General features: G+C 53.2%; 9 protein-coding genes, 1 long non-coding RNA gene and 1 other non-coding gene across 18 annotated transcripts; 4 read left to right on the plus strand and 7 right to left on the minus strand.

Annotated features, from left to right (window-relative positions):
- Positions 1 to 2,527: 2,527 nt before the first annotated feature.
- Positions 2,528 to 9,426, minus strand: ANAPC16 (anaphase promoting complex subunit 16). Of its 2 annotated transcripts, none has more exons than XM_074830223.1 (4): positions 9,272 to 9,426; positions 7,433 to 7,590; positions 5,216 to 5,290; positions 2,528 to 3,357 (listed from the first exon to the last, which is right to left on the minus strand). In XM_074830223.1, exons 1-4 carry the CDS (start codon positions 9,325 to 9,327, stop codon positions 3,242 to 3,244), a joined length of 405 nt encoding a protein of 134 aa, XP_074686324.1. In that variant the 5' UTR covers positions 9,328 to 9,426; the 3' UTR covers positions 2,528 to 3,241. The 2 variants fall into 2 exon arrangements, with proteins under 2 accessions (XP_074686324.1, XP_074686323.1); XM_074830222.1 differs by lacking the exon at positions 9,272 to 9,426 and adding an exon at positions 8,654 to 8,696.
- LOC141925741 (uncharacterized) lies at positions 7,598 to 8,505 on the plus strand. Its single transcript, XR_012623922.1, has 2 exons — positions 7,598 to 7,879; positions 8,077 to 8,505. It is a non-coding gene; the product is annotated as an uncharacterized LOC141925741 (long non-coding RNA).
- On the plus strand, positions 9,056 to 55,865 carry LOC141925739 (testican-2-like). 6 transcript variants are annotated; one of them, XM_074830219.1, is made up of 19 exons: positions 9,059 to 9,155; positions 11,000 to 11,121; positions 12,348 to 12,447; positions 13,395 to 13,492; positions 14,948 to 15,126; positions 22,384 to 22,520; positions 24,745 to 24,864; positions 28,806 to 28,930; positions 30,805 to 30,884; positions 53,015 to 53,060; positions 53,354 to 53,468; positions 53,568 to 53,670; positions 53,765 to 53,873; positions 53,960 to 54,079; positions 54,172 to 54,390; positions 54,780 to 54,842; positions 54,983 to 55,120; positions 55,221 to 55,383; positions 55,630 to 55,865. In XM_074830219.1, exons 2-18 carry the CDS (start codon positions 11,013 to 11,015, stop codon positions 55,364 to 55,366), a joined length of 2,007 nt encoding a protein of 668 aa, XP_074686320.1. In that variant the 5' UTR covers positions 9,059 to 9,155; positions 11,000 to 11,012; the 3' UTR covers positions 55,367 to 55,383; positions 55,630 to 55,865. The 6 variants fall into 6 exon arrangements, 5 of the variants coding, with proteins under 5 accessions (XP_074686322.1, XP_074686320.1, XP_074686318.1 ...); XM_074830217.1 differs by having other exon boundaries at positions 55,221 to 55,865; XM_074830218.1 differs by lacking the exon at positions 9,059 to 9,155 and adding an exon at positions 9,669 to 10,507 and having other exon boundaries at positions 55,221 to 55,865.
- Positions 55,866 to 56,789: 924 nt separating this feature from the next.
- TYSND1 (trypsin like peroxisomal matrix peptidase 1) lies at positions 56,790 to 58,868 on the minus strand. Of its 2 annotated transcripts, none has more exons than XM_074830210.1 (4): positions 57,817 to 58,868; positions 57,590 to 57,723; positions 57,317 to 57,502; positions 56,790 to 57,214 (listed from the first exon to the last, which is right to left on the minus strand). In XM_074830210.1, exons 1-4 carry the CDS (start codon positions 58,845 to 58,847, stop codon positions 57,009 to 57,011), a joined length of 1,557 nt encoding a protein of 518 aa, XP_074686311.1. In that variant the 5' UTR covers positions 58,848 to 58,868; the 3' UTR covers positions 56,790 to 57,008. The 2 variants fall into 2 exon arrangements, with proteins under 2 accessions (XP_074686311.1, XP_074686310.1); XM_074830209.1 differs by having other exon boundaries at positions 56,790 to 57,236.
- A 466-nt stretch (positions 58,869 to 59,334) lies between these two features.
- SAR1A (secretion associated Ras related GTPase 1A) lies at positions 59,335 to 64,976 on the minus strand. The gene is made up of 7 exons (XM_074830211.1): positions 64,885 to 64,976; positions 64,364 to 64,439; positions 63,002 to 63,121; positions 62,419 to 62,484; positions 61,667 to 61,770; positions 61,098 to 61,229; positions 59,335 to 60,432 (listed from the first exon to the last, which is right to left on the minus strand). The coding sequence occupies exons 2-7, from the start codon at positions 64,419 to 64,421 to the stop codon at positions 60,316 to 60,318; spliced, it is 597 nt and encodes a 198-aa protein (XP_074686312.1). The 5' UTR covers positions 64,422 to 64,439; positions 64,885 to 64,976; the 3' UTR covers positions 59,335 to 60,315.
- Positions 64,977 to 65,331: 355 nt separating this feature from the next.
- PPA1 (inorganic pyrophosphatase 1) lies at positions 65,332 to 77,456 on the minus strand. Its single transcript, XM_074830212.1, has 11 exons — positions 77,347 to 77,456; positions 77,090 to 77,154; positions 74,242 to 74,295; positions 73,559 to 73,678; positions 71,486 to 71,572; positions 71,060 to 71,186; positions 70,412 to 70,539; positions 68,301 to 68,386; positions 67,999 to 68,068; positions 66,798 to 66,837; positions 65,332 to 65,670 (listed from the first exon to the last, which is right to left on the minus strand). The coding sequence occupies exons 1-11, from the start codon at positions 77,408 to 77,410 to the stop codon at positions 65,639 to 65,641; spliced, it is 873 nt and encodes a 290-aa protein (XP_074686313.1). The 5' UTR covers positions 77,411 to 77,456; the 3' UTR covers positions 65,332 to 65,638.
- Positions 77,457 to 77,731: 275 nt separating this feature from the next.
- On the minus strand, positions 77,732 to 80,857 carry NPFFR1 (neuropeptide FF receptor 1). The gene is made up of 3 exons (XM_074829997.1): positions 79,913 to 80,857; positions 78,985 to 79,084; positions 77,732 to 78,635 (listed from the first exon to the last, which is right to left on the minus strand). Exons 1-3 carry the CDS (start codon positions 80,100 to 80,102, stop codon positions 77,831 to 77,833), a joined length of 1,095 nt encoding a protein of 364 aa, XP_074686098.1. The 5' UTR covers positions 80,103 to 80,857; the 3' UTR covers positions 77,732 to 77,830.
- Positions 80,858 to 83,052: 2,195 nt separating this feature from the next.
- Positions 83,053 to 91,414, minus strand: LRRC20 (leucine rich repeat containing 20). Its single transcript, XM_074830213.1, has 4 exons — positions 91,261 to 91,414; positions 89,952 to 90,101; positions 88,161 to 88,328; positions 83,053 to 83,656 (listed from the first exon to the last, which is right to left on the minus strand). Exons 1-4 carry the CDS (start codon positions 91,340 to 91,342, stop codon positions 83,505 to 83,507), a joined length of 552 nt encoding a protein of 183 aa, XP_074686314.1. The 5' UTR covers positions 91,343 to 91,414; the 3' UTR covers positions 83,053 to 83,504.
- Positions 91,415 to 91,918: 504 nt separating this feature from the next.
- TRNAE-UUC (transfer RNA glutamic acid (anticodon UUC)) lies at positions 91,919 to 91,990 on the minus strand. Its single transcript has one exon. It is a non-coding gene; the product is annotated as a tRNA-Glu (tRNA).
- Positions 91,991 to 92,145: 155 nt separating this feature from the next.
- On the plus strand, positions 92,146 to 95,513 carry EIF4EBP2 (eukaryotic translation initiation factor 4E binding protein 2). Its single transcript, XM_074830214.1, has 3 exons — positions 92,146 to 92,306; positions 92,945 to 93,121; positions 93,204 to 95,513. Exons 1-3 carry the CDS (start codon positions 92,168 to 92,170, stop codon positions 93,233 to 93,235), a joined length of 348 nt encoding a protein of 115 aa, XP_074686315.1. The 5' UTR covers positions 92,146 to 92,167; the 3' UTR covers positions 93,236 to 95,513.
- A 5,506-nt stretch (positions 95,514 to 101,019) lies between these two features.
- Positions 101,020 to 123,504, plus strand: PALD1 (phosphatase domain containing paladin 1). The gene is made up of 20 exons (XM_074830216.1): positions 101,020 to 101,129; positions 108,732 to 108,929; positions 109,069 to 109,171; positions 109,354 to 109,533; positions 109,608 to 109,772; positions 109,917 to 110,077; positions 110,253 to 110,328; positions 111,004 to 111,152; positions 111,238 to 111,334; positions 111,441 to 111,545; positions 114,521 to 114,616; positions 114,834 to 114,968; positions 115,534 to 115,650; positions 115,737 to 115,916; positions 116,636 to 116,833; positions 117,198 to 117,338; positions 117,783 to 117,854; positions 118,031 to 118,171; positions 121,318 to 121,473; positions 123,295 to 123,504. Exons 2-20 carry the CDS (start codon positions 108,745 to 108,747, stop codon positions 123,442 to 123,444), a joined length of 2,607 nt encoding a protein of 868 aa, XP_074686317.1. The 5' UTR covers positions 101,020 to 101,129; positions 108,732 to 108,744; the 3' UTR covers positions 123,445 to 123,504.
- The last annotated feature ends 11,628 nt before the right edge of the window (positions 123,505 to 135,132 follow it).

Genomic DNA, 135,132 nt, shown 5'->3' on the forward strand with positions numbered 1-135,132 from the left:
CCGCTGCCAAACCTTTCGGGCCTGTCTCTCGCCCCCGGGACAAGCAGCTGCAGGCAGGGTGCCTGCCCGCCAGGACGTGCGGGAGTCGGGCGGAGAAACAAGGAACGTGCGTCCCAGGAGGACGGCGGACAGGTTTTGGCAGCCGAGATGCCAAGTCGGCACCGTGCCGTTTGCGGGGTGGGGGCTGTGCAATTCACCTCCCCTTGGATGCTTTTGCCCCAGCCCAGGCAAAAGCCGGCAGCACCCCAGCAAACCCCCCCCGACGCTCCCACATCCTCGGCGAGGGGAGAGGCCCTCCCCAGCCCCGTGCTTTGGCCGGGCGGCGAGGCGAGCGCGTGCCTTGGCCCCGTCCCTGGCGCTGGGGCCGCGGCCAGCAGCGCGAGGAGCCGGGGAGGGGAGGCGCGAGCGGGGCTTGCACACCGGTACATAACGTTCTGCTGCGAGCACCCACAGGAAAACCAACCAGCAGCCCTGAACGGGGCTCTTTGTTCAACTTTTATTTTCCCTCCTCTCCCCGCATCGACTTTTGCTCGCAGCTGACGGGCTCCCTTCCCCCTGCTGCTCCGCTCCCAGCTGCAGCCTCCAAATAGCCCCTGAGTGCCTCGCCCAGCCCCGGCCATGCTGCAGAGACCCCCGAGGTGAGGGGGAACGGTGCTCCAAGCCCTGAGGAGGAACAGTTCCCACTGGCTCTGCCCCACAGATCTGCAAAGCAGAACTAGGACAGCTGGAGAGTTTCCAGCTGCCAGGGAAAACCTGTGTTTGGAGGAGGGGGAGTGTAGGGTTTGTTGTTTTGTTTTTTATTTTTTATTTTACTGTGCAGCAGTCCCTCTGGTTTTCGCCGCCTTACATAAAGTGTTTACTGAGCGGGAGGAGGGAACAGCCAACAACATGTTTTTGCATTTGTAGTACTGTACAGGGTGAACTTTTCACTTCCTCTCAATGGCTCTCACACATGTGTCTATTTTGGTGCTGGGCACACATACAAACAAGCCATGTACGGCACAGAGCCGGGGCCGTTCCCTGCTCCCACTCCGTGAAACGCCTGGAAAACAAGGAATGGGAGGAGGGTGAGGGGGGGGCTGCCCCGGGGAAATCTCAGCCCCACCGTGTTTCAGACCCTTGTTGTTTTAAACCCTTCGGCACACACACGGGGCTTGTGGGGAGATCCGGGCAACGCTTGGGCAGCACATCGCGCCGGCGGAGCCGCAGGCGCCGCTCCCCCGGCGGCCCCGGAGGGCTGGCGGAGCAGCAAAGTTTCGTGTGGAGCAGTAAAAAGGAAAGGCTCTCCCCGCATCCAATTACGCCGGTTGCAGCACGTAGGGTCGGCGAGTGGGTGGGACTCAGCCCGAGTGAGGGGGGTTCGGGACGCTGCTGCACGTCAGCAGCACAAGGCTCCGTTCTTAAACCCCGCGACGCTGTCTTGATACGGGGGTATTTTTGGGAAGTTTGGCCAAGGTAAGGCTAGGTGGCTGGAGTAAGCAGGATTAAAAATAGCTGCTATAAAACAAACAAACAAGTTGACGATTGAAACGTTCCCTGCTTTTCAAAATAACCCCATCTGGAATGGAGTTTTAATACCAAATGCCGTGACGTTTAAAGCGATTCTGGCCGAGGACCCGCTGACTGTGCAGGAGGCCCCCGCAGAGCCGGGGCTGGCGGCCCGCCAGCACCGGGGAGGAGGTTTTCCGGGCCGGGCACGGGGCGGGGGGTGGCGTGGGACACATCTCAGCTGAGCCGTACCTTACGTGAGAACACCCGTACGTGGTTTCAGAAACCGTAGAGTGAATTTCCACTGGTGCGGAGCTGGAACTGGGGCTGTGTCTGCAGATCAGGGCCGGCTTTTGGGTGGCGTGCGGCTCCAAGAGACCAGGTCTGGATCCTGAAAAGCTGACTCTGATACTAGAACTAATTTATAAACAGAAACAAACACAGAACCTTTTCCCCTTAGCTTTAGCTAACACAAATTGCTGGTGATATAACTAAGATGGGAATGGATTCAAATGAATCTGTTTCCATCCAGATGTGGCTGGACTGAAAGAGTGAGTAAAAATAAAATCATCTTGTAAATAAGATGTTGAAAATGGAAGAATTAGGCATCCGGAGCAGTAGGTTGTACAATTGTTTAAATACAATGCTGAGCCCATTCCCCTGCTGGCTAGCAAAAACATGGTGTCAAGGCTCTAATCAACAGAAAATTAACATGCTGAAATGATTATGCCAGAAAATGGCAATCCAGTTCCCCTCAAGAACAGAAGTACAAACGAAAAACAAAATGATTAAAATGAATGGATTTAAATAAGGGTTTTCCACTGGCAGAGTTAAACCGGGATTAAAATGATTTAAATCAATCCACTTTTGAGCATAAAGCAAGTGTGGTTCCTCTCAGAGGGTTTTTTAAATTGAACTTAAGTTGACCATCGTAACAGCTGAGCCGCCTCTGAGCTTCATTAAACCTCCTGTTACCTACTGAACTGCTGATTGTTTCCTTCATCAACCCGCCCCCGCCAAGCTTTGAAAAGATAAATGGTTTCAAAGACAGAATTATTTTATTATCCCAGAGCAAGCTAATACATAACAAAGAGGAAAAAGAGTTTCAGGGCATTAAAGATACAGCTTCCGCATCAGAGAGCAGTGTCCTACCAGCACTCGCTGTGCAGAGACAAGAGAAATGGCAATGGAGAGAAAACAGCTGCGGCCATACACGAGGTACCTCCGGAGAAAGCCTCACCGCTCACCCCTCTCGACCGACCCGGGACAATTCTCGTCCTGTTCACCCCCCAAAACAACAGCCAGGGCTGAAGAGCATTTTTGGCAAGGCATCGTACCTCTGCTCTACAGAGGCCCGGCTTCAGTGGCAAAGATGTGGGCTTCCCAGCCCGCCGGGGAAGGGCCAGACCGAGTTACTGGGTTGCTTTCCCCACCACTACGCTGTGAGTCTTCCCTCCTCTGTAAATAACAAGGGGATTCTCCGAGTTCTGTAAAACTGATCCTACCTTCTAAGTTACAGAAACGGAGCCCTGCCAGCCCGTAACACTGCAGAGGACTTAAAGGATCCTGTCATTTCCATTTACTGGCAGCTTTATGGGGGATCCCCACTCTCAACTTTAAAAAAAAAAAAAAAAAACAAAAAGCCCAGTCCCGCCAATGCAGCTGTCAGCATCCTGATAAATGGGGGTGTGTGTTGAAGCCAGGCCAGAGAATGTTTTTCTTCTGCTCCCTGACAGCAGCGATCCAGACACGCTCAGCCCGAGGAGGGAGTGAATCCCAGGAGCTGTTCTATTGGCTTGTACCTCCACTCATCTGCCTCCAGCTCTTCCACCAGCCCGGCTAGTTTTTCCATCCGTGCGACTTGTTGATCTGTGAGAAGTTCAAAGGTAACTGTGGTTTGCAATGACAGCGCAATTAAACCTCTCAATTAGATGCAGATTCCCAGCTGTCAATGGGGAACAGAGCAGAATAAGACCCACCAAGCCGATTTGAATACAAACCCCCTCTACACGCCGCCCTATGCAAACGGCGAGAGCTCGCCAGCTCCCAGGAGGAAGCAGGGACAGGCTTTTCTGCCTCGTCCAGCGCTGAATGTGTATCTACCCATCCCTGCCCGTGCCGTGTAAATTCAAGTCCTAACAGGGAAACACGAGGCCGATTAGTGTACGGGGGCGAAAACAGGATGAAGCTCATTTCTTTAGCATAAATATTTATAGCGCAAAAGAACAGAGAAGTTGAGAGAGAGCTTGGTCAGCCCACGGTAGAGCTGGGTGCAGCACGAGGAACTCCTCGTTTTAATGAAGGTCCTTTGAGGAAGACCTGGATGACTGTACAAAGGCCCTGCAATCAGAGCGCGCTAATGACACGAAGGTCCCCACGTTGAGACGGGCTGCCTCCCTGGGAGCCCCAAGACAACTTGTTCCTCTCAGCTTTATTTCGAACCAGTTGCGTGTTGGGCACGGAGGCTCCATTTTTGATTAAATTAGCTGCAGTGGTATGGAGATGAGAATAGCCCTTCTTCTCTCAGCTTTGCTGGAAGTTTAACAGTGCAGCAGCCTCTTGGGAAAGCGGCCCGGTACAAGCAGACTTACTAGCAAGAGGTGTAACAAAACGTGTGTGATTTATGCTGACTGCAGCAGTGGGTGCTTCTAAGAGGGACTGTTCTCACTCCACCTCCTGCTAACAAGTGCTTTTGGGAACTGTCAAACAAACAAGCCAAAAAATGATGACCTCGATCTTTTTTTAAGCCTTTCCCCTTTCTTACAGGGAAGCAACCAGTGCCCCACAAACCAGTTTCAAAGGCTGGTGCTTATCAGGGTGCCAGTCTGTGCAGCAGCCCCCGGTAGCTACAGCTGCAGTAGCGCTGGAGCCGTGGAAACAACGTCTCTCAAGTCCAGCTTTGCTTTTTGGTTCGGAAATACCGGATCACGGCCTTACAAGCTGCTGCACACCCTCAGATCTCTGCCTGACAACCCGCGCCAGCGGAGGACAGGAAACCTCTCTGCTCTTGGACAACATGTGGAAGTACCCGTTGTAGCCGACAAGAGGCGGGGACCAGAAAGGATGTGACCCTCAAGCAGCAGACGCAATCTGGTGCTGAGCTCTGCCCAACGTCTTGAGAACAAAAGCTGCTGTGCAGTCAAGCCCATCGTTCAGTTACAGGCACCTGGGTGGCAAGCGAAGGCCCCAGCAGGGAAGCAGAAGTTCAAACAAGACGTAAAGGCTCTTTCTTGGAGAGGTAGGGAGTGGAGTCAGCCACGTCACGCCACGCCAGGCACCTGCATGTCCGTCTCCTGAGCACCTCTGGAAGCCTGGCTTGACCCTGCTGGTGTCACGAGGGCTCAGCAGAGAAACAAAGGTGGAATCAAGTGTCTCTTTGCCCGAGGCCAGAGAGACAGTCAGCGCTGGGCCAAGATCAGAGTGTGGGCGTTTCCTGCCCATAACCTCCTCTTCTGGCCTCACCTCTCGTGAAGGCAGCGCAGCACACGGCGATGGAAAAACAAGCTTCGAAAGGCACAGCCTGTTCCCACCCAGGCTGTGTGGGTTCCCGTCGCTTTGCATAGGGCTTGCAAAAGGACTCGATGACGGTCTGACTTAGCGCTAATTCGCCAACTTAAAAGGCTATTCTGCTTTTTTGTGGTTGGCACCCGAGAACATGTCAGCCTTTTCTCTGTGCTCCCCTGCCATCTTCCCTGATCAACATGCAGTTAAAATAGTCGGTCCTTACCGTGTTTGACTTGCTTTAATGTAGATGCAACCTGATAGCTGAAGACAGATTCACAGAGGAATCTTTCAGAGCCATCTGTAAACAGAAAAAGAGGTGGTTTAATCTGAGAGTTTTAAGACTGAGCAGCCTTAGCTGGGTGCCGCCGACCTATTTTTATGTTCAAGGTGTGGGTTTCCCCGCTTGCCTCGTTCCGACACTTTCCCCTGTGCCGAGTGTGCAGTGCTACGGTCTGTGGCCTGTACAGCCCCGCACCCAAATCGTGTGTGGGGCTTTGGCTGGCTCCCAGTGCCGCTGGGGAAGGGCTGTGCTACCTGGGAGGCATCCCGGCCGATATTCTGTTACATCCCCTCTGTCAAGCAGTTTTAGTCCATTTTAAATAGAAGGTAAGCTAAGGAGAAGCCAGATAATATTATGGCAGTCTCCGATTCCCTCAGGGCTCAGACGCTTGTGTCCTTATAATGCTTTATTATTTCCCAAAGGCTTAGACCATAACTCTGCATAAAGGATTTCAGATAATGTGTATCTTGCCATCTAAGTCAGTAATTGATACCAACATAGTTTATAATACTTCCTTCTAAAAAAACCCAAAATACCTAAGGGTTTATTTAAGAACAAGTGAGATGATAGTTAAAGTAACAATAAAAATCAGTCAGTGGGGATTTTTGAAGAGGAAACTGGTATGCAGCTACCCCACTAGTACCTTCCTGACGGAAGAAAGGGTGTATCACCTTTTATCTCAGAAATTAAAAAGCAAACCTAAAGCTTCCTGCGACAGGGAGAGTGTTCAGTTGTTGTTGCCACCCACAGCAGACAAACTGCTATGTTACTGGTAAAGAGGTCCAAAGCAAAATCTCCACGCAAAAAAAGCTCCATGCCTGTGAGAGATGACAATGCCATAAGAACAAGAGAAGCAGTTTCGAAGACTGAGGGTAGAAACAGACCCCTGGCCCTGGAAAATCAAAGCTGAACCCCAGGTAAGAGGAAAGGGTTGGAGTTTTGCCGGGCTCAGAGCATCCTCTTGCAAGCTGTCAAAAAGCTGTGTTGGTGCTGTGCCGTGCTATTTCCAAATGTACCCTTCCCTCTCCTCCAATTCCCCAGCCTGGCTGTCCGGCCGAGTGGCTCTCAAGAGGAACAGCTGCCTATTTGGTAACACGAAGTGCTTCATTATTTTCATTTGTTTTGAGGGCTCGTTAAGTTCTATGAGCAAGCCTTTAGTCATAATTACTTCAATAGACTGGCATATGGGCTCTAATGTGTAATAAAAACAGTCCTTAAACGACATAGGGATCAGTTCCCAGCTGCCCTGTGCTGCTGTGTCACGTCTGAGCTGCAGGGCCGCTCGAGCCTCAACCTGGCCACCCCAGTGAACTTCAGGCTCATACAGTCAAGCGAGCAGCACGGTGACACAGGAAGTTCAAGGGGAGCAGGCAGGCAGACAGACAGACCGACCCTGGCTTAACCCTGCCATCTGGAGGACCTGCCCTTCCTCCCTCACCCAGAGCAGGGGCAGGGACGTGCAGCTGTGACGTGTCTGGGTCCCCCTTCAGGCAACCCTGATGAAGCGGGTGGCAGGGCTTCGGGCACCCAAACGCAAGACGCCGGGCTGGATCAGAGCCATGACCCTCTCCTGGCAGCCCTGGAGAAACACCCTGACAAGAGTGAGCCCAAAAGGTGAACGTGCTCAGCTTCGAAGGATTAAAAGAGAGATCTAGTCCTAATTTATCCTCTCACAGACCTCTGCGGCGAGGTTTTAACTTGGGTCGAGGGCAAAAGCATGTCCTGCGTTTCCTGACCAGCAGGGATACAAGCTGCCTCCTGTACTAGCTCAGTCAAATCCAATGCCAGACCATGTTTTGCCAAGAAAAATATTCCTGCCTCAGCTATCTTTACAGTAATTCCTGCTCGACATCAAAGGATTAGCTAACAATGAGCAATTAACATCGTCATGTTCTCTTTCAGGTAGATCGCTTCCTCGTCTGAAGTTGTTGTCATGGAGCTAAAAAGCAGGTGACTGCCAGAAAAATCATTTCCTCATGAACAACTGGTGGGAGAGCCTGGGCTGCTCAGGACCTACCCAAGCCCTGGTGCTTCCTTCCTCCCTCCAGCTTTTGCCAGCTAAAGTCCAAAAAGTCAGCGGTGTGCCAAGCTTGGCAACTCCTTTGCAGGGCTGCCTGCGCATCAGGAGGAGTGGGAAAGGAGAAGGGCAAGAGCAATCACCTTCCAGCATCTCCCCGGCTCCTTTGGGGTAAGTGAAGAGGGCTTTTCGGGGCGGCGTCAGGTCCGAAACGCTGAACCCCGATCCTGTTACAGAGCTGCCACTGACTCCGCCGGCTGAAGAGGATGAGGAAGAGGCTGCCATTTCACCCCGTCCCAGCCTGGAAGAACAAAAAAGGAGCAAAGCGGAGTTAGGAAGGGCGTCTCGGGAGTTTCCCAGGGCACAAAGCCAGCGACCGCGCACGTATCTTGATGGCAGATGAAGGCTGCGAGGTCCAGGAAGAGCCAGCGAGCAGAGCTTTGGGCTGCCACCCCTCCTCCCTGGCTTCGCAGCCTCAAAGCGCTGGTGCTTGAAGGCTGCCCTGCATGCATGGGAGAGGCTGCCTGCGCCCGCTGCGGGGACGGGTGCAGTTAGCTGTCGCACCACGCGGTGGCACCCAGAAACTGAAGGTAACCCATGCTCCGACCCCCCCCCACCCCGGACAAGGGGGCCTGGGAATTCAGCGGGACGTTTGGAGTGTGCATAAAAATAACCTGGCACAGGTCGCTGGCCTGAATTCACTGGCCTTCAGCTGCCTGGCGCTCTTCCCGCTCTCCAGGGTCATAAAAAGACTTTTTTTTTTTTCCCTTTTTTGCCTCGTTTCCAGGAGCACAGAGAAAATCATGCTGCCTCATAAAACCTGGAAGCCTGCAGAACTGCCAGTTCCAGTGCTGCATCCTGCACAAAGCCACGCTGTGCCTTATTCACAGCAACCGCTCTCTGCATCGCTCCAGATGTGCTTTTGCTTTTAAAACACTGCATTTGACCTAAACCGGCAGCGGCTGAGCAGCCATTTGCCTGCACAGCACAAGCCCACTCGCCTCTCGCATACCTTTTCCTCAGCCTTGTTTTTAAGAGGTATTGGCTGTTCGTTTGTCACGATGGAGTACTTAAAACTCGTCACATACCTCTCTGATAATAAAAAAGCTGTCACTTGGCACTTCTAAGTGACAGCACTTGCTACTCCTCCAAACCACTTATAAGCACTTTCCAATTATCCTGCTCATTTAATACATTTCTGTTATCCTATCTATTTAATACACTTCTGCAGACTCTTTACACTACGCAGACAGTGTCTTTGGAAAGTACTCAAGGATTTAGTGGAGAAAATGCATTTTTAAAAGGCTGTCACAACTAGGAATTGTGCATTCGTTCACAGTTAAGCCCAAGGTTGTTTCATTTACCGTGTATAATACAAAACAGCGCAGCATCTCGCAGGAGGACGGGTGCTTACAGGCTGTGAAGGAAAATGCCTGCATAAAAGAAATCTTTCATATGGCTCTGATACATCCAGCAACACCTTCCTCAACAAAGCTGGGCAGGCCCGGCTCCCCGCTCATAAGGAAAGCGGGATGGTTGGCGCTGAAATGTCTTCAACCGGGGCTCGAAAACCTGGTGTATTCCTAGGTATAGGTGCAGGATTTTTATTTTAGATAGGCTGAGGCGAAGGCAGAAAGGGGGCCGCCAGGCCAGGGCGATGTCTGTACCCCCACCACCGCCGCCTCAGGCGGGGAGAAGGGCGGGTTTGCCGCACTGCGCACGCGCCGCCCCTTGCCCACACTCCCGCCTGAGGGGGCGGCAGCCTCGGCGGTGCCAAGGCGCATGCGCAGCGCCGCCCCACGCTCCGCCCCCCCCCACCCCTCGCGCCATGGCCCCTCCCCGGCTTCCGTAGCGAGCTGCTTCCCGGTGAGTGAGGCCCCTGGCGCCGGCCTCTTCCCCCGCTCCCGTTCGACCGAGCGCCCTTCTCCTCCCGGGACGCCCCCCTCCCGCTCCCGGGGCGCGCCGGCCCCTCCGGACCTTACCTGGGTGCCCGCACGGCTTGGCGCAGGCGGCGCGCGTGATCGCGCTCGCGGTGCATGCTGGGGCGGGCGGGCGCGGCGCGCGCGGCCCCTTCCTACTTCCGGGGGGGGCGGTAACCGCGGGCAACGGCCGTTACCGCGGCCTCCCTCAGGGCTTGAAATTTAGCGGCGCCTTAAAGCGTAAGGGCCTGCCCGTTTCCTCTTCTCGGCGTCCCGGAGGCCTGCGGGGGGCGGGCGGGGCCCGGCCGCCCTCCCTGCGCGGTTAGGGGCTCGCCCCCCTGCCGCTACCGGCAGCCCCGCGGGGGCCTGGCCTAATCCCGCCCTCGGGCTGCGGCCCCGGGTGCTTTGTGTGTCCCCTTTCACCCCGCGGCAGCAGGACTCTTCCTGCACGCGTGTAGCGCCGAGCCCCCCGTCAGGCATTGCTAGTGCCGTGGGGTGTGGTCGCTCCTGAGTTTTTAAGTCAGAAAACGGGACACCAGCTCTGCAATTTAAAAAAAAAAAGCCTACGTGGAAACAAAGCCAACAACAATGTGTTTGTTCATGGCTTACTGTGTATTCCTCTGTGCACAGTTCACATCTGCCCTTCTTTCCTTGAAGTACAGGAATGCCTTTTTATTTAAATGGAAGTTCAGGTGGTTGTAAGTCATTTCAGAAGGTGGGATTTTAATTGAGGGGAATAGTGTTAACCTTCTGAACCTCACGTCACTCCATGTAATAAATCCAGTTCAGGATAAATGCATTTTCAAAGGCAAGCTCGTCATTTTTTCCTGTCAGGTTCTGTTGTAGTGGACAGGTAAACCTGATGAAGGCTAATTTTTTGGCTGGAGGCTTTGTTTTCTGAGTAACAAATTTCTGTTTTAAAACCAAGGCAAGCTAAGATACCGAATGTTAAGTACTGAAGGTGTGAACTCTGACAGATGACTGACAGCCCTTTGCTTTTGCACCCTTAAATGTTCTCCACCATAAAAAGTGTTAACTCAGTGCCCCGTGTTTCTGATATTGTTTGGAATAATGCAGGGTAGTGTAAGACTCTTACGGGGACACCTCAAACTTACCACGGTGCTCTGAGGTGGAGGGCAGGAGATGTAACCACTTACACCAGCCAGTGCCAACCCCTTGGAGTGCTTTGTTTCCCTTCCCCGGCCGTCTCCTGAGCAGATCCAGGGAACTGCGTTTGCTTTTGAAATGCTCCTTAGGCCTTTGAGAAACTAATGGACATTGTCAGGTATTTTGAGAGAGGTGAGTGTTGTAGGGGTATCCTTGCAAGAGGCTGGGGTCTCTTTGGTCTGCAGCTTGGAAAATAATGAGATGAAACTGTTCAGAATCCTGAACGGTGCTGAAAAAGCATATTGACTGAGGTCGCAGTGAGTTTTAGCTAAAACCTGTGAGTTTCAGGGAGAGTGGTGATCAGCTGCTGACCTCCTAGCAGGGGCAAAAAACCTGATTCTTCCTTACCTATCTTACATTGCTTAAATTTCCCATTTTTATTTGATTGTGCTTTATGAGCTGACAAAGAGTAAACTTGTAAACTCATAAAATTAGTCTTTGAGTGACGTAAGGTTTGAAAAGGTATTGCTTTTCTGAAACCTCTCGTACGTACGTATAGGAGGAGTTACTGCTCTTGTGGAGGTACAGGCCTCCCCTGATGCTTCTTACAAATTATCCACGAGGAAACATCGAAATCTACCTTTCCTTGGCATGTTAGCAAAGCTGTCTTTGTTTTTGCATTAGGAGGAGGAGCAGGATGGACGTCCTGCGGCCCACCCTGATAAGGATTGGGGGGCGAGTATACAGGAAGAATCTCATTCAAGAGCAGGCCTACCAGCACGAGGAGGAGGATGATTTCTGTGCAGGTAAAGAGTGTTGCGCGAGGGGTGACTGTGGTGCTGTCAGGATGTGCTACAGGTGAAAGCACCAACACCAGGGATGCCTCCTGGTGTCGTCTCTGATGTCTTTATGTGCACAGAGACCTGCCTGTGCGGGGGAGTGAGGTGTTCAAGAGGGAGAAAAATGTTTTGCATTGGTCCCTGATGATCCTGCTGACCAAAGAGTGGACGTAATCCCAATTACCTAATGGGTGACTGTGCTGCTGACTGTTGGTTATGTTTGCTGGCTATGAAAGATCTTCAATAAAGAGGGACAAAAATGAACATCATAGATCTGTTTTCCCCAGGTTCCTGAAGTGCCTTTCTTTTCGGTAGTGTGATTATTTGCAGATATGGCAGGAGTGGAAGCTGCTCACTAAAGATCCTCTGTCCTTGCAGTGTTTGCCCCTTGAAGAACTGGCCTCTTATAATGTGGCTTTTGGAAGGTGTTACCTATTTTGGGGGCAAAATTCTTCCTGTTCTGATGTATTTTACTTTATCTTTCTGCCTGTATGTTTGTTGTAGCCTTGCATGAGTTGTGGGCACTCCAAAGCTCAGCTGTTATTTCTCAAATGGAAAGTGTCGTGGCTATTGTGTCCTGTTTCTCCCTTCACCCTGCCTTTCCGTGGATTGAACAAATCTTTAATAAGCTGCTTGCCACCCACATTCGTCCCTGTATGTGTTGGAGAGGAGATAGAAACCATGGCCTCTTTCTGGAAGTCATGTTTGATCCTAACATGCAAGACTGAATGGCCCATGATGAAAGGTGCATCAATTCCTCCATACCACAGCTGTGAGAATTTCTCTGTTTTTCCAAAACACTATACCTGAACCCTTGAACCAAAACTATCCTCACTTTTTATTTATATTCTTCTGTGACTTGAAATTCCTGCTCAGGGCCTCCAAATGGGCTGGTGGCTTCCACCCAGCAAGGAGAAGAGACCATTCGCCCTGAGTAGTTGCACAACTTCCAGCTGAGAGGAAACCATGGCTGCAAGTACTGCTTTCCTACGCCTCCCAGCCCGGCAGATTTAGAAGCAGTCATTATGTTTTCCGGAGCTGGTAGTAAGGTGAAATAAAAAGCAGTTAGCTGCAGTGGAGGGGAGTCCATTTATTTAACCTTGGGAGAAGGCAGCTGTGAGACTAGTGTCCAACAAAAAGCGCTGCCGAACTTTACAGAGGTTGTACAAGGTCTGTTGGTTTTTTTCTGCTAGGCCCCAGTGACTGTGCAGACGAACCCTGTGATGCCTTTGTGGTGGAAGAGACTGAGAAAGGCTTCCAGTGCAGAGTGGAGGTTCCCAGCCCATTATACAAGTGAGCCCGTGTGTTTCTGGTTTATTTGAGTTGCTGCTGGCTGAGAAAGCGGTTGAGTGCAGAATATTTTTTTTTTTTTGAGGTCAGGGTAAGTGCCAGATCTCCAAATGTATTCCGTTTTGTGGATGTGGATTTTAGTGTTTGGAAAAGGCAAATTGGCAAAGCCTTTCTAGTGCAGTTGTGCCACGCTTGACTCCTTGCCTTCCCTGTGACAGGGACAGCAGGTGGTGCTTTCTTGCTGGCAGGAGAGTTTTTGAGCATCTCTTCCCTTGAACATAAAAGCGTCAGAGAGGGTGGAAGAAGGGGAGGAAGAACTGGGGCGAGCAGCCTGGCAGGGGGAGTTTGTGAAAGCTTTGAGAGAAAGCTCACATGACTACAATTGACTGTTGACTCCAATCTGATGGTTACTGGGAAGCCTGTAGTGTTCAAAGCTTTATCTAGTTATTTTTGACAATTTTATTGGATGAATAGTTTAACTGAAATGTAGAGAAGGAAAAGTGTTCTGTTATGTATTTGGATGCTGGCTAATGACTACCTTGAGCAAAGCAAAAAGCAGAAAAAGAGCCCTTAGTTCTTTGTCAGCTGGGGTAATGGGGAAAAGGGGTAACCCAGCTGCCAAATAAGCTGTGGCAGGGTGTGATGGGCAGAGCTGTCATGGACTGACCAACTTATATTAGCTTAAGCCAGTTGTGAGCCACAGCTCAACATCATCCCGTGGTCCTGGGCTGGTCACACGCAGGGTCCTGGGAGTAGCCTCTGTGCCTGGATCGGGTCCTGCCCGTGGACCTGAGTGCGTGCATCCCTCGAACATGGAGACAGCGCGCCTGGGGGGACCCAGCTGCCGGGGGCCAGCTCAGAGCCTGTTTCATCTGCTGGCTGGACACACTTGATGGAGAGTGGCCCAGCGACACTGTGTGAGTGACTCTCTTGCACGTTTACACCTCCAGGTACATCATTGGGAAGAAGGGGGAAACCAAGAAGAGACTAGAAACGGAGACTCGAACCTCCATCAGCATTCCCAAGCCTGGAGTGGAAGGAGAAATTGGTGAGTTTCACGTGCACAAAATGGGTGTTCTCTCATTGGCTCTTGTATGGACACGATTTGAGCGGGGATGGGGTGTAGGAGGTGTTTTTCCTTCAATTCTTGCTTCTGACATGGCACTGACTCACTTTATGGCCCTGGGAAAATCACTTTTCTCCTAAGTTTATTTTTTATGTTTATAAATCCTTATGAAGCAGTGTAAGGGTTTTTTTTTGGGGAAAAAAAAAAAAAGGTCTATTTTAAGCCTGTGGATAGTCTCACTGAAGCCACTTCTGGGCCTTAAATGACTGGCTTGAGAACTTTGGGCCTGAATGTGTTGGATTTTTTTTTTGTTGTGTTTTGTTTTTAAGATAATACTATTTCCATTAATAAAAAACTATAATATACATCCAGAAAAAGTTACTGTGTTGTATATGTATGCACAAAATAAACTTCACCATTTGCTTTAATATGAGAAGTGTCTTGATGATGTTGCTGCCTCTCTGGTGTTGTCACTTGATCCTGATGGTGAGAGCAGGCTTTCTTGTACCGTATGTTCCTTCTCATCACTTCCAGTGACTTAAAAAGAAAGGAGGCGTTGCTCGTAAGGGCTGGCCCGTGCGGGTTCCTGCCTGAGTGGCTATCCGGAGGGCCCCTTACGCACGCTCTGATGGTAATTGGCACGGTGTGGAGTTACCTTCGTGACAGAGCTGTGAGGATAAGTGACGGGGGGATCCAACAGTGATGCTGCACAGGAACGTGGCAGTACTTCTCAAGAAGTGGGTCTTGACTTCTTCCTGAGAACTGTGAAGGACTATTAGGAAGGTTGAGAGATGTTGAAAGCATGTAATAATAGGAAGCCAAGAAAATTTTGCTCCTTGCAGTTCTTTGCTTTCAAGCTCAAGTGTTCTCTGTTTGGTGCCTTGAAGTGCATGCACAAATGATATAGGTCATCTTGATCTTTGATAGATTTTCTTTTCTTTTTCACTTTGGCTGCCTTTATGAAAACTTGAAATAATGCTCCAGAAATCTGAAGAGCTGCTGAAATGATAGACTCTTAGTTATTGTTTTTTAGGCACTCAGAGCTGACTTTTTTGAGAGCAGAGGGATACTTTTGATGGCATCATCCTGTCTTTACAGAGGAAAACACAGCCGTGCCAGGCATTTTAAGTCAAGTGGGGAGTCTGGCAGGATTTCTCTCTGCATGGTTGGGGGTTTTAATTCCTGACGCCTCTTCAGTGAGCCTGGGGCTAACAGTGGAGAGGTGCTGTTGTGCAGGTTTTTCTAATTCCCTCCTGGCGTCTCCTGGGTGAAATGTTCTTAACTTCACAATGTCCTCCAATATTGATATTTTAAAGTGCACAGATAAGTACTGTGTAAAATCACGATCCATTTAATTACTCTTTATTTTGCATGGGTGTCAGTAGTCTCACTGTAGCTTCACGGAAACCGGACAGGTATTGCTTTCTTTCCTTGTAGTGATTACAGGGCAGCATCGCAGCGGCATCATCTCTGCCCGAACGCGGATCGATGTTCTCCTGGACAGCTTCCGTAAGAAGCAGCCCTTCACACACTTCCTGTCCATTGCTCTCAACCAGCCTGCCATCCAGGAGAAATTCCTGCAGTTCAAGGAGGAAGTGTTGGAGAAATGCTCAAAGGTAACGATCCACATGAGAATTAAAATCAAGTGGAAGCCCTTCAGCAGGGTGCCATGTAATTTACTGAGGTAGCTTTTTGACGTTTACCTTGAAGGTCTTATTCTATTCTATTTCCTAGGAATGTATTTTTAACAGGCCTTTTACTTAAGTTGCTGGATCTGCTCTGAATTTGCTGAGTGCTGTTGTGAAATATTCTAGAAAGTGAAATGGCTTACTTAGTAAATTGTTAGTAAAATGTTTTGTTTTCCTTAGAGATTTTCCTGGGTGGGAAGATACCTAAGATTCAAAAGAGAGTTGGGGTTTTTTGTTTTTAATAGGAAAGCCACTAAATAATGTAGTGGACCTTTCTACATTTTATATGGTTTCTATGTAACCGTGAAACTGGGTAGGAATTCACAAGTTTACTGCTGCTTCTATTTCACTTTTCTTTTGGTTACTGACAGCGAAGGAAGATGGGTGTCATTACCAGAGCTAAGCAAGAAATGACTTGGTAGCACAAGTAGTTACCGTCCTGCAAATCTAATCACTTCCCTTCTTCCCCATGAGACTCTCTGCTGACAGTCCCTCCTACCTAACTTCAGATCTCGCACTGAGAGCAGCAGGAAATAGTTAGGCATAGGGAAATGAGGAACAGAATGAAGTGAAAGCTGTGTATTCCCTGGTTTATTTTAGCATGCTTCTAGTTTGACAGAAGCGGTATGGCAATGCACAAGGCCAGGCTGAGGAGAGGGAATGGTGTTATTAAATTGCTGTGTCCTCTGAGTACACTGGCAGGACAGCTCTAGGCGAGGGGAAGAGTTCCTCTTTGTGGCCGCTGCAGGTTAGACTGCATACACCCAGCAGGGGTTTGTGGGCTGATATTCTTACTTTCGTGTCCGTCACTTCTGCTTGTGCCTTTCAAAGGGGAAAATACAATCTGGCAGGTAGCACAGCTTAAGAAGTTTATGTGGGTGTGAATTACCTGATATCTGGGGAGATAGGAGTTCTTGCTCAAGTTTTCATGGTCACTTGCATGTCAATTGTCTCATCTCCAAGAGCAGAACTGAGCTGCCTTTGCAGTCTTGTCTTTTCTGGCAGTTCTGATGTAAGTTCCTCTTCTCTGCCCAGCTGCCTATTTCCATGACAGCTTAGGAGCTTTCTATCACTCAGGTTTCCACCGGATGTTAAATACAACTGAGATTGGCCAGCAGATCCAGGGATTAGCAACCAGTGCAATGCCATGAGCACCCTTTCCTTGGGCTAGGAGGATATCACTGGCTCCATCGTCTATCCCCATTAGCCAGCCGCAGCTACCTTTATGAAAGCTTACCTTTATTAAAGGAAAGCCCTGAAGACAGGGGGATGGAAACATTAGCCTGAGAAAGTGTTGGCTGGACAGAGAGTGCGGGACCTCGGGCTGGTGTCAGTGGTGGCCTGGCTCCCTCTGTTGGTTTCTAGTGCCAGTCCTTGTGTGGGGACACACCAAAATTAGAGGGAGAGAAGCAGCTCTTCGGGGGGCCAGTAACCTCAGCTCGGGGCTCTGATAGTGGTTGTTCATGCCATTGGCCCTGGACTGAGAGCACTGCTTTCAATCTGGTGTTTCTCTTGCCCTTTATCCCCTCCTACCTGGGCTTTTGGTTGTTACAGTTCTTTCACTTGATCGCCCTCGTGATCTGGCCCTGCTCTGCTTGAAGCCTTGATATCCCAGATTCCGCTTATCTGATCCACCTCCCTCCTCCCTCTAGCAGGTGCTGGGGATCTCTCTTGTCCCTCCCTGTGGAAAGCAAACCCAGCCCTGCCTGCTGCGCGGGGCAGTAACCTCAGTGTCATCCTGTACATCTTGCTGGGTTCTGGCCTACAGGCTTCCTCGGTGTCAGGCGAATCCATTCAGTGTCACATCTCTAAGATGTGGCCTCTTTTATTCATCTTTGCAGGTAATGCTGTCGTTCACGCTCTCATCCTGTGTCTTTATTCCTGCAACACACTGGCCTCACACAGGAGCACTCATTTTTCCTGCCTGCTGGTTTGGTTGCATCTCTGCAGCCCTCCACTGGCCCAGCCTCAGCTGGTGATCTTATTTGCTCTCCAGACCCCTCCTGATCTGTCTCTGTCACAATGTTTGTCTCTTGCTCACTCTTAAGTATCAGTTTGCATCCCTGGGCAGGCAGGAAGGTCTGCCATCCACTTAGGAATATGTTCATAAATTTATCTTGGTGCTTTCCCCAGTGTTGTCAGTCACATTCAGAAGGAGCTGCCTGGGGATGTCTACAATCCTCCATGTGCTCGTTGTCCTAGAAAGCTGCAGAAACCCAGGCTTGGTCAGAGGAGTGCCGAGACCACTGCTGGCCAGGGTAGTCTTGTTAATTTTCCCTCCTCTTGCCTGACCTTCTGTCTCTCCCACAGTTTTTGTTCTGTGTCTGGACAGCACTGAGTTCTGTGAGGCTCTGCTTCATGGTCAGGGATCCGCAGCGTAGGTGTGCACGTGGGAACATGTTTCAGCCGAGCGGCTACTTCTGGCGTTCAGTAACCTCAGACTTGAACTGTACTCAGACCCAGCACCCCGCATGAATCCTCCTGATGCCAGTAATATCGCTGAAAGAGTGCGGCACTCAAAACATAGCGTGCCTTTTGCTCCTGCAGGGTCATCAAGGTGCTTTTGGGAATCTTCCAAAATGGTGGCAGCTGCCCTATGTCAGGACACACGTATATGGGTGGAGGCAGAAGGGCTGGGGCTGCAGTTCCTGCTCTCTGTGCTGCATGGGCACAAGGTGCCCTGGCTTGGAAGCTGTGGGGTTGTGTTAGCACTTCTCGGTGCCCTGTGCCTCTCAGGAGGGCCTGAAATGTTCCTGGTACTGCTTACATCAGCTGTAGAGTTTCCATTTTTAGTTTGAAATGTGGAATTCGGTCAGTGGCAGGTATTTGGGGGTTTGCATATGTATAGCCTAGGAATATATGCTTTATTTTTCTGCCCTTCCTTCTCCTGGTGTTAGCAAAAGAGTTTCTAGATATATTGCTGCCTGTTAGTTCAAGGAGTATATTGCAGCCACGTATGTCTCTCAATCACTCCACCAGCTGGTAATGCCACTCTAATACCACTTTATCTCACAGCAGGGTCTGCTAGAAAGCACATCAGTAATGAAAAACAGTAATTCAAAACTGTGCCTCACAGAGCAATAAGAGAGCTTATAGATTTGTCCAAAGCAACGGGATTTCTCAGGATACTTGGAGAAATCTGAATAGGTTTCAGTGACAGAAGTGGTGTGCTTCTCTTCCTATTGCAATTTGCTGGTACGAAACATTGCAAAATTAGGTAAACTCCGGTCTTTGAATGAAGCTCAGTAATAATGGTAAGGAAGGGAAAGGACCAGGTGTGCATGTGTGAGGATTTCTTCTGGCCATTGAGCATTTGTGAGGGACTCTATTTCTCTCTGAAGCAGTTACCATGACAACCATTCATTTATATTTTATAGCATAGGGTTATGTTGGTAGGTATATGCTTTCTAACTTTGTGTGTGTGTGTATCTTTAAGACCTTTTATAAGATGAACCTTGTGTTGAAATATGGAACACTTCAGGTGTCATTCCCACAACTCTGTGGTCAGGGCTGCCAGGCAATGAAGCAGGGCTGAGGAGAGGCTCTTTTGAGGCTAATTTACTATAAATACGGGGAGGTGGCTCACCTGGACAGGCTCATTACTGATGTGGTGCAGTGGGAGGTCTGGATGACTGGATGACCTTGGAAGTCTCCTCGCACAGTCATGTAAGTGTCAGAGTGAGGAGGACTGAAACGTCTGTCTGAGTATGCAGGTGGAAAAGGGAAGAGACTTTGCAGTAATACTGCCGTGAAAAATCACAGTTGGGTCTTTCCGAGCTGTGCAAACGCAGCATTTGCAGTCTTAACAGGCTGCAGATGTAGCATGGAAAAGAAATATGATTGCTGTAATATATGGCAACCTGTAAATATCAAACATTGCTAATGAGATATTATATCTCGGAGTGGAAGGGACAGAAAATGGGAGGGGTTTTTCAGCCTGCAGCTCTTCAGTCAGTTCTGAGGAAATGCTGTTTTTCTGGCTCGCTCCTTTGTTTGTGGATCAGGGTGGGAGAGGGCATATAGCTGGCATGCAGTATCCTGCTATTAGGAAAAAAACCAAAACCATAAAGCTGTCTGCAAACATTGGAAGCTCTTAAGACAGTAGAGAGGATGCAGTCAGGGAGGAAGAGCGAGGGAGTTTGATCCTTTGCCTTGTCATGTAGAAGGCCTGAAGGGTGTTGTGGCCTGTGGTTTCCCTACTACAGGGCCTTAGATTTGGAGGAACAGCATGCTTGGGCTTTGCAAAAAGAGGTGAAGACTCCAGATAAAACCCTTTCTGTGTTCCTTCTAAAGGAGGAGAGCAAAGGTAGAAGTCTAAGTAGCAGGGGGGAGGGAAAAAAATGAATTTTTAAGGCTGAGTGGAAATGAGTTGTTTTTTTGACCATGACAGCGTCAGAGAGAGGCATAAGCTAAAATGGACAGTCGTCACATACGGATGGTGTGTAAAAGGGATATTCTTTCTGCCTCACAGTACATCCTTAGAGAACCCAAGTTTGAGCAGTAAATTTTTAGAGACGATAGAGTCTGGTTTATGTGTTTGTATTTGCCAGCAGGTTCCTGCCAATACGCTGCTTTCAGATTCCCGTGTAGAATACGGGGATTCCCTGCTGTGACGCCTCTCCTCCCCTACTCTGGTGCTCTGCTTTCACTAGGGCTGGCAGCCACCGCTTGCCACAAGCCACTGCGACTTGTGCTATGAGGAGTGCCCGCCTTCCACTGCATGGGGGAGGAAACTTGGTGAAAGAGGAGCTTGTCGCCAAGAGGCACTCGGAGAGCATGGCTGAGATCCCAGTGGATCCCTCTGCCCATCTCTGATGCTGAATCTCACTCCTCTCTCCTGCTTTTATGGTTGTAGCTTACCTTGAGAGGGTTCCTTAGGTATTTGGAAGACGTCCATAAAGCCCCAAAATCACAGCATTGACAGGATCACGTCTCTTGGGCTCGTTCTCCCTGGAGGAGGATGTGATTTTTCCTTAGCAGTAGTTATGAACACATGCTTCTAGGTTCTGCGTTGCTGTTGTCTGGCCCTGCTGGTCAGGTTGCAGAGGACTGATAGCGCTTAACAGGGCAGCTTCCCGGGAGGCGACACAGCGGTTGCTGATAGCATATCATAATCTGGGATTAGAATAAGTGGGTTCAAGCTTTTTTGCATCTCAGCGAGCAGCATCCAGCCATGAAGGGCTGCTGAGACGCCCGCAGAAACATTGCCTGTTCCAGGGAGAGCTACCTCTGACATAGCATCTATTTTATGCGTGGGAGAAGTGGGATCTGCTGGCCTGTGAAAGAGTGAGGGTATAAGCAGGGTTTTTAGGAGCTCTCTGAAATACTAGGGAGTAAGCCAGGAAGATTATCTAGGTCTTGGCCCACTCTTCCCTGCTAATCTCCCTGGCAGCGGTAGCGTGGCTTGTGGAGGTGACATGCCATCACTTTGTCAGCTATCAGCCCACACTCAGGTGTTGGAAAGCTCAGGGGAGAACACTGCTTGTGGGGCAGGTTGATGTTTACAGTACAAATCATGCTGGGGCAGAAAATGAGGGTAGGGCTTTTGCTTTCTGACTTGAGAACTACTTTCTCATTACTGTACATCATCTGTGTGTGCTGTGGGAGTGACATCAGCTGGTTGTCCGTGGACAAGGATGAATCGAACTTTCTCCCAGTTTCTGCTACCTGAGCTATTGTTTTGTGATGGGCCAAGTATTCTCTGGCTACAGATACCATTGGAGAAAAAAGGCTGACGGAGAGAAATCATGTCCTGTCATGCATGTTAACAGCAGGATGAATTAAAGGAAGCCGCAAGGCTTTTACTGCAGAGAGGGGAAGGTGGGGAGAAGTGAAATGGAGCCGTCCCTCTTTCCTCTGCTCCTGATGTGCCTGACGTAGTAGTTAGTCTGTGCTTGTTTCAGGCTGCTGCACAGTGCTGAGGTTTGCAACATGCTTTGCCACTACTGGCATGGTACGATTTGGGGTTTCAGTCAGCAATAAAGTATTTAGCAGCAGTGGAAGGTAGGTACATGCTCTCTCTCTTCTGGAGACCACCACGCTTTGCCCGCCTGCGGCTGTGGGAGCAAGCCCCCGGCCTCCGTGCTGCAGGCTGGCTTGTCTAGTGCAGCCCAGAAGCACCGCTGTAAAGAAGAGTATGGATGTTGTCATTAGACATGAAAAATGCTGAGTGAGATGTGGGGCATTAAACTCTGACGGGCTGAGATACTGCAGTGTTTAAACATCTGAAAGGTTTTATTTCAAACTCTGAACCATAGCTAAAAACTTCAAAGCTGTCATTCTCAGTCAGTGGACTTTTTTCAGACAGAGAAAGGCTTCAGTGGCCCGGCAAGTGGTTTTGGCTTCTTCTGGAGTTAAAAGTGTAGGTTATTTAATGCGCTGATGGGAAATGGCTACTAAGTGGAAATAATTGTTTTAATATGGGTGTGTTAACCATCCTGGAGGTATTTTTATAAATATCCTAGAACAAAAGAGCATGTGTTTTAAAGCTGAATGTAACCACTGCTCCACCTGGGAACAGTTCTTCTCCAGCAACAACACGTAGCTCTTCTTATAAAGGGAATTTAAACTTAATTCATCTCAGCAAACTACAGGGCACAAGGGAACAAGAAAAATGTAATTATCAGAGCTGGTATTAGCTGTGCTTGTGTTGTGAGGTGCAACCTGTGTTTAGACAGGATTTAGAGACCATTTAGAGCTTGTCACTACAGCTGGTTCCAGCTTTATTGCACAAAAAATGGACTTAACTCAAGTTTTAAATCTGTGCTGACTTGTGTTGAGTTCATTGCTGATGGCAGCTGCCTCTTTGACAGCTGTGGAAGTCTCCTCTCAAAATCCCATACGAGTGAGTGCTGCTGTTCCCGGGTCCTGAGTTAGAGCCTGTTGTAACGAGCTTCCAGGCTGCCGTTCAGCAGCTCCGATGAAAAGGCAGGCAGGGAGCGTGCGTGCAGCGGGGGGCTGCGCCTCGCCTGCCAGGCTGAGCTCACTTGCTCGCAAAGCCTGTGAGAAATTTTGTTTCTCGTTTCAACTTCGAGTCACTACCAACCTGATCAGTGATGCAGAGATAAAAGGTTTGATGCCAATGGCTTGGTAGCTGTTCTCTGTAGTATTTATCCCTCTGATGGAGGGGGGTGTGTGTATGGATGAGATAAGACACCTATATATGATTGATTGACTGATTTGTAGGATCACGGGGTCAGCAGCAGCCTGTTCCAGAACCCTGCAAAGCTTCACCTGACTCTTGGGACGCTGGTACTTCTGAACGAGCAAGAGATCCAGAAAGCATGTGACCTCCTACAGCGATGCAAAGAGGACTTTGTGGAGTAAGTGATAAAAAAGGGATGTCATCACCAAGGGCATGAGTGGGGGAACAGCAGCAAGCTGTCTTTGACAAGGGATAGCGAAGAGGAAAGCATCTCAGTAGTCTTATTTCAACTCTAGAAATGTAGAAAAAGACTGAAATGTTTCAAGTGGGAGCAGAAGAAATCTCCAAGCGGTCACAAGGAGTCTAACAGCATTGTGCAGCTCAGCTCAAACCCTCAGCATTCCCTGAAAACCTGCTCTACTCATTTCTTTTTCTCACATGCGTCCCCGTTATTTTTGTGTGAGCAATTCTTGCTGTTGTCCGCTGCCTGCTGCAGAGGGAGGGACGAGCTCCATTACCTTCGCGCGTTGCCTGCAGTGGGCTCTGGCACGCTGCTTCCCTCCCGCCTCAGAGCAGATGCTGAGGTGTCCTTGACATGCATTTCTTGATGCGAGGAGCTGTGTGCAGGGAAGCCATGTGTGAGTAATTGGTCTGAAGCATTCAGTGCTGCTCCAGGACCGGGGCTTTCTTGCTGCCTGTTAACACTGAGCTGCAGATGTTAGGGCTTTAACTGTAAACGTGGTTGAATGACACTGTAATTAGCTTATCTCTGTTCAGTTTAGAAATTGGAGATGGCCTGAGGGATTGGTTTATTTATTTATTTCTGGAAAGCCTTTGCACATAGAGCATGGATCCTTGATATTTATTTATTTGTTGCCTCGGTGCATGAAGAATTAGCCACACTGTGCCAGCTAATACCTGTGGGAGATAATGCTTGGCCAAAATTCATACCTCTGCCTTTAAAATGACAGCTCCAGTTGTTCAGCTGTTGAAGAGAAATGCAAGTGTGTTTCCAGGGGAAGGCTCTGCCCTCAGTATTTGGAAAGTGGCAGCTTCCTCATAAGTGGATTGAACTGAGGCAGAGAAAATCTTCACTCTCCATTTCCTTTAGTGGAGGAGGAGTCAACACTTGAACATAACCTTTAGGTTATTTCCCCTGCCACACCCAAATAAATATACTTTGAAAATTAATTTAGGCTCCCTTCCACCCACATAAACCTTCATTAGCGTTCATTTACTTTGCTAAATGCAGGCAGTGCCATGCGAAGGTAGATGTGCCCTTTTTGACCATTTTCAGAATACGTGGCCTTCAGTGTTCTCGGTGTGATGTGCTCAACGGTACACTTGGGCTGTTTTCCTCCCAGTAAACATACTGGAAGGGGAAATCACACTCTCCTTGTTCCACCTGGGAAGCTTTGCTGAGAATCTCAAAGTCAATCTCTCAGGCAAGCTGAACAGAAGTGAGCAAGGTTAGAGCAAAGTCACGCTCACATTGTTAACTCGTGTTTATGACTTCTGCCTGCCCAGACACTGCCTGTACTTTCCGCAAGACCTCGGCATTAAATGAGACAACAGCATTTACTGGGCATTTACAGGGAACTTGCGCTGCAGCGCCCTGCCTCCCTGTGATGTTCTGGTGGTAAAGGCAAGGAGGTGGCGTGTTTGGAAGCAGATACACTTCCCAGTGTGTTTGCAGGTGTGGGAGTGCATATTATATCCTGCACACATTTTCAGTTTCGCCTTCCTGCAAGAGTAGCTGGAGCTGATTTTAAAACAGCTCTGTTTACTTCCAGCATTTGTAAGTGGATGTTGAAATGTACTTAAAACTGCATTCTGTATCAAGTACTTTTCCCAGCGAAAGTCAGCGAGCTGGAGACTTTGTGTCACCATCGCTCTCTTCACAGGGAAGGCAGGAGCTTCTCTGGAATGAGAACTTGTACCATTTTACTGCTGATGGGTTTTCTGAAATGTAAATGGAGATCTCCGCGCTGAGGTGGCCTGTGAACACTAAGTTGACTTAATGTGTGTCTAAAACACTGAACGTATGAATTTAAATGTTTTTACAGTATTTCTTGAGATGATGAGACAACAGCAGCTGTAGCCTTTTGAGCTTTAGAAATTAAGGAGCCTTTTTTGTGTTTGGGTTTCTTCAGTGCAAACAACCTGAAAGACAGGGGAAAGAGAAGAACTCCTCAGTGGCATTCACTGCCCCATATGGTCTATATAACATTTTAGTCCTCCTTAGCCTCAAATTTGTGTTTAACTCCAGCAAAAAATGTATTTTATATCATTCCCTTAGTAAAACCAAATACTTAGTGTGTGCATGTCGATTACTATGTGTTGTATTTCAAAAGCAGTGGTGATGTTTTGCTTTTTAACATAAGGGATTTCTTGCATTTTAGCCAAATTGCTGGAGGCAAGCCCCTGACCGTGGAGGTGTCAGGAGTGGAGTACATGAATGATGACCCTGCCATGACAGACGTCCTTTATGCCAAAGTCCACATGAAGGATGGCTCGGACAGGTGAGTTCCCCATGCTCCTTTCTTTTATTTTTCCTCGATGTGCCACAGCAGCAGTAGTGGTGTGCCAGAGAAACCCTTTGCAGACTGAAGCTGGTGGGTACTACCAGCAGTCCTTGGGCCAGCAGTCAGGAAGATGAAGTCGTTCTTGCTTCCTAAACCGGTTAAGGCAGTGATGTGTTTGCTCTTTAAATCAGTCACCGGTGGTGTGGCTGAAAGATGTCATTTGTTCCTGTAGCAGTCTGTCAGACTGAATAATGGTGTGGTGGCTCGCGCGGTGATAAGATGGCCAAGGAGATACTTCTGAGATGACTTAGAAGGCAGGACAACTTGGCCTCTGCTGTCTAGTTCCCAGCCTGCAATCCAGATTAATCTGGACAACCTGGCATATTCTGCGGCACTTAATTATTCTTAAAACCCAGTTACACCAGAAGGTCCTCCGAAAAGCATGACTTGGTTACAGAGTTGTTTTTTGTGTCTAAGCAGCCTGGAACTGGCACTAGGTGTGAAATGTCTGTACTCTGAGCTGCTAGTGTGAAACCTTGAAGCCTGGTTGGTGTCAGTGTATGTGTCTGTGCTGTTTGCCACTGTGGCTGATGGCTTTAGCTCTACAAACAGTGCTGCCAGGGATGTGGTGGTGTCTGGACAACCTTCCTCCACCTCATTTTTGACAAGTACGTCACCAGTGACAGCACCATCTTTTCTCTCAGTGCTTTCTGGAAGAGTGGGGAAACATAAGATGTTGTACTCCATGCTGCCAGTTGTGGGGTGGGTGGGAGAGAGGGTAGGGGATTAGCCAAAAGAGCTTTAGCCTTCTCTCGCTGAGCCTTAGCTTTCTCTTTTTCTGGCAGTGCTGCCCTTTTGTTGTCTGTTCCCGTTGCTAGAGGACAGCAGGAGCTAGCAGGGGAGTGTGGAGCAGTGCAGCTGTGAGCAGGGACTGGCTCAAGGAAGAAAGGACATGTTCTGGCATCTCCTTTCCCCGAGGGTTGAGGAGACAAGGGGGGCCCCCTGATTAAAACCGCACTTTGGAGACTGTGTTGAAGTAAGAGATCGGAAATGGGATAAGGAAATGGGTGGGAAAATGAAAATGTAAGAATTGCTGGGAGGCAGTAGGAGTTGAAATCTTTTCCTCTTCTCGGCTCTTCCACTTTGAAGTCTGTCCTACCCTGAAAGAGGTGAGATAAAACAAATGGGGCGGGTGGAGAACCAGGGCAAGCTAGAGATCAGCCAGGAGACAGAAGAGAAGTGCAGGGAGAAACAAGGCAGAAGCACTCAGAAAGATGAGACGGAGGCAGACACTGGGTGACCCAAATGCCCTTCGGTGGGTTTGTTGTAGAAAGCATCTGAAGTGTCAGCTCCGAGAGCTGAGGTATGGGCCTCTTTTCTCCTGAGTCACCGAGCTCTGGATCATCTGAGGTGCAGTGCTTGTGAGTCTGCTTGCATCTGAAAATAAGTCTGCAACCTGAGGAGCTGGTAGAGAAATCTTGTAGAGCGTAAGTAGGGCCTAAAGTGAGGCACTGATGTTTGCCTGTGTCTGGAGACAGCTCGGATTGTTGGGACTAGCACTGTGGTCTCTTTCAGATGCCAGCTGTATCCGTTTTGCTGAGAACCCACTTAGACATAATGCTAGCAGAAAATGCCGATGTGCATTAGGGGTGGCGGAGCTGATTTTGACAAGGGAGAGAAACAAGGTCTTCAAATCTACCTTGCCTTGCAAATGAAAATGACACCCATCCGCCCCCCTGAGAAAGGGCTGATGTCTCCTCTGACCTTCACAGAGATCTATTAGCTGAGGTTTTGACCAAACCCAGATCTTGTGCTTTGCATGGCACCTGGAGGCTGCCAGACTTCTCTTCCGCAACACCTTTTTTGCTTTTTGCATAGCAGCATGCTCGGGGAGGCCCAAGCGATTTCAAGTTTTTATCCTTGGCCCAGGCCGGTCCTGCCCTCACCTGCAAATTAATTCATCTGGCACTTATCCCATAATACAGTTCCTTAACTGTTAGCAAGCATCCAGAAAACTTTTAACTTTGCAGAGGGGAAAGACGATATTTTTGTGTTGATGGAGAGCAGTGAAAGCTTCTTTTGCTTCCTCTGAGATTCCAGCAGACAGTGTTGGACAAACGGTGGTTATAAAGAGGGGACAAATGGTGATCCCGCCAGAAAACTCTGCTTCGTTTTCTGGTCTGCTAGAGGGATCATTGCTGAGCGGCTTCATGCACCTCTTGCCTGCTAAAACCTGCTGTGCTTTGTGCAGGGAAATGGGGAAGGCAGGTAGAAAGCAGAGTTTCTCATCTGCAAGGCCAATACTAAAGGAGAGCAGCAGCCACTGTGGTAGATCAGCCTGCTGCAGCTCGCGTTTAAGAGAGGTGTGTGCCTTCCTGTCTCATGCAAGACATCTTGCTAGCTCTGTGTAGTTCCTGGCATGGCTGAGGGGTGGAGTTCCTTCCTGATCTTTGGATGATCTTGATCAGCTTAAGCTGTAAAGCAGGAGATTTGATTTACCCGGACTTAGCTTGCATAACTGCAGACAGAATTAGGGGTTGGCAAGCCCTTCGGCACATATAATGGCCCAGACTGAGAGAGGGATCATGCTCTGATGCCTCCCACATGGCAAATAATTTCCATTATAATTCATCCTAATTTGTTTTATTTCCTTGATTAACTTTATAACGTAATAAAGCACCATTTTCACTTGAGCTATTCTCTGTTAATTTGTTTTAGCATTGTCTGTAATGATATTCATTTAATCTTTGTCATTGCTAATTTTAAAAATCACTGAAGTAAAGCCAGAAAGTGGTAGAAAACCATGACAATTGGTAGTTTGAGAGTCTTGAAATCGTCACATGGGGACTGGCAGCCCATGAGGGGCAGTACGAAACCAGCGGTGGGGTAGGATCTGGCACGTGGAGCATGGCAGCCCCGGGCTCTGGACGCCAGCCTCGGAGAGGCCGCGCTCTGCTTCTCCCACTGCAGCTGAGGTGCCAAAGTGGTGGGACCTGGCGGAGCGGAAAGCTGTCTAATCCCTTGGATGCGGTGAGAGAAGCCCAAATTCTTCTGCATAGAGTAATACCCTCTTGCCTTGTTTTCACGGACGGGAAACTTTTTTCTTAGCATATCCTTGATGGTTTTGGTAAGGCTCAGGCACTGCAGAAATTTTGCAGGGCTCAGCAGCAGCCTGGAAGTTCCTTCAGCTCTTTAGATATAGGATATGTGAGCACATTGCTCTGATCACCTGCCTGCTGCTGCTGCCTATCCTAGGACAGGTCTGCCCACAGATCCCCGCAGCCACGGCCGCTTTCATCCCCGACTGAGGCCAGACAAGAAGGTGGCAATAAGTCCTTTGATTCTGCTTGCTCAGTAGCTCCAAAGCTGGAGCGTTCATCAGGATGTGCTGTCTGGGTTTGTGCCCTCTGTCACCACATTCTCCCAGAAATTAAGCCCAGTGACCTGGGTTGCTTATTTGGGTCAGAGAGGGTCCGAGCTCCAGCCTGGTGCACCGTACAGGTCGCAGTCCCAGAGCAGAGCAGATCCTCCAGGAGTCCAGGTGCCTAAGCCTCCCTGAGGGTCTGCAGATCTTAGCATTTGTAAGGAGAGTCACTGTGTGTTTCCTGGCAGTAGAAAGACACATCCTTCCAGTCCCAATAACATCTGTCACTGCGAACAAGCTCTCTGCTATGCTAAATCTGCCCTTCTTTGTGGAGTCTTTGCAGCAGAAGTGATCACCGAGGAAGCTTTGCGAAACAACTGGAACTTTTTTCATTAGAGCTGAATCCTGATGGCTGTGTTCACTTTCCATCCAAGACTAGCTCCCTTTGCCTGCGTGCGTGCAGAGAGTTCATTTCACACATGCTGCCCTCCTGGGATGAAAAGCAAAAACCTGACAATGCAGGGGTTTCTTTTTGGTTTACACTGCTCTTTTCTTTCTGGTTTTGCCTTCCCAGATTGCAGGTGATCGCTGATCAGCTGGTGGAAAGGTTCGTGGCCTCTGGCCTGATGCTTAAAGAATGGGATAGGGTGAAACTGCATGCTACAGTCATGAATACTGTCTTCAGGAAAGATCCAAGTGGTGCGTATCCCTCATCCTTTCTACTGATAAATGCATTTAAAGTAGTACCTCTGAACAGGAAATGCTTCTGTTGGCTTTTATGTTTCCTTTTTTATGTTTCTTAATCTCAAAAATACCTATGAGGTCATGGGGAGATGTCACTAAATAAAACCCAGAAGAAAATTAAAAAGCAATCAGCAGAGCTGCAGAAGGCAGGCATGCTTTGAGCACTTTCTGGATCTTTTCTAAGATTCTTTGTCATAGCTTCAGAAACACTATCGCCCAGCAGCACTCAGAAGACCTGGACCAGAGAGGAATGTGTTCAAGTACCGTGTGAGGTCTTGGGCTCTCTGTGCCCCAAGATTGAATTGAAATTCAGTAACAACTCAATGTGCTGTGCTGATCTTTAAACAAGATGAAAACGTGATCCTCTTTGGTCAAGTTAAAGATCTCCTCTTGGTTTAGGAACGTGAGTCCAGTGTCATTCTCGTTAAATCAGATTCAGACGGCTGCAAGGCTGAATATCAGCTGTTATTGAGCGTATAGCGCCTGCTGTCTCTGCCAAAAGATTGTCTGCTCTAGCAGTCTGTAGCATCGTCCTTATCACATTACTTTATACAGCAGCCTCAGATGCATTGCATTTAGGGAGGGGCAGTATATTACGGCCTTGTTCTCCATGTGCAAACATGCATATGCTCTGGCACTGGTGTGTAGTTTGCAAGTCTTAACAGCGTTGCGCTAAAGCTTTTCGTAGCTTTCTCTGGTGCAGTGGCCTCTGTGCAATGCCGATAGGTTATGTCGAGTATTCTCCAGTTACTGCCTCTCTGAGTCTCTGTATGGACAGCGATAATAGCAGATGGTTTGTGTTACGGTTTTCTTGTGCCCAGCGGCAGACTTCGGGGATGACTGCTACTAAAGTCAGATAAGCACACTCAGGCGGTAGAAACCCTGAAAAGACGGGGCTTAGCTCTCTTCAACTGAGCCCTGAAAATTGGTGAAAATATGCACCCAAAGTGCTGATGTGGCTCTCTGTCAGGGCAGCTGCGCCTGGCATTGTGAGTCTGTATTCTGAACAACCCCATGAGGCATGCGAGGCATTCAGACACAACGGTGAGAGAATTTCACAGATAGCCCTAGGAGTCGCTTTACATTCAGTTCAGGATTTGAGTAGCATGCTAGGTGTGAGTGAGACTTCATAGTTAATGCTGGAGATGAAACAGAAGTATTGAATATATTCACCGAGTGTGGCAGAGGTCCTGTGGAAAGAACAGATCATGTACTCCGGGATTATATAAAAATCCAGACATGCTCTGGGGAAATGGATCTAAGACATAGGCATTTGGCAGTTGCTGTAGGCCTAGGTTGCTATTCTTAAAGTCTGTGTGTGTGGCTGCGTGCCCACCCCACAGAAGCATCCACACCACATGTGTGTGCTTCCCGGAGCAGGCAGCAGAGGTTTGTATAGGTGCTGTCCGGATCGCGCCTGGCATTGTGCTCACATGCTCAGTCTGGTATTTGGTGCTGTTCCAGGCGATGCAAGCACTCGCAGTGCTGACTCTCACCCTGGCAGGATGTGTGATTAAAATCAGCCAGAGAGAAGCAGATGTGTTGCACTGAGCCATCAGCCCTACAGAATCACCCTAGCAGTAGCTATGATATAGGGTCTTTCCTCCAGGTAACGTCGGTCATCCCGATACAGGCACCAATTCCTGCATATTCAGCCTTGTTCTCTTTAAAAAAATCAAAATGGAAGTGGTTTTTTGCGCTAAGAACTGGGCAAAGAAGGTTTATTAGCTGACAGCTGACTTTGGGGAGGGAGAGAGTGGGGGGTGAAGTACAGCACACACAGTTCTCCCATCTGAAGCTCATTCTGGTGGTGGCTTTTCTCTTTACAGCTGAAGAGCGAAACAATACAATGACTGGTAAATCATCTTTCAAGGAACGGGAGTCATTTAATGGCCGAAATATCCTCAAGGTCAGTATGAAACAATTAGGGAAATCGAGCCAGCTGTGGATATTATATAGCTGAAAGAGGTTGAAACACCTCTTCAAGACTGCTTTTGTCTTAGGCTTATAGGATCTCCCGGGGGGAAAATCTGTTTAGAAAATAAACAATCCAGATCACTCGTAATTGGGAGCATTACAGTATTTAACAGAAGCGTTCTTAAAGCTGGTGAGGCTCAGATCAGGAGTATGTAGCACGAATGCTAAGTGGGTGTTCGTGTTGTCGTTTACTTCGCTCGTGTTTTACCCTGGAGACTCAGGCTCGTGCCGATTCTCAGCCCACCAGAAAGGAGTACTTTGTTGCTCTTGTTCTACTCATAGATATTTATGAAACTAAAACCGACTGCCATTTCACTTACTCTTTTCTTCTTTTTTCTCATCTCTGCTTTGGATTTGCATGGTTTTGCTCCGGAAAAATAGCAGATGGCGGTAGGGAGTCCCACCAGCCAGGATCTGAGGGCTTTGGCAGTGATCAGAGGGTAGGAAGCAAGATCCCCCAGACCGTAGAGGTGGGTAAGGCTTGAGGGGGAGCATCCTGCAGCCTCCCAGGCTTTGTCAGCCAGGGCTGAGACTGCAGGCAGCCTCTGCTGCTCATCCAGATGGCAGTGGCAGACTGATGCTGCGGTGGTTGGCCCCTGCAAGTGTCCAGAGAGAAAAGGCAAGCACAGAGGAGTAGAAATGGAAAACAAAACTGGGTTGTAAGCAAATTTGCAATCCTCATTGTGTGAGGGGATTTGTTGCAGGCAGCTATGATAAGAGGGAGATGGGACAATGCTTGAATACATTTGGGAACCGATAGAAGATATTCTGGCAACAAAGAGATATGAGAGAGGATGCAGGCTGGGTGGGAGTTGGACAGCCCAGAAGGACTTTAGGGCGCCAGAGCAGGGAAAGGGTGCACTTTATTTGTGTTTACAGGTTTGCTGTATAATGTATGAGGCACTGAATGCACAGGGATGTGAAGGCAGGGAGTGGAACTGATTGATCTCCTCTGCACAGAGGACAAACAAAGGGACAAAATTAGGTTAAGCTCTCATTGTCCTCAAAGGTCTGTGCAAGCGCAGTGTTATGACTCAGCATCGCCACATGTTGAGTGTTTGGTGTGAGACTGCAGTATTGCAAACTGAAGCAGGAAAGCCACAGACGTGGTCCTTTTCTTAATGCGATCTGCAAGTTTTGATTAGCTCCCGGTGTCTGAGAGCTAGGCTGCAGAAAGGGAAGGTGGTATATGTCGGGAGCCCTGCATGCCTGCAGGGACTCAGCTTTCAAGGCGTACCCCCACCTTTCGCTTTGCCCTTTGCTTCTCTCTCTTGTGACTGTTAAACTTGTCCTCGGACTTTAGGGACATGTAAAATCAAACCGTCAGTCTTCCTTCATGCTCCTCATCCAAAAACATTTATGGTTTGGAAGGCATTAACGATGCTCCCTCTACTGGTCATACCATTTGTGGACCGTGCTGCGGGGTCTGAGGATCTGTGGGTCAGGTAGTGTGTGGTGCTTGGAAATGCAAGTGCCCTACCTCAGATGGCTATTTCTTATTCTTGCTGCTCTCTGAAATACGAGCCGATGCATTTTTAAAGCTCCTAATTGATTTTGTACTGATGTAGCCAAAAGAGCTGCTGGCTCTTTGGACTGTTGATAATTACTTCAAAGCATGTCTTGCCGCAAGAAATGTCATCCTTCTCCCCACCTCCACTACATTTCCTAACCTGCTCGCTTCGTATTTCCCTTTGGTCTCCCACGTGCCTGCAGCAGAACGCCCGTTGGCATTAATTAATTACATGAGTCATAAATAGCTCCAGGCTTCTTACCAGAGGAGCCCAGCCTCAGCCAGCCACTGATGCATTCTAGCATGACCTTGCAAGGATGCGCCAGTTCCCTCCCAGCCCCCATTTATATACATTATTTATCTTCTGCTCAGGGAGGCTGCCCTCTCGCAAAGTGGCTTCATTAACTTTTGCAATAAGATCTAAACGACGGGCTGTTAATGAATATGGTTGCAGTTAGACAGGCTGGCTTGCGGGCACCGTCCCCTTGTAGGTAGAGCAACGTGCCGTGCGCGTGTTCCCAGGCAGTGGGACTCAGCGATAGCTGTGTTGGGTGGCAATGCTCCCACTTGGAAAGCCGACAAAGCACAGCTACTGGTAGGAGGGCATCAAGTTGGAGAACTCGGGTTTCATCGCTCTCGTTCCCCTTGTGCAGCTACGGCCGGTGCTGTCGGGGCGAAGGTTTTGCTCAGCGGAGGGCAGGACCTGAGCCATCCCAGCACGATGGAGACGCCTCGGTTCTGCTGTTCCAGTCTGAGGCTCCCCCGTGGTCAGAGGTGGGGTGTGTGTGTGCAGATGCGCTGGCAGCACATGTTTGCTGATAGCGTGCCTGCGTTACCCCAGGCTCCAGCTGGTATTTTGCTTTCAGCCGAACTAATCGGAATTTTATTTAATAATCCTTTGTTCTACCCGTTCCGCAGAGTTAAACATACACTCCTATTTGTGCTAATAAATGGTTGTGCAGGCCGGTACCTTCCCACACTGCTCAGAAAATAGATCCTGTAGGATGAGTTGCGTTTGGGAGTTTAAATTACTTCTGTATTGAAGAATATCCATGAAAAAGGCTCCCTGGACTCGCTGATGCTGAAAGCCCAAGGGAGTGCGTGATCCAACAGCTGAGTGATTCGTGTCTCCCACAGAAGCACTAGACGCTTTAGCATTGCGCTTTTCTAGTCTAGTCCCAAGAAGCTGGGGATGCTTTATGAACCACTTCATATGGAGCGATGTGTATTTCTTCTAGGGTGGCTAGTGGCTAGCTGATCGACTCCTTTGAACACCCGAGTCACGTACCAAACTCTTGCTCCGGCTGGGAACAAAAAGTGGCTCATTTCTTGCAGAGCGGAGGGAGGGGGCAGCAATTCGCAGCTGAAAGGCAGAGGCAGCTCCTTCCTCGTGAGAGAAGGGTCAGGGCGGGCGGGCGGGCCTCGGGGAGATGCCGGTTTGGCAGCCCCTCTGCCTTGCCTCCTCCTGTGTCCCGGGTGGTGGCTGCGTGCCCTGCGTCGCAGCTGGCCAAGCGGCACAGCGCTGGCACAGAGGCAGCAGGGGCAGCTGCCTGCATCTCCGGAGACGAGGCTTGGCTGCCTCCGGGCTTTTATTTATTTTGCTTAGTGAAAAAACTAAGGCTGCAGTGAATAAATAAAAATGCAAAGAAATGCAAAGGTACCACCTGGCCCCAAATTTTCTGTTATACTTTTAAAGGAAAGGAAGGCTTACAGTAGGAAGAAAACCACGTGGACTCTCACTGGGATAAAATTTAATGATTTTTGACTTGAGGTCTGAGGCGTAAAAGAGTGGCCTTTGCCACATTCAAACAAGAAAGAAGCTGATTTTGAATACAGAAAAAGATGAACCCTGCCGCTTAGCACAGATCTGTGCATTAACAGCTTACAAGATTAAATATTGAGGGAACAGCTACTGAGGAGCAGCAGCGGAAAGCTGCCCATCTTATGTCTTAGGGCATTAGGGGAGGCTTTAAGCTGGGATGCAAGACTGAAACAGGATCAGTGGAGGCAGTGACACATGCTGCTATGCCCTGGGCCGGCAGCTGGAGCAGAGCGACCAGCCTGCAGGACTGCTCTGGGAGGGCTTCTAGGTCGGACAAGGTGTAATTTGATGACGGTCCTTCTCTTTTGAAGCCTGCATGGAGGGTATGACATTATGGGACCGTATCTGCTTTCACTTGGAGCAGGGGGAAAGTGCATTTACTGACTGATATACCAGGGCTGGTGGAGAGCTGATCTTAGCAAACAAATCTGGTAGTGTTCTCTGTTATCATTTTTATCTTTCTGAGTGAGAACAGTGCAGTGGCTGTGGTGTGCAGTAGTTCAATTTAAGGCATTTGATGCAGTGCCATAGAGAGAGAGACAATGAAAAAGAAAAATCTTGTTCTGAATAAACACCCTAACCCCTCAGAATACCCCAAACCCACCAAGCGCTAAACAAATTAATATCTGCCCCTGCGTAGAGCCACCATTATCAAGTCCACTTGCAGATGAAGAGTGCTTCTCGTGTTCTGCAGCCATCAGTACCCAGGCCTTTGCTATGTTACTTTTGTTAGTCAATTTAAGGAGACAGAGTCTTTTCCCACTGTATATTTAAGATGAGATGAAATCAAAGGGCCAAAGAACCTGCGTTAGGCGAGATCAAGACTGCCCGGTGTTCAGAAAGGGTAAGAACATCTTGTTATCCTCAGCGAGGTGATCTAGGTATATATCCAGAGTAGGTCTGGCAACTGGAACAAGTACCTAACAGGAGATGGCTGCATGGAAAGTTTAGAGTTAAAAATACCAAACAAAAATCCACTGGGGTGAGAACAGACTGAATAAAAGATTGTGGTGCAACATCACTGTATCAGAAATAAGCCAGTGCTTTCCTAGCCTCGGTTTTACAGAAGAATCAAAAGCAGAAATGAAAGGCTGTAGTGCCGCTTTGCAGAGGAGAGGATTTTTGCCTTCGGTTCTGATCCTGCCATTACCGAGGGATACTGAAACGATCGAGGGGGCTCAGCAGTGTGCAGTTAGAGCAGCAGTGGGATGGGAGGATGTGACAGTTGAGCAGATGAGACTGGAGATCAACGTTTGTATGATCTTGGGGAAAAATAAAGGAGATTAAATTGTGGTTGCTGTGATAACGCTTTCCTACGAATTATATTCTTTGGGGGGAAAAAAAAGGCATATTCACTTTATTTGCATTCGGTGAAACAGGAATCTGAATTGGCATCTGAAAATTCAGACTAGACAATAGAGGAGAAATACCTTTGTTGGAGTGTTTGGGCCTTGGAGCAGAGCGACGAACTGGCGCTGGAGGTGTTGAGAGAAGGCTGAGACGCCGCGCTGAGGAGAACGCAGTGCAGGAAGTGCAGAAGGTTTGTGCTAACTCGCCCGCGTGTGACAGAGATCCGTTTGGTGACCTTACTGTAGAGGGGAGAAGCCTCTTTTTTTGCAGAGGTGCTCAGCACCTCTCTGACTAATTTTAGCAGGAGCTGTGAGTGCTGGAAGAGGGAGGATTTGCTGAGAGGGTTATAAAGTTTCTGAATCCACTTGCCCCTTCCAGGCAGGGCTGCCTGCACCGCTGCGGCCCCCTCCAGCCCAGCAGCTCAACCGTTCTGGAGGTGCTGTGGGTGCCTCTGCCTCCCACCCGGTGGGCATCCTGCCTCCTCGTTTCCCTGAGACCACTGTTCTGCCACCAACCAGCTGAGACAGCATCACCTTTTTGATCTTAAGAGGACAATTTTTCTCGGTGGAGCTGGCAGGGATTGAATTACAGCAGCGCCTTAATAGAAGACAGGGACCCAGCACATTAAGTGCAAAAAAAAAAAACAACCAACCAACCCAACACGCTGAATAGCAAAAGTAGGCATCTCATCCCAAAGGTGCCATAACCCTTCTGCCGGATAATTTCCCGGGTCTGTCCAAATTAATTTACTGGTTCCATAGATGGGCTTCTCCTCTTGGTGGTTTGGTGAGCGTAGCGAGTAGGTCACATTGATGGGAGCTCCTTGTCCTAGTATTCTCAGATGTGTCTCAAGCTTCCTGGCATCTCTGCAGCAAAGCTGAAGGCCAGCTCTTAAAAACTGTTGCTGCATTTGCAACAATAGGCAGTGCTAGGAGCCACGGGGATGAAGCTCCTTTGGAGAAATGCAGTGCTTGGTTATTAATTTCCTTAAACAAGTTGTACTGCAAATCCCTCATATTTGAGGCATAGAAGGATCTGGGAAGTCAGTGGAGCCTTTAATGTGCTGGAGGGTTTTTTATTCGTGTCTAAAAGATGTACAAAAATCCGGTAACCTCCAAATGTCCCACTTGTATTTGTTTCTTAGTTTGCAGAATGCCTTTCACCATAGCAACTAGGGTTTGATTTCCTCAAGCGCATGAATTTTCATGGATTTGTAGCGGGGGGGAACAGGCCCAAAACCCTGAGCTAAAGCAAAGGTTTTGCAGCATGGCAGTGGCAGGAGCACCACTGGATTTGGCTTGTGAAGCAGGGGGACCCTGAAGGGAGAGGTTCTCAGCTGAACAAAGGCCTGCACCTGGCCCCAAGTGGTTTTATTTGCAAAAAATCAGGCCTGACAGATTAATTGAGACTATTGCTGAATGTTACCCTCCCCACCGCTGCATCACCCTCTGACAGCTGAGGTGGCTTTGCTCCAAAGTTATGAAGAGCTGAGGTTTCACACGGCAGCAGTCAGAGATGTTCACAGAGCTCAGCTGGAAACCTCATACCCTTCCCACCTGTGGAGGTCAGAAGGGTGGTATGGGCCGTGTGAAGCATGCTCCTCTTAGGACTGCAGATGAAACCCAGCTGGGAGAGGAAGGAAAATTGCATACGTTAGTAGGAGAGAACAGAGCTCCAAATGATCTTGAGAAATCAGGCAGAAACAAATGGACTGCTGAGAACAAGGACAGATCCAGGAGGGAGCAGTGGCTTTGGTGCAGGACGGAGAACTGCCTCCACACCAGCCCCACGGACAGGGGTTTGGGTTCCAGGGGACTGCTCCAGAGCACAAGCCAGCTCAGTCTGTCTGTGTCAATAAAAGAAAGAAGCAAAGGCCTGTAAAGTAAACTGGTGACTACGCTGGTGCTCAGCCCCTAGCTGAAGTATTTTTCCAGTTTTGGGCACTGTGGACAGGTGCAAAGAGTCCAGAAGGCAACAGTAAGATAATCAGAGGGCTAGAAAATGTCTATGAGCTGAGGCTGAAAGACCTAAGAGTTGTTTTGAGGCTAATAAAGGGAAGGAGGAGGACAACACATAAGAAAAACTCTTTAAGCATGTGAAAGCTTTCACCAGTAGTGGATACTCTGTCCTCCATGCTCTGATGGTAGGGCAAACGGGCTTAAATTGCAGCAAGAGCTTAGGTGTTAGGAAAATCTTTGTAATGGGAAGGGTAATGAAGCACTGCCCTAGAGGAGCTGGAGAAGTGGAGGTTCCGGTTGTTTTGAGGGAACAGAGATGTTAGTCCAGGGTCTGCCACGAATGAGCTCCTCCTGCCTCGGGGAATGAGACGACGGTGGAACCGATGGCCCCTTTTGGTCCTTTCTTCATCTTGTCACTTTATGATTACTATGTGAAATATATGCAAAACACTCATGAGATGGCATTTGTGAACATTCCAAAAGCTTCTTGGCATTTACGTGGCATTTACTTTGGCTCTGTAAAATAAAAATATAGAAAAGAAACCTCCCATTGGTGGTACTTTTCCAGATAGAGATGGTTATATTGTTACTGCTTTCCGAGGGGTGGCACCGGTGATTTAACTGAAAGAGCTTTTCCTGTGTCATAGAGGAGATACCCCTGACTTGCATCCCGTGTTGGGCTTGTGCTACCCCAAGATGCTGGCTTGTTTGCAATTTCAGGTCTTGGTGGTTCGTGGCAAAGCTTGCGGATATAAATGACATGAGAAGTAGCAAGCTGAATGCAAACGATAAAGGAGTTAGTGCTTTGCTTGTGATACAGATCAGCTGTGCTCCCAAAAGATAGGCCGCTGGGACTTTCATGACCAGATTTTCTCCCTCCTGAAGTCTGCGTGCTTTATTCTTCCTAAGGGAGACAAGGTGAAAGGGCCTCTGCTGTCACCTTTTACAACCTGCCAGAGGTTGAAAGAAGATGAAACGGGAAGCGCGGTTCCTCGTGCCATCTGGGTGGAAGGGCTCGATGCTCTGTTGGTGATGGAGAGACACTCCAGAGCCAGCTGCACACTTGCAGAACAAAACAAACGGTCGATCCGCATACGCCCACCGAGCTTTGTGGCTGGTGCTCGGAGGCCTTGGCACAGGCAGCATGCTCGTGGTGGCAGACGACAACTGCCTTCTCTCTCTGCCCTTCCTAGCCCTCTCTTCCACCCTTGCCTTGTGACTCTGCACAACGTCTTAATCCTGTAACACCCATGCAGTAATGGAAGGTGTTGGATGCCCGGCCAGCGGTCCTTTAAAAAGCTGTGGAAAGGAAGCAGTCGCTAATTTGGAGAGGAGGTGGGGAACTCCGGGAAGAGCTGCCTCTCTGGATGAGTGCCTGTCTACCTGCTCTTCCTACACTTCTCATACATTATTGCTGGCAAGCTTCCAAGCACAATTAAACCTCTGACAGATAATCATTGGTGGAGTGGTGTCCAGGGTGAATAATACAGGAATCAGATATTTCTTTTTTGGCACCAAACTGTTTCAGGAAACATGTTTTGAAAGTTGAAAATAGAAGAAAAAAAATCTGTTAATTGAACAAACTCCCCAGATCTTGACATGTTGCCCAGTTGTGTCTTATCTTCTGGGAGCCACCAGGGGATTCGGTTTGGGGGTTGTCTGTCGTAGTTTGGGGGAGTTTAGGTTGCAAATGGAAAGGGTTTTGATGTGTTTCTCAGGACGAGGAAGGAGCTCTGCCAGCATGTACTGCAGCCTGGGGACTGGGGCAACTTCTGCCATTTCGTGCTGTGGAGGTAACAGGCTTTTGTAGACCGTTGGGGTGGTCGACAGGGAGGTGTTGGTAGCAGAAATCCACAAAGTGGGAACAGGGCACAGGCAGGCTGTCCTTGAGGTCCCTCTTTTACCAACAGCTTTCCGCTTTGTGAAGCGGTGTTCATGAGTCAGCCTGTCGGGGAGTGACAGAGGTACTGCTCCGACCTGAGAGGCTCTGGCAGGTCTGTGTGGGAGGTCACAGGAGTGAGGTGTGTTAAGCAGGTAGGTAAGATCCCAAAAGCAGGATTGGAGACTGGTTTGTGCAGCAAAGGAGGTTAATCAGAAGAGCTCCGATGGATTGTTTGCCGGAGTTCAGTGGAGTCTTAGAGTCCATCAGTGTTTGAGTGTTACTTTCACATTTCTAAACCTTTTTTTTAAAAAGTTTTAATCCATCTGTGTTTTTTGCCATCAGTAACTTTTCCTCTATCGATCCTTTTTGCTTAATGCTGGTACCAGCTCTGTAATACAGCAGTTTGCTGAAGAGTCGGCGCCTTCCCTGCTGTAGCTGGCATGGGTACCACAGTTGTGCTTTAGCCAGATGATTTGGAAGAGCAATTGTTCTCTGCTCATCTGCAGTGTTTTCCGTCCCAAGCTGTGGACGTGTTATACAAGCGTTAATTCAAATGTATCAACCCTCATGAGATGGAAAAATAGCCCGAGGTTTATTTGGGCAAGTCACAGCCTATGGTCTGATCCTGTCTGGGTCCCTCCCCTCCCTTGTAGTGTAAGGTGGTGCAAGAAGGGTTTGGGGTGTTGGGGTCATGCTCTGCTGCAAGTACTGCCGGGAATATCCAGGGGAGGGTGCAGAGAGTCTGAAAACAAGCAGGTTTCATTGCTCTGAAGAGGTTGAGGTATCTCTTCAGAAACGCCACTTAATTTTTCTCCACGCTTGTCAGTGGGTGCCTGGGATTTTGTTTGCTTCTTCCCTTCCCTGAAGGAGATAACAGCACCGTAGCATGCTGATTTCCCACGGAAAGCAACCTCCCATCCCTCCCGGCTTTCCAAGTTTGTTCCTTCATTCACCGCTGCTCCTGATCAGGACGTGCCGGGGGTAGCGGCTGCTGCCGGGCGAGCTGGTAACTGTTGTCACTGCGTGCAGAGCAGATGAAGCTGTAAAGCCTGCGGCTCCTCTGAAGCTTGAGTTTAATCTCCTGGTTTGAGCTCTCTCCGGCGCTGCTGTCTGCTGCTGGACCCTGATTCCCGGCGCGATCTTGCATGGCCACAGTGCTGGGTTGCCTGTCAAAAGCGATCCTCCTGCACGTGTTCTCCCAGAGAGGCAGAGATGAGTGGCACTCAGCCTGTTCGTGTGCCTTCCTGGAAGGGATCTTTTGGTGGATAAACACCTTCAACCCGGGCGAAACAGAGGAGAAGGGATTGCTGGCGTCCCGTCCTCAGCATGGACTGCGCAGCAGGAATGCCAGTGAGCTCATCCGCAGCCATAGGTTCCCGGGGCTGCAAGCCTCTTCCTTCCTGCGTCTCAGAAGTTGCTAATTTTTGTGCTTGTTCCAGATACAGAAAATGGGACCCCCTCCTCAGCTCCCTGCTGAGGGCAGCCGGGTTTCTTAGGCTGATTGGTCACAGACTAATGACATTACATGCCTCTGCTCGCCCCCAGCGCTGATTCACCAGGGACAGTTTTGTGCTGTTAATCTATAATACCCCTACCCTAAGGCACTGCTTTCTGTGGCTGGAGTTCACAACAAAGTGAGCTCCCCACAGGCTGGGGGGGTATGTGTGTATGTATGCATTTTATCCTGTGATAATGCTGCTCTTTGGTGGTAGTTTTTAATTGCAAAGCATTGCAGTGAATCGTCGTTCCCTCGGCATTTCTGAGCACCGAGGCTTTCAGCAGGGCTGCTTGGACTTTTTATTAATTCAGGATGGGTCCTTTTGGCTGACTACCGTAGACGACGTAAGGCTTTAAAAACTGATCAATAATCCTGATGGTAGCAGCAAAATCCAGGCCAGGCAGCGTGAGTGCAAGCCAGAGATTACGTGAAGGAAGTTTTAAATACCTATTACTCCCTTCCCTCGTCTGGACTTATTTTGTCCTCCCGCTGCCCAGTGCCTCTCCAGGCGAAGCCATTAATATTTCTCATGCTTGTTGAGCCCCTGACAGGTGATTTAAAAGCACCAGTTTGCGTTGGCATCTCCGCTCTTCATAAGCGGAGCTGAAGTGCGTCGCTGCTGTCCTTACGTGGATTAGTGCCGTGATTTATTACCGTTGTTTCCAGGTTTGAACACAAAGGTGCTGTCTCATTCTGGGAGGGTTGTCTGTGGGAAGCGAGCCCCCAAGGATGGCTGCTTGACAAATACCCACGCTCGGGAACACAACATAATTTAGACACACATTTTAAGTGCTTCATCGCGGAATTGTTCTCCTTTGCATTTGTTTCTACAGTCCTCCAGTAAAACCTACTTTATGGGCTAAGGCAAAAGGGGGAAAAAATGCAGAAAAGAGGCATCCTGGGTTTTGATCTGTTGCTCTGCCTTTGATAAGGAAGTAGTTGTGGTTTGAGGGCTGAAGTTTGTACTAGCATTTTTGGCTCAGGTTTGCAAGGAGCAAGTGGTTTGATGTGTGATGCTTTCTCTCCCAAAACAAGTCTTCAACCTCTGTCTTCCTTCAGAAAATGATTGTCACGCCCCAAGGGAGGCCTGCTATGTAATTTGTGGGTAATAGAGGGGAACGGACCTCGGAGGAAGAAGGGTTTCCAACATCTGAACGGAATTGTCTTAAATGAGAGAAATTGGGGTGTTAGAAATAACAGGCGTGCTGCTGGCTTTTCCTGGCTCAGAATAAATGACTTTGGGGGCAGAAATGGAGAAAAGCATGCTTTCTGGGAGCTACCGCAGGGCTGCCTGCCTTTCATCGTTACCTGCGCGGTTGTGTCCTTGGCCCCAGCACCCCAGAAGGGAGAGGGAGAAGGAGAAGCACTTGCACACATGGGCCTACAGTAGTTTGCAGGCTGACATGTGAGGTATGGGTTGTCCATGGAGCAGTACGCTCCCTCTCTCGGGAGCTCATGGCTTTCAGCACCGGCGGCACAGCTGCAAATCCCTGCGGGTCCTGAGAGGGTGCTGTGCTGCTCTCTAGGCACTGGCTGCCTCCCCCTGGGAGATGCCCTGTCCTTCTAGGCATCCTGGCTGAGCGGTTTCCCAGCCTTTGGCTGTGCTTTGGAAGGCAGGGCACATCTCTGGCACGTTTGCTTAGAGGTGCTGGGTCTGGGGTTAAAAGTTAACAATGCTCTTTCCTTATTCAGTTCTAATTTAATTTGGGAAGGCAGCAGGGAGACAGAGGGCACTTAGTCTGGTAAGTGCTATTCCCCTGATGGGAGTTAGTAGCTTGCACAGCGTGCGTGGTGCGGACTTCGTAAGCTGACCTTTACCTCCATCAGGTTCATTTTCATTTATAATAATTTTTAAAAAGCAAAGAATCCCAACCCCCAACCTCTTATTTATTCTTTAGGCAGTGAGGACGTAAATCCTTCAGCGTGTTTGGATTTATAGAATTACTGTGCTTTTGCTGAGCCTCACATCCCACTCCAATCAAATGACACGGCTTTCGGTAACCGTGCGGGTGATAGCGTTTTTCCTCCTCCTGCCTCCCTCCTAGCTGCTCCTGATCCGCACCTCCTCGCGCTCCCTGCAGCCTTTTTGGGGAAAGGTGGGCCTGTGGCACCCGTGGGAAGAGACAGGAGGGGGACTAGGCAAGCCTTGGGGTTATCAGCATTTGCACATGAAACGTAACAACCTCCACGTATCTTCTTTCCTGGCCTAGAATAAAAAAATGCTAAAATGCTTTTATAGAAGGCATTTCATCAGCTGTGCTACAGGCCTCCTCCGAAACCGGAGCGTTTCCGTGGTGGCTGGGGAGAGGGGGGAGATATAAATATCTTTCTCGGCTCTGCTTGGCTTCTCCCCAAGATAAATAGAAGTGAAAGTCGAAAGGAGAGGCTTGGCCTTCTGAAATCTCTTCCCGAGCCTCTGGGGACCCAAGCACAGGATGCTTTCATGATGGGAAGCCAGCTCTCAGCGTTTCAGGGGTCTCGGAGGATGATGTTTGAGGGGCCCCCTCCCCACCGCCCGAGGCAGACCTCGGCCGTACGGTGGCTCGGCTGCGATCCCCACGCCTGGCGTCTGGTGGCTCCTGTCATGGGAAGCCTCAGGGAGCAGAGAAGCGTCGGTGAGAAGCCGGCTTGAAACGAGAGCGGAAAAAAATATCTGTGGTTGTCCTCTAAATCTTGTAGCATGTTTACCCTCAGAAAGTACAGCTACATTACCAAAAATCAATAGTTCTAGCAGCGTTCTCCTTGGGAAACACACACACGCTCGGACACATGAGAGGTGGTAGGTCTTAAAAAAGCCAAGGGAATACAAAGTGCTTTGGTACAAGGGTTTTGCTTCACTTTTAGCAGCGTACAAATGGAGGGCCCTTGACATGGGCAGTGTCTTCTGGGACTTCCTGATTCTCTTTCTGGGCCGATGTGCCCGAGGCTGTGCGAGGCAAGAGGGGCTGGGGGGAGGGTTTGTCTCATTAACTAATTTTTGCTTTGAAGTACATGTGTTCTGTAAGAGAAACAGGTTGTGGTGTGCAAAGATAATGTAAACAAGTGTTTGAAAGACTCTTCCTTTGGCTGTTTTGTGTAAAGGTTTGACTTTCAGGGCTGCTGATGGGACCGGCACATCCCAGCGTTTCATTTGTTTTCCTCATGTTTGCAAAGACTTCATTCTACAGAAGGGAATGCATCTCGTCCCCCTTCTCTTTTAAAAAAAATCCTTTTCAGATCCTAGTATCTCCTTGTTTACCAGCGCACCTACCGCTCCCTCTGTTAGGAATGGAGAGAAGTGATTTCCATTTTTCCTGGGTGTAGAGTGCTCTGCGAAGAAAGGGAGTGTCGAAATGAACAACCATTTTGACAGAGACGGGTATTAAGGTTTGGGGTGAGTGGGCACGCTGGCAGCAAGCACTGCAGCAAGCCCTGGAGAGCTGGAAATCATCCTTCCTTCTCAGATCAGCCAAAATGAAAAGAGAAAGGAGACCAACCCCTTTTTACTACCATCTCTTATTAATGAGACATTTTATCCTAAGTCCTCTAACATGAACTACGCAGGCTTTTGGGAACATAATTAATCTTTCATTGTATAAATCTTTAATTGTATAAAATGGAGTTTGTATGGCTGTAGTCATTTCTCTTCTCTCTTTTCCTCCTTTCCCTGTTTGAGATGCTCCCTTAGCACAACTTCTTTGCAACAGGGTGCCCAGCTTTAGGGCAGCGGCCGCGTGGAGCCGCACACACGGTGTCCCCTGAAGCCAGGCTGCTGCCGTGGGGCCTCTTGCTGGGACGGGGACCTGCGTGACCCCTGTGGCGGAGCTCCTGGCTCCTGCCGAGTACACGCTCAACACTCGGGAGAACTGGCAGCAAGTTGAGGCTTAATAGGAGTCTGAGTGATTAGCGGTGAATTACTTTGGGCCCTGTGCAAAGTAAGCCCTTGTGCCGGGGTCTTAAGGGACAAGCGTCACCCCAAAGGCAGGGAGGGCTGCAGGGAGGTGCAGGTGAGCCAGAGGCTGATCTCTCAGGCAGGCACGCTGTGATTAAATGATCCGGCACAGAGAAACCCAGCTCGTTTGTGCTAACCCAGGTGCTTTTTGCAGAAGCAGCTTGACGGTCAACCGCAGGTGCTGCCACACAGGCAGGTCCGGGGAGGAGGAGGTGGTCCCTGGCAAGTGGGCTGCTGGCCGCAAGCACTCTGTAGCACGTCTGGCTGCAGCTGCAGCCGTTTCAAACCGAAGCAGGGGCTTAGCAGTCACTGAGAGCTGGCACGCATAAATACCCCTTCTCTTCAGAGATGCCGTTCTGACTGGCGGGTGTTGATGAGGAATTGCTGACTTCAGCCAGATCCTGAGCGGAGAGTTGTCCGGATGAGCCGGCAGGCTCTGGATTCATTACGGTGCCTGGCATCTGGTCTGTGGCCCACCTACCTCGGCCGTGCTCCCTTGGCTGAAGCCCTGCTTGCTCTGCCCTGAAGATAGGCAAGGAATTGCTTTCTCTAAGGCACTTTTCCTTTGTGGAGGAGTGGGGCAAAGCCAGGAATTGTCCTGAAAGAAACCTAGTCCTTGCAGAAAAAGGGGTATTTGCAAAGTAGAATACCCTTGGGAGAACCAACAAAAGAGCAGTCGTGCCCAAATCAGTGCCAGGGAGAGCCAAATGCCTTTTTGGAGGAGGTGAAGTGCAGCCTTTCAGATGCTAACTAGGTATTTGGGGTTTCGATCATTCGCTGTATGGAGGAATTGATGCACCATTGGCTCTAAGAGGACTTGTAATTAATGCATCAGCTTGGTTAGCGTTGGTGCCTTCTGTAATGGCAGGAAGGGGTGTGCGACTGTCTTGAGCCGATGCCAGCAGGGACAGATAGAAAATTCAATAGGAGACAGTTGGAAGGGACATTTCGGAGATCTCCGCGGTGGTGGGGAGGTGGCACTGCTCAGGCCCTCGGTGACTCACAGCACTCCCCTTAAGCAGAGTTTTGAAATTAGCATCTCTGCTGAAAAGCTCTTCCTAAGGCAGGACTGGTGTTTCCAGGTGAGCAATTTCCTGTTTCTTAAAGGAGCACTTTACACCTGGACACGAAGCTTTTTCAGCAGTATTGCTGAACTTCCCTGTAAGACATTCTGATGTCATTTTTTTTTTGGTCTGCTTCATAGATTGGATTAATCAGCAGAGACACGCCCTCTGGGTCCCAGAGTTGGCTTGCTTTCATTAATTTGCACTCAAGTCTTTGCCGAACAAAGAAGGATTTGTTGAACAAAGCAGGGTCAGTGCTGGGATGAAGAGCCTTGCGCCTCTAGCCTGCTAGTTTGAATTAGGACTGAGCTGTAACTGTTAAGTCCTACGTCCTGTGGCCTGGATTGATAAAAACGTCCTGGCCTCAATCCTTGCTCCTGCGGAGTCTGCGACCTCAAGAGCCACCCCAAGGTGGCTTCAGAGCGGTGAATGGCCTCCCCAAGCTCCCTAAATGAGACACAGTCAGAAAGCAAGGGAGGGAGGTTTGGACAACTGCTGCTGTAGATAGAGGTGTTCATTTCATACCCTGTTTGCTTTAAAGGCTAAGTGCCGTCTCTGGGGGGAAAAATAACGTAAAGAATAGTTTCGTTAAAGGTAAAACAAGTCTATGAGTAGAGGCTTTTTTCAGGGCCAGCTCTTGCGAGAGATGCGTGGACCAGCTGCAGGCTGCGTTTCTCCAGGAGCCCCTCAAGCGGATTTTCTCCTCTCTTTCAGCTCTTCGAGAACTTCTACTTCGGAGAGGTGCAGCTGGACTCGGTGCGTCTTTCCCAGAGGTTCTCCTCGGATGCCTCTGGCTACTACGCGACATCTGGGCAGCTGACCTTCTGAAGGGGGTCTGCTCTGCGCGCAGGGGCACGCGATTCCTCGGTGAAATGTTTTTATAGGATGCGAATTTTGGATGGGAAGCTGGGAACTCCAAGCAGGGATGCCTTGTGACTCCTCGAAAGCACGCTGCAGCCGGGAACCGTGGCATTTCCCTGCAGCTTTTCCTACACGCGTTGCCTGCCCTCCCTTTGGGGGGAACCAGGGTCCTTCGCCTCCTTTCCCCACTGGTAACCGAAATGTCGCAGAGTTGCCTGTTTGATGTCTGTTGCCTGTTTGTTTTCCAAGAAAACAACTAGAAAAACTGGTGCAGGTGGCTTTTGGGGCATCACCAGTGTTAAGTGCGGCTTTATTTCAAAAGAAGGAAGTTTATTCTTAAAATAAGTATTTGAAATCAAGAGAGCTCCCTGGAGCATGATTTAACGATATTGAGGTCAGGCGTTGCTTGGATCTCCAGCAGCGTGCCTGTGTGATGTAGGTCTCCAAATAAATTAATTCTCTTCAAAAGCAAAGTGTTTATCTCCTGTTGCATTGATAGTTTCTGTAATTAAACGTCCAGCACACAACTACGTTGATAAGAAAGCATTTATGGTAAGAGCTCTTTCCAGTGACCGTTCTGGAGCGTGTCAGAAAACATAAACGCCTTGTAGGTGGTTTCTCCATTAAAAGGAGCACAAAACTCTTTGATACCATTGTGAATCCTTCAGAGATCTGAAGACGGCTGGTTTTTCTTGTCAGTCTCCACGTTCGGTAAGAATAGCGACACGGGCTTTCAACTCGCCCGAGGATGAATGCTTTGAAAAATGGAAGATGCTGGTGTTTAGTTGTTTTGCAACAACCTGGCGGTGGCGGTGCCTGCTGCTGCTGCCCGTTCCTGGTTGCTGCCGTGTGACTGGAGTCGCGCTGTCATCGAGGCGGAGAGCGTGTTGGCTAGGGCCGGGGCTGCTCCAGCACCTCCCGCTTGTACCAGTGATGGGGTTTAAGAGGTTTTTCACCCTGTTTCCTCCCAAAGCGAGCTGGCTGCGTGGCCGTGCACAGACAGCAGTGGGAGGCAGTCAGGATTCGGGGCGGCATTCCTTTTTACCTCCAAACGCATTGCCGGTTGGGTTTCCGAAACCAAATTGCCCATCACTGCTCTCAAGCCTGCCTGACAGGAAATCAAATCATTTGTGGTTTTGCTGGTCGCCCTTTACCCCGGAGCCTGCGCTTGTGCCCCGTTTACAACCGTTGGGGTTTCTGTCTCTGCTTTTCCTCACAGCCGAGGAGGAGCGGAGGAGGCAGGGCCGCCTGCGAAACCGTTCGCTCGGCGAGCGGAGCACCGGCGCGCTCGCCGGCAGCCCGACGCGGGGAGGTGCTGAGAGCACTTCACACCGGTTGCTGTCATCTTCCCGCCAGCCTCAAGAGGTACTTGGCAAATCTCCTTCAGCTGCCCAAAGAACCGACCTGGGAGCTGCTCGCGCAGCCGCCCACTGCGGGAAGCGGGGACTTGCCTCGGAAGGCGCCTGCCTGCTGGGTTTTTAACCGCTCTCGGCGAGAAGCAGAGCGCTCCAGGACGTGGGGTGCTGTTTGCACTCGAGTTTTCCTTAGCAGGGCATTGGTGGCATTTCCTCCGTTGTCACCTAACGCTGGTGATTCTGAGCTCCCCTTGGCTGAGGCGGGCGCGTAGCGCAGCTGGCTTTGGGACTGAGCCTTCCCACCTCCCTAACGCCAGACTAACTTTGACCTTGCAAACAGCATCTCAGCATGGAGGCGAACGTGGCTTTTCTACAGAGAAGGGCCGCTCTGAGGATACTCCCCCACTTCCACGCTCGTGTAGACGTGTTTTAAAGACAATTATTTCTGTGACAGTTTGGAAGTTGGTTGAATTTCGGCGGTAAGCGGCTTATCCCGCCGCTCTAGCCTGGCACGGCTAGATTTGTTTCACACCTCCGTCCCCGGGCAGAATTAAGGGTTCTGGTCTGTCCCTCTCCTCTGTGGAGTCGCAGGTTAGGCTGTGATCCAGCAAACCGTTGTGCGTGTACTTAAATTTCCGCCTCGCTTGATCCCTTTGTGTAACACTAAGCACGCACGTGAGCCTGGTGGAGTGGCAGCTCCGCTTCGCCGTAGCGCTTTGGAAACGAGAGTGCTTGTTACAGAGACGAGAGGGGCAGAGTTGGGGGCTGTATGACTTTACACGAGGGAGCTACTCACGTAAATAAAACATACCTACTGCTTTTCGGGGGGTCAGGGCCAGAAGAAAATGTACTGTGATGGATTTACCAAAGGTTTGCCCTTTTCTATCGTTATTCATAAATACAATTAGAACAGTTCCATACTGAGCACGACAAAACTGTGTTTTGTGCATGGTCCTGCACCGACGAATTGAAATCCCGTTAAACCAGGCAGTGTTATGGGTTGGCAAGATACAACCTAAGACTTTTAGGACTTGCCTAAAACTTGTTAAAACTGAAATCTGCGGCTCTGCTTCTTCCCCCCACCAAGGCTGCGTTGGAGGGTGGCCGCCCCACCTGCAGATCCCGGTGTCCTCATCACTCAGAGGAAGAAGGAATTTGTTCTATGCCATTGTTTTGCTCGCTGGAGCCCGGGTCGGGAGGGCGGCTCATCGTTAAGCATGAAGTTGAAAATAACACCATTTTCTATAAGCACAGCACCTGGAAGCTGTACTTCCACCCCCAGCAGCCTCACTTGGGGTTGGCATCGCTGCTTCAGAGGTGGCGCGTGCTCCTGCCACGGGCTGTGGCTGCTCCTTTTCCCGTAAGGAAAGGCAGCGCTGTGTTTTCTCTCCATCCCGTGCTTCCTCGCTGCCAGAAGAAAAGCCACGTGTGTGACGGGAGCGACCCGGCCGCAGCTGCGAAGGAGCCCGGCGGAGCCAGTGGTCACCATCCTCCCTCGCCAGGCCCAAGCGGACAGAGATGGCGGGTTGGGAGATGTGGGACAGGGGTTTGGTGGGGATGGAGGGGGGGGGCGCGGCAGGACAGGGGGTGCGGGATGGGGCCAAGGCAGGGACCAGGGATGCAGGATGAGGGGTGCGGGATGGGGATAGGGGATGTGGGATGTGGGATGCAGGATGGGGACAGGGCAGGGACCAGGGATGCAGGATGAGGGGTGCAGGAGGGGAACAGGGGATGGGGGATGCAGGATGGGGACAGGGCAGGGGTGGGGAATGGGGCATGGGGACATGGTAGGGACCAGGGGTGGGGGGTGAGGGGTGCAGGACAGGGGTGTGGCGGGAGCAGGGGATGCGGGATGAGGGGTGGGGCCAGGACAGGGACGAGGGATGCAGGATGAGGGGTGCGGGATGGGGCCAGGGGATGTGGGATGCGGGATGGGGCCAGGGCAGGGACAGGGGTGCGGGATGCGGGATGGGGACAGGGCCGGGGCCGTGCGGTGCCGGCGGCTCCCCCGCCCCGGTGCCGGCGCGCAGGTGCGGCGGGCGCGGCGTTGGCCCCGCCCCGGCCCTCCCGCCGGTGCCGCCCGGTGCCGCCCCGCGGCCGCACTCGCCGCCGGCGCCTCCCCGTGCGCACCGCTCCGCACCGCACCGCGCCGCGCCGCGCCGCCCGCTCCCCCCGGCGCTGCGGCAGCATGCGGGGCTGCGGCGGGCGCCGCGCCCTCCTGGCCCTCCTGGCCCTGCTCCTCCCCGCCGCCGCCGCCGGCCCCGCCGCCGGCCCCGCCACCGGCCCCGGGCCCGCCGCGGCGGGGGAGAGCCCCGGCAATTTCATGGAGGACGAGCAATGGCTCTCCTCCATCTCCCAGTACGGCGGCAGGATCAAGCACTGGAACCGCTTCCGAGACGTGAGTGCGCGGCGGCAGCGGGGCGGGGGGCGGCGGCGGCGGCGGCGGCGGGGGGGGGGGCGGACGGGACGCACCGGGAGCCCCCTCCCCGCCCTCCCCGCCCCGCCGCTGCGGCTGCCGCAGCGCGACCCTCCCCCGGCCCCGGCCCCCCCCCCCCCCGGGCCGCCGGGGATGCTCGGCGCTGCCCGCCCGCATCCCGCTGCCACCCGCCGCGGCCGTGGGCGGCTGCCGGCCCCGGTACCCCGGGGATGCTCCCCGTCTTCGGCAGCGCCCGACGCCACCCTGCTCATCGCCAGGGCTGGCGTGGCTAATGCCGAGGCCACCGTGGCCAGGGCTCGACGCCAAAGCCAACCTCGGCGGGGACCTGGCGGTGCTGTCCCCGGCACCCTCTCCCCACGCACCGCAGCAGGGCCCAGGCAGAGGTACAGGCAGGCCCTGCCTGCCCTTTGCGGGCAGCGGGGAGGGCAGCGCCGTGGCCTCAGCCCCTCGCTGACAGCTCAGCGCGGGTCGGGGCAGCGCAGGGGCTTCCCCCGGACCCCCGAGCCCTGCGGGTGCCGGGGCCGGCCCTGGCTCGGCGGGGCGGGGGTCCCTGGGGCGGGGGGGGGGGGGGAGCGAGGATGCAGCCGCTGCCGGCGCGGTGGCAGGTGACCTGGCGCATTCGGCTCAGGATCCCGTAACCCCTCGCTTTTACGCAGCCCTTAATAACGGCCCCAGCGGCGTTTAGTTCCAGCTCTTTAGGGGGGCAGTCGGGGATTTTTCCTGGGCTCAATTTCCACCTCTTGCCCCCACGTTACCCCCCAGCTCCTGCGCTCCAGGGTGGGGGCCCGGCGCTGCAGCCCCATCTGGGGGGGGGGTTTGGGGTGTCCTGCGGCAGCCGAGCGGGGAGGGGGCACACCCCAAGCCGCCCCCCCCCCCGGGTCTTTGTTCGGCTGTGCACTCAGGTTCACCTTGGCAGCGGGGATGCGCTGCCGGGAGATGTGCCCCGCTGCGGGGCAGGGCGGGGGCACCGCCCCCCCAAATAAACCCGTTAGGGGGACAGAGCACGGGCAAGGGTGCAAGGGACGGGGTAAACACCTCCCCGGAGAACCCCACCAGCAACGTACCCGCCTGGCCAGCGCCCAGCGCCGGGCACCTGGGACCTCGGCCGGCTGCGGATGCTCATGGGGAGCACGTGTGGCTGTGCCCCCGCCACGCTGGGCATCCCTGGGGGGGCTGTGGCCGAGAGCCTCCCACCCCTGGGTGCTAGCAGCACCCCACTAGCAACACGCGTGGGGCCCGCCCGGTTGTGCCAGGGCTGCCGGGCCAGGGGGGCTGCGGCCCTGCCGGCGGTTAACGTGGATTAATAAGCAAATCCTGTGGATTTGTGGGTTTTTCGGCTGAGCAGCTCCGGTGGGGGGAGCGCGACCCGCCGTGCGGCGGGGAGGAGGCCGGTGGCTGTGCCGAAAGACGCGCCGCAGGGAGCTGCCGGGCGCCGCAGTGTTACTAATCACGGCACGGGAAAGCAGGCGATCGATTGCGGTGCAAACGCCGCCGCGCCGGAGCGAGAGACAACCCCCCCCGGAGCTGCCTCCCGCGCCTCTGCTTCGAGCTGCCACCCAAAACCCTGCCCGCCCTCGCCGGGGCGCAGGGATGCTCCCGCCTTACCACGAAACCCACCCCAGAGTGCCCTGCGGGGCGAGCGATGCTGCCTGCCAGCAGGGTTTGAGTCCCCGCTGCTCCCCCCCACCCCCAGGATGCTTTCGGGGTCCTGGGGGAGCAGCTCTGCCTCCCCAGGCAGCGACGTCCATCAGCCCACTCCTGGGTTCGCTATTGAAAAAACGGGGTGACAGCACGAGGACTGTCACCCCACGGGGATCCCAGAGGGGCTTCGCTGGGCTCCCGGGACCTTCCTCCACCCGATGCGTCTCCCATCGCTGTTTTCTGCCTTTCCCAGCTGGCCAAGGGGTGATGGGAGAAGGTTTTATCTCCAGGATTAAAGGTCTAGAGCCAGAGACTGGGGAACATATTGGTGGTGGGTGCCGGTGACATCTGGGGCTGGCGACGAGAGCTTTGGGCACCTCGGAAGGTTGGGGTGCCCAACTGGCATTGGGAGCGGGGGCTCTGGGCTGCCCCGGAGCTGACGGTGGGCGCTCTCGCTCTCTCTTTCTCTCTCTTTTTTCGGTGTCGGCCGGGCCATCTCACCGCCGCGCTGCCAGGAGGTGGAGGTGAGCGTCGAGGGGCTGCCGGTGCCGCCTTGCCCTGGCGGCAGCCCACTTTTTGGGGGGGGAAAGGCTGCTCCCCACCCCTGCTGTGGGGAGTGCTGGGGGGGTGTGTGTGCGATGCACGTGTGTGCAGGGGGAGCCTCGCTGGGCCGGTGGCCCCGAGCAGGGTGGTGGCATGCCTGGCCCAGCGTCACCCCTCCCGGTGCTCACCCAGGCTCTCCCCTCCTTGCAGGATGACTACATCAAGAGCTGGGAGGACAACCAGCCCGGAGATGAAGGTACCGCTGGGACGGAGCTGGGATGGGGCACGGGGGGCTCGGTGCCAGCATAAGGGGGGGACACACTTTCTGCCCGCACGCCCCCCCCCCCCGGGCTTGTCCCTTCCGGCTGGGAGCGGCGGTGGGGCCGGTGCGTGCCGGGAAGCGGCAGCTGGTGCCGAGGCGGCCGCCCAGCTGCAGCCTGAATGGTGCTTTGTGCCGGGCCGGCTGGTGGCCAGCGCTGCCGGGGCTCCCCCGGGGGGTCCCCACCTGCCCCCCGCGCCTGCCCCGGCCCCTCTCTGCCCCCCCCTCAGCCCTGGACACCACCAAGGACCCCTGCCAGAAGGTGAAGTGCAGCCGGCACAAGGTGTGTGTGGCGCAGGGCTACCAGCGCGCCATGTGCATTAGCCGCAAGAAGCTGGAGCACAGGTAGGAGGGCGACGGGGCTGGGGTCAAGCTGTTGGGGGGGTGGGGGGGAGAGGGATGAGGGGGGCTGAGCCAGGGGCTCAGTACCATCCCCCTGCGCAGGATCAAGCCGCTGGGCACCAAGGGGCATGGGGGCTGCAAGCCCTGCCACGCCGCCCCGCTCGCCGCCGTCTGCGGCTCCGATGGCCACACCTACAGCTCGGCGGTAAGGACAGTGGCACCTCACCGCGGGGAGGGGGACACTGGCTGCGTGTGTGTGTGTCCCCCGTCCTTGCCAACGTCCCGCTGCCACCCTGCAGTGCAAGCTGGAGCAGCAGGCGTGCCTGGCCAGCAAGCAGCTGACGGTGCGGTGCGAGGGGCAGTGCCCCTGCCCGACCCCGCACGGCCCCACTGGTGACAGCAAGCAAGGTGAGCGGGATAGGGGGGGCAGCAGGGGCTGTCCCCAAGCCCTGCCTAGCCTGATGCCACGTCCCCGTGGACACCCTGTCCCCCAGAGCCATGCACCGGGCAGGACCTGGCCGACCTGGGCGACCGCCTGCGCGACTGGTTCCAGCTCCTGCGGGAGAATGCCAAGCAGAACGGCTCCGGTGGGCTCCCCGCCAGCCCCGCCACCGGTACGTGTCCCCCCACCCCATGCGGGGAGGGGACGTGGGGTGCTGGCCCCCGGCGAGGGCTGTGCAGCCACAGGCCGCATCCTGCCCTGCAGCACTGGAGAGGAGCGTGGTGGCCAGCTGCAAGGAGGCGGTGGGGTGGATGTTCGCCCGGCTGGACACGAGCGGGGATCTCTTCCTGGAGGCGGCCGAGCTGGCCGCCATCAACCTGGACAAGTACGAGGTGTGCATCCGCGCCTTCTTCAACTCCTGCGACACCTCCAAGGATGGCCGCGTCTCCGCTCCTGAGTGGTGCTTCTGCTTCTGGAGGGAAAGTGCGTCGTGCCGGGGCGGGGGGGTGGCAGTGGTGTGGGGACGGGGGGGCTGCACACCGCAGGGTTGGCGGGATGCATGCTGTGGGGTGGGGGTGATGTGTGCCGTGGGGTCACGGGGGATCCAGGCTGTGGGGTTGGGGTTGGGGTGTTTGCCACGGGAGGATGCACACCGTGGGGTTGGGGTGTGGGGGATGCGTTGTGGGATTGGGGGGGGACACGCACGCTGTGGGCCTGTGGGGTGGGGGGGCTGCACAGCATGGGGGAATGGGGGGGGTGTGGGGGTGTGCATGCCGTGGGGTCAGAGGAGGCACACTGGGGGGGGGGGGGGGCTGCTTGCCATGGGGGGGGCTGCACGCCCACCCTAAGAGTGGCGTGTGGGGGTGCTGCAGAGCCGCCCTGCCTCAGGGAGCTGGAGAAGATTCAGATCCAAGAAGCAGCCAAAAAAAAGCCGGGTGAGTGAGGGGTCCCAGGGTCCCCGTCCCCCCCTGGCAGAGCCCCTGCACAGTCGGGCTGAGGATGAGGAGCTCTGCGGGGGGGGCTCTCGCACTGCACGTGTTTGGGGGGGGTGGGGGGGGTCATGGCTTCCCCGCAGGCACCTTCATCCCCAGCTGCGACGAGGACGGGTACTACCGGCGGGCACAGTGTGAGCCGGGCGGCGGGGAGTGCTGGTGTGTGGACCAGCACGGCGCTGAGCTGACGGGCACCCGTGGCCGCGGCCGCCCCGACTGCGGTGAGCACCGGAGGGGGAGCCCCCCCCGCCCCGATCCAGGAAGAGGAGGGGGCTGCAACCCCAAGACCCGGCCGTGAACCTCTGCCCCTCACCCCTGCAGAGGAGGCGGCGGGGTTTTCAGGCGACTTCGGGAGCAGCGTGGGCTGGGAGGACGAGGAGGAGAAGGAGCCGGAGGAGGCAGGCGAGGAAGGCGAGGAAGAGGAGGGTGAAGCGGGCGAGGGCGACGACGGCGGCTACATCTGGTAGAGGAGCAGGAGAGCCCGGTGGGCGGCACAGCCGGGCAGCAGCCCCCCAGCCGGGGGGGGCCCCATGACCCCCCCCCATGCTGCTGGTGTGGCATGGGGTGGGTGCATTCCCCCCCCCAGCGCCCCCCCCCCCCCCCCCCCAGCGCCCTGTGGGATGGGGCAGGGGGGTGCTCGCCTGGGGAGGGGGCGAGCGGGGGCGGGGGGGCTGCGCTTGTGCGAATTTGAGCTTTTTTTTTTTTTTTTTTTTTTTTTTTTTTGGGGTAGAGCCTTGTAGGCCTAGTGTGCTGCTGCGTGGTCTTCAACCGGGCAAACGGCGCTAATAAAAGTGGGAAAAAAGGAAAAAAAATACAAAAAAACACCCCATAGATAAACTGTGCCCCCCCCGCCCACATCCCCTCTCTCCCTGCCCCCCTCCCCGGTCCCGTGCTGTGCTTGTGCAGCCGCCCCGGCCCCTGGCATTGTGTAGCGGCTGTGAAATAAATACCCCGTGCTGTGTCAAACACTCGCCAGCCCGTTCCTCCCCCCCCCCCCCCCCGCCCCCCCAACACCCTCATGCCCCACCTGCACCCACTAGCCCTGCACAGGGTGCTGGGGGGAGCAGGGATGCTGCCAGTGCCCCCGGGTTTGGTCCCCCACACTCAGCTGACATGGGGCTGGAGCTGACACATTTCCCCCCGCCCCCCCCCCCGTGTCCCCGCTGCTGCCATAGGTCCCAGCTCCAAACACACCCCCACCCCATATCAGCCCCCAACTCCAGGACCCCAAACCTAGACTAACCCCCACACTGCCCGCCCCCCCCCCCCCCCCCCCCCCCCAGGACCCTGAGTATAGCAGGACACAGACCTGACACACAACCTGCCCCCACCCTCCATCCCCAAGCAGGGGACCCCAACCCTTACCCCCCCACCCCCTAAGCAGGACTCTCCCCTCAACCCTACCCCTGACCCAGCCCATCCCTTACAGGACCCCCCCCCCCATTCCAATCCCCACCCCAGCCAGTCCCGTATCAGGCACAGCCCCCCCCGCCCCTGGTCCTGCCCTTCCCAGGGACCCTGACCCCAACCCAAACCTGCCACCCCCACCCCCAACTGTCCAAAGACCTTGACATCAATCCTGCTCCCCTGCACCCTCCAAACCCCCGCTGCCTGGACACCCCCCCACCCCCCATGACCCAGGGCATCCCTACTGCCCCCCCAGCCCTCGATAAGGACCCCGGTCCCAAAACACCTCCCCAGTCAGTGTGCAGGTGCCTCCCCAGTGTGGGGTCACCCCCAAACAGGCTTTCAGACACCCCCTCCTCCCTGGGGGGGGGGGACACACACGCAGACTGGCCTCACCACCCATGCAGGTGGGGAAGAGGCCCACCCCCCTGCCACCCCCCCTGCCACCCTCTCCGGCCGCTTGGCACCACAGGACGCCACAGCCTCAACTCACAGCATTTATGGCTCCAGGGAGAAAACAAAATAAACCGCAAACCCCCCGAGTTTGGGGGCACCAGCAGGCTGGCAAAGGCACCGTGATGCTCCCCACCCCGTCTCCACCGTCAGCCCCGCAAGGTCCAGGCGCTCGGCCCCAACACCTCTGGGGCCAAAGAGGGGACATGGCAGCTCTGTTCCTGGCCCAAGACCCCCCCGGGGGTGGGCTCAGAGCTTGCTGGGGGGTCCTGGCTGGAGCCGCCATGCTGCCCGCACCCCTTCGCCCGCCCGGTTGAGGGCGGCAAAGGCAGCGGGGTCGCCAGTGTGGCGGTAGCACGCAACAGGGGGCTGCAGGACAGTGATGGGGATGCAGAAGTTGAGGTGGGGGTAGGTGGCCCCTGCGTCGGTGTCCCGGGTGTTGCTGGCCACGATCCCTGGCAGGGAGAAGAGTGATGCCTGCCTCACTGGGTCTGGCTGGGGGACACCCATGGGACACCCCCGCCCTCCCTAGCCCGTGGGAGACCCCCCCAGCTTACCCAGGAGGTGTCCGCTGTGGGAGGAGACGAGGGGGCCACCGCTGGAGCCCCCGTGGACGGCACAGGTGGTCTGCAGCATGATGGCGTGTCCGGCCACTGCCACCACGGCCGAGAGGACTCCTGCTGTCACCGAGGGGCCGCACGCCCGCCCCAGCGCCCCGAAGCCCACCACGCTCACCTCCTCTCCTGGGGTGGGGGGAGAGGCGAGAGGTGGGTGCAAGGGGGTGACTCTCCCCACGCCAGCACCCCCCATGTCCCCCCATGGCTGCTTACCTGGGAGGAAGGTGTCTGCAGGGCGTGGGGGGATGAAGCCCGGCACGCTCTCCTCCAGCTCCACCACCGCCACGTCGAAGGGGGACGACTCCTCGGTGGCAAACACCACACGTCCCCCAAGGACGGTGGCAGCCCTAAGGACACGGCACATGAGATATCACAGCGTGGGGTGGGGGGGACAGACAAGTTTTCGGGACAAGGTTTGGGGGACGCAGAGCCGCACTCACCGGCCGGGGCTGGGCGTCAGCGTCACATGGAGCGGGGCCCTCGCCTCCACCACGTGCCGGCAGGTGAGGAGCAGGCGGGGGGCCAGCAGCACCCCCGAGCCCCACGCCGCCCCGCACTCCACCAGCGCCACCCAGCCCAGGGGGTCCTGCCCAGCTCCTGCCTGCACCGTGACCCCCTGCACCAGCGGCACCGGCGGCACCACCACCCCGGCATCGCCCAGGACGCCGGCACTGCTGCCCAGGATGGCGTCGAGGGAGCAGAGCAGGGTGAGCCCGACCCACTCGGCGCCCTTCCAGCAGAAGGAGGCAGCGATGACGGCCACCAAGAGCGGCCCAGAGGGCGAGGGCAGGAAGGCGCCGCCGCCCTCGGTGCCGGGCAGGCAGCGCGCATCGGTGAGGACGAGGGCGTTCTCCTCCCCGGCCAGGTTGCTCACCACCCCCCTGCTCAGGGTGTTGAGGAAGAGGTCAGGGCAGAGAGCGCCAAAGGGGGAGCCGCAGGCCAGCAGCCCCTCGCCCTTCCGCAGGCGGCCGGCGCTCGCCCGGCCCGTCCAGCCGCCCCCGGGGGTGTCAAGGCCGGGCACCCGCAGCCAGGCGAACCAGTGCAGGGCCCGCGGGTCGACCCCCGCCGCCTCCCCGCCAAACCGCCACTGCTCCGCCGGGCCGAAGGCCAGCGCCAGCGCCTGCTGGAAGGTTCCGCAGGGCACCAGGGCCAGGAGCCGGGCCTCGTGCCGCCGCAGGCTGTTGCCGGTCGGGCTCTGCGGCGGTGCCGGGACGTCGAGGCTGGTGGCCGGGGGCTGAAGGACGAGGATGCTGAGGCGGGGCTGGAGGGCATCGAGCGGCAGAGCACGGGGCTGCGCCCAGGCGGCGGGGCCGGCCCGCAGGAACGGGGTGAAGACGGCGCCTCGGCACAGCACCAGGCCGGGGCCGCGGCTCAGCACCACCCCGCTGCAGCTCCAGGGGCCGGCGGCCGGCTCGGGGCTGTCGGGCGGGCCGCAGACGCTGACCACGCAGCAGGCCCGCTCCTCTGCCATGGCGGCGGCCGCCGGGCCGGGCCGGGCCACAGTAGCCCCGCCCCCGCGCCGCTCCCCCCCCCGCCCATTGGCTGCGGCGGGGCCTTGCGCTCTCCCCATTGGCGGCGGCGCGGCGCGCAACGTGGCGGTGCCGCCCCCCTCCTCCCCTCAGCGCGGCCGGCGGGCACCGCAGCGCCCGCCCGCGGACGGCGCCGGGGCCGGGCCTCACCCGCGGCCTCACGGGGCCGTTCGGGCTGGAAAAGACCTTTGAGATCCTGGAGCGCGACCCGGACCCCGCGGGGCTCCATCCCAGAGCGGCACCGGAGATGCCGGCGGCGGTGCCGGGGCGAGGGCGAAGGCGGTTTCTCGGCTGGGCCGAGCGTGTAATGGAGGCGAGCGGCCGCCGCTGCCAGGGCAGGAGGAGGCTGCCCCGGGAAAAGGCTCGAGTCCTCGCCGCTGGCGTTTCAGCTTCCCCCCGCAGCCGGGTCGGACGGAGGATCGCCAGCCCTTCAGAGGAGAAAGACACGTCTTTATTTAACCGAAAATGAGTGCTAGACAGTAATGAAACCTCAGACAAAAAAAAATAATCCGTCGAGTATAAAAGAAATTGGTTTAGTCTACATTAACAACCTCATGGTACGCAAACGTCAAACACTTCCACGCTACAACCACCAAAACAGCTCCGCGGTTCTCACTGCGACGGCGCGAGCGAGAGGATTCGACGCCCTCGACCGGGGCCTGGCCCGGCGGCGGGGGAACCCGTCTCATCGGGAGCAAGCGCCGGCCACCACCTCCCAACACCGAAACCGGGTGCGCTCGCCGGGCGCTCCTCTCAAGACTGAAAAAAACAAAAAAAATCCCCCTCAACTGAAGCAGCTCGGATTGCACACCTCGGGCCCCAGGGCACCCTCTTCGTGACACAGCACAGCCACCCTACAGCTCAGTTAAGCCCAAATGCTATGTTTATTGAGGACTTCTAATATCGTGATACCTTGGTTCAGTAATTTGTGAAATATCTAAATATTGTTAAATATATTTTTAAAAAACCCTAACCAGACTCTGGACTAAACAAGATGAACGTTAAACTAAAAAGTTAGAAGGGACGCTGTTTACATTAACACTTTCTTTAAAAAATATAATTGCTTTTTTTCTTTTTTCTTTAAGTCAATTAACCACAGTGGTGAGACGTGCGCTCTTTTTCAGCTGTTACAGTGCAGCGTGCAGAGTTTTACTTCCCAGGTCACACCAGCCCCGCTGTAACCGAACTGAAAGGGACAACTTGCACCCGCGTGCGGAACGGTGCCATCTCCCCGTCACGTGGAAAAGAGTTGTGTCACCACTGTGCGCTAGGGCAGCCGAAAACCAGGAGTCTCTTGGTCAACACCGGAACGCGGTTGGAAAGCCTTCCGTGTTCTAATAGAAAAGTCCATAGGAAGCTGTGAACAGGATCAGTCCAGAGGAGTAAAACTCTTTTATGTCCGTCCAAGTATCAGTCAATGTACTGCGATAGCCAGCGGAAGCCTTCGCCGTAGCCTTGCCTCTTCAGGACGCTGCACATGAACACCTCCATGGGGCGCGCGTTCAGGTCCTTCAGTGGCACGTTTCCCTGGGAAAACCCAAAGGCAGGTCAGCTCTGCGGCCCCGCCGCCCTCAGGGAAGCGGCAAACCGAGGCACCAACGTCTACGGGTAAACCCTTCCCGGCCCAGGGAGCTTCCTCTCCCGGCTGCGCAGAGGCACCTGCCCACGGGACGTTCAGAGCCAGCAGCGCGGAAGAAGGGGCGTCGGAAACACCGAAGCAAAGCATTTTTGAGGCGCAGCCTGAGGTAGCTGCGACGCTTGGCAGGGCCATACAAGAAACAGTTGTCGCCGCCTGGAGAAGCCAGCACCAAGAGCAGCCTTGCAGTGTTTTACTACCGTCACTCAGCATTTCCGATCAGTTCTAACTGTACTAGTTTTAAACACTGAAAAAATGATTAGATGGGTAACTTGACAGAAATGCAGAGTGACGAAACCGGAAGAGCCAGACAACGTGTTAGAACACCAGCTGGACACCTAATCCCCCCATTGTTGCAGAGGTACCATGTTTTGCAAAGTTGTGGCAGTTTCAAAACTTGCCCGAGGGTGGTGGTGTTATTAAAAATTCACCTCGGTCAATATTGTGGACAAATTCACAGGAACAGCTCAATTAGTTTCTGGACGGCGCCCCATTCTGCAATAAACCCAAGCCCTCCCTCGCTTGCGGACGACCCAAGATGCGGGTGCCTCCCTACCTTTCCTGTGGTCTGTCCGTAGAGCCCAAAGATCTCCCGCAGTTTCTCCTCACTGATGGCCTCTGGTCTGTCAATTTTGTTACCCAAGATAAGGATTGGCACGTTGGATATTGTTTCATCTGTCATTAGCGCCTGCGTGCAAGACGGAAGAAGAGTTAAGCAGAGGCAGAACAAACACCCAGCGTTCGAAGAAAAACATTTTGCTCGAGCTCCGTGACCAACAAGGGCTATTTTTTGGTGCTGCAGGATTTCTGCGGAAGAGGAGTCTCTCCAGAAAGGCTTCTCAGAAGAAGCTCCTATCTAAGCGCACGGGCCATTTCAAAACTTCTTCGGCTCTGGGATGACTGTACTTATAAACCCACACTGATCTGGGCCCTGCATAAAGTAACGCGCACGTTCTTATAAGCACACGCTTTGGACACCGCATCGCTGGCGTAAAAGATGCATCGGAAGTGCAAATCCAAAGCACGAGACTCTCAAAATGCGCTGTCCACAAGTTCCAGCCCCCCAAAAGAATATTTATAATTTAGCTCTTCAGAGGTGTTAGGGAAGGAAGAAAATAAGTTTACATTAAGCTCAACTTTGGATTCCATAAGACGCGAGTGATCTGCGCAGTCCACCAGGAAGACGATCCCGTTGATGGCCGGCAGATAGTTCTTCCAGACCCGGCGAGCTGGAATGCAGAAGCGACAAACACCGCCCCGTGAAAACGCTACCCGAAGCAAGGGGAGAACTACACCCAAAGAAGAGCCATCCTCTTCGTTACGATTTCCTCAAGGCAACAGAAGACCTTCTTCTGGTGAAGGGACCGGCCGAGGTTGCAAGGCAGTTTGGAGAGCCCGTTACACTCTCTCTGCTTTCATAAGTAAGCCTCGGCAACTAAGGCTGCCTTTTGAGCCAGGGTGTCTTTCTTCCAATATTTTTGCATATTAAAAAAAGAAAAAGGCAGAAAAACTTTGCTTAGAACTTCCAGAAGGTCTAAAAATAAAAATTCAGCAATTATTCAAAAGAATAAGCCTACGACATTCAAGTCTTCCACAGCTAAAAATATTTCAGGCAGCAGAGCATGAACTGGCAGCATTTTTTTCCAAACTGCCAGAATTAAGCACAAGTATTGAACCACTGGCATGCCTAGAGCCAGGAGGTTATTTCCACATATAGCTCCATAAATAATTTCAGGCAACAAATAATTAGATACTGCTAATTGCTATCGCTTTTCTACCACTTTTTGGTAGATTTTTCTTAAGGTGGCTGGAGAACATCGTGGAAATCGGAAGGCTGACCTCATTCAGTGCCTCCCACTCAGCAACTTCACCCTTACCTTGCTCATGTCCACCCAGATCAAAAGTCGTAAAGGTCATTCCAGCAATCGTCAGCTCCTCTGATGCTGGAAAGTAAAAATACAGGGAATAAAGAAGCTGTCACAGCCAGAATTTCCTGGGGACTCATGTTAACATCACACACGCTTCTCATGTAAGAGATCCTGTAGGATTCAGGACTTCCCTGAATTGCCTGTAGAATTCAGCCACTGAAATGGAGTCATTTCACAAAATAATTTCTCCTACCTCCCTGCTTAAGCATGTGCTTATTGATCTGCAATTGTCGTACTTTACTGTATTTTTCGTTAGGAACCCACTCCCTCCCCAAGCGAGGCACGTGATTATTAACTGAACCACGCCATTTCTCAGGCTCTCCATTTTACATTTAAGAGAAAAACGCCAATCCACTTTCGCTCGGGCAACCAACACGCAGCTGCAACCTCGGGTGCAGTTTTAAGACTCTTAAAAAGTCCATCGCCCCAGTGCAGCGCTATCACCGAGGCATCTTTTGAGACTGCAACTCCAAAACTGAAGAGGAAAAACCACCTCAGGAGGCAGGCGGGGCTCAGTCGCTGGCAGACTTACTGGGATGTAGTGTCGGGACATGCTGACCCAGCCTGTCGTCTTTCAGCATGTGTAGCAGAGTGGTTTTGCCTGCGTTATCCAAGCCCAGGAACACGAGTTTTCCAGACTTCTTGTACAAACCTGGAAAGAAAAACAAACAAGGAAGAAAAACTCCAGCAGGCTTATCTCGGCATACGAGCAGAAATGCTACGACGCTCGCTGCTGTTTATATACGCTGTCCCAGAGCTATACGGCCACCCGGGCTTCTACGGTACTTCCCGCCCCAACACAGAACAGCAGGGGAAAAAAAAGCACAGCTTGAACTGGTTTTTACCACAGCGATGCAATGTAACGTCTACAACAACAGACATTTTCTAAGCTCGTATTTCTATGAGTAATGTATTCTCTTCTCGGATACATCCTAGCAGAAGGATGTGCAGTGAAGTATCACTTATGTGCAATGGGTTATGGATCAATCTGTCGCCCCAAAGGGAATAAACTTATAAAAGACAGCAGCAAGTTGTTGAAGAAAAAGTGGAAAGCATGAAACAACACATCAGTTTTTTCAGAGAAACTGATTTTTTTCCACTTTCCGGTACACATCTGCCACAGGCAAGTTCCCTTAGGTTTCCAACAGGACTTTTTCTCATCCCTCCCTACCCCTCACGGGACAGAGAGAGCCCCGTTCTCCAACAAGGATCTCTGCTGAAAGTCACGGCTCTGGCAGGAGCTTTGCCATCGTCCACACCCCAGGAGAGGGCCGGCTGCTCGCGCTGCGGTCAAGCGGCCAGCCCACCTACACGGGTCGCCCTGGACTGGGGCAACGTTTTGGCCAGCACCACCGCAAAGAACCTTCACCCCAGATCGTGCTGTGGGCCTCAGCCAGCGGCCAGCAGCTCCCCCAGGCACACCACAGTGGGCAGCCTGGGGTGGGAAGGGACAATTTAAGGAGGAGTAAGGCAGCCAGCTGCAGCGGTGAGAAATAAGGGCGAGCTCTGACGGAGCTGGTGAGCTCGGGTGCCAGGAGGAGGAGGAGGATGGGGTTCCCTGGCTGCCTGGGGCAGGGCGTTGGGCGCAACAGGCCCTTTGGCATCAGCCCAGCTGCTCTCACTCTTCTAAACAGCAAGAGAAAGACCGAGTGGGAGCCAACCGCCTCCAACGTATTCTCAAAGCTTTTCCTCTGAGCGTGAAAAAGACCTTTATCGATTTGCAGCTTTCTCACCAGACTCTATCCCAGCCAGAGCCACCGCACGCCCCAAGAGAGACGTGCTTTAATCGCTAACTTTTACGTGATCTTGGCAACTGGCACAAGCCAAACAGACCTAAGGGCAGCTGCCGCAGCCCGGGCCGAGCTGCTGAAGCACCAACGTAAGGCGGCATTACCGAGAAACTGCAGCACGCTGCTGAAGCCGTTGTAGAGCCATTCGAAAATGAAAGACATCGCTGAAGATTAAATCACCTGCCGGGACAAAACCAAAACCAGCGTCACAAGAGTCAGCGCCTGCTGGCAGCCGGCTGGTTGCCCCCCGCCACCGCGGGCTGCCGCCGCTCAGAAACAGGTCCCGCTCCCCTCCCGGCCGGCACACCGGAGAGGTGACTAATTCCCCCCGGGCGAGCTTCCCGAGCGGGCGGCAGCGGAGGCGCCGGCCGCCGGACCCCCACACACACCCTTCGCCTCCAACCCCGGCTCCGGGCGGGGGGCGGTGAGGGGGAGCCCGGGAGGAGGCGGCCCCAGCGGCGGCCTCAAGGGCGGGCGGCGCGGCCTAGCCCCCGCCCCGCCCCCCCCCCACCCCTGCCTGCGTGTCACCCCCCGCCGCCGCCCCGCGCCCGGCCCGGCCCGGCCCGGCCCGACCGCCCCGCTCGCTGCCCTCCCCGGGGCCCGGCCGCCCCCCGCCGCCGCTCACCCCCGGCTGCCCCCGGGCCGCCGCGCCACCGACTCCCCTCCTCGGCAGCCGCCAGCTCCCCGCCGGAAACACGTCACCCCGCGCGCCCCGCCCACTTCCGGCCCGGCGCCATCGCCGCGCTGGCTCCCCACGTCGGCCGTGCGTCTGACGTCACGCCAGCGCGCGGCCGCGCCCGGGCGCCGCGGGTTCGAGACCGCCCCCAGGCGGGGCCGCCCCGCAGGACATGGGTTCGAGGCCACCACCCCGCTCTGAAAGTCTGCTGGTTCGAGGCCGGCCCCGGGCGAGTCTGCCCGCCCCAAGTCAAAAGGAGGGATACGATACTGCCTTACCCGATGAATTCTCCCCCAGTCCCCCCATAACAACGCTGGGCGCTAACAGCCCCCAGCGCAGAGCCACGGGCTCCAGGGCACCAGGACAGGGAGGGAAAGGAGAGGGAGCCCCGCAGCGTTCACTTTCAGTAGTTTTTATTTCTAGCATCCATACACGTACCAGGTGAGTGATCTTCTGTCACGATTTACAAAGTACACTGTACGACCACGCACAAGCAGGGTGTTTTGATTTTATAAATTATGCCTTCCAGCCTCCACAGGACCTTGATGCAGCAGACACGTCACTGCTAGGTATGTAATTCTAATCAACAAAGTTACAGGCAAGGTCTTCTTGTTGACACTGAAGCTATTTTTCTGCTCTATTCCTGCGTGTGGCGACTCCTCCGTAGGAAAGACACCACTGTCTCGCCCCCCATCCTCAGGCCTTAGTTTTTCTGGTAGTAGAACCACCTGTCAACTGTGTGGGGCAGAAAAAAAAAAAAAGAGGGGGTTAAGTCCTCTGTTAGCCACCCACTTATTAAGCAGTCACAGGGCACCACAGGCGTCACCCCCAGCACAGGGGCTTCCTCTGGCTCTTGTCAACAACCCCACCACACAGCAAACAGGTTCTTGCGTAGCCCTGTTTATGTGTTTTCCTGAAGTCGCCCTCGCTCAGGCTGCCATTAGGAACATCCATGCATGACTCAGTTCAGGCGAGGACAGCAAGCCAGAGCCTGCTCGGCTCCCCTCTGGCTCAGCTGACTCGGAGGTAAAGTCATTTTACCTCCACCTCTCATGCCTGCATGGAAGACAACAAGTTCTTCACAGATTTATTACCCAGGAGGAGATTGGAAACAGCAGCCTAGCTCCTCTTTCTGCCACACAGCTTTGGGTTCTCAACACCGTCCGTCATTAGCTCAACCCCGGGTCTTGTCCCCGCTACAGCAACATCCAGATTTCACGTGCAAGGTGCCCATCGCCACCTCACACAGAAGGAGAAGGTGACAGCTGAGCGAGGATTCCTCCCACAGCTGCTGTTGTCTTACAGAGTCAAGTCCTGAGGCATCAAAGAGCTTGTTACCAGCTCGCAGTGGCCACTTGTTCAGGGACAAATCTCTGATCAGTGGGTTCAGCTGCAACCGAAGTACCAAACATACAACTGCTTTCTGCCTCTGCTCCGTGCGGGCAGGGAGTACTTCCCTTCCTCAGCTCGCCTGCACTGAGGATCCTGATGAAACCCCAGTTTTTCCGGAACTAATGAAACTGCTCACCTGCTATCACTGCACTTAGTCCTCTGCAGTGCTCTTTTTTCAGGACCTGCTATAAATCCAAGCTCTTCTGGAGCAAACTACAGCACACCAGGTCTCCTACTTACCACTCATTTACCTGCCTCACGTACCCAAACAAGGAAGTAAGGCAATAGCAGATGTTACTCAGGAATTAAACAGCACTACTGACATGAGTTAGGCCCAACAAGGCCCTTTGTTTCTCCTAGTGCTAGAGCCAGACCCAGGTACCAGTTAAGACCCTCATTTTCCTATTGATAACTCCTTTGAGGAAGCCTCCACTCAGTATCGGAACATAAACGTGGGTTTTGAAACGTACCTTCGGGTGGGATCGGGTTGGCAGCTTTACAGGGTGGTGCCTGAAACGAGAAGCAGATTAGCAGACAGCAGCTGTTGACAGAGGTTGACCTTACACCTGAAGCTCACTACAGCGTTTAGAGCTGCCCAAGTCTTTACGGAGCACAGTTTAAGATCTAAGCAGCATAAATTGGTCTGTGGCAGCCAGTGCTGGTCAGCTGCGAGGGGATAATGAGCTGACGTGCAGCACCACGAGTCCCGTCATCCCCACAGCCTCCTCATTCCGCAGACGTCCTACGTGCCAGAGGTGCTCTGCTCCAAGCACAGGCTGCAGTGCCATCTGCTTCTCACCACAAGCAGTTACTGCTCCAGCGTCTACACAGCTGCAGGCAGCCTGCTTTTTTAAAAACCTACAGCGTGACAGTGGAATAGAAGTACAAAGGGTTCTCAGAAAACTGCTCTGAAGAGCTTTCACGTGATATTTAACAACTGAAGACAGACAAGGGTCCCCAGCTGGTGACACATCCTCAACCAGGGTCGCACTTTCAAAAACTTACAAAGTAATTTGGATACCACCAGAGGACACAAGCACTTTTAAAACCAAGACAGTGGTTTAAAAAAACGTCTCGGCAAGGCTACAGAGAGACTCTGGTTTCCAGTCACATTTCCATACGCTGAGGCAACATTTGCATTTTGATTTTTCTGTCCCACTCCTCTCACCCCTTTCAAGTTGCCAACAGCAGTACTTCAGAAGCCTAGGGAGATGCAGTTAAGTCCTGAAGCTGGATAGGAGTACTGCACTGGGAACTTCAAGCCTTTCATCACAAAGGAGGCACAGTCCCTGGCTACAAGGCGCTCAGAAATTACTTTCTTTTCTCAAAGAGTGACCTGCACTGTGAAGCTCTTGGAAGGCCAAATATTTAAAACACTCTCTGAACCGCTGACAGCCAAGCTACGGTTCAGAAGTTTAGTCCTTCATGCAAACTCCACTTTAGATTCCATCTCCCAGATGACTAAGGGCAAGGAGAAGCCTCTGGAGGAACGTTTGGCTTGCTCCACATCCATCCTATTTAACCAGAAACAGGTGCTGTGTTCAGTCATCCAAAAAATTCTGAGTGTATAATGAGCTATTCACACAGAGAGGACAGTTTACAGTACCACACAAATTGTATTGTTTTGCTCAATACTAACATTGGGGTTAGGACACTCAAATTTGTACTTACTGCATCCACAGTAGCTTTTGCACACTCTTGACTACAGCAGAAAGGGCTGTCGGACACCGTCAGATTTGTGCTAGAAGAGACAGGTCGCTTGTGAGAACGTGAAAGCCAAGTCTCTCCCCCAGGAGTATGGGGGAATATAACAATGGAATATTCAGAATCATTGTTAGAGTTGCCAAGTTGAGGGGGAAGGCCTGCAGAGACAGCCAGCAGCTAACAAAGCATGGCACCACTCAGGACAGGAAGTTTCAAGGTTACTTGTTTAGGAGAAAGGAACATGCACAGGACCACAAGCATTAACCTACCAGCTGATCTCCCCTCCGTCAGTTTTCTTCGCTATTAAAGCTCTCCAGTGTTCATGAGTACATTTGATGACCTTCATGGCAAAATCCTAAAGTTGAAGACGAGAACAAACATCACGTTACATGTAAGCACTAGACCATCCTCTCCAGACTATCAGTTACACGGAACGAGAGGCCAGTATTTATAGGCTGATTTTTAGATAGTTTCTGACTCAAGGGAGACCTCTTCCATTACTGCACCTTTCAGGAACAACAGCAACCTCCCAGCGTGCAACAGCTGAAACAACAGGGATTTTACAATATGAATTGTTTTACTTTCAAGGTGGGAGTATACGCCAAGGTCACCCAGCAAGCTTGAGGCCAAAAGAAACTGAATGTAGATAGTCTAGTCTCGAGCCAGTGCTCCATTATAAAAGCCCCCCCACCCTGCTGCCCTCTGTTTGTCTCCAGCAGGTAGCTGATCCCAACCTATCTGCGAGATTTCTGCCACTCCAGGCAAATCATTCAGCTGCTGCACAGACCAACGGGAAGAGACACGCACCTAATCTAGAATTGCAACCATTTAAAAATGAACCTGCTCCCAAACATATCACAGCTTTTTTTCCTTAAAAAAAGTAGTATATGCTCAAGCATTAACCTGTCAGCCGGAGAAGGAAGCACACACAATTCTTTGTTAGCACGAACACCAGCAATAAATATCCTGGTTTCATACAACACAGAGCCAAATAAAACACTGCAGGAACACACGTGAGGTTCTCTGTCCCTCTTTTCCGCCTTGGTCTTGATTCCAGTTTCATCCATCTGGAGGGGCAGCGAGATGTCCCAGCCCACTCAACCTCGTGCTGTGCTACAGCTGAAGGGGACAAGTCCACTCCCACATGACTTCCGTTTTAGCCCCCCTTTCCTTCCCACCCGGGGCCCTGCAGGCCCACCCCTTCTCTGCACCAACACTGGAGCTCTGGGAGCTGAGTCACCTCACTAACCCGCTCACAGCACACCCGGACTGGCAGGAGGGAGGGTGCAGAAGCAGGATTTCACCCGTTCAGGAGCAGCAAGTTATCTGACCCAACCCAGAGAAGAGGCAGAAGAGCCTTACTCAAAGGGTGCGAGGGAACGCTTTATGCCTGAAGGAAGAAGCATTTTAACTCCTGAGTTCACTTCAACTTGCACCAGGCTGCAGCGGAACAGTGAGCAAGGCAGGTAAAGGGTGAGGTCAAGCACCCTCTGCTCCAGAGCAGGAGCAAATAAACCCAGTGCTTTCCACCCTGGTTCTGACACGGAGGCTCCCAGCCCTGAAGTGATCCCACATGAATGACAATATCCAACAGCAGCAGGGTGATAACACTATGCTTTTTCTCCTAGTATTCCTGCAAGCACTGGGCTGGAAACAAGCTGAATGGTAGGTTGGAAAAACAGCAGGAAGAATAAAGTCAGCTATCAGCAGCCCCGTAGAAATCCATTCTCTCAGCAACTGCTCGCTCGTGTCCCCACGCACCTTGAGCTCAGTTTTTGGACAGCGTGCCTTTGCATGCTCACAGTAATCACAGAATACCAGGTTGGAAGGGACCTCCAGGATCATCTGGTTCAACCTTTCTTGGCAAAAGCACGGTCTGGACAAGACGGTCCAGCACCCTACCCAGCTGAATCTTAAAAGTGTCCAGTGTTGGCGAATCCACCATTTCCCTGGGGAGATTATTCCGGTGGCTGACTGCTCTCATTGGGAAAAAATTTTCCTCTTGTGTCCAACTGGAGTCTCCCCAGGAGTAACTTGTACCCATTACCCCTCATCTTTTCCATGTGACTCCTTGTAAAAAGGGAGTCTCCATCTTCTTTGTAGCCACCCTTTATATACTGGAACACAGTGATAAAAGTCTCCCCTAAGCCTTCTCTTCTCGAGGCTGAACAAACCCAGTTCTTACAGACATTCCTCATGCGAGGCTTCCCAGTTCCTTGATCATCTTTGTGGCCCTTCTCTGGACCCTCTCCAGCCTGTCCACATCTTTTTTGTGTGGCAGGGACCAAAACTGAACAGTATTCCAGGTGTGGCCTGACAGGCACTGAGTAGAGCAGGATAACAACTTCTTTATCTCTGTAATGAAGAAAGGTGATCCTACCTTGTCTTTAAATTCACCATTAAAAGCAAACTGGTTTTCTGGCTTTCCATCAGGTACTTTGTATCTTCTGAACCAGTCCACTGTAGCTTCTAAGTACCCAGGTTTCATCCTTCTGACATCATTGATATCTAGCCGGGGAGAAGAGGTTTGTTAGCCAGATCTAGTAACAGAAGTTACTTAGCTGCTACCCCGCTCTCCCGAGCTGCCCCTCTTTCAGCCCCTCCTCAAGTAGCCTTAGCAACATTTCAGACAGGTTACAGGAAAGACACAAAGTGGGTATCTGCACAGGAAAGTTAGTCTTTCATCTTCACAGCATATCCTGACTGCCTCCAGGAGCACGGGCACATTTAAACAGCTGCAATTAGAGACTTACTGGACAATCCCTTTCCTTCCACTCAGAGGACAGGCTGTACAGCCACCCTCTTCTCTGAGATGCCAGGCTGTGCAGAGGACTGACAATTTGGGATAAACAGCAGTAAAATGTTTTGCTACAAGACTGATAACATCCTGTTCTGCTGTCCTTCCAGTTTCACATCTGATTAGTACCGTGGCATAGAAGGAGCAAGCCCGTGTCCTGATTTGAAAGTTTCCTGTGGGCTCTCACGGAGAAAGGGGAGTACTAAGCTTGCTCCTCCCTCTGTTACTCACCATTATAGTTGTCTGCTTCAGGGTCCTCAATGTTGATAGCAATTATCTTCCAGTCTGTCTCTCCCTCATCAATCAGTGCCAGTGTGCCCAGCACCTTCACTTTGATGACTTCTCCTCGAGAGCAGACCTGCAAGGACAAAGACGTTGTTGTCTGTACTGATGCATCCCAGGAATGCACAACAGGAGGCTGTGCAAGCTGTGGGAGTTCAGCAAGGAGTCGGGTACCACAAAAAGAGCTACTGCTTATCATCGGTTCACAAGCCTTGGCTCACAAGGCTCATGCTGTATGATCTCATCAACAACCTCCAGAGGCAGTGGAGGGAAACACCATATTCTTAAGGCAGAGGAGTTAAGAACTGAATAATGTCTCTGAATAGTTGACTAATTACATGTTTCAAAGGACAGTTACCCTTTAGAGTGCATTACCTTGCTTCCAATTTCGCACACGTCAATTGGATCATTATCTCCACAGCAGCCAGTATTCTCATCTTTGTGACCCGGGTCTTCCCAAGTCTGCAAAAAAACCCCACACTCAGGAATAAGAACTCTCAGGTTTCAAAAGGAAACAAAAAGCAGTTTTATTTCAGGCATGCAATTGCCTCCAAGATACAGATGATGGCCCACTTCACACTTGCTTTCAGGTCTAGTGGTTGGGCTACTATTTCACTTGTGCCTGCAAATGCAGTTTGAATCCAAGTTAAAAGGTCTTATCTTGCCAAGGGTAAGCTGCTCCCTCCCACGGACAAACCTTTTTTCAACAAGTTTCCAGACTTCCTCCTCCGTTCCACAGATGCATAAAGGTGAAGTTCACATCTATAAAGAACAGTCATTGATTTGGCCGCCTGCCTGTTCCTCTCCCTATTCATTTCTTAACAGAAGTTTCCTGAACTCCAGATAGCAGTCCAATAGAGATGGAAGACAGACAGGGTGTATTGTTTCCTTTTAATTAAACAATTAAAGACACATTGTTACGCTAGGAGCAGTGACAAGAATGCAGAGTCCCATACCCTGTGCTACCCAGTGTCCTAGTGCATCTTCCCCACAGCGGTGAGTCCAAGTTGGAAGACAGGATCCCAGAAGGCATTTGAGCTAGGCCTCCAAAAATAATAGCTACTTAAAACACGCTTCTGATCAGGAGTGAAAGGACACTGTGCCCACTTGCATCATAAGGAGCATCTACCTCTAAGGTTGTTGAGATATAAAAAGCAGGAATACTCTTCCCAAATCTCTGCAGGCCAGGATATGACTAGTATAGTCAAGACCTCGTGATGCATCCAGAGCCTTCGAGAAGATGTACTGAAACCTGGGTGGTGCTGAAGGACTCTTCACAATCGCTATCACGCTTCCCTACAAGGAAGGGTTAAGTTCAATCCCTTGTCCTTGATGCATAAACATCTTTGATCCACTAACACATGACTGCATGAAGGTTTCAAAAGCCATAATGCTGTAAAAAGGAACTGGCTTCAGAATCCATCCCAGTAGAAAACAATTCAGCTTCAAAACACCATCTTAAGCCGCTTGGAGGAAACACGACATGCACTACTATCAAGACTAGAATTACAGAATTCAGTGTGTTTCCCTGTGAACTGCCACTGAAAATTTCTTTCTCTAAAGCAAACTCAAACCTCAGAGACCATCAGAGCCAAACAGCCTTGCTCAAAGTTCCTCTTTATCTAGCAGTCACCAGTCAGTTAAGAGCGTGTGTCCATCTGTTTGTCTCCCCTTGCCAGATCTTTTGGGGAAAGCGTGTCTGTGCAGCTGTGGACGTCTGCCTCACATGGTCTCTGGACTGCTGAGTGCCTCTCTCAGATCCAACACTGAGATCAGGGCATCCTCTACCATCCAACAGGTCAATACATTAGTCTAGCTGTGTGTTTTAGACCCTGAACAATAAGGGGCAGAAACAGGAAAGAGAGTCTTCAGATCTACTCAAGATTTTCACTGTCCACAGCTGAAGTCTAAAACAATCAGCTAATTCGCTGCAACAAAAAAATCTTCTGCAAAGATTCAGTCTAAGGTCATACACCGAGATCCTGTACCATTCACTTAAAACTTCAGCTCTTTAAGCTTCACCAGGCAGGAACTGAGGGCATCGCATTGCCAGCTGCCCATCACGAACCTTCATCTTCCTTGTGTAGCGACAGCTTCTTTCATCAAAAGGCAAGGACCTGCTAGCTACTGTCCAACTGGACTGCTCAGTGGCCAAAAAGAGGAGTCACACAGCAGGTACCTCACTAACAGCAGCCACTCATCCTCAAATTTTTCAATAGTTTATTTACAGCATTAGCTACAAGCCTACCTCTTGAGATTTCTCCTTAAAACTATCCCTGCTTTCTGGACAGGTTCTCTTTATTAGCAAGATTACACATGCAGCTGCAAATGCTGTGATCAGACTTTCAGCTGGCCTCGCTCGTTAATTTGGTGGTAGTCAGAGACACACAGAGGCATCCTCCCTCCTCCCCACCAGAAAGGATGAGCCACCGAGACAAGTTACAGTACCTGTGGGATAGCACCGTAATTCCAGATATAACCCTTATGAGGAAACACGTTCGCTACATAGCGCAGTTTTCCCTTCTTCACATCTTGCTTAATTGGGTTTAAGGGATCCTTTGTTGCAATCTGAAAGGAAAGTTACATAAATCTCTCTACTTTGCTCTCCAAGAAAAAACAAGAGATTTTTTTTTTTTAAATGAAGCTGACTGCTAACTGACAAGGCAAGAGACCAGGAGCTGACCCCGAGGCCAACAGCAGACATTGGACAACTCCACTTTCTGTTGCATTGCCGTCTCCTGGGATAGTTTTCAGCAGACTTGCAAACGTCAGAAGCACGCGGGGTTGAGAGCCATGAGCTGCTGCTTTAATCAGAAGCCAGAGAAGAACACTAAGTTATTGCAACTTCTGCAAGTCTCTGCCTCCATCCTAGACTTCTAGCATTAAGGGAGTATTTACACGGGAAGTTAGAGCTACATCTAGAGAGGTTCCTTGACATGATGCCGGCACTATGGCAGGTTTTGAAAGGCCTTATTTATTGGGGCTGAATTATTTTCTTGCCATTTATGGAGCCACCAATGTTAGCCCACTCTGCTTCAGGATGTGGAGGTGAGGGGGAGAGAATCAACGAAGCCAAAGATTAATAGACTAGTCAGCTCAAGCACTTAAGCTAGGAATTGTGATACAGTTACCTCCATTTTAGCGTTTGTCCATCGAGGTACTTCCACAACCATGTTGAACACATTCTGAAGAAAACAAAGTATCAGTGAATGGCAAGGAATCTCAAGATCACATTTTAAACTAGAGAACATGTATAAGTAAGCATGAAAGCCAGCCAGTTTGCATGAAAACCGTAACTTTTTTTTTCCTGTTTGTTCCAGTGCCAGTTTTGATACAGCTGATAGAAATCCCATAGTCCAGTCAGTTCCATGTCATCAAAGTTGAATCCATGAAAGACACCAGCAAAAGCTAGACTGAAGTTACCCACGCATGCTCCATCAGTTGCCACCTACGAACACCTCCATGGTGTTCCCAGGTTACAGAACAGTGGGTTTAAATGAACCGAAGACAGCTGCGCACAAACCATCCTGGACGTAACAAAATGAGCTTTTAGGCATATTTATTAAATACAAAGCACTTAATATTACAGCAAGAGCCACTCTGGCAATTTAGAAGAAACAAGGCTTAGAGGAGTAAGTATGTACTATCCTGAACAACCAAGAACATCACTCCCAGATATTCTAGTCTGTCTTGAAGTAGGAAAAGATGTCCGAGCTCCTTCTCTCCAAGCTGACACTCCTATAAAAGCAGACCTTTTTAGCGGCATGGTGTCAGGATAAAGGTGTGGGGGAGAAACACAGAACCACATCTTGCAGTATCTAGTTTACAGGTGATGTATGAAAACATCTCCTGTTGACTCCAGATGGACTGAGAGGCCTCTTGAGAGTTCAATGTCAGTCTCCTCTTCAAGAAAACAAGCTTTTCATGCTTGAACCTTAACATTTGCTCTTTGAAGAGATTATGGCTTTTAATAAAAAGTCAAACCTTGCTCCCTAGCATCGACAAAGTTTCTAATCCCCACATTAAGCAGTATTAGCATTGCAAAATCCCTCACACCTGTATTGCACCATAATTAAGATTGCTATTGTGCAATGAGTGCTGTTACATCATTGACTTGGCCCACACCCTTTCCTAACAGAAGTTTATTACGTCCCCTTAATTGCCAGGGGTCACTGCTCATTTGCAATTTATATGTAAAAAGGTATATACTATTTTTAAATAACTTGAGGAGAGGAATCAGGCAATCGGAACTGGTTAGGCAGGGTGCTTACAGCTTTGCAGGCAAGGAAGGATGACTTGGGGGTACATCTTTGTTAGGTTTGCAGTTTCCCCATAGACCAAGGCAGATCTGTCAGTTGGACCAAGACACCCAGTGAGTAGCCCAGGGCCATTCCTTTGCAATGCCAAGACACGTAGGTAGAGGTAAGGTCAGCATATCCCAGACCTAGACTGAAAAAAACATCCTGCAATCCTCTCAGTGTCTTAGAAGCCTAAGGATAAAGATCAAGGAGCCCAGACAGAGTAAGACAACCTTTTGCTCCAAGCTGGGCTCCCTACCATAGCTGGTAATGAACCTGCTAAGTAACGAGTAAGTCTCTGCACAGGCACTCCAGCAACAGAAAGAGGTCTAACGTGATCAGCACTATTGTGTAACTTCGGGGACTACAACCTTCAGCGGCACTTGCTGCTCTTAAAGGCTTGGCACCGAGATGCTGGCAAGCAGCACCAAGTGCCTGAAGGCACACCAGTAGTTCAGTTTCCCTTGTTAATCATTACCAGTCCGCAGGAACCCTCCTCACCCCGATATGCGCTACCCTGCCCTGCAAGCAAAGCGTAGTATTATCTGGATTTTCCTTGTCCGAGTTACCTTTCTGACACCTGCTTTTGAAAACTGCTTTCCCAGTTGGTCACAGAAACTGCTTCGCCACTGTCCGTGATGATTATAAACCACTTCTTCCCTTCTGAGCAGGCAAAAACCACCTCAGACTTCCCAAAGCGTATTCTGACAACACCTGCACCTCAAAGCTCAATCAGCTACTTTTTAGAGGTTCATCTCTCAATTCTTTCCTTTTCCATGACCGCTCCCTACCTCCAAATTACCCCTCTCTATCGCGAACATTAGAACAGTTCACCCACTATGTTTCTCAAGCTGCAGAGCTTTTTAGTACGTGTTAAAAGAAGAAATGAGCTACAAAGGCAAGGAACACAGCCAGAGCACCCGAGCCACTGCTGAAAAAGCATTCAGTGAAAACTGAAGCACAGCCGTTTTGATTTCCTAGAGCTGAGGCATTTCAGACAGTGATTCACAACAGCCTAATTTGACTAATCGCTGCCTGCCGGAAGGATGTAAAAGCCCTGCATCACTGCATGCGGCAAGTTCCCCACCTGCACTTTTTTGCGAGGCAAGAGGTCCCCAGGAGCTGCTACAGCAAGAATTTAACATCCTCACTTTCTGTTCTGCTGCTGATTATCCAGCAGACATACAGTGGCCCTACTGCAGTCAAAACCCAAGCCTGAAATATCACGCAGCCTAAGCATACACCTCCATAGAAGCAGATGTAGATATTTAGCTAAATCAAAAACTGCTTCTTTTAATGCAAAACACTTTCATGTGACCTCACGGACAAGTTGAAGACAAGCACTCACATCTCAGACACAAACACGAGAATGAGGTCATCCGTTCTCTTCTCCTACATCGCTCTAACTGAGGCTGAGATCTCAAGAGAAGGGCACCCATTATTTGCAAGATCTGGCCATCTTAGGGTGCTGCTGCCGAGAAGCAGCGTAAGGAGCCTCTCTCGGGTATTTCAGGCCTGCAGGACCACACTCCCTGAGGAGCACTGACAACATACTCACCCCCAGGGCCCAGAGCTCCAGCGGTTTCTCTTGTCACCGTCCCCGGGCCAGCGAGGCCACATCAGCCACCTGCTTTGGTGGCCCTCGCTCCCCGCAAGGCAGCCAGCCCCTCTCCCCTCTTACCTTGCCGGCATCCGCGTAGATGGGGATATCGTGGAAAGGAGAGATGTAGCGCCCGGCGGCGTCCTCTACAAGGCAAGGAGAGTGAGTCAGCCCCGGCCTGAGGGGCCGCCCCGCCAGGCCCTGCCTGAGGGGCCGCCTCAGGTGAGGGGCGCACCTTCAGGCTGCGGGGGCGCCTCCAGAGGAGCTCAACCACCCCCCAACCCCCGGGGCCGGGAGGATGTGGGGGAAAGAAGAGAAGGAAGGCGGTGAGCACTCACTGAAGAAAAGCCGGTACTCCAGGCTGTGGGGCGCGGCGCGTTCCTCCACGCTGTAGCCGGCCATGGTACCGCGCTCAGCCCGCCGGCTGCCGCACTGCGCATGCGCTACGCGCCGCTCCCCCCGCCTCACGGCGTGGCCACTACGCATGCGCCAAACCCCCGCCTCTGGCCACGCCCCGCGCCACGCGGCCCCGCGCGCGCACACGCGCGCGCGGGGCCGCGTGGCGCGGGACGTGGCCTCCTCAGCAAGATGACTGGTAGCCCAGCAGCGTGGCACAGCATGGTGGCGTGGTCCCGCAAAGGACTGTGTGGTTCTCCGTGGCACCCGGGACGGCGCTGCTGCGGGAAGCGGAGGAGCCAAGAGAGGGACATGGCATCAGCAGGACGTGCCTTTATTTCAGCGACTCGCGGCCCGCGACGTAGCGAGTCCCCATGCCCCACCCCGCAAGCCCTTGGTCCCGAGGTGCCCGGTGGCCGCGGCCGCTCAGCCGTCCCACGCGGGGACACCGGCGTGGCGTGGCGCCAACGGGCCCGACTCGGATGCCGGCGGCGAGTCGCTGGCCCGTGCCTGGGCGAAGACCCGGTTGCGGGCGCCAAAGAAGAGCCCACGGCCGTGGCTCCTGGGGGTGTAGGGCCCACGGTGGCGATGGTGGCGGTGGGGTGAGCAGAAGGGGGCCCTGAAGGCCTCCTGGAAACCCCGTCGGAAGTTCTCGTTGAAGTAGCCGTAGATGATGGGGTTGGCGCTGCTGTTAAAAAACGCCAACCAGTGGGCGAAGGGGAAGACGTAGACGGTGACCAGGTGGAGCTGGCCCTCGCTCAGCCGCCCGTAGTCCATCAGCAGCATCAGTGTCCAGAGGGGCAGCCAGGAGAGCGTGAAGAAGAGGGCGACAATGATGAGCATGTTGATGACCTTGGCCTTCCTCCGGGAGACCCTCCTCCCCTCCGGCTCCTCTTGGCCATGGGCAGGCGCTGCTGACTTGAAGAGCTTGAACGCGATGCGGGCATACATGACAACGATGAGGGCGAGGGGGGCCACGTAGATGTGGGAGAAGAGGACGGTGGTGTAGATCCTCCTCATCCCCGTCTCAGGCCAGGCCTCCCAGCAGGAGTAGAGGGGATAGGAGTTGTTGTAGGTGTCCACCATGAAGTGGTGCTCCTCCCTGGTGACGGTCAGGGTGATGGCGGCAGGGCACATGATGATCAGGGCCAGCACCCAGATGATGGCGATGGTCACCAGGGCTTTCCTCAGCGTCAGCTTCTGCCGGAAGGGGTGGACGATGCAGCGAAACCTGCGGGAGGGCAGACGGTGGTGGCTTTGGGCATCTGGTGGGATGTCCCTGGGGAAGGAGGGCAGCCAGGACACGGGTGTGGGAAGGGAGGGTAAGGTGGGTTGCTCTTTACATATGGCTTTTGGTGTCAGAGATAGGTTGGGATCTCTCCAGCTTTGGTGTTTTCAGCCCAAGGTGGGGAAAGACACCTTGCTGGGATGCCTCATGGACAGCTTTGTGATTCTCCTGGAGAGCTGGGACACGCTCCTGACATCCCCAGTTGCTTTCCCATGATGGAAACTGCACGGGACACCAGAACACCCTGGGGGTGGGTTCGTCCCCATGTCCCTGCATGCCCACGCCAACGTACCTCTCCACGGCGATGGCCACCAGTGTGAAAATGGAGGCGGAGACAGACATGCCCTGCACCAGGCCGCTCATTTTGCACATGGTGTTGTCAAAGGGCCAACCTGCAAGGGGACACCGCAGAGGTTGTAGGTGTCTTTAGCTCAGCCAGGTCCATCAGCAACTCCCTCTAGATGTCCCCATCCACCATGTCATTGCTGGGGGATGCTAAATCCTGCTCCTAAGGGGGGGCTGCATTTTTGGCTCATATAGAGATGGCCTTACAGATCCAAGCAGTACAGATGCTTGGAGAAAAATTGTTAAAAAAGATGCATATTACACTTCTTAGAAACCCAAGGAGCCCAGTGGTTGCCATTTCTCCTACCCTTGCGCAGGGCTTGAGCTGTTATCATGGGGACTGACCTTGGGATCCTCAATCAGAGGAGCTTTCATCTTGTTTCTTGACCCCAATGCTAAGGTGTTGGTGATAAATAAATCACACCCTGTAATAAATACAGACTCTGCCCCATGCCCTGGCTACTGCTGTGCTAAACTTCACCAACTGTGCCAATGTTGCCTTTTATCTTTGGAAAGGTCAACAGGCAGAGCTGAGCCAGCACAGGAAAAGATTGATGAAAGAAGAGGGTTTTTTTCAGCGTTGCTTGATGGAGGATGGCTGAAGTTTAAATATGTAAATGCAGCATTAAGGTCATACTTATTTTGCCAAAAATGTCCAAAACCTCAAAAAAAGAGGGTATTTCCCCCCTAAAATAGTAGCTTTAAATGAAATTATACGTTTCATCAGATGTTGAGTGGCCACCAACTGCCCCTCCTCATCCTCAACAAAAAATCACCCACAGGGTGGCCTTGTGTTTGGGGGGCAGAAGGTGGGTGATGGTCCCCACGATTTTCTCACCCCCCCTTGCATCTTGCCCCTCCACTGCCCTGCTCACCCGTGATGAGGTTGTCCACCAAGGTGGTGGGCATGCAGAAGATGCCCACCAGCAGGTCACTGATGGCCAAGTTGAGGATGAACATGTTGGTGACCGTCCGCATCTGGCGGTTCTTCACCACGATGAAGCACACCAGCATGTTGCCGATCATGCACATGAGGAAGATGAAGGTGTAGGCCAGGATGAACATGGCGGCCACGGGGGAGGAGTGCTGGTAGTACGCCGAGAAGGTGTAGTTCTCCCTCAGGAGGTGGCTCTCGTTTGCGGTGGAGTTGGGCCAAGTGCTGTTGGAAGGGCCTGGGGAAGGGAAGGCAGGAAAATGAAGCTGGAAGAGGATAAAGCGATTATTCCCTTAATTTCTTAATGCCCCCAGAGGTGGGTTTTCATATTTATACCAGCACCCAGCCTGGCTCAACTTGTCCTGCTGGGATCATCTCAGTGCCCCAACAAGTATCCTCCTCCTTGGGTTATCCAGCCCAAGGTATTGCAGCACCTCAGCTGAATTATTATTTGATATCATTATTATTTTATATCTTTATTTTAATGAGGAATTAAAGCAGCCCAGAAGACGTGCTGTTCTGATGAGATTTTTTTTTTTAGGCGTGATGCAAGGAAGAGAAATCCACGTCCCAACACTGCAACACTCCGGCTGTGCAGGAGCTGTATCCGTGCGGTCCCCAGCACGGCCGTCCTGGGAGCATCCCTGCTCCCGAGTGTCTGCTGCTGCTTCTCCTTGCGCTCGAGGTTTGCAATTTGACATCCTCTAAAATCTTCTCCCCGGCAAAGCCACAGTACCTGAGGGAGGTGGGCTGGAACAAAGGAGACCCTACCCTCCCCTTACATACAAAGTGATATTTATACATAATTATGGTCATTATCTGGGATCCTGAGAGCTTCTGATGGAGGAGGGGATGGCATTTTGTCGCTACAGATTTAGCAGGGGGAGCAAGGCTGTGCAGCATCCACCCTTGGGTATCCCCAGCTTTACGCAGGCAGGGACACGGGAGGATGCCGAGTGCAGGCAGGAGCTGCCTGCAGCGGTGATGGGACTTCCTCCGGGCAAACCCAGGCTGCAATATTAAGGCAAGGAAAGGCATATTTTTGCTTTAAGGCTCAGCCTAACTGCCTGCAGGTCAGCCCTGCTCTGAGAAAACACTGCAAAGCTGCTGCATGGTGGGCGGCCGTGTCATCCCCCATCCCCGTGCCGGTGCTCAGCTCGCCAGCCAAGATGCTTTTCCCAGCCGCCGGGACCGCCGGTTTCCCCGAGGCGCTGGCATGCAGGGAGGCCCTGCCCAGCAGGATTCGGCCAGCACATTTCCAGCGGGGCTTCAGAAAGGCGCCAGGGAGGTTTGCAGCACTGGCATGGGAGAAGGAACCTCTCAGAGAGGCAAGGAAGCATCAGGGCTGCTGGGGCAAGATGCTCCGGCCAGTTGGCATCAGGTGCACCCACATGAGCCAGCTTCGTTAGCAGAAGCGAAGCAAAGACTGTAATGAGATTGCTCGAAACCTGCGATATTAAGCCTGAAACTTTGCTGGACTTATCTCTTTGGGCTGCAGTGTCTTGCAGCGTTAGTGGGAGGGGGGTATCCTGTGGATGAAGAATCACAGGCGGTTTTCAAAAGCGAGGTGGAAGATGAGGAAAGGAAAACAAGGGGCTGCTGAGTGCGCGGGTCGGTGCTGGCTGGATGGAGGTGTCCTCCGTTTGGCGCTGGTATCTCGGATGCGGTGACAAGGGGACGGCGGGGGGACCGGCTGGGGGGGGGGGCAATGGGCCACCCGCCTCCCTGCCTGGCCGTGGGAAACCACTGCAGGGAAAGGCTGGGCTGATGGAAGAGAGGTCCGGGCGGGGGGCTGGACACCTTTTTTGGGGATAAAATAAAATAAATCGGGTCTCGGTACTCACCTCCGCCGACCCGGCCCGGCTCCGGGGGGTGCATCGCTGGCATGCGGGCGGGCGTGGGGGGGCTGCCGCCGGGGGAGGGCGAGTTTGTCCCCGTCCCTCCTCTGGTCCCCCCCCCGCCCCGGGCTGAGCCCCGGTGCCGGTACCGCGCTGTCGGTGCCGCCGCGCCGGTTGCGGCAGCTCACCGGCTGCGGCGGAGTGGGGGCGGAGGGGGGGACAGCCTCCCATCGCCATGGATACCGGGGTACCCGCACGCACCCCCTCCCACGCCTGAGGCAGCGCGGGGGGCGGGGAGCAGCCCACGGGAAGCAAGGAGAGAGCCGGAGCCGGTTTGCTCCCTGGGGAGGGTCGGGCTCTGTGCCCCCCTCGCCACCCCCAAGGTCCCCACGCTGACGGACTCGGTGCGTGTCTCTCCTCCAGCTGATGGCTGGTGTCCCCAGCAGCACTTCTGCCCGTCCCGAGATGGGAAACACGCTGGGAGTCCCGACACGAGTGGGGAGGACCCTCATCCTCCATCCCGTGTAAATCACGCGCACTGAGGGGGGAAAAGCAGCACGGTCCTTAGGGGTGCTGGTCCTGGCCCAAAAGCTCGACTCCAGCTCCTTCATCATTACCAACATCAACTAACCCCTTCTTATCATCATCTTTTACCAAAGTTGGGTTTGGGCAGGTCTGGAAGTCAAATATTTCCATCCTGGCACTGGGAAGTGTCTGTCCCTTAAAAACACGAAGGAGCAAACAGAGGAGATGTTTAAACGAGGCATTTTGAGATAACACCTGCGGTTTAACCCAGGAGTTTTTTTGCAGGCAGCCAGCTGCCAAGGGACACCAGCATGCCTAGCAGTGGCCTCCTCCCACCAAGGAGCCACCCTCTCCGGGCTGTATCCTGAGCCCCACAGCCCATTTCTTCCCAGGAGAAAAAGCAGCACGTCTTGAAGACCCACAGCACCCAGGAGGTGGGTGCACGCTTCTGGGGTGAGCAGCATGCAGGGACCCACTGACACTGGGTTGCTTTGATTTCCACGGTGACAAACCATGGGGGGGGGGGGGGGAAGATTTCCTTGGAAAAAAATTCCCTGGGAAAATGCAAAGAAATACTGCTAAGGTCTGGGCAGAATCCTGCTGCTGGCATCAGCCTGAGCTGCAGTGAGCAGCCATGAGGATCTGCAAAGGGGCTTCTTTAAGGAGAAGACAACTGATAACTCATAAATTTAGCAAATGCAAAAAAACCCCTCACACGGAACAGGAAAACATTTAATCAGGCATGTGGCATACTGCCATATCAGCAATTCAAGGGGGAACCCTTACAGCTGCAGGGATGTCCCCCACAGTCCCAGCCCCGGACCAGCGCAGCAGGTGCTCCCCATCACTGGCCAGGCAGCATGGATGCAGCCAAACATCCAACTCCCCCAGTTTTACCCAAACCTTGCACCACGTGCATCCTGGCTTTGCTTCCTCCCCAAGCGCTTGGCAAAACACAAAGCGGGAGATTCTCCAGCTCAGGAGCTGGCAGAGCCATCCCTTCGCAGAAGAGCCCTGCTGCTTGCTTTTTATTAAGGAAAAAAAAGAGGGACTGGCTGCCTCACTGGTTTTGGGACAGAAACAGCGGCATAGCAGGGACTGACCTAAGCCAAACCACTCTCGCAGGCAGTCACCCCTCAGGAGAGCTCGCCCGGGCACCCTGAGACCCTCTCAGGCTTTGGGGATGGGCTCCTCTGGTGACAGCAGCAGGTCGAAGGGGACAAGGGGCCGGACGAGCAGCCGCGCCTCGGGGCCGACGGGGTTTGCCCTCAGGTTGAGGCTCTGCAGCGATGCCATGGAGGCCAGCTTCTCCACCGGCACCTCTGCAAAAGAGAGCACCGAGGTGAGCATCCATCCCGGCGCCAGGGAATTTGGCACGGCAGAGAGGGGCGAAAGCCACGGCGAGGTGGGCAACCCAGACCAAACCCCGCTCCCGCTGGTCTCCAGGTTTTTATCAAACCAAAGACATCATCAAATAATATTACATCATATGACTATTCAAATGTCTCGGTAAGGTGTGAACACCATGGTATTAAATGTGGACACTGCCCTCCAGTTCTCCCAGTCCTAAAGGAACCCTGCTGGGGTGCTAAACTGGTGCTCAGAGACTTACTGCCTTATTTTATTCCCAGTGTTGCAATGCCCAGGAGCCCTCACCAGGCTAAGAGAGAGCATGTGCTCTTTGCCTTTGTTGGACAAGCTGCAAAATGGCTCTCAGCCATCACCAGCCACGTTCCTATTTTGCAATTTCCATGAACTTGGGTGTTTTCCTTTAGAAAGGAAACCCTTTTTACATTAAAACAGGGTGCAGGTCCCGTGAATAATTCTGATGTAAATCCACTGAGAGCAATGCGACTGATACAAAAACCTAACCTCCGAGATCATTAAAAGATGATAGATTTAGCTTTTTGTTACAAATCACAATATTTTGGGCTTGAAAAGCCCACCTGCCTGGGTTTACCAAGAATAATTTCTTTTTAATTTGACCACCAAAATGACAAGAGCCTTTTATATCCCCAGCTCTGATTTCTTCTGCCAATACTTGGCGCAGAATTGCAGTGCTGTAATTACAGCTAGGCTGGTGATTATGCAGTTTTTAAATGATGAAACTTATTTTATGCTGGAAAAAAGACTCAAACACCTTGATGGCTTTTTTTAATTTCTCCTCCAGAAAGCAGCGCTATTTTCTGTAATACACATATTTCTTAGGAGCCCATCTCTCTCATTGGGCTGAGCTTCCCATGGATTTTTTTAATATCTCTTTACAGTGGATTTGTTCACCTGTATCATTTTTTATTTTTTTCCCCCGTTGATGCATAATTTTTTTTTTTTATGATCTTCCTGTTTAATGATCTTCTAAGGCTATGCAGAGTGGTAAAACCCCACTTTGCTTAAATTTAGGGAGCTAAGGAAAGTATTTTAGGGAGGAAGCCTCGCCTGGTCTGGGAGCAGCCCAGCTCTGCAGCTCAATTCAAGGTAAGGAGCAGTGACTCACCCCTGGCATGAAGCGACAGGCAGGGCACGCAGTGCCTCCTATAGCTATACAGCTGTGGGCTGTGCCATGGGAGTCACAAACTCCTCTATAAGCAACCTGAACCATCACTTGCTGGCTCCCTGATGAATCAGGCACTCACGTTTGAGCCTGAATTATTCATGCTGCCTTCACCAGTTAAGCAAAAAAAAAAGGGGCGGGGGGGGAAAGGCTTTTCAATAATTAAAGCAAACAGTCATTTTCTCAGATCAGAATATGATTATAAATGAGTGAAAAACCTAGCTCCTTCAGATGAAAGGGCTGCTGAGGCATTGGGAGACATCCGAGGAGGTGGCTATGAAAAGGCTGCCAAGGCATCTGAGGAACTGGATAATGAACACTAACAGGCCCGAAGGTCTCCTGGCCATGTACGGCTGCAAATTAAAGGGGGAAGGACCCTGCTCAGCTCAGCAGAGTCACTTCCCAGTTACCTTTCAGCATTACCTGCATCCTTTGGTGGCCACCAGTTCCTGCTAGCCTCCTCCAAACCTGCTGATGGAAACCTGCTCGCTGGCTCTTCTACAGCTATTAACAAAAATGCATTTTCCATGCCATTATCCCAAATTAACAGTGGCTTTCTTGGATGCTCAGGAGGAGAAAATCAGCCACAGTTGCTCCCAGCAGAAACCTGCCCAGCCTTAGCAGTGGTCTCCAGCATCCCCCTTGCTGTTTCAACATCTTCTGCATTAAACCATTAATCAAGGAATAAGGAAAGAGAAACTAAAGCTTCAGGCACCAAAAATCCCCCTAGATTTAGGAGCTGAAAATACTAACTGGATATAACTCTAATTAGCAGGGAAAGAGTTAAAAGCACTGACATTAATATATACATAATTAAGCTCCAGGGTTGAGCTGATTGAGATGAAAAGGGCAGTTTGTGACTCTAAATGTCTCCTTCCACAAAGCCCACAGACTCCAAGCAGGTGTTAATTAACCTCCTTTTACTCCTGTTTCCCTTTAGCTGGAAAACATTACCTCCCATCTCCAGTTCAGTATGTCTTAGTAGGTGACTCAGCCCTCTTTCAGGAGATGCTTTCAAATCTGGTTTGCTGCCCTGGTATCAGTTCCTTCAGCATCTCGGAGAGGGCAGAGGAAAACAGGCAGGAGTAGGAATAGCACATGGCTACAGCAGCACCAAAAATCAGGTGATCTGTAACCTTCACACTGATGGAAAAAGGCCCAGTCCTTACCCAAACTCCATCTCCCCTCCATGGTCTGTAAAGTATCTTTTTCTCACCTACCAGTTTTTTATCTGGAGCAGGGTCCTCAACGTGTTATTGGATTAAGTGGGGCAACGTGCATCCCAAATTATAAAAGGCAGCAAAATGCACTCTTTGCACTATTGGGGTAGTGCTTTATGCTGAGCTGCTTAGAGGTGTGTAGGCACTGCTGCTGGGAAACAGCACCTGGATGAACTTTCAGATCCCTCAGCTCTTCCAAGGATGTTTCAGCTGCTCCTCATGAGACCTAGCTGCTAAAACAGGGTCCTCAGCCAGCTGCAGTGGGTGAGTTGAGTATGCATGCAGAGGGGGAAAGAGAAGATGCCATCTCCTACAGCCCTGTCTAAGATCTCCTGGCATGAAATGAGTGTGAAGGGCTCAAATCCTACTTGGCTGTTAAGGAAAAAATAAATTTTTGCCATTTAAATTCAAGCTGATGGACTCTTCTTAACTCTCCTTCCACTGCTTTGCCAGGCTAGTGTGGGAGGAAAAGGTGCACATATAAATAAAAGCTCATAGATAATATATAAAACTGTATTAGCATATAGAAATGCATATATATAAAAATGCAAACTTACATGCAGATGAGCCTGGGAGGCATTTGGGAAGGGCTGGCAGGAGCAATGTGATTGCCCAGAGTTTTGTTTCCTTGGAAAAATGGGCTGCAGCACCCCTGGCTTTCTAATCTACCTCTTCCCTTTCCAGAAAATGTGTAAAATAAGATAATCTTACCTATTTCTGCAGCATACAGCATTGTGCTCATTACTAAGATATGTTACTAAAACATTTTAGCTTGAAATTCTTAATTTATGCTCTGTCATTATTTTTCCAGAGTCTGACAGCAGCAGCTAAGGAGAGCCTGGGATGTGACCAAGCCTAGGAGTTGGGTTTTCTAGCTGCGCTCTCCCCTAGGATTAATCCAGCTGGGTACTGCCCTTGATCCATCCTTTCTTCCCTGCATTTAATCAGGGGGAAAAAAAGCAACAAAAAGCTGTACTCCCTTCTTGCAACATCCTGCTTGCACAAAATGAGTGGGAAATATGCTGTTTGGAGACCAGGTCTGATTGAAGTTGGCCAATTAAGCTCAAAAAGTGATGGAGGGAACTAAGAGTGAGACAGCTCGCTCTGGGAGGTGGGAGGGGAAAAAAAAGGGGTGAGGAAAAATCACATCTTTTGTTGACTTTCTTGGAAGCGGTATTTAATGTGTTGTGTTTCTACAGGCACGGCCAGGGAGCAGCTGATGCTGTTAATAAAACTCGTGTTGCAGGGAGCAGCTTTCCCAGCAGCAGCTGAAGCCATCCCAGATAAAACAGTAAAATTGAGCAGACTCAATATTTGCCTCCCTGGGGATATGTGCGGGCTGTGGGATGCTCTAGCCTGCACTTTTTGAAAGCTTGCTCCTAAATAAATCCTCTTTTATCTACGTGCAACAGCTGCCCCTTTTGCCCAGCTTTTTGGGACTCCAAAGGTTTCAGCTTTGTGTGTGAAAGATTTTCCTCCTGCTGCAGGGTTGAGGGATGAGTGGCTCTTACCATTCCTTTAATTTCACTTTTTTAGGGGTTTTGTAGTGTCACGGCTCCTATTTGCTCTGGGAAATGTTCAGGTGGGCTTGTGCCCTTACTTTGCCTGGCAGTAAAAATCCCAGCCCAGCATCCTTAGGGCTGAGTTCTGCACTCAGGCCTAGTTTTTTTATTAAATCTGGTGATTTTGAGTCGCAGCTGGAGCTGCCTTTGAGAGCCATATCCCAGTGTGGTAAATAGGGAGGCTTGAATGGGGCTTGATTCCCCCTACACCTGAAACAGCTTCACCCCAGGAGGCAGCACAAGCTGGTGGCTAACAAGGCTCTGTCTATTTAGCATCTCCCCTGCATTTCCCTGCCAAATTAATTCTCTTTTTGCTGGATCACTAAACCATCCCTTGGCCTGGTTGCATCCGCAGGGGATGATGGACCACGAGCAAAACTTGGAGCCAGCATCTCTCCCTGCCCAGGGATGTGGATCGGCATCACCGCTGGGAAGTGCAATTGCCCTGGGGTGTTGCTCATCCTCCCCTCCAGCAGAAAAAGGTCCTTCTCACCTGTGATCTCGTTCTCTTCCAGGTCGATGGTCTCCAGGGCAGCAACAGCAGCCAGGGCCTCAGGGAAACGCCGAAACCTGTTTCTGGAGAGGTTGATGGTGCGGAGGTGCAGCAGGGAGGTGACCTCCTCGGGCAGGCGGTGCAGGTAGTTGCCTGCCAGGTTGAGCTCTGTGGTTTGGGGGAGAGAGGTGGTGGGATGGGGAGAAGATGGGAAAATTATTAGTGCGTAGCTTAACTTACAGCCTCTGCCCCCCATGGACTGCCAGGTCCAGCCAGGGGTTTTCAACTCCAAAAATGGGATTTTTTTTTTTCTCATGTCCATGGTTTGTACTTTTGCCTGCTGTGAATACTGCTTTTAGGAGCAATATATTTCTTTGCTTTCACAGGCTTTCCTAATGAAATCTGTGCAGCATTTTGCGAGCAGGGGCTGTAGAAATAAACAATAATTCTTAGTGAAGTTGGTGCTGTTCCCCCCGCAACGAACATTTGTCATGGCTTAAGGCTAGTTTTCTGTCTTCACGTGCCTGAACCCCTTCTGACATATAAACAGAGTGGTGGAAGAAATTTTATTATATGTGAAAAAACTATCTATTCTACAGAGTTTAACCCTCTGATGCTCCACTCCCCAAATGAGCTCCCGTGGGGACAGGAACAGCACTCCTACATAAAAGTCTGTAGAAACAGGAACCCAAATGCTGCTGTCCCAGTGCCCTTCTCCAGTGACACAGGACTTTCTGCTCTATAAATACTCACGCGAGCTGCCCTGCCCCTGCTAATACCTGGTATTTATAGGTACTGCCTTGTTGCGGCTGGTGCAAGGCTGTCCCCAGCCCTGGGGCATTACTCCCCTGCAACAGTCCTGCTGAGGCCTGGCATGTTCATCACACTTGTTCACTAGTGGAGCAAAGCCCTTGATGTGAAACAAGTCTTTTATTCCCCCTCAGGGCTCACCGTGCTGTCTAAAAAATGAAAATTGATTTCCTTTGCTCAATGTGGGTTTTTTCTCCAGTTTAGGGGAGTTTTCACGGATGATGCTCCAGTACAACAGGGGAAGCCTCCCCAGACACCCACCACGGCAGCACTTGTACATCCTATGAGCAAAATACTTGCTTTTAAAAGGTGCCAGAGACCCAGGTGCTGCTGCAGGCAGACAAAGCCCCAGTGCAGTCCCCAGCATTCAGAACCGTGGCACTGGATGCCCTGGATGCTTGCACGACCACGTTTTAGCAGATCAGGTTCTGTCTGCCTTCACGGGGCTCCACAGGGATGTGTCCCCATGGCATCGGCCATGCACTGACGACTGTCCCCATCTCCTGCAGTGAGTTGAGAGTGAGCAACTATCACTGTCTCGTGATGGGGGCTAATTAGCCAGCAGCAAGCCAGCATGCCTTCTGCAGCCTGAAATGCCCCATGTCTGCCATGCACCATTATGCCCAGGCTGCCTTTCCTGTCCTCTTTCATCCCCAGCTCTATCCTTGGTGGGAGCTGGAGGTTGATGAGTGACCCGGCAGCAGCCTGGCCACTGCTGGAAGGTGGCAGGACATGAGGTGGGGGGGGGTGGGTGAGAGTAAAAACCAGTGCTGCCTTCCTGCAAGGGCTGGAAAGGGTAAAGAAAAATGGATTTTTGGGGGTCTGAATTAGTGCTTGGAATGAGGCGCAAGTGCAGAGGAGCAAAAACCATGGTGCAGGAAACTCTCTAGTGCTGTGCCCCCTCTTCAGCAACCTGGGGACTCTTCGCTGGGTCCAGGGGTTTGGAAGCAGCCATTGCGAAGCAGTGGGGCTGTCCCTTACCTCTCAGCTGGCTGAAGGTGGTGATGAATCGGCCAGTGAGGGACTTCAGCTCATTGTTTGCCAGGGAGATGCGGTGGATCCCCTCGGTGACGCTCCTCATGGCTTTGTAGATGCCGACGGGGAAGGTCATCAGCTTGCAGTTGGCCAGATCTGCCCCCCGCCCCGGAGAGACACAGACATCTTATAATGCACCCCAGCTGGGATGGAGCAATGCTTTTCGTCTCATTTTCCACCCCTTAATGACTGATTTGCCATTCTGGGTGCTGCCACCCATGGATGCTATCATGTCCCTTGCCATACTCCTCTCCATCACAGCCACCTCTGCAAGTACCTATAGTTTGTTCCATCAGCAATGCTAAGGCTGTTCTGTCTCATTCAACCCTAAATCACATTGCAAATGTTTTCATGCTGCAATGTCCTTCTGCAAACCCCCCAGCCAGCCTGTCTGTGTCTAATAACATCAGTAATCCTCCTTCCCTATAGCCCTAAACTCCTAGGGGAGGTCGAGCACCACAGGGATGCTTCCTCCACTGCTGGTGGAGAAGGAGCAGGGCTTCCCCTGGGCATGCTCCAGGCTGGATTTCTCATGGTGATGCGTGCTTGCCCCATGGCAAGCAGCGAGGAGGGGAAAAGGATTTGACTGTGCTTCTCTCCTGTTGGCGTTTTTGTTCTGCTCTAAGTTGTTTCTGTTTCCCCTCCTGGGACATGCCAGGGAATGGAAACCCTGTGTGCTGGCCCTGTGATGCTCAGGCTGGGCTCTGCTGCCTGCCCCCTCCCTGAAGCCACGGTGGGGGCTACACAAGCTCGGTCCTCCCCTGCTTATCATCTCACTCAGGAGGATGTCGAGAGGCTGAGTGATGAAGCTCTGACTCTCAGCGTACGCTCGTTTATACCCCAGGGCCGGGAATCCAGCATGAATAAAAATGAGTGGCTTTCATCTCTCTCCTTTGATGAACTGCGTGTGGGTGTCGGATATGAGCTAGAAACGGAGACATTACAGAAAAACACAAATCTCACAAGGTGATGTGGGGAGGGGTCTGGCTTCCACCACTGATTGCAAGGAAAGCCTTTATCCCTAGGGCATGTCCTATGTGCTGTTACTGAGAACCTGCTCAAACTTTGGTGGGGCTGGGAGCCCTTTGGGGGAGCCTTTCCCTTCCCCAGGCCCGTGGGAGCCTTGGGTGCAGCACCCAGAGGGGGGGCCAACAGCTTTTTTTAGACCGTGGCAGCAAAAAATAGAGCCCTGCTCCCAGATACCTGATCCTTCTCTGGGCCCCAAGCGGGAGCCGAGCCGGAGTACTGGGCTTACCGAGGGAATCCGTTTTGTTCTCCACCGTGTCGTTCACCTTCCTGGCCACGCGGGCCACCGCCTCGCCCATCCTCTTGTGCATGTGGGCGCCCGGTCCCGCCGGGGGCACGCTTCGGCTGGGGGGATCCACGGCTGGAGGGAGAAACCAGCTGCTCCGGCCTGTCGGGAGAGGGATGTTAAAAATAACTGGTGGGATCAGCGCTCCCAGGGGAGGGAGGGAGGGAGGCTGTGCTGGGGCTGGCGGAGCCCTCAGCGTATGAATTTCCCAACTGTCCAGGATGGTGGTTTGGGCTATGGGGATGGGTCCCCTTTCCTGCTTTGGGATAAAGGGATGCATCCCCTTTTCCTGGTGATCTGGGGCTGGTGTGGCCCTCAGGGCACAGCATTCCCAAGCTTCCAGGTTGGTGCTTTGGGATATGGGGATGCTGTTCCCTTTGCTGGTGATCTGGGGATGGTGCAGCCGTTGGGGTGTGGGATTCCCAACTTTTTGGGTTGGTATGTTTGGCGTATCTTTTCCTGGGGACTTTGATCAGCTCATCCCCTTTCCCATTGACTTTGATCAGCGCGGCTCAGCCAAAACGTTTGGGCGAAAGGAGCCTTGGGCACGACGCCCCGCCTTGCGCAGGTGGTTCCCCCCCCAACTCCCCCCAAACCGCTCTTCCCACGCCGGGAGTCGAACCCGGGCCGCCTGGGTGAAAGCCAGGAATCCTCACCGCTAGACCACGTGGGAGGGCGCGGGCAGCGCCGCCCGCCCCCGCGCCTGCCCCCTGCCGGCGGCGGCCGGACACGGCGGGGGGGGGCGATGGGGCGGCGGGAGGCGGCGGGGCCGGGCGCTGGGAGGCGGGGGGGGGGGGGGGGGGGCGGCGCCCGCTCCGCGCCGCCTCCGCGGGGACAATAGCGCGGGGCCATGTCGTCCGCCGGCGGCCGCCAGCCCAGCCAGAGCCGGGCCATCCCCACCCGCACCGTGGCCCTCAGCGACGCGGCGCAGCTCCCCCCGGACTACTGCACCACCCCCGGCGGCACCCTGTTCTCCACCACCCCGGGAGGTAAGCGCCGGGCCGGCCGGGGCCTGCGGGGCGGCGGCCGCGGGGCCGCGCCGGGGGAGCGCTCCCGCCGCCCGCCTCTCGGAACGCCGCCGATCGCGCCTCTATCGCGCCCCTCCGTCGGCGATAGGCAGCGTCCGCCGCCGGTTGTCCTTCAGGCAGGCGCTTTTGGCGGGGGAGGTTGTTTTTCCGGGGCGCGCCGAGGGTCCCGACGGCGGCGGGACGCGGTGGCCGGCTCGACGCCCCGCCAGGTGTCGGTGGCTCTGCCCCGTCCCGCCCTGACACCCCGCGGTCGGAGCATCCCCCGACCCCGGCCGGGGGACACACGCGTTTCGGGGTGTCGCACCCGTCGGCATCTCACCCCTGCCACGAGTTTGCCAGGCCTCTGCGCAGGGGCGACGGCGAGTGCCCGGGGGCAGCTGGTACCCAGGTGCCACCGGGGGTGTTTATCCAGCGCCGAATTATCGCCCGCCGTGCCCAGATAAGAGCGGGCAGAGCGGCGGTGCGCACCCCCCGTGCCTATCCTTGGGCTTCGGCGGAGGTCCTTGGCCAGGGCGCCCGTCTCACCCAGAGACTCCTGCAAAAAAAGCGCTGCCGGGCACGATCCCCCCCATCCTCCTCTCGTCCCCCTCCTCCCCCAGGCACCCGGATCATCTACGACCGCAAGTTCCTGCTGGACCGCCGCAACTCCCCCATGGCCCAGACCCCGCCTTGTCACCTCCCCAATATTCCCGGTGTCACCAGCCCCGGCTCGGCCGGCGAGGAGCCCAAAGCGGACACCAACAGCCTGAACCACCAGGAAGGGAAGCCATCCATGGGTAAGAAACCCCCGGGGGTGGGCTGGGGGGATTTGGGGTGGCGGGTGACCCCCCTAATGCTTCTCTCCTTGCCTCTCGCCAGGGGACGACGCTCAGTTCGAGATGGATATCTGAGTGGGAACCACGGAGAGGCAGCAACTCCCCAGACCTGTGCACACCCCAATCGGCTTAGCAGGATCCGTCCCGGCGAGGTGGAGGCGGCAGCGGTCCCCGCCGGCGGCCCCCTCCCCGCGCCCTTCTCCCCCTCTTTCTGGGGAGTGCAACTCTGGCTTCACCCCCTTTGCGGGTGACCGGTCCCAGCATGTGCCGGCTGGAGCATCCCTTCCGGATCCGGCCCTAGTCCTCTTCCTCCTCCACCCGCCGGCAGCCTGATCTCCACCAGGCTCCTTTTTAAAACATCCCTTTGCCTCTTCTGCTGCCTCATGCTCCGCTCCCCCCCTAAAAATCCCAGACCCTCCCGTTACTCCAAACCTCTCACTGCCGGCAGCTTGGCGGTCCGGAGCTGCATCACCCCCTTTGCTCCTTCTCCTGGAAAATTTGGGCAGCCTCTCGGGAGGAGGGGGAAAGTGTCGCTCCTAAAAACCGAGTGCCTGCTTGCACCAGGGAGGGGTTTTTTCAGCTTCCCCGGGACCTGCTGGCATTCGGTGGAGGACAACGTTGGCAGCATGTTCCCTTCGGTGCTCCAGGTGCCCACATCTGTCTCCTACCTGGATTTCTTCTGTCTTGGCCCTTCGACTGGGGGCTGTGTCCCCAACCCTCCAGCCAGGACTCAAAGTGATGTAGCCATATGTTACAAAAACCCCCTTGTTTTATTTTTTTTGGTACTAAAAAGGGGCACTTTACCAGCAACGCTTCTTTTTTTTTGGGCTGGGGACAAGCGCCTCTGGGAAAGTGCTTTCTAGTGCTTTTTTTTTTTTTTCTTTTAAATCTCCCTCCCCCTTTAAAATGTGAATAATACGGGAGCGAAATCCCTCGGTGCCGTTGGATGTCTCAGGAATAGCTGGGCGCCCGGGGGGGCGATGCGGGGGCTGGCCAGTGGGACACCGCAGGGATGTGGTGTTGCGGTGCCGGCGTCGGTGCCATCCTCCGCTTGCTTTTCGCACCGGGGCTTCCCCCAGCCGGGCCGTGCTGCCGTGGATAAAGGGTTTCCGTGTTAAACTCCCTGCCGCCGGCAGCTGTGCCAGCCTGGCACTTCGTGGCCATCCTGCCTGTGCCCGGCATCTTGAAACCCCCCAGAGATGGGATTTATTTTTCCTCCTCTCTCGGTGCGGCTCTCGCCTTGAAGAGCAGTGTTTGGTGAGGGTGTGCGTGGCGGGGGATGCCGCGGCGGTGCCGTGCTGTGCTCCCCAAGTCCGCCAGCCCCCCCCTATTTTTTTTTTTTTTACTGCCTGTTGGGCCGTCAACAGCTTTGCAACCTTCTCAAGTGCCATTTTATCAGCCCCCCCCACCTGAGTGCCTGCTCCATCCATCCTCCCTCCCTCGCCGGGGTCGTGTCCCCCCACCCCCCCGGGGACCCGGCGCCTGCCGGGGTGGTGGCTCTGCGTGCCGGGGACGGGTACGCCCCGCGCCGGCATCCATGCTGCAGGCTTTGTGCACTTTCCGTCCGGTAATTTATTTCTCTAGGTGTGTTTGGCGCGGGTCGGCGCGGCGGCTGGTTGCAAGCTCCCATCTTCCAGCTGCTTTTCTCGTGGCGGGGGAGGGCTGCCACTCGTTTTGGGGGGGAAAAAGCAAGAAAAAAACCCCTTTCCCTTGCATGGGTAGTGCTCAGTGGGATGCGATGTGAACATGTAGCCGGCCGTCGTAGGCGCACGAGTGAGTGAGTGCAAGTAGAAATATGTATATGCGTGTGGGTGGGTGGTGATAAGACACACACAAATATATATATTATATATAAATAAATATATTTTCCTTAAAGCGAAGATCCTAGGAGGTCTGTTAGGTCCTCGATCGAGGGAGCGGCAGGGGGCGAGGACATCCTTTGCGGAGCGGGGACGGCCACCGCGGGTGCAGGGACCCGGCGCCCTCGGCACAGACACTCATTTTGGGAAACCTGCTCTCCAAGCCAAAAAAAAAAAAAGATTAAAATGTCCGAGGACAGCTTACAGACAGGAGCCAGAGGGAAACCACTTTTTTTTCTAAACACCCCCTTTCCTGACCTCCTTTTGTCCCCGTTCCCCATCCCAGCGACTTTCTCCCGGTTCTCTTTTATAACCAGGCTCGGGACTGAAGAGCAGGGAGGGAGTGCCTGGCCTTGCCGGGGCAGCTCCTCTGCTAGTCAGGGTATAGATTTGGGTTTTTTTACCGTCTCTTCAAGCAGGTGTTTGGGAGGAGAAAAGCTCTCGCCAGTGGTTGCTGTTACAGTGAGATCAATAAAGATCTTTGTTCTATTAAATCGAGGTGATGGAGGTTTCTTCTGACCGTGACTCGGGGTGCAGGGGAGATTTTCCCTTCAGAACAAACGCCACCTGGGCTTTACTCCCCTCATGGGCCAACCCTCCTTCCTTTATATTTTAGCTGCTTCTTGGTTTTTTTTTTTTTTCCCTCCCAAATTCTAGGTGAGTTGCATTTCAAATTTGGAAAAAAGCAGATCTGGGCCCAGGGCAGTAAATCAGGAGCGAGCCCCCACCTCTCGCTAGGCATAACTCAGTGTTACAAAGAGCAGGGGATGGTCAAACCCAGAACCAACAGCCAAGGGTTAAGGGGGGACTTGATTGCAAAATTTTCTGTACAGAAAAATCTGATTTTACCATAGAAAGGTCTCCCACGTGCAAAATTGCTGCAAATTGGTCATCTCTCTTGTACCACCAGGTGCAAAAATCTCTACAGACCTTGGCATCACACTAGAGAGGTGCCAAAGGAAGGCCTGCTTGGGACATGTCTAAGCCAGACTCCAAACGTGCAAATAAACCCCTGAACTTAAGCTGAGCTTAAATTGCAAACCCTCAGCAATTTCCCACATTGCTGCTAAAGGCCTGTTTGCACCAGCCTGGGGGTACCCCCCTGGTGACCCCTTCCCCCTGATGCCAAAAGGAGCGTGTGCCAGCACACAGCTCCCATCCCTGCCTTGTGAGTGCTGGGCAGGTTTCCGAAACATCGGCTGCACTGCTAAGGCCGTCGTGTAAACTGGGTTTTAGCTGCTGGGGGCTGCAAAGCTGTTGCAAAGCCAAAGCTGTCTTGCAAATCGGTGCTGGCCAAGGAGAGCAGGTGGGTATGAGCGTGGGGGTACAGCCACCACCACCCGAGCTCATCCTTAAGGGCCCTGATGGATCTTAGCAGCCCTGAGCAGCCTCCCCTGGGCTTCCTCCATCGCTAGGAGCACATTTAAGCCCAGGTTCTGGCCTGGCTGCATCCCTCAGCCCATGTGGTTGCCCCATCTCTGCTGATTCTGGAGGGTCCCAGCCCAGGCTCGTGCCCTTGCAGGGGGCTGCGCTGATGCAGGTGTGTTGCCACAAATTGTTCCGGTCCAGGACATTAGTCACTTTAGTAATATATATATATATATTTAAGTTTTAAACCAAGTAGCAGCAAAGTCAGCCTTTTTTTATACCATCCACTCTGTATGGGGGGGATCTGAGCAGCAAAAACCTTTTTCCCTCCTAGTAGGAAGGGTGCTGCAGGGTGGGCGGGAGGAGGATGTTCCCTCCCTCCAGCTGCAGCAGCCAGACCCTGGGGGCCCCCCATTTTTGCGGGTGCCTCAGTAAACTCCCAGCAACCCTCCACCTCCCCGTGCCGTGACACCCCTGAGAGCGCATCCCTCGGGGACGCAGACCCCGCGTGTGAAATACCGCAGCGGCACGCCGCATTCCCGCGCCCGCTCGGGTCCCACGCGTGAAGCCGGGAGGGTGACGCCAAGGGTGCCACTGACCCGGGTTTTGGGGGGGGCCCCTTGCACACCCCGGCTTGGCTGCACCCGGCATGGTCCTGCCGTGACCTCCCGTGGATGCGGGCGCATATTGCAGCAGCGGTGTCTCTGCTCTGCTGGGAGCCCGGGGAAGGGCTGTTACATCACACTCTTACCTGGGTTATTATTAAATGATTATTATTAAATTATTTTTATTACTACACTCTCGCTTCTTGCGCTCCTCTCCAGCCTGATCCTGAGTTAAAAAGTGGGATGTAGGAGGAGTGGTGGAGAAGGCAGCGAGGAAACCCCTCCTTCGGAGCAGGCACCGCTGCTGGTGCGCAGCATGCCTGTTGCATGACTGCTCCCTCCTGCAGTTTCTCCCCAAATTCTGGGTTGTTTCTTACCTGAAGTCTCTATTAAGGGATGCCTAAAGCCTGTCGGGGCAAAAAAATCTGGAGGAAAGCTGTGTTGCTTGGAAATAGGCAGCAAGGCTTTTTAAAAAAGGAAAGAAAATAAGAATAAGACATTTTTCCTTCCACCACTGCATGGGAGTGGTGAATCGTGGGTTGCTCTTTTTTAATTCTGAAATGTTAGCAAATTTTGAAGCGTCTGTATGGAGGAGAGGAGCAAGATGAAAAAAATGCTGATAAGGCATTTGGGAGATCCCCTCTTCTGGGTTTGGCTTCGCCCGTGCGATGCCAAGCTTAGGGGAGCGACAACTCTTTTCCTCCTGAATTTTTGGGTGCTTTTTTTTTTAATCCTGGCTTCCAAAGCCCCTGCAGCGAGGTGCGTGTGCATGGGGAGCCCTGACTTTTGGTCCGCTCCTTAGGGCAGGGGGAGTTTCTTGCTGTCGATTTGGGAGATAAAAATGGATAATTTAAAAAGAAAAAAAAGGATAGCATTTCAATCTAGGACTGAAGCTCTTCACTGATAGCGAGCTGTAAATGAACTAAACGAGGGTAATTTCACATGCAGCAGGGTGAATGAAACCTTGGTTGGATTTATAGCTCTTGATTTGAGCTTTAGACTGGAGCAGCTGCTGTCTGTGTGTGCGACTGCTGGGATCTGCCCTGTGTAAAATTCAGCAGAGCGGCTCAGGAAAGGATATTTTGGCTGAGCTGAAGGCCAGGAGCCTGGCTAGTATCTAGGATCCCGATTAACAAACTTTCCAGCCCTGCTTTCCAGCCGTTACCATTTTCGGACTGCCTCTGGGCTCCGTTTACATTCCTGGCCCTCCTCCCCAGTGCCGGTGAACGTGTTAATGCCGTTTTTCTCTTTTCCCTTTGGCTTGTTGGTGTCCTATAAACATTTATTTGGCGGTGCCTCCCGAATCAGCGCAGTGGCCGTGGATGGTGATGGGTGCGAGCAAGGCTGTAGCGCCGGGGCGTTGGGGGTCTTGGAGGGAGGTGGGGCTGGGGTTCTAGATGGGACCCTCTGAGGGCTCTGAGGTCAACCCAAAAGAAACGGAGGAAGGCAGCTAGGAGCTGAAGGAAGTGGGTTTTTATGGATTAGTTAAAATAGCATCTTTCTGCAGCAGCAGAGTAAGTGCAATGCCTGTTGGCAATGAGGGAAGCCTGAAGTCACCTCATGGCTTTACGCTGTGCTGTGATGGAAACCAGCAGAAGATGAGCAGACCATGATGCTGGCCCTGCTGGTACCGGCAGAGCCGTTACGGGAACCCACCACGGTGCCTGTACGTGCTGGGGAGCAGCCGGCGGGGCAGCAGCCTTATTTCCCCAGGCATTTAAGTGGCCCAAGCAAGGAGGGATTGCTCTGAGACTTGAGGGCCTGGAGCCATCCTGATGTTTCAGAGGATGCCTCCAGGTCTACACCCTCTCCACCATGCCCTGAAAGCCTCCCACAAGGCGGGAAGACCAAGCGTGGAGGCTCTGCGGGATGGCTTGCTCTTAGGCCAGGCTGCTGTAACCAGCTGTGTTGGAGCTGTGAAAGGGATGCTACATATCCAGCTCCGCTTAGGGCAGCCACTTCCCACCCTACTCGTGGTTGAGCCCCAGGCCCTGCCTGTCCAGCAACGCCGGGGAGAGGAGATGTGCTGGGGCTGGGTGTGTTTGGGGGTTCCATCTCCATCAGGCTTTGAGGAGGCTCAAAATTAGCAGAAAGTGCAGATTCCTCTGTAAGCTTCAGCTCTCAGCCTGCTTTTAAAAAGTTGTGCTAACTGCTTGCAGAAGCGAGTGCTGGACCTTTACATTCCCCATGTGAGTTTTGGGGGGCAATCCCTCTTGGCGTGACAAAGCAGGGGGGGGCAGGGGCTCCCTGCAGACCATTTAACACCAGTCCCAGCCTGGATCCAGCAGCATCCTCATCCCTGGCTCCCGTCACACACATCCCTCCCTCCTCTTCTATTTCTGGGAAGGAAAAGGTCATTTTGGCTTTGAGAGGTGCAGGAAATGCCTTGATGCTCCCCAAACTGCTGTTGTCTTTCTGAACCTGGCTGGGGTGGTGGCATCTGCCAGTCCCCTCTCTGTCCCAGGGGGCTGACACCAGGAGGGGGTGTGAAGGATCAGTGTGGCTGGGGGGCTGCTGTGTGCCAGGAGGTCCCCTCAGGGATGGGTGCTGTGGCTGGGGGGGTGCTGTGTGCCAGGAGGTCCCCTCAGGGATGGGTGCTGTGGCTGGGGGGGTGCTGTGTGCCAGGGGGTCCCCTCAGGGATGGGTGCTGTGGCTGGGGGGGCTGTTGTGTGCCAGGGGGTCCCCTCAGGGATGGGTGCTGTGGCTGGGGGGGCTGTTGTGTGCTAGGGGTTCCCCTCAGGGATGGGTGCTGTGGCTGGGGGGCTGCTGTGTGCCAGAAGGTCCCCTCAGGGATGGGTGCTGTGGCTGGGGGGGTGCTGTGTGCCAGAGGGTCCCCTCAGGGATGGGTGCTGTGGCTGGGGGGCTGCTGTGTGCCAGGAGGTCCCCTCAGGGATGGGTGCTGTGGCTGGGGGGGTGCTGTGTGCCAGGAGGTCCCCTCAGGGATGGGTGCTGTGGCTGGGGGGGCTGTTGTGTGCCAGGGGGTCCCCTCAGGGATGGGTGCTGTGGCTGGGGGGCGTGCTGTGTGCCAGGGGGTCTCCTCAGGGATGGGTGCTGTGGCTGGGGGGGTGCTGTGTGCCAGGGGGTCTCCTCAGGGATGGGTGCTGTGGCTGGGGGGGTGCTGTGTGCCAGGGGGTCCCCTCAGGGATGGGTGCTGTGGCTGGGGGGGCTGTTGTGTGCCAGGGGTTCCCCTCAGGGATGGGTGCTGTGGCTGGGGGGGTGCTGTGTGCCAGGGGGTCTCCTCAGGGATGGGTGCTGTGGCTGGGGGGGGTGCTGTGTGCCAGGGGTTCCCCTCAGGGATGGGTGCTGTGGCTGGGGGGGTGCTGTGTGCCAGGAGGTCCCCTCAGGGATGGGTGCTGTGGCTGGGGGGGTGCTGTGTGCCAGGGGGTCTCCTCAGGGATGGGTGCTGTGGCTGGGGGGGGTGCTGTGTGCCAGGGGGTCCCCTCAGGGATGGGTGCTGTGGCTGGGGGGCGTGCTGTGTGCCAGGGGGTTCCCAAGGGGATGGGTGCTGTGGCTGGGGGGGGTGCTGTGTGCCAGGGGGTTCCCAAGGGGATGGGTGCTGCATGTCAGGGGGTCCTTGAGGTGATGGGTGTTGTCTGGGGGATCCAGTGTGCTGTGGGGTCCCAAAGGGGACAGATGCTGCGGCTGGGGGATGCTGCGTGCCAGAAGGTCCCCTCAGGGATGGGTGCTGTGGCGGGGGGGACATAATGTGCCATGAGGGCCCCGAGAGCATGGGTGCTGCGTGCCCCAAGGGGATGGGTGCTGTGGGTGGGGGATGCTGCATGCCAGGGGGTGTCCGGGGGGACGGATGCTGCATGCCGGGGGGGCCCTGAGGGTTCGGCGCTGTGTCCGGGGCGGGGTTCCCTGTGGGGCTGGGGGGTGTGCAGCGTGCCACGGCCGGGGGGGGGGGGGTTGTCCCGGGCGGGGGGGCGGTGCTCGGCGGCCGGCGGGCGCGGCGTGGGGCCGAGCGGCAGCGCTGCCCCTCCTCCCGCTCCGCCTCCGCCTCCTCCCCCCGCCGAGGCTCCGGCGGTCGGGGCGGCCGCGGGGCTCCGCTCCCGCCACCCCGCTCCCGCCGCCCCCATGGGGCGCCCGACGGCGCGGCCAGCCCGGCGCGGGAGCTGAGCCCGGAGCCGCCGCCAGGTACCGCATCCCCCTGCCCCGGGACCGGGCATTCCCCCCCCCCCCCCCCCGCACCCGGGATCGGGCATCCCCCTCCCCCCCGGGGCCGGGCATCCCCCCTCCCCGGCACCGAGCACACCCCCCGCGGTACCGACTCCCCCACTCATCCCCTCCGCGGGGGGGGAGTTTCGTTTCCCAGCCGGGCGCGTGGGGAAGGGGATGGAGGGGGCAGGCTCAGCCGCGGGGTACCTGCTTGGACCTCGGGGGTGCTCCCCTCCCACCTCCCAGCGCCACCCCGGGGAGTGGGGGGGGAGGTTTGCAGCCCCCCCCCGATCGGGAGGGGGGGGGCAGGTGCCGCTGCTGGGGCTCGGGGTGCTGGTTGGGCGGCGGTTCCCTCGCCCCAGAACCAAAGCGGGGGGGCGATGGCAGGAAGCTTTATTTTGCCCCAGGAACACAAACCCCACAGCGTGGGCATGAGGTGCCCAAACCCCGGCGAGGAGGGTTTATCCGCAGCCCACACCGTGTTTCAAACCTCTAGAAAATAGATGGATAACTGGTTTTTGAGGCCCAGCACCCGCCCCGCGACATCCTCCCAGCTCTTTTGCCTTTGCAGTCCCGTTTTCTATTTAAAAGGGGCTTTTTCTCTCCCTCCTGCTGCCTGGAAGCCAGCCCCGCAGGAGGCTGACCCAGGCGGGGAGCCCAGAGCGGCTGTCTGCCGGTGCTGGCCCTGCCCGCTGCGGCTAGAGTGTCCCAAAATGAATTTTGGGGTTTGCACTCCTCATCTGCCTCCCTGGCACCCCAAAAAGCCGTGTGGGGAGCAGGCTCTGAAACGGGAGCTGCGGGATTGCTCCCTGCTGGAGGAGGAAGATGGAGGAGGAAGAGGAGCAGATGCAACCGCAGTCCTTTGCCTGCTCGGGGAGCATCCCGGTCTGGGGTTTGGCTCCACAGCCTCCTGTTTGGGGAGCACAGGAGGAGCAGGAAGCCTGGGATCCCTCAGCCATTCATCTCCCACTGGCATGTACATGCAGGGGACATCGCAGAGCCCGGTGGGCACCCGTCCCCATGGGGGACAAGGTCACCCTCATTGCCATGTAGCCCGGGCAGAGCCAGGACGTGGAGGATGTCCTGGCGGAGGCTGCCTGCTCTCACTGAGCTCCTACCCAGCATCTCTAGCAGTTGCAGCTGAAAACTTCCAGAAACTCCATCCAGACTGCATTTCCTATGGCTGCCGGACTTTTCCGGACCCTTTCCTCTACCGTTTCCCCCGGTGCATCGCTCTTCTTAGCGACCCGGGGGGGCGGGGGGAGGCAAACACCACCTCTTCCCCCCGCAGCGCTCCGCGCCATGGCACTCGTGACATCCCAAACTGTGTCCTGGTTATTAATCCCCTCTGGATGGCGAGGGGGGGCAGTGGGTTTTGGGGGGTGGCTGGGCTGGGAGCAGGCAGGCATTGCCTCAGGAGGGAGCAGGCAGGCAGGCAGGCAGGCAGGCGTGCAGGCAGCGGTGGTGGGACATTTCCTTCCTGGAAGGCAGGAAGTGATTATGTCTTTTCACGAATGACACGGAGCCTAAAAATAACCGGCAGGTCTCTGTTTTGAGCAAATACCCCCCGGGATTTGCTTGATTTTGCTTTCTTTGAGCGAGCGGGGTGGGGGAGAAGACAGCCGGGGAGAGCGAGCGCCGCACGCTACCGCGTGCAAAACCACCGAGCGTGCAAAGGCGCGTGCGACGGCGGGTGCCCGGCGAGAGCATAAGGTGCTGCTTGTCCTGCAAAAGGTGTGGTCTGCAGCAGCCCGGCTTGGAGAAGTGGCCCCCGTGTAAATGGAGCCGTCCCGTTGCTCCGCCAGCCTCCCCCGTCGGGAGGGGAGCCGGTGGTTAGCTATGAATAGCACAAAATCATAGCCCTCGCCTTCCCGAAACGCCCTGGCCGGGCTCCTCGTGACGCTTGAGCCTCTCCGGGGTTGGCATTGGGGTGCTGTGCCGTGGGTGCCACCTCGGGGTCCCCACCCTCCGGGACTTGCCCCCTCCTGCTGCCGGCCAGCGTGGGGTCACGGCCACAAAACCTCCAGCGGGGAGGAGGTGGAAATAGCAGGGGGTGAAAAATTTGGCGGAGTGTGTTTGGACTGTGGGGCCGTGGCGCTTCCTGGGCAGTCGGGGAGTATTTGGTGTTGGAGGAAAGCTCCTCCGCAGGACAGTTGTTTCTTTGGAGATACCCCCAGCCTTTATCTCCATCCTTTATGGTTTTTCTTTCTTTGCACTACTGAAAAGAAACTCTTCAGTAAGCATGCTCGCAGACCTTGAAACCGCTGGCAGCACAACCGGCAGTGCTGGCGCTTGCAAATTAGGGCTTTGTTCCTCTTTCCATTCATGCTCATTGATAAAACCCCTCACTTCAATAGCAGGCAGCCTGAGCAGCTCTGGCATGTCCCTGAGCCGCCTCTCAGCTCTGCGAAGCAGCACCCCAGGGACTGTCATGATGTGGGAGGGGACCTGCTGGGGGTCTTTAAAAAAATGTTGTAAAGGAGGTTTTTGGAGGGGAGAGGGTGCGTGTGGTAAATGCTCATCCAAAGGGCATCCTGCTCCTGGGCTGCTGTTAGCCATTACAGGTGGGCTCTCTGCAAAGCCAAGGGGGCTCAGCCAAAAAAGCTCTGTCTGCTTTGTATCCTGCTAACGAGATACTCACATTTATATCTTAATTCCTTCTGTGCATCACTCAGGCGTTGCTTAGTGAGGAAAGTTTGACATTGATGATTAATTATTCACTGTAAACCAGGTTTGGGAGCAGGGGCTGCAGCCTGGGTACCGCTCCCGGTACCTCCCAACGGGTATCAGCATCCTCCCCATCGGTGGCTGCCTCTGTTGTGGGGTGCAGAGTTGCACCCACATTTCTGGAGTGACATGCCTTCTTCCACCCCTCTTCCGACCCCACCTCAAACAGCTTTCCTTGACTTCAGGGTAAGGACTTTTACATCAAGTAACTAAAGGTGGGTTGGCCACGTGGAGGATGGGGATGCGGCGCTTGGTTTTCTTCCGAAAGGCAGGAGAGTGTCGGGGAGGGGGTGTGAAATGCTGGGTCCTTGTTATCCTGGTGCTCCCGCTTGGGTTTGGGGGAAGTCATCCCACTGATGCATTCCCCTCCTCCCTGGCAGATGCCAGTGGTGGAGCACAGGGCATGTGGGGGGATCAGCAGCGCCGATCTCGGCCCAATTGAGAAATACCTCTCTACTTTCTAGGAACTGCTGCTTTCTTTAGTTATATTTTTGGCCATCAACGCTGGCTCTCTGAGGAGCCCGTAGCCCGTGAGAATGGAGGGCGGTTGCTTTTTCTCATTTAAAGGCTTGTAAAATCAGAGCTGTCTGCTGCAAAGTTGGCTTTCCAGAGCCTTTTCCTCCCTGTAGCAAAGTGCTTTTGGCTTGGTTCAAGGCGTTTTAGGTTGCATTGCTCCCTTGCCTTATTTCACCCTTGCAGCTCGGCAGGTGAATGAAGTGTTCCAAATAAACCACGGCTTAATATGTTATTTCTCACCTTTCCTTTTTGTTTTATTATGTTTTTTTAATAAGCCAAGCTACTTCCTTCCGGCATCACCTGGAACAACAGGAGCCCGGTTCCCACGCAGCCTCTGCCCCGGGATATCTCCCGACACACGCGGGCTCCATCGGCAAAGGGCTTGTTGTTTGCGTATTATTTTATTTTCACTGTTTTTTTTTTTTTTTTAAAGAGGGTTAAAGAGCACGCCGGGGCGGGGGGCTTGTCTCCACTTCTTCCTCCGGGGCTCGGTGATGCCCCTCCGGCAGTGCCGGGGCTTCCTGCCGGCCGCCGCGGTGTTTCCTGCCTCCCTGCTCGGGTCAGCAGTGCCGGGTGCCCGCCGGTCCCTCATGGATGCATCCATGCTGCCTCGGTGCCAAAAAGCTGCTAGGGCTGCCCTGCGCCCAGGGTAGGGATGGATGCCTTAGGAAGATGCTGCAATTGCTGCTGCTTCCCAAAGGGCTTTGCATTTTATTTAAAAAAACTATAAAATAACCTGAGGATGCACGGAGAGAGATTTATTTGATTGATTTCCTGCTGACAATGAGGTAGCTGGGCAAGTGCACGCTTCCTCCTCATCACGGCGGCCGGGGCAGATGCATCCTGCAGCTGCAGCCTGGCCACCCCCTGCTATATTTAGTCCATTGTTTGCTCCAGCTTTGAGTCCTCGCCAGGTCCCTGGCCACGGGAATAACCCCTGTGCTGGGCGTTGGGGCAGAGGAGCGGCTCTGTGAGGCGGGGAGGTGGGGGGCTGAGCACTGTACATCATTGTGACTTATGTGGGAGAGGCCGCAGAGCCTGTACCTCATCTTTCGGGATGCTCAGGCATCATCCTGCTGCTGTTTGCGGCTCCTCCAGCATTCCCCATGCACCCCGGGGCTCAATGGGGCTGGCTGTGCTGGGAGAGGGTCTGCAGGGGAAGGGAAACATCTATGCATTGCCCACCCAGAGGCTCCACTTTCTCGTTAGACGGGGGAATAATTAACTGGCGGCCGCTGGAGCTTTGAAACACCTGGAGAAGACAGTGCTGGTTTGTTTGGGCGGGATGCCCTCTTGCAGGGTGTTGGTCCTTTTTGTGGCTCCGGAGAAAATGGGCTCTTTGTTAACGAGCCACAGCCACGATTTGTCTTTTAGGTCCCTGAGATTAGGGCTGTGAGTGCTGGTGAGGGGATGAGCTGGCTGGGTGAGTATTTCTGGGGTCTGTCCCTGCGCTCCCTGCCCTGGGGAGAAGATGCAGACAGGAGGCAAGGATGCTGTGCAGGGGGTTTTGTCTCTGCATCCTCTTTCTCCTAGAAAGGAAACCCCTAAATGTGGTGTCACGCAAGGGAAGGGATGCTCAAAACCGGCTCGCCCTGGCTGATGGCTAACACCATCATAAAATCCATACAGATTGCATCTGAACTTCCTAACTTCTCATAGCAGCATGAAAACAGCAAAGCCCCACCAGCTCAGCTGATTTTTTGGGAATAACTCAGATCTTAACATTCCAGCCGAGATGCTGGATGCAGTGGGGTTCTTTTAAATACAGGTAAAATAATAAAACTACTTTTTTTTTTTTAAGGGGATGTTGCCTGGCTAAGCACCTGCTTAGTGTTTGCTAACTGTGTTCAACTATTGGGGGGGAAAAAACCTGGTCTTTGGGCTAATCCTGAGCCCTTTGGTGGGCTGGTCCCTCCCAGGCTGGTCCCTGGGCTCCTGCCCCACTTGGCAGGCCTGTGATGGTGGCTCTGTTGCATCTCTTCTCATTGCAGCCACCAATGATATTTGAGAGAGTTTTCAGGCAAGATAATTTTATCTGGCTTCCTGGGTTAGGGTTTTGCTTCCCCACCCATCCCATTTTCTGTCCCAGCTTGCAGGTCAGGCACTGGGAGGGTGTAAGCCCTCCCGCTCCCATCGGATGCAGCAATACCAGTAAATAGCTACTCCTGTAGGGATAACACCAGCGCTGCCCTCTTCCCCTGGCTTTTTAGAGCAGTTCCCGTGGTTGCCCAGAGCACTCATTTTGGGTAATTTCGGTACTTTTCTAGAAGGTGCTTGCTTTTGCTGCCTAGCCGAGAGCGGGGGAAAGAAGCTGAAATGTGATTTCCTCTCTCCATTCATTTTGTGGTTTGAAAGACCATTTCCAAATCTGCCCGGCATCTTTTATGTCTGTTATTTGCCGGTGTGGTTTGTCGGGCGAAAAAAATAACCCTGGGGGATTTACGGTGAAGGTGGGTGACTGTGGTGGGGGCAGAAGGATGAAGGAAATACAGAAGCTGCCTGCCTGCAAGTTGGGGGGTGAGTCTCCATCCCCCAGCATGGGGATGCTGGAGCAAACCCAGAGGGATCGGTACGGCTCGTTGGGCTGTGCTCGCTGCTTTTGAAAAGATGCACTGATTCTGAGCAAAATAAAGAAAAAAAAAAAGTGTCCTGACTGAACGCCCTGCTCCGGCTCGCTGGCTGAGCTCTCCAAAGCCACAAGTGCCTGCTCTGAAACACTTGAAACCTCCCTATATTTCTTTTTTTGCTTTATTTTTGCCCTGACACCGTTTATGTGAAAGAAAAGCGTAAGGGGATTTGGAGAAATGGCACTGGCTTGAAACAGCTGGGTTTTTTTTTCCCTTTCTCTCATGTGTAAAAGAAACCAGGCTGCCTAATGGTGCAGAAAATTCACGGTAGAGCAACAAGTTTTCTGTGGAGCAGGGAAGGAAGATGGGGAGGAGGGGAAAATCTGTGCTGGGGCACGGCCGTCTCAAAATAGCACATTTTCCGGAGGCTTTTCCCCCCTTGAAGCATTTGCAGCTGCTGGGGGCATTGCATTCCCTGGGATTGCAGTAAGGGACTGATCCTGTGTGGCTTGCAAGGCAGTAGAAGCAGCTGCAAAAGCATTTGTAGGGCTGGGTTAAAGCCACCCCAGGTTTCCCAGCGCTGTGCGTCACCACCGAGCAGGTACCATCTCCCTTTGGATGTTGCTGGGGATATTCCCCATGCAGCATCAGCACAGAGGAGATTTGATTTGGGACCGTCTCAGTGGGAGTGGGTGGAGGTTTTTTTAATTTTTTCCAGGCTACCCCCTTGCCATCTCTCGCTTCATTTGGTTACCAGGATTCAGCCCTGGCTGGCGCAGACAGTCAGTGCATTGTCCTGGACCGGTCAACTGTGGTGGGATGCTCCTGGCCACCGCCAGCCCCCCCCACCCTGGGCTGGCCCTTTTGCTTTCATCCTTGTTTAGGGATGAGCTCCCTAGGGAGGGCGGGTGTCTTCTTTTGGGGTCCCCCACCTGCCCTGGGGGAGAGGGTGCTCCTCCAATGTGGGAATAACCAGCTGCTTTAAAGGCAGCTTTGCTCATTAATAGCTGACGGAAATCCCTCGTCGTGCTGCCTCGAGGCTCTCTGTGCCTCCGGTGCAATCAAGGGGGTTTCTCAGCACTGAAGGATTATTTATTGCTGTGCAGGGGGGGGAACCTTTCCTCCTTGCTGCCTCCCACCCCCCTGGCTACTCCTCTGCTTGCACATGCATTGACACGCGTGTGTGCGCACACATGCCTGCACAGCCTGGACTGAGGAGCGACCTCCCGGAGCCTCTCTCACTGCCCCGGGCACACCGGGCAGCTCTAAAATCCTAAATTACTAAATTTTTAGTAATATTTACTTGCTGCTCAAGCATTTTCTGCCTGGGGAGGGACCCTGGAGTGGTTTACAGGCTCTGGGAAACCAGTGCATGAGGCTAAAGGCTGTGCTGCTGTCTCCCTCTGCAGTGCCATCTGCTGACTCAGCAGATTTGGGGGGGCCGGATTCAGCGTTTTGCCTTTTTTTTCCCCGTCTCCCCTGACTCCTCAGCCCCACTTTCAGCTCCTCTGAGTCCGGACCCTCCCGGATGGAGGGAGGCACATGGCAGGCAGTCAGGGAGGAAGAAAGCCCTTTGCGGGAGCGGGAGGGAAAGGGCTGGTTTAGCGTTTCTTCCCAAATGGGCCTCTCCTCGCCGGCTGTCGGCAGGAGGGGGGGGGTGCCCTGCGCTCGCCCGGGATTTTCCCTTCCTAAAACGGGAGCAGCTGGAAAAAAAAAATAATTCCTCCTCCCTCTCCCTCCCTCCTTGTTTTCCCTCCCCGTCCCGGCGCAGCCGCCCGCGGATTATGGGTACGACGGCCAGCGCGGCGCAGCAGGCAGTCTCGGCATCCCCCCTGGAAAGCGGGGCGCCGGGCGACGGCAGCATGGAGGACCAGCGCTCCCTCAGCATCCACTCCTTCCAGACCCTGGGGCTCCACAACAGCAAGGCCAAGTCCATCATCACCAACAAAGTGGCGCCTGTGGTCATCACGTAAGTCCTCGGCATCATCTTGCAACTCCAGACCTCTGTTTTTCTGCGCCCTCTTCCCTAAATTCTGCTTTTTTTATTTTAATCTTTACCTATGCCGTTATTTTTTTTGCCTTTACCCACCTGCGCGTGGCTTTTGCAGGTACAACTGCAGGGAGGAGTTTCAAATCCACGATGACCTGCTGAAGGCCAACTACACGGTGGGACGCATTTCTGAGGCCACACTGGAACACTACCTTGTGCAGGTGAGCATCTCCACCACCACGTGCTGAACCCATTTCAGCCTGGGGTTTGGGGACCTTGGGGTTTTTTGGGACTAATTTTGAAGATCACCAAGAAAAAGCCACTTTTCTTCCCAGCTGCCTTCAAGCCTGCTCACTCAAATCCACTTATTCCCCGTCTTCTCTCTGCCCATCTTGTTTTGCAGGGGAAATATTTCATGGTCAGGGATGTATACGGCAAATTAGACGTCTTGAACACTACCAGCAGCTGCGGTGCTCCCAATTTCCGACAAGCCAAAGGAGGTTACGCCGTGTTTGGCATGGGGCAACCCAGCCTCAATGGCTTCAAGCTCGTGCTGCAGAAGCTGCAGAGAGAGGGCCACAAGGTTGGTGGGAAGGTGGAAGTTGAGGGGGAAAAAGCCAAGAGAGCTTTTTGGGCAGCCTCTCTGCCTTTTTGCAGGAGTGCGTCTTCTTCTGCGTCCGCGAGGAGCCTGTGGTCTTCCTGAGGTTGGAGGGGGACTTTGTGTCCTACACCCCCCGGGGCAAGGAGAACCTGCACGAGAACCTCCAGCGCCTGCAGCGGGGGCTGCGGGCGGAGAGCCTGGAGCTGGCCATCCGCAAGGAGGTGAGGTGGGATGGTGGGGGGTCATCACCCCAGCGATAACGGGGTGCACGCACCCCCCCGCCCCGGCTCAAAGATGAGAGGAGGAGGGGTTGTGGGAGGGGGTGGGCATGAATGGGTTTTGATGGGCGTCCCCATCTCTGCTAGATCCATGACTTCGCACAGCTGAGCGAGAGCGTCTACTACGTCTACAACGACATCGAGCGCTTGCGGGACGAGCCCCACACCGTGCGGGTGCAGTGTGAGGAGGACATCCAGGTGACGGAGGAGGTCTACCGCAGACCCGTCTTCCTCTTGCCCTCCTACAGGTGCTGCCTTTCCTCCTCCTCCTCCTCCTCCTCCTCCTCACGTGTGGTTGGTGGCTTTGCTTTTGCAAGCTGGGCTCTTGATACCCTCTTAAGCCACATGTCCTCCACCGTGGTGGGGACAAAGGCCCCCTCCCAGCCCCGTCCTCCTAACAGGGGCTGTCCCTGTGCCCGGCAGGTACCACCGGTTGCCCCTGCCTGCCGAGGGAGCCCCTTTGGAGGAGCAGTTCGACGCTTTCATCCGCTTCCTCAGGGTGAGCCGAGGAAAAGCGCCTGGTCCAGGGGACCACTTTGGGTTGGGATTTGCTCCTGTGCCCGAGCAAGTGTGCCACATCGGGGAGTGTGACTCCTTGAGAGCATCTTCTTCTGTTTTTGGCTTTACGCTGCCCGTTAGAGGGTGCCCGTGCCTGCGGTTGCATCCTGCTCCCATTGCTGTAGACCCTGCTGGAGAAGTCCGTGTTGTCCAGCTGCTTGTCCCTACCCCTGGCTGGAGGTGACCATCCCTTGCCACCTCCCAGCATCTCTGTGCAGGTGGCTCTTCCCTAAATGGGTTTGGGAGAAATGATCTGTATTTGGTGCAAAGGCTTTTGGTGGCAGGGCCTCTCTTTTTTGTGTTGTTTTTTTTTTTAGCCTGGTAGATGAAATCTCAGCGACTTAGGGACTGGTGGTGGGAACATCTCCAGTGGGGTGGACAGGCCAACATCCACTGGCACCCGGAGAGGGCGCGGGGCAGGGGGATGCAGTGGATGGATTGACTGCCTATTATGCCATCCTGGTCCATCCACACTGTTCCCTGAGCAAAGGGGAGATGCCACCAACCCCTCCACTCTGGGGCAGGGCTGTCACCTCCACCCCAACCCCACTGCGGTGGCAGAGTCAGCTCTCCTGGATGCCCCTGTGGTCCCCATCCCTCTGTCCCTCCCTCCTAGGAGAGCCCCAGCCTGCTGCTGCGGGACCCTGGCAGACCCCCGCCAGCACTGCTCTTCGGCTGCCAGACCGGTGTGGGCAGGACCAACCTCGCCATGGCCATGGGCACGCTCGTCCTCCACCACCACCGAGGAGCCTCCCAGAAGCCTGAGTAAGTAGGGGAGCCCCCAGGGCCGGGGCGGGGGGGATGCCTGTGCCCCCAGGTCCGGTTTGATCTCCTTTTTCTCCCACCCCAGCCTTCCCCACCTGCCTAAAACATCTCCCAGGGACAGGCTTCGGGTCATCCAGACCTTCATTGAGATGGTCCCCAAAGGCCAGCAGATAGTCGAGGAGGTAAGGGGGTGCTGGCAAAACCTCTAGCAGGGTGGGTGGGAGGGCGTGAGGTCAGCCCCCCCCGATTCGGGGCTCGCTGAGCGGCTTTCCACTTGCTCCTTGTAAGGTGGACGGTGCCATCGCCTCCTGCTCGGAGATGCACGACATGAAGGAAGCCATCTACGAGTACAAGAAGAAGCTGGAAGGGATTGGGGAGGACTATCAGATCCAGGTATGTTAATTAGAGAATTGCTCAGATGCAAGCGGCTCATGCGGAGTAATTTATCAAGCTGCAAGCTGCCTGCGTGGGGATGAGAAGAATGTAAATTCTGGAAATCCGAAGCTTCCTGTGAGCTGGAAATGTCCCAGGGACGTGAAACCTGGAAGGTTGTGGAGCTTTTATTGTTTTTTTCCCAATCCTTGAAGAGCCATAACATTGAGCAGGCTGGGATTTGGGGGAAAGCTGGCTGTTTTGGGCTTTGCCTCTGCTTCTGGTAGATGACCTTGGCGGCAAATAATATCCTATGCCCTGGTTTTGTCAGCTCTAAAATCGGAAAATCCATACCAGCCTGGCTGGTAAAAGTCCTTGGGAGCTGGGAAGGATCATTGCTTAGAGGTTTTTCTGCAAATACAGTCACTCAAGATCAAACATTTCTATCTGTAGATTATTTTTTTTTCCCCCTTTGTTTTGAAAAGCCATCAGGGTAGTTTCCCACCCTGCAAAGCTGGGGTCTCCCCTGTCTGACCAGAGGGCTCCTCACCGAGGGAGGGAGGGAGCAAGGATGCTCAGATGGAAGTGCTGCCCCGATCCCAGCCTCTTTGGAGATTAATTTTCCCATTTAAATGCTGAACGTGGAGTGAAAGTGCTGGGGCCGGTTGTAAAGGGCAAAATCTAAAAACAGGCGCTGTGCGGCCAAAGCAGATAGGCTGGAGCAGAAAAGCACCATGAAAATGATTAAGCAGTGGGAAAAGAAAACATTTACTGTCGCTTTCTTGGCGTTTAGTGGCAAACTCCAAATTTTACCCACCCTGTCCCCTTTTAGGGTGGATTTGGGTACATTTGGTGCTGCTCATGTGATGGCAGGTACTCTCTTGTACAGCGGGGGAAGCTTGGGCACGGGGCAGGGGTCTTTCCTGCTGCTTCGAAGCCTTTCCCTGACTTTTCCCCACTGGGGAAGGCTGCTCTATATCATCCTCAATGCCGGGGAAACAAATGGCTGGGGGACTGCTGTAAATTAGCTACAAGAAGTGTTTATTTGAAGTCTGCGTGGAGCAAGAGCAGGTTTAAACAGTGGCAAGGGGCCAGGAAAATGTGCTGGGGATAGGGAGGGAGGATGAGTAGGGGAGAGGGGCCGATGCTCGGCCATCAAAAAACCAGCCTGGACTTGGTAGGGCCAGAGGGGCTGCAGGTGGTACTGGGGGGGCTTTGCTGGGTGAGCTGGCAGAGCCCTGCTTGATTTTGAGGAGAGGAAGGGCGTTTCTGGGCACGGAGGAATGATGTCACACTGGACTGTGGGTTTCTGCCCTGCGTTGGGGGGCAAAAGTGGAGATTTAAGTCCTCAGGCAATGATGAGGCAGGGGTAGGTGTGTGGGATGCTGAGCTGCAGCCAGTCCCACGTGGTACCCAGCTCTCCATGGCTCAAATGCGAGCGGATCATCCCTCTTTTCATCAAAAGCCTATTTATGAGGAATAATTAGAGATTTACCTTGGGTGAGAGCACAGGGCTGATTTTTACTGCAGGAACCCAAGCGGTGCCACCAGCAAACCTCAGCACAGCTCCATCCTCACAGGCTTTGTTTTGAGTTTCCAGAGCAAAGCCCGCTGCCCTGCCTCTTGATAAATGACAGTGGGCTGGATTTCTCTTGCGGAGAACAAGTAAATATTCATGAGTCAGCCATGTAATACCAGAGATGCACAAACCCCGCTTGCCAAGCTGCCCCCTGTACATATACGGCCCCATCTTGTAGGATTTTCCTTTGTACTCTGGGGAGGGGATCCTGATGGGCTCTCGGGGGATGCTCGTGGGCCCCATCTGGGTGCTTCTTTGCCAGTGCCGGTGTTGAGGGTTAATTTGTTGGATGGGATGCTCCTACAAACCCTGCCCTGAGGCAGCGTGGGGGTGGTTTCTGAATTAGGGAAGATCCTGAGGGTTTGAGCTTTCCTCCCAGGGAGGAGAGAGCTGTGCTGGGGCACATGCCTGGTTTGGGTAATGATGAAGATGAGGAGGAGGGGAGCACGCTTGAAGCCATCTATATAGGCATCATGATGCTTCTGGGGATGAAGGGAAAGAGGAGACACTTGGAAATGGAGGATATTACAGGGTGTGGGGCTTATGTCTCTACTTAATAAGCGTGTCTTGCTCTCATTTAAGTTTTAGTGTCACCCATCATTTTGGGGTCTGTCACCCCCCATGAGATGCTGATCCTGGAGCAGGTTCTGGATGTCCCGCTGGCCTCAGAAGGCAGAGGGGGGGTCCCCAAGGGGTCACTGACCATTCCTTGCATTACCTGGAGCATGGGGCTGGGAGGTGATGTCTTTGGCAGGCTCCCCACTTCCTTACTTGTGGCATCGCTGGCACGGGGACCTCTCTCTCTCCAGGGATGCCACTGCCTGAGCATCTCAGCTGAAGGCCACGGAGGTGGCCGGGGTGGGTGCAGGACCTTGTGTTAACCCTCCCCCTGGGTTTGTGTCTCCCATTAGCATCTGGACAGTGTACCTCCCTGGTTCAGCAATGCCCCTTGGGTCGGGTTGGAACCGCTCCTGGTGTGTCCTTGGACTAAAGGGAAGGTTTTGTTTGAGCTGAAATCAAATTTTTGTATTTAAGCATCTTTTAATATGGAAAACTTGAAATGTTTTTTTTAAAAAAAAAAAAAGACATCAAAAACCTATATTCCAGATTAGGTTTTGTAGGTTTTCACCCTCCTCTTCTACTTTGGAAGTGGTTTCTTTCCAAACAAGCAGCTTGGTGAAGTTAGCATGAATACGCAAAAAAACTTCTGAGCAGCTTAAATTTCTGCCCTTCTTCCCCGTAAAAAACTGCTCCATAAAAAAAAAGGCCCTGGGCCTGTTTGCTACTTGCTTGTCTCTCTTCTAAGCCAGCCACAAACAAGTGTGTGTAGGGCTTTTTCCCCAGCCTCCTGGTCTGCTCAGGGCTGCAGTGCCGGTCAGCGTTGGGCATCATGAATCCCACCTGCCTTTGCTTTCAGGGGAGCAGCACCAAAGAATATTTCCTCCAGAGGACTTTGCAGAGCCTTGAACGCTATTTCTACTTGATTGCTTTCAACTACTACCTTCACGAGCAGGTAAAAAAAAACCCCACCAACCCTAAAACCCATCCGTTACTCTTTTTTTTTTTTCTTTTTTTTTTTTTTCTTCCCCGTGTAGTGGGAGGGAAGGGGTCTCCACCTCTGAGTTTCCCAAGCAAATGCAGGTTTTTTGGTGGGGTCATGGGTTGTGTCCGGGCAGGGGGTGCGAGCCCAGGCTGACGGCGCGTCCCCCCCCCCGGCCCCCCGCCGGCAGTACCCCCTGGGCTTTGCCCTCAGCTTCAGCAGGTGGATGTGCCGGCACCCCGAGCTCTACCGGCTGCAGGCAGAGATGAACTCGTCGGAGCTCACCGTCACCGGGGAGCTTGTCACCAAGGGGACACGAGTGCTGGTGAGTACCCGTCCTGGTTGTAGGGATGGGGCTGGCAGCTCCTCATCCTCCCCTGGGAATGGCACCTTCCTGGCATGCTTGCCCTCAAAAGAGGTTTGGTGGGGTGGGAGGAGTGAGGGGGTTTCCCTGTTGTAGGGCAGGTGCTGAGTCTTGGGGTCTTCAGGTCTGTGTTGGGGTCTCAGGTCCATGTCCTGCTGGCATCCTTGGCATGCCATGTAGCCAGAGAACCCCTGTGCTCACGGATGTGTCCATCCCCACAGACCCAGGGTACCAGCACGCTGGAGCACCCCATGACACAAGCCTAAACTGCTAGCCTGGCTTGTGGCTTCATGTTTCTTGGTGGTCCTTGGCTGTGGCGGGGTGAAGGAGGCCAGAGCTGTTGGTGGCTTGCTGCTGCTTTGGCATGGTCTTGCTGCAAGAAGAGCATCTCCCACCTTTGAAATGCAGCTGTGCAGCTCTGAGCCCTGGCTTGCTGGTGTTGAAAGGGTTTGGGGATTTCTCCTGAGGAGGGACCGTGTGCTGGGAGCTCCCTTCCACCCCTTGCCCTGGCTTTTCTTTGCTGCAGGTGGCGGACGAGCGCTTTTGCCCGGACGTGCTGAGCACCGCCAAGGAGATGAGCGTGGCCAACTTCCGACGGGTGCCCAAGATGCCCGTCTACGGGACGGCACAGCCCAGCTCCAAGGTGAGGGCCACGCACCCCGCAGTGGGCAGGGTCACATGCGATGGGCTCCTGGCCTTCCCATCACCCTTGCCCACCCCTTCCCCTAGACCCTGGGGAGCGTCCTGCGGTACCTGACGGATGCCAAGAGGAAACACGCCCGCATCGTCTGGATCAACCTCCGGGAAGAAGTGGTCCTGGAGGGAAATGAGCAGATCTATACGCTGCGGGAGCCCGACCACCTGGAGGAGCTGATCCCTGTGCCCACTGCCTCGCCCCAGCAGCTGGAGGTGAGCTCCGGCCTGATGGAGAGATGCTGGGTGCGGTGTGGGGGTGTCCACCCAGCCAGGAAGGGCTGATCTCCCCATCCTGGGAGCTCTCGTGGGCAATGTCTGCAGGCTTTCATAGTCCCTCACCACCCCTGACGCTGCTTGTTTCAGGAATTTTTTCTTTCGGCAATGAGGGGCAGTGATTGCATCAGGTGCTGTGCTTGGCTCGTGCCCTCTGTGTCCGCTGGAGGCTGGGGACAGCCCAGCTGATGCCAAACGAGGTGGTTGTCCCTCTCTTTATCATACTGCAAAAATAACAGAGTCCTCCTGACTTGGCTGTCACTGTGTAAGAGTTTGCAGAGGCAGAGCAAAGCAGAGATCCTCCCCCGAAGAATTTATAGTGTGGCTGGAAAGTGAGGGTAAAAGGCACCCGGGGAAAGGAGAGCAGATGTTCCCAGCTGGGCTTCCCGAGGAGACAGGCGGTGGAGGAGCTTGGCTGCCAGCAGCAGCGTGTCTGCGTGGAGGAGCTGCCCAGGGTGGTGGGAGATGATGCTCCTGAGGCTCCCATCAAGCATGGTGGGGACCATGGTCCTTGGCAGAAGTGGTGGACAGGACCTGATGTGAGGTTTTGAGTTGACTGCGGGATGGATGTGAGCCTGCATCTAAAAAAAAATACTTAAAATCCTGAAAAAATGAAGAGGAGCGGGTCTTATGGTGAGGGTTTCTCCCATCCTCTGCAGAAACTAGAGGCTACCTTGAAGGGTGACCTGCTGAAGTGCCAGAAGTGGCTGGAGGTGTATCTGGAGGTGGAGAAGCAGATGAAGATGTTCAAGAGCTGCCTGACCACGCAGGAGATATTCAGCCAGCAGAAGAACGCCTGCCAGGGGCTGACCTACCGCCGCATCCCCATCCCTGACTTCTGTGCTCCCAAGGAGCAGGTACCCTGGGGACAGGACAGTGCTGCTGCCTCCTTCCCAAGCCATCCCTGCTGCTGCGGTGTGAATGGCCTTTGGGTGCTCGGTGCCACCCAGCCCTGGGACTATGGTGGCGTGCCCAGGCTCGGTGCAGGGTGCTTGCTGGGGCAGGGAGAGTCCCCGGGAGATGCTGCATGGAGACCCTGGGTGCCTTCAGCCAGCCAGGGATGGAGGGGAGGCTGCTGGCTTGGATCCAGCAGCAAGAAGCCAGGGATTTTAGCCTGGGGACTGTATGACAAGGGGGATCCCATGCTGGGGAAGGGAGGTGGGCAGCTTGTGCTGACCCATGACGGGCTGCAAAAAAACCCACTGACTTCACCCCCGGCAGGACTTTGACCGGCTGCTGGAGGTGATGAAGAGTGCCCTGGCCGAGGACTCGCGTGCGGCCTTCGTGTTCAACTGCTCCAGTGGCCGGGGCAGGACCACCACGGCCATGGTCATTGCTGTTCTCACCCTCTGGCACTTCAACGTGGGTACTGGGGTCTGCAGCCCTCTCTGGGGGTCGGGCCGGAGCAGGGGCTGCTGGGGAAGCTCAGCACAGCCCGCAGCAGCCATCACACAACAGGAGAGCTAAAAGTAGTGTGGGGAGGGCCAGGGTGGGCTGCAGGGTGTGGATGCCTGTTCGTTGGCTTCTTGCTGTGCCTAGCCCCCAACGAGCTCCAGGAGAAGTGTGGGTGCATCCCTGGTGAGCCTTTACCCCATTCCTGAGAGCTCCCACCTCAGGACAGAGGGCTAAGGCCAGCAGAGCAGATGGGCATAAAATGTTGGGCTTCTCTGCCGGTGCAGAGGGGAGGCGGAGGATGCCTGGGGTCCTGGTGGGTTGGGTTTGGGGTCTGTTTATTTCTGCTCAGCTGTTGGGCAGCGGGAATGGGGCCATGCGGCCCGTAACGGCCTGTCTCTCTGACCGCCCCAGGGCATCCCCGAGATGAGCGATGAGGAAATCGTGAGCGTGCCTGACGCCAAATACACCAAAGGGGAGTTCGAGGTGAGTCCTTGGGCCTGACTCTGTTTCAGGATCCCCCACTGAACCCCACTGCTTGCTACCTTAGCCACAGCTGCTTGCTTGGAGGGGCCAGGTCCTCTCCTGGGCAGGGATGGAGCAGTTGGGTTGAGACGAGGAGGCACCCAGTGAGGCCCCTGCCACTTGTGCCCATGCTCCAGGTGGTGATGAGGGTGGTCCAGCTCCTGCCCGACGGTCACCGGATGAAGAAGGAGGTGGACATGGCCCTGGACACTGTCAGCGAGACCATGACACCCATGCACTACCACCTCCGAGAAATCATCATCTGCACCTACCGGCAGGTGAGTGGCTTCTGGGTGCCCTCTTCCCCATCGGCACGGGGCCGCCCGGGTCCCTCGCACCGCACGCTCCAGGACCAGCCCGGCTGAAGCTGGATGGTTTCTTGGGCTGAAGCTTTCTGACATGTCACCAGAGAGGTGCCAGGGTTGTTTTGGCCATGGTCACCCAGTGCTGTCCTGCATCTCGCCTGCCTGGTGTCATCCTGCCTCCTGGCCAGCATCCTGCCTGCCTGGTACCATCCCAGCATCCCACCTATCTGGCGCAGTCCCGCATCCCGCACCATCCTGCATCCCAATCTGGCACCGTTCTTCATCCCATTCAGCATCCCCCATCCCCCATCCCACACCATCCCTCATCCCAGCCATCATCCCACATCCCCCATCCCACACCATCCCTCATCGCAGCCAGCATCCCGGCTGTCCGTCCAGCGGCACGCAACCGGCAGAGGGCAGGGCCGGTCCATCCCCCTCCGCTCCCAGCCCTGAAGGCTCCTCTGGCTCCTTCAAGCTCAGGAGGGCACCCATCCTCGGGAGGGCACCCATCCAGGTGCGTGCAGGAAGCCGTGCTGGCCGAGCCTGTGAGCCACAGCCTGATTTTACATGGGAGCTTCTGTGGAGCTGATGAAGGGGAGAAAGGGTAATTTTTATTAGATTTTTTTTTTTAAGCTGTGTAAGTATTTCTTGGGGCCTTGGAAGGGCTGAGCTCAGGGCTTGGCATTGTCCCTGCCTGGGCTGGATCGACCCACGTCCCTGCCAGCAATGGTCTTGCCCACAGCTGCCATCGACCCCTGTTTTCAATTAACAGCTGTGAACAATTGACTGGGGGAAGAAAAACCAAAGCATTTAATCACCCGGTAACATCCACAGCTCCCTGAGCATTTGTCTCTGTGTTTTTTTGGGGCTGGGAGAGAAAAACCTAAGCTCTGTGGGATGAGCTACTGGTGACCTGACTATTTGCAGCAATGGCTACTGTGAAATTATTTGCGATAAGTAATTTTATTTTGTTTTTCCCCCTCTTTATGTATTACGGGGAGGTGGCCACGTAGCTGGTGGGAAGTCTCACCTACTTTATTGCATCCTTTGCTGCTGCAGAGCTAAAAACTCCCTTGCTAAATGAGCGGCTGCCTGCTTATGGATTTAATTATGCTCTCTGGTGACCCAGAATGATCCCCCGCCTTGCTGCTGGCTCCTGCCTCTACGCTCAGCCTTGGAGGTCCCCGGAGGAAGACCCCAGCAGAGCAGGCTCACCCGGCTGCTCCCACTGTGGGTTCTTTTGGAAGACAATTCCCGTGACCTCCTTGCCCCTCTTCCCGGCGCTTGGCGGTCAGGACCAGCACATGGGTGTTGCTGGGCCGTATCCTGTTTCCGGGCCGGCCGTATCCAACTCGCCCTGGCAGCCCGGTGGGAAAGCGAGATAAGGAGAGAGTCATCCGCTCCCCCTGCACCCTCTGCCCTAGGAAAAGCCTTTTGTCGCTACCTGCATTTTTTGCATTTCCCTCTGAGCTGCTCCATCCACCCGTTGGATTTGGCTGGGCCGGGGGGAGGCACGTGCCAATGCTTTAATTTTTATTTATTTTTATTTTTTTCCCCAGCGATGGGCAGCTTGAAGAGGAGAATTACTGGAATTGTATAGTCTAGGCATTGCGCGAATGGACTTTTAATTATGCCGTGATTAGTGTTTAGAGAAACGTGGGGTTTGGGTGAACCAGCAGCGTCACGGGACGGATGCTGTGCGCCCAGGGCTGACGCTGCTTTGTAGTTTTGGGAGCCTGCCAGGAGATGCTTTGCAGGGTTAGGGCAAGCAGGAGGGAAAGAAAAGATGCTCTGGTACTTGCTTTTTTTGTTCCTACTCCTTCCTACCCCTAACTGGGAGGAAAAAATAGGAGAATAGAATAAAATAATAAATAATAGGATAAAATATAAACGGTAGGATAATAAAAAGATAATAGGATAATAGAATGAAATTAAATAGAATATAATGATAAATACTAAGATAATAGAATAAAAATAAATAGGAGAATATAATAACATGATAAATAATAGGATAATAGAATAAAAAATGAATAGGATCCTATAATAAAATTATAAATAATAGGATAATAGGATCTGCTCCCTGCAAATACTGGCACACACATGCTGAGGAGACACCTTTTCCAAGGGCAGAACTGCTTGCCTGGTGCTGCCATGAATAGGGGTGTGAGTGGGTTGAACAAACCTTGATTTTTCAAAGCCTGCGTGTGGAAATGTCTGTGTGCCGTGGCAGCGAGCGGCTGGGGAAGGACCCAGAGAAAGCGGAGCGGGCTTGTCCCTGAGAGCGGGTTGGTGCTGACACCGGAGCGAGGAATTGCTGCTCTTTGGGATGGTTTGCAGGGTTCGCAGCGGGACGGACGGATCACGGCTCTTATGCCAGCTGGCTGTTTATTCCTTATTTATTATTTATTCCTAGAAGGGACATCACTGCAGGGCTCATCTATTCTTAAAATAACATCTATATCAATAATATAATTATATATATATATACATAAAAAGTAATAATAGGAGGTGTGATGGCCACCAACCTCAGAGCAGGCTGCTGGGTGGCTGCTGTGGCTTCTCCTCCTCTGGCAGCAGAGGCTCAATCCGACCGGGGAATGCTGGAAAGGGACATGTTTTTCCCCGGGGGTATGCTTTGCTGTCCAGGAGCTCATGGTTTTGGGTATGGTTTGCACCTGGGCACCTATTCCTGGCTCCTGGGCACACACCCCATGCATTTAGCAATCCCTCATCTATTTTTGAGGCCTGCACGGTAAAGGGGAAGTTTTTATATGCTGGAAACCACAAGGTAATGAGAGCCTGGACTGCCAAGCCACGGCGGAAACAGGCTGGAAGGATGCGCTTATTTTTGTCTCTGAAGTAGTCCTCCCTCCTCGGCTGGAGGGGAGGCGGGGGCTGCAGGCGGGGCTGGGCTCCTTCGGGGGGGGATAACGGGGTCGGAGGGCCGGTGCGCAGTGGTATATATGGCATTTGCCTAGCGCAGGGGGTCCTTGTGGGTCCTTCACCACCAAACTTCTGTGGGATGGAGAGCAGGACCGTGGACGAGGAGCTGCCTCTCAGATGCTCTCCCGAGGCGGGTACCACGGGCATCTCAGCTGGTTTCTTGCTCCTTCCAGGGGAGGTCGGGCAAGGATGAGAAGGAGACGCGGACGCTGCAGCTGAGGAGCCTGCAGTACCTGGAGCGCTACATCTACCTGATCCTCTTCAACGCCTACCTGCATCTGGAGAAGAGGGACTCCTGGCAGCGGCCCTTCAGCCTCTGGATGCGCGAGGTGAGGCTTTCCCTGCCTAAGCTGCCAGCAAGACCTTGCTCAGCCTCAGGGCACTGGGAAGCAGACTCTCGTCTTTATTTTACATATGATTTCCATATGGTTGCTGGGGACATCGTCCGCGTTCCCTTTGCTCCAGGCAAGCTCCCATTTCACCAGGCTGGTGGCTCTCATAGAAAGCCAGGCAGGTCACTGGAGATGGGTGGCATCCCACCACATGGAGGGGGGAACTCCTCCCACCCCAGACCTGCCCTTTTCTCCTCTTTTTGAGTTTCCCAGGGGTTTATTTTGATCTGCCAGTTGTAATTGCAGCATCTGGGGCTGGGAGGCCACCAGCCAACCCCACCCCAGGCCCCTCTGCCTGGCTTGGTTAACTTGGCTGCCTCTCCTTGCGTCCAAACCCACCTCTGGTCTCTTTGCAGCATATTAAAAATAGAATATCCCGGCCAAACAGGTCGGGGGAGTGAAAGGAAAGAATAATTAAAATCAACCCCACTTTGCCTTGCATGGCTGGGACAGGCGGCATAGGGGATGGAGGGCCCGGGAGGATGGGGATGCTGGCGCTGGGCATCCGAGAGAATTGGGAGCCACCTGAAAAAATGGAATGGGGGGTGGGTGAGAGACCCCAAATTACCCATATTTCCTGCTCATGGGGGGCTATAGGTATTGAATTTATTTGGGGCACATTGCTTCATATGCAAGTGTTGAGGGGGCTGTAAATTTGCAGCAGAAGGATGCTCTGGACCTGAAAAAGGGACTTTGGAGGTGGTGCGAGTGATGGGGGGTGTGGGGGTGTGTGCTGCTCCCTGTGGGGTTAGGGGGGTTATTTTGCAGGAGAGGAGAGTAAAAGGGGAGAAGGGAAAGCTGGGGACAGGGCAATTTTAATTATGGTGGTGGTATTATTATTATTATTATTTTGTTTTATATTTTATTCATTCAAATGTTATTATTTTAATCACTATTTTATTTATAATTTATTGCTTTTATAGTTTTATTATATTGCTTTTTAATTTTATTATTTTTATTATTTATTTCTATTACGATGCAGAGATTAGTTTTTTCTCTCCCTGTTTGCACGGTGATAAGTGGGCAGTGCCTGCCGTAGTGGGAAAAAACCTCACCCCTTCGCTTGCCTCCGCCAGCACCGCTAATTCATATTGGCATGTTTGATCCGCCGGGCGGGAGATGAAAGTGGTGGCTGCCAGCTCTGCTCACCGACCCCCCCTGCCCCATCTCGCTGGAAGGGGCCGCAGCGAGGAGGCGGGGGGGGATGGCCGGTGCCCACCCCGGCGTGGCATCCCGGTTATGCCGGTGTTTGCATTGCCTGGGAGGCGGCGGCTGGAGCTGGACCATCTTTTGGTGGAGATGTGTGATGCTTGCTGTCGGCTGGATGTGGGATGCGTGGGTTTAAACGCAGCATCTTTAACGCAGCATCTTTAATGAGGCATCTTTAACGCATGGGTTTACATCTGCCCTGTCCCCCCGTTTGCTGGAGGTGGGGAAATACACCCAAACTCTGGATACGAGGAGCCTTTGACCCCAAAAGCGCCCCTTCCCGCTGCATAATCCTTGCATTTTTAGCAAAAACAAGGCGCCATTGTAGCTTTTTGGCAGAAGAGTGCCAAAGCCAACAAACCCTGCAACGGCTGACCCCAGCAGCGAGGAAGCAGCTTATAAAATGTTAGAGCAGCAGCCGGCAGGGGCTGCGGGAGGCGGGTGGGTACCTGGACGCTGGGAGATGCTGGGGACCTTCCCTGGGCTTCTTCACCTGGGAGAGTGATGCTCGGGGGGGGGGTTAAATCTCTCTTCTCTCTCTGTTTTCAGGTGGCGGCAGTGGCTGGCATCTACGAGGTCCTGAACCAGCTGGGCTTCCCCGAGCTGGAGAGCCTGGAGGGCAAGCCCCTGTGCACGCTGCGGGGCCGGTGGCAGGCGCAGGGGGGCACCTCCCGCCCTTTCCGCGGGGACTTCGTGTAGGGTCGGGGTGGGGGCGTGGGGGGGGACCCCCCGGCTGCTTTCCTCTCAGCGCGGGGAGAGAGGAAAAAGACTGTTTTCCCAAAAACTGTGGGGTGCGGGGAGGGAGGGGGGAGCCCCGAAACTGCCTTAGAATTTCTGGGGTTCTTTCGGACGCAATAAAAATATTGTAAATTAAAAATCAATCTGTCTAGACAGATGCTTAATTGTGAGCAGGGTGTGATTTGAAAAGCAGCTCTGAAAGGCCGGGATGTCGTCACCTGGGTTTGGTGGATGCATGGAATTGTGTCAGGTTTTTCAAGACCATCCTCACTTTTTCCCTAAATAGGTGCAGCATACACACACAAATATATATATATACACACGTGTGTGTATATATTTGCATAGATACACAAATATATATACACACATGTATATATACACATATATACATAAATACATATATCCATATCTGTGTGTATGTGTATACACACACAGAGATATGTATTTGTGGCTCCATGGGTGCATATATATGTATATATAGAGCCATAAACACTTGTAGCCTGGAATAGGACTCGCAGAGATCCCAGTCACTGCAGACCTGGCTATTTTTAAGGTTTGGACATCTTTGTTGGTTCTTCCCAACTTTTTTAGTTATGGATGTGGCTGGGGGAAAAGCAGCCACGGCATCAGGTTTGGGGGTCCCCATTACTCCCCCCCCAGACCTGCCTTTTCAGTGCCAAGGTGATGCTAGGGGCAGGGTTTAGCTGCTCAGCAAAGGGTAGTACTTAAAAGCATAATTTTTTTTTAAGGAAAAGAGAAAAGGAGGAGTGAAAAATAAAATTAATCAAAACAAGATGCAAATGAGGGCTCCAGTGCTCCCCCTTCCCTCGCAGCGGGGGGAGCAGAGGCTGGTGGCTGAGACGGCGATGGGGAAGTCGCTGGTATGGGCGAGAGCCTGGATGGAGGGTTGATAAAATAGGATGGGGAGCACAAAAGCAGGAGCACGCGCTCCTTCTCTCCCAGCAGCTCCTTTCATCTGCTGCCTGCACCTCCCGCCACTGGCAGCATTTTCAAATGTGGAGGGTGGAAAGAAAAATAGCATTCTTAAATAGTAAGGGATGCTTTTTTTTAAACATTGGGATGGTTCCTGCTGTGGGTGCAAGAGTTCCAATTCCCAATGGGTCCCTCATTCTTTTTGACTTAACCATGCATTTTGGTTTTACTTTCTTTTTTTTTTTTTTAGTGCAGAAATACCTGCCTGAATATTTTGTCCCTTGCTGGGTATTTCAGTGTTTGGATAATTTGCTGCTGATGCAGTAGGACAGTTGACTTAGCAATTTGCAGGAGGCTGTTGATGCTATTTTTCCCTTTTCTTTTTAACAGAGCGCGTGCTTTCCATCTTTGCAGAGCCACAGTAAATCTCCATTTATTCTGCCTTACTAAAGAAATTACCTGCAGGCTCCTTTGCTTTCAGTCAGGCTGCAGACCCATCCCCTTCTCCTGCCCCTGGCAGCAATCCTTGAAAGTTCTGCCTAATAGCCCTGACTTAATTAGGCAGGGTTTTTAATTGCTTAGGAAATCCCAGCCCCTTTAATCTTGGTAATGAAGGCTGGGGCTTTGCATCACCTGGACCGGGAACTCAAAGGCTTCTTTCCACTTTCCCACCATCCTAACAAGAGATTTCCAACATGGGGCAAAAGCAATTGCCTGGAGAAAAAAAAAGCGCCTTGGAGATGGGAATGTGTTTGAACGTGAAAAATCAACCGTGCTGTATTTATTTCTTCTTTTCCCCAGGCTCAGAAGGCAGAAACCTGGCTCCCTCTCCCAGATGATAAGTTAAACCTGGCTCTGAATGGGTTTTGGAGAGATTTGCTGAAGCTCTCAGGGCAAGGCAGGGGGGAGCCCAGGGGGGTCCCAATGTGGGGGGAATGGCTGGGAGATGGGGCACAACATCCTCAAGGGTGCTGGGTGACCTGGTCCCCGTCAATTCTCCCATCCTGATTGCTGCAGGAAATTGATTTTCTGCAAATTCAGGTCATGGTTTCACTTCTTCCTATCATTCCAACCAGCCGTGGTTGCACCATCAAGCTCTGCTGAGATATTTGACTGTGCATCTCTATCCTGACCTGCGGGACTTTCCTCCCCTCTGCCTCCTCCCCGAGCTCAGCACCTCCCCTCCGAACTATGGCTGTGCTGCTCACCGGTGCCAGAAGGCTCACGGGGTCACAGGGGGGACCAGGGCCGTGCTTGCCCCCACTCCGCCACTCAGCCCTGCCTGAGGAAACCACCGCTCCAGGGAAAAGATTGGCAGTTCTGAAAGTCTTCAGCTGGAGACAAAGCAAACAGGGGGATATAGATCATATATTAGAGAGAATATAGAATAATTATAGAATGTATACTAGATAGTAATATATACACTATATTGTATATATATACTATATTGTATACAGTATACCTTGTACATTATCTATTGCGTATATATTATCTAGAACACAATTATACAATAACAAAATACACATTCTATAATTGTTATACATAATATGATGTATACTATATTCTATATAATAACACGCATACAAAATATATATTCTATATAACGTATAGAATATAAATATAAAGATATATTAAAAAAGCAGCTATTAGTAAGATGCAGTTAATGCTGACGTTTAGCCTCATTGGGGTATATTCCCTGCCAGGAGCAGCATTTCAACCCAGGGAGGCATCAGCAAGGGGATCTGTGGACAAAAATACTTACAAAAAGGAAACTCAAAGGGTGTTTTCATATTTTTTTAAAAAAAATGTTGTTTTCCATTGGCTGGGTCTGCTAGCTGACCTTTTCACTGGAAATTGCTTAGCGTGAGGCTCAGGGAGTGAAACAAGCCTTTATTTTTTTCACCTTCTTATTACTCCTGACTCCTATTTACCCTGTTTTTTCAGAACTGGCTTTGCTCTGCCAAGGAAAGTCCATGGAAGGAGTGCTCATTGATTGATTTCATGGATTTCTGCAGGGTTCTGACCCTTTGTTAACTGCGTTATACTCCTGTTTCTCTGCTCTCTCCATCTTCTTGTTCAGGGCGGATAAGTAAATATTTTGGAGCAGATAAGTAAATATTTAAATCCCAGCCAGCAGTCCTAAGGGATTGATTTCAGAGCAGGAAACGCAGATCCCAGGTTGGTTTTTTGCTCTGGAAGCCTGATGGTATAGCATCCATCCATCCAGCAGTCGGTATAACGTCTCAGTGCTCATCCCGGCTCTGCATCTCCTTTCTCTGGGGGGACACAAGGCGTCCCTACAGCTCTGGATATCATCACCCATTTTTTGGGCTTTGCTTTATTTACGAGCCCTTTTTCCCAAACCTGTAGGTTCGTGGGAGAATGGGAAAGACCTGGCTCTGCAGCCGTGGGAGCCACACCGGCTTTAGGGATGTGATGTCTGGGCTGTCTAAGAATGTGGAGCCAGGCTCCATGGGCTCCGTGTCATGGTGAGGCAAGGAGAGAAGCTAACGCCCCCCCGAAATCACCCGGTGTCCCCTCAGTGCACCCATGTTTGTACACACAGGCTGGAGTGGATCATGGAAACTCTTAACATCATGTACAAAAAAAGACCCACCCACCCCTTATTCTGTCTATAGAAAAAGTTATTTGTGGAATTGAAAATGGTCTTTGTGGCAACAGCCCTGATGGAGCTTGAAAGAGATGCGATGCGGGGCTGGAGTATTTTGAAAAAGGAACCACAGCTGCCTTAATAAATGGTGCTAGCGAGCCTTTTGCCTGTGCCAGAGAAAATATATATATTTTATATATTTTTTTATATATACATATATTGCTGTAGGAGTGAATTTAAAGACTGCCACGCTAGCAGAGCCTTGCCGATGTGCGCCAGGCTGGACCACATCATTTTGCCAGAGAAATCAGGGCGCTGCATCCCCATCAGTGCCTCCCTCCCTGCAGGGCTGGGACCCGCAGCCTTAAGGGCATCTGTGCTGCGTGAGGGCAAATTATCCTCAGGTGGGACCTGCCTTACACCCTTGCCCAGGAGCTGGAGCCCAAACCTGGGGGCACCAGAAGCCCCCCAATTCCTGCTTGCAGAGCAGTGCTGTTTGCATTTCTCCCCACGCCACTCAGGAAGCCTTGAGCACAGAGCAAAGGAGGGACGCTTGCTTCTGCACGCCAAAATATCCTGGATCATCATCAAAGAGGTTTTTTGGCCAGTCTGGGAGTCCAGCTCCATTGTCGTAAAAGCAGTGAGTGATTTTATTACTTTTTTTTTCCTTCTTTCTGGCTGCAGCGTGGGGGTAACGTGGCAACAGCAACTTTTGTAGCTATGCTCTGCTACTGGCTAACGAGATTATTTTTTAAATGGATAAGCTTGTAGTTATTAATGCTTCTATTTGCCTTCCCGTCCCTGAGGGTTTGGTGTATGCTGATGCACACTTTCCAGGTTTCTCTCTGCAGTAGATGTAGTGCATGCGCGCTCTTTTCTCATAGCAAAGGTCACAAATAAGGGTGTAATTAAAAAACCCACTGATATATAACAAGACATGATTAACCTGTAACCGCTGGCAGCACTAAATGGTATTCACTACCCATACAGGGATAAAAGCTGTCTTTTAAATCCCTGTTAAAACATATTTTAATATAAAACACTTATTAAAAAAAAAAAAGGAAAACCTTTTCGGAACTGAATAAAACCCCTGTGACATGATCTGTGGGAAGTTTGGGGTCAAAAGCTGCCTTCTAAGTGAGGGTACACCCTAATTCCTCGTATGTGCGAGGTCATGGGTGCTATGTGATGGGCACAGATGTGCTTTCTCACTGCTCAGCCTTCACGTTTGGATGGAGCTTGGTTTTTGTGAGCAATATTTTGGTGGCGAGTTGCACCATGTTCATCCACGTGTACCCACAGATCAGCTCCCTCCCCTGAGAAAGCAAAACTTGCTGCCAGAAACTATTTTCTGGCGTCATAACACACATAATAAATATGTGCAATAAATAAATAGATAAATTCACTGCATGGAGGGTGAAAAAGCGGCCAGGGATGACATCCTAGCTCCCTCATCCCTCTGTGAAACTCCCCCTGAACAAGCTGGCCTGTGGGACCCGCTCTATTTTGTTAAGATTATTGACACGCTTGGTTTTTTGACTCAAAAATGTGCAAAAATACAACTGTTCCTGGCCAGATTCTCCCTTTCTGCATCTTTCCTTCAGATGGGGGCCCTGGCAAAGGGACCCCTCTTTGGGCTTAACAGAGGTAAAAGGAATGGAGCTCGGCCAGGGTTTATTTTTCCCCCTCCTCTTATGGGTGAGTAGAAATCCTTGGAAGCTTAAATTCATGTGTCTTTTATGTTTTTTCATACATCGAAAGGGGAAAATATGCTGAGGAGCCAATATTCCGCTGGCATGTGGGACTGCAAGGGGAAACCTGCTGCAGGCCCAGATAATCACCGCAGCTATCAGGGGCTTCAGAGGTGCTTTTTTTAAAAAAAAACCCAAACCCCAACATTTTTCCCATTTTCTCCACCTAGCTGTGGCAATTCTGCATAATATGTCAGATGTACCCAAGTCCCACAGACCTCAGCTTCTCAAGTACCAACTCGGGAATATTCCCTAACTGTTGGTGAAAATAAAGTGTGTTTTGGGGCTGGGGGATGATATAATTTCTATTTACTGAAGCAGGGAAGGTGCACGGGAAGAGGCTGAGCTCAGGGAAGCTGTTGGCAGGCCAGGGCAAAAGTGATGCTGGGGAGGCATGCGCTGGCACGGGGCCACCGCGAATAGCTCTGACATAACGACTCTTAAAATAATAATAATAATAATTTCCATGTTTTTCTTTCTATGATGTACCTCTCTAGCAGAACCCCCCGATGAAACCGTTGGACCTCTGCAAAGAGAGCGCATCTGTGTTTCATTTCATAGCTGAAGAATAGTAATTAAGATGCTTTTGCGGAGCCAGGGCTTGGAAAACTAAAAATAAAAGCCATATAGGCGCAATACCAGACCTCCGAGCACCATAAACTTTCCTTTCCCCCCCGTTTTTGCCCTCCCAGCCCCATCAGACCCCTGAGCACGGCTCGTTTTGGGGCCAAACGCCCGCTTTCCATCTCAGGGAGCGGAGCGACGGGTCCGGGGTGTGCTGCTGAGGCAGGAATAAATCGTGGCCTGAAAGGATGATGTGGAGAAAGGGGATTTTTGGCTAAATCCAGAGGAGCAATGCAAACGCCATCCTGTGTGGAGGGGAAATATCCCTGCGGGCATCGAGCTGAGGTTTTCTGAAGCCTCAAAAATTGGGGGCACCATGCAAAGCATCAGGGTTAGCTCTTTTCTTGCAGCAAAGCACGTACAAACCGCAATCCCCCAGGCTTGAAATGACTTTCCTCTGCTCTTTCTCACATTTGACCTGTGAACATTGCAAGGAAAAAAAAGATAAAAGCTGTTTTTTTTTCTGGCTCCCTGCCACCTTGGGGTGCTTCTGGCCCCACGCAAATGAAAAATCAATTTTCCCCAGCTCAAGCTGAAAGCACTGAAAGAGGAGACAGGGCTCAATGAGATTCACTCGAAAGCACTCACCAGCTGGCAGGAGTCCTGCCGGAACGGTAACTGTCGGCCGAGGGGATGAGCAAGGCCCTGAGGGACTGGGAAATGCTCAGCAACCAGCTTGAAGAGGCCAAAAAAAAAAAAAAATTTGGTTTTACGCACCAGTAAGCTTAGTTTTAGCAGGAGAATGATTAAAAATTGATAAGATGGTCAATGCGTAGAGAGGGAAAGGCGCATCTGGAGAGATGCTGGGCAAGGCTAACCTAGTTTGTGTTGGGCCTCAACGGGAAAAATACTGCTGTAAATAAAGGGAAGGGCTGGGGATGCCAAGATAGCGGGCAGGGACGGATTTCTCCCACCAGCCAGCCCCGTGGCTCAGGTGCATATTTTGTCAGGGACAGCTCGTCTCCTGCACTGAGAGATGAAGCAATGCTGGTGGGTTGCGGGCGATGCTGCCACCATCATCGTGCCCTCCAGGCCGTAGGTGGTCTGAGCCCCGGCCGCTCGCCGGCGCGGAGAGGCTTTAACAGCCACCTGGGTCCTGAGGATACAGCATATATATTTCTCTTGGATGCCACAGCGATCAGGTGGCTTTAAGCCTCTATGTAGGCACTGCATTTTTGGGAAGGAGCAGTTAAATCGGTTTCCGCCCGTCACAGCGGGGAGCCCCTCACCCAGGCGTCTGGGCTAGCTGGGTGGCTGGCTTATTTAAACCGAGGTGGTGCTGAACGTCTGAACTCCTCTGCGGTCCCGCTGACCCGGAGTTCAACATCTGCCGCAGCTGGGCTCCGTGTTGCATTACAATTGGAAAACAAGTTTTTTTGGGAGTTTATTTTTTGCTTTCCTATCGGCGGGACCCAGCCACGCCAGCAGAGCTTTCTCTGCAGACCATGCAGCGTGGTTCCTAGAAGGAGAGCAACTTTTTCCCTCCTCTTTTCCAAGCCCTCACCACTGATGGTGGGGGCTGGAAGCCATCCAAGGCTGTCGGTATAAATCTCGCTGACCTTGTTTCACCATCCCTTAACTTGCAGTTCAGCGTCTCCCATCAGCCGAGGCCAGCGTCAACTTCCACTTTCTGGCTCATTTATTCCTTTTTCAGCTTTATGGTTTCATTTCCAAAGCTTTCCCTGGGTGGGCAGGGGGCTGAGGCGGGACTCCTGGCCCCTAAAAACCTCCCAGCAAGGTTGCCAAGGCAAATATCTTGCAGGAATTTGGAGATGCAGCTCTACTTGAATGCTCTGCTAGGAGATGGGCTTTAAGGATGAGCCTGAGCCCGGCTCGGGGGAGAAGCAATGCTCAGTGTGGTGCAGTTAAGTGGGATGAGGGAAAGGTGCTTCCCCTCGGATTGGGCTGGCTGCAGGGCTCTGATCCCAGCAAACATTGCCTGGTTACCGTCAGGAGGACCTGTGCCCTGGTGGGGTTTATGCTCCATTCCTGTCTTGGTGCAGGGATGGGAATTTGTCAGTCTCCGGAGGGTTCTTGCTGTTGTCCTTCATGCATTTTCCCCATTTTCCTGCGATAACTTGACATCGCGTTTGCTGGCCAGCTGCTGCCAGGGATCGTTGACTGCAGGGGAACGGCCTCATGCCATGTGCTGGCCTCTCCAAGGAAGCAGAGTCTGGCAGCCTTTGGAGACGTGGGCTGCAGAGTGGCCGGTTGATGGGAAGAGTGTAGGACCTCACACCATGGGAGATCACTGCTGTTTCCCATCCGGGCTGGCCCACCCGCTCCGGAGACCCGGCTCTCCTTTCCAGGTCTTGGAAAAGGGCACTGGGAGCCTCAGTCCTCCCAAAAATCCACAGCATCATGTGCTACTTGTTTCTGAGGTGCTAAATCCATATGAAGAACTTGGTTTTCCACCTGCAGCCAAGGCTCACCTCAAAAAATTGTTATGATGCCAGTGTATTTGGGGCCTCATGGAAGAACATTGTCACTTGGCTTTGTGATAGCATCCAGTGTCTTTGGTATGTTAGCAGGAGGAGTTTGGTGGCAGGATGTATCACACGTGCATATTTGCATTTATATTCTCCCTGAGCAAATCTTGTGGCTCTGAGTTTGTGCGTGGGTGTTGCAGGTGCAAGGGATGCAAGGGGTGTGCAAGGCAGATGGGCATGGCTTTGCTTTTGCACTTCTGGAGGAAAAGCCCAGAAGCCTTTATGTTGTATCCCTGGACTTTTGTGGAGGATTAGGGCACCTAATTGGATTTTATTCAGGGTGCACCGTGAGCTCGGCGTCGCAGCTAGGGAAAGCACTGACCTGCATAGGGAGAGGTCAGAGGAGATCAGAGAAGGTTGTGGAGGGGCACGGTGGCTATCTTCGTGTAGGGAAAGGGCTGTAGGAAAGGCAAGAAAATCCAAGTAAATGGCACAAAAACTCCTGGGCGTAAGCAGCTGCAAGAAATATTCGGATAAAACAGGAGGAAAAACTTTCCAAGATAAGAAAAGTAAGACATTGGAAAAAAAGAAAAGAAGTCCTGGGGGCTTGTGGAGGCTCCCTCCATCTTTGGAGGTCTTAAACTGCAGATTAGGGAGAGCTCTGCCAGGAATGATCCTGCCTTGGGGCAGCCAGAGACCAGATAATGTGCCTGTCAGCTCTCTGCCTCCAAGAGCAGGGCTTGTGCTTCTCCTCCTCTTCTCCTGCATGAGCATGGCATCTTTGTGACCCTCCCAGATGGTCTTGTAGCAGCACTCCTCAAAAAACCCTGGAGAGAGCTGAAATTCTGGAAAAGGGGTGTCTTTCCCTACTGTGGCTGGGAGATGCTTTAGAGAGGAAGGGGAAGATGCTGCGGGGGCTTTTCTCTCCCAAGAGCGAGGCTCCCCTTCTGCCACTGGCGCTGCAGCAGTAACTATTTTCTGGTTTAATCTCATGGCGGCTCTGCGTGTCTGAGGGATGAGGTCATGCTCGCTCACCCACAGCCTGCTGACGCTTTTGCTTCGGTCCCTCTGGTTTGGGGAGCTGGGGGTGGGTGGGATCGCACTCCCTGCAGAGGCTCTGGGTCCCTGCACGGTGGGGTTTTGGGTGTCTCCCTAACCACCAAGCACCACTGCAGACCTTCGCCCTTCTCTGTGCATGGATGGGTGTGTGTTGCACCTGGGATGGGCAAAAACCCCGGCCGTCCCCCCTGCCCATCTTACCTGTGCCTGGGATGCTAGTCCATCTCTCCCGGGGTGCTAATTCATCCCTCCTGGGACTCCTGCTTCCTTCTTGCAGCCACTTTTGAAAACACAAACCAAACCAACAGGCTAGAGAAATGCTTTTTTTGTTCTTCTTCTTTTTTTCTCTCACTTTTACCATTTCTTGCCAGAAATCAGCACACTGTGAGGCTTTAAATCTCTGGGAAGAAGAAATGTGGCGACCAACAGCTGGAAATACAGCCCTCGCTTCTCACTCCGGTAGATCCTCAGCTCCTGGCACATAAACTCATGATATTATGGGTAGAAAAGCCAATTTAGGTAATTGGTGGAGATTGCTATGATTTTATTAGACCTAATGCCCTCCCCCCACCCCAGGAGGCTTGCATGGCTGAGCAAAATGACCAGTACTCATAAAGACACAAAATATACCCAATTAAGGTTTGCGGGTTTTTTTTTAACAAAACCTTCTAGCCTGGCATGAAGGTTTTCCCAGCCCTCAAATTCAGGATTAATTGCACTTAGGGGCCAATAGCCACATCTACTGCTGGTGGGGCGGGGGGAACCACCCTGCGTGGAGGTTTTGGGGCATGTCGTTTGGGCTCTGGCTCTGATGGTGGTACCCAGTCGGGACAGGTAGAGCTTGGTCACACCGCATCTCTTGGGGATGATCAGAGCTTTGTACTGTCAGATAAAAATCAGGCTTTGGGAATACATGCTGGAATCTCCCGGAGGGAATCAGAGTCTGATTTGGGGTTTTAAAAGCAGCAGCTGTTGTCAGCTTTCTTCTCTGGAAGCTGGAATGAAAAGCTGCTCCTCCCCGGACCTCGAGGTCACCTAATAAATGGGAAAGTCGCTGAAAAGATGTCACTGGCAAATCTCAGGGCTGAAGAGGGGAGAGCCTGTTGAATCAGAAAGCAGAATTACAAAGTGTATTATCGATGGAGGAAACGGGGGGGGGGGGGGGATGTGAGACAAATTAGCACTTGAGGAGGGGAAAACAGGAAAAGGCTCCATTTGAACTCAAAAACGGAAAGGAAAAGGTTAAGCCTAAACTCAAGGAGAAGGGTCGGGCAGAGTTAAAGGCCGGGAGGGGAAAGGCAAAGCTAGGAGACAAAGAGGAGAATAGAGGGGCCAAAGCAAAGGGGAAGGACAGAAGGGAAAGGACAAGTGGGGAAGGAAAGAAAAGGACAAAACAGGGGGCAGAGGGGCTGGGGAGTCGCTGCAGGGGTTATTCTCAGCTACACTTGAAATGGGGTGTTGCAAGGCTTTTGGGGGGCAAGAGTGAATGTGTTGATGGGGAAAAGAAGCTGGGATGTCCAGGTGCCCCCCACCCCTGATGCCTTGGCCAAGTCCCCTCCGGGGTGTGTGGGGCACCCAGTGTCTCCTCTGCACAGCTTCTGTCTGCTTGGGGCGATGCTACGACGCAGTGGCTGTCTTTCCTCTCCTATTGATTATTTTTAATATATTAAAAATAGTAAATATGAATTTATTATCCAAAAAATTAAATTGTTGCAGATCTCCATTTAGCTTTCCCAGCAAGAAATATCCCATAGCTGCTTTGCTTTTTCACTCTTCCCATCCTCTCTTTGTGCTGGGAATTGGGAGGAAGAAGGCCGGAAAGAACAACTTTTTCTTTTTAAATGATGGTGTATTGGTAGAGATAACGCAAAAATCCACTTGCAGTGGTTGATCATCTTAATATTTCAGGCAGGTAAGACCAACCCGTAGGGTTGATGCCACTGTGAGGGTGACAAATTAACATCTCAGCATCTGGGAGCTTAAGAGATCCCCTTAGGGGTTGTCTTGTCACCAGGCACAGCAAGTTATAGGATCAGTACCCAAAACCATTTCTTTATTACCTTTAGAAGGTCCGCACGTGCCGGGAGTTGCATGTCAGTTCATGACCACTGTCATTCAGCCAGGTTTATGCTGCCGAAGCTCACGGTTTGGTAACGTCAGGGAAGCATTAATGGTCTAGAGGGGCTGGATGAGTTCATGGATCTTGCAGATGAAGAAATAGTTTCTGCCTCTGCAAAAAAAG

This window comes from Strix aluco, chromosome 7 (assembly GCF_031877795.1).
Source record: "Strix aluco isolate bStrAlu1 chromosome 7, bStrAlu1.hap1, whole genome shotgun sequence".
In the NCBI taxonomy this organism is placed as follows: Eukaryota; Metazoa; Chordata; class Aves; order Strigiformes; family Strigidae; genus Strix; species Strix aluco.

Bases quoted from the DNA above. Each gene is read 5' to 3' on its own strand.
- ANAPC16 (XM_074830223.1), bottom strand. From the start codon at position 9,327: ATGCACCGCGAGCGCGATCACGCGCGCCGCCTGCGCCAAGCCGTGCGG. The intron at 7,591-9,271 runs GTAAGGTCCGGA...TTGTTCTTCCAG, and splicing joins CAAGCCGTGCGGGCACCCAG to GCTGGGACGGGGTGAAATGG. The intron at 3,358-5,215 runs GTAAGGACCGAC...AACTTCTCACAG, and splicing joins ATTAAAGCAAGTCAAACACG to ATCAACAAGTCGCACGGATG.
- LOC141925739 (XM_074830217.1), top strand. From the start codon at position 11,013: ATGGACGTCCTGCGGCCCACCCTGATAAGGATTGGGGGGCGAGTATAC. The intron at 12,448-13,394 runs GTGAGCCCGTGT...TTACACCTCCAG, and splicing joins GTTCCCAGCCCATTATACAA to GTACATCATTGGGAAGAAGG. The intron at 53,874-53,959 runs GTGAGCGGGATA...CCTGTCCCCCAG, and splicing joins CACTGGTGACAGCAAGCAAG to AGCCATGCACCGGGCAGGAC.
- TYSND1 (XM_074830209.1), bottom strand. From the start codon at position 58,847: ATGGCAGAGGAGCGGGCCTGCTGCGTGGTCAGCGTCTGCGGCCCGCCC. The intron at 57,724-57,816 runs GTGAGTGCGGCT...CCGTGTCCTTAG, and splicing joins CTGACGCCCAGCCCCGGCCG to GGCTGCCACCGTCCTTGGGG. The intron at 57,237-57,316 runs GTAAGCTGGGGG...CCAGTGAGGCAG, and splicing joins CCACAGCGGACACCTCCTGG to GCATCACTCTTCTCCCTGCC.
- SAR1A (XM_074830211.1), bottom strand. From the start codon at position 64,421: ATGTCTTTCATTTTCGAATGGCTCTACAACGGCTTCAGCAGCGTGCTG. The intron at 62,485-63,001 runs GTAAGTCTGCCA...TTTACTTTCCAG, and splicing joins TGTCCCGACACTACATCCCA to CATCAGAGGAGCTGACGATT. The intron at 60,433-61,097 runs GTAGGGAGGCAC...GGGTTTTCCCAG, and splicing joins ACGGACAGACCACAGGAAAG to GGAAACGTGCCACTGAAGGA.
- PPA1 (XM_074830212.1), bottom strand. From the start codon at position 77,410: ATGGCCGGCTACAGCGTGGAGGAACGCGCCGCGCCCCACAGCCTGGAG. The intron at 70,540-71,059 runs GTGAGTAACAGA...CTCCCCGGCTAG, and splicing joins TGAAGCAGACAACTATAATG to ATATCAATGATGTCAGAAGG. The intron at 68,387-70,411 runs GTAGGATCACCT...CTTCAACTTTAG, and splicing joins ATGGTGAATTTAAAGACAAG to GATTTTGCCATGAAGGTCAT.
- NPFFR1 (XM_074829997.1), bottom strand. From the start codon at position 80,102: ATGTTCATCCTGGCCTACACCTTCATCTTCCTCATGTGCATGATCGGC. The intron at 79,085-79,912 runs GTGAGCAGGGCA...GTCCCCTTGCAG, and splicing joins GGTGGACAACCTCATCACGG to GTTGGCCCTTTGACAACACC. The intron at 78,636-78,984 runs GTACGTTGGCGT...GCCCTCCCGCAG, and splicing joins GTGGCCATCGCCGTGGAGAG to GTTTCGCTGCATCGTCCACC.
- LRRC20 (XM_074830213.1), bottom strand. From the start codon at position 91,342: ATGCACAAGAGGATGGGCGAGGCGGTGGCCCGCGTGGCCAGGAAGGTG. The intron at 88,329-89,951 runs GTAAGGGACAGC...CCCAAACCACAG, and splicing joins CACCTTCAGCCAGCTGAGAG to AGCTCAACCTGGCAGGCAAC. The intron at 83,657-88,160 runs GTGAGAAGGACC...TCTCTTTTGCAG, and splicing joins GGAAGAGAACGAGATCACAG to AGGTGCCGGTGGAGAAGCTG.
- EIF4EBP2 (XM_074830214.1), top strand. From the start codon at position 92,168: ATGTCGTCCGCCGGCGGCCGCCAGCCCAGCCAGAGCCGGGCCATCCCC. The intron at 92,307-92,944 runs GTAAGCGCCGGG...CTCCTCCCCCAG, and splicing joins GTTCTCCACCACCCCGGGAG to GCACCCGGATCATCTACGAC. The intron at 93,122-93,203 runs GTAAGAAACCCC...GCCTCTCGCCAG, and splicing joins GGAAGGGAAGCCATCCATGG to GGGACGACGCTCAGTTCGAG.
- PALD1 (XM_074830216.1), top strand. From the start codon at position 108,745: ATGGGTACGACGGCCAGCGCGGCGCAGCAGGCAGTCTCGGCATCCCCC. The intron at 110,329-111,003 runs GTGAGCCGAGGA...CCTCCCTCCTAG, and splicing joins CTTTCATCCGCTTCCTCAGG to GAGAGCCCCAGCCTGCTGCT. The intron at 121,474-123,294 runs GTGAGGCTTTCC...CTCTGTTTTCAG, and splicing joins TCAGCCTCTGGATGCGCGAG to GTGGCGGCAGTGGCTGGCAT.